Source organism: Macrotis lagotis, chromosome 2, assembly GCF_037893015.1.
Source record: "Macrotis lagotis isolate mMagLag1 chromosome 2, bilby.v1.9.chrom.fasta, whole genome shotgun sequence".
In the NCBI taxonomy this organism is placed as follows: domain Eukaryota; kingdom Metazoa; phylum Chordata; class Mammalia; order Peramelemorphia; family Peramelidae; genus Macrotis; species Macrotis lagotis.
This window is the reverse complement of record NC_133659.1, coordinates 239,322,250-239,466,428: the sequence shown is the minus strand read 5'-3', so window position 1 is coordinate 239,466,428 and position 144,179 is coordinate 239,322,250. Positions and strand designations below refer to the sequence as shown.

Below are 144,179 nucleotides of genomic sequence, written 5' to 3'. Positions count from 1 at the left end.
AGTGAAGAATAAAAATCATGTGCCACCCTATTCTGAAAATTTGATTTTGCTTATGACTTATTTCATTTGGAATCAGAAATATTTGTTGAAAAATTGTCTTAAAGTCACCTAAGATATTCTAATTCTTTACTAAGGAATGCTAAAAGCAACGGTTTGTGTTTATATATTTTAAATACTTTTTACTATAATGTTTTATAAAAAATCTTGTTCTAGTTGCAATTTGATATTGCATTTTTGCACCCCAAGCTTTTATTTCATAGCAGTCCTTATGTGCAACAATTAATAAAATGAATTACAATTTTTCTGCAATTTCTTGCTGATACTGATGAAAGATTATAATCACTATGTGGCACATTTTGATCCTTTAGAGTTGAAACTACCTGAAATAGATTACAGGAAATTACAATATATATTGCTACTTATTTGGTCTGTGTCTAAGATCAGTATGCTGATCAAAGGGATACCACTGTGCCAATGAAGCCAGTTAACCCTATGGGGTTTGATATATACAATTGCAGGTGGAGTTCTCAAAGGGAAGTTTTGTTGAGGTAATGACTATCAGTAGAGCTGAGGTGATGATGTTTTATCATTTAGCACAGTGGAGAGAGCACTGGCCTTGGAGTCAGGAGGATTGGAGTTTGAATCCAACTAGCTATGTGCCATTTGAGCACTTAAAGCACACCGATTGCATCATATTCAGGGCTGTCTCCAGTTGTCCCGATTCATATCTGGCCACTGGCTCTGGAGGAGAAAGTGAGGTTTGTGACATGAAGCACAGAAACACCTCACTCAAATATAATTCCCATCCTTGAGAAAGACAAGCATCATGCCTGTGAGAAACCCTGGACAGTTTAGCAGTGCCATGAAAAGAAACTGAACTGATAGGGCAGCTAGGTGGTGCAGTGGATAGAGCACCCCCTCTGGAGTCAGGAGTACCTGGGTTCAAATCCAGCCTCAGACACTTAATAATTACCTAGGTGTGTGGCCTTGGGCAAGCCACTTAACCTCATTTGCTTTGCAAAAACCTAAAAAACAATTGTCCTAGAAAGATTCTAAAGATAATCTGGCAGGAGACACTCAACAGACAATGAGATCCCTTTTTGCCTAAACTGCCAAGCATTCGAATAATACTACAGAGTGCTAGTCATATGATTAGAATGCCAAACATTTACTTACCAAAGACTATTTTATGGAGAAATCACAAAGAACAAGTGCTCACAAGGGGTAAGAAGCAATACCAGGACAACCTGAAGGTGTCTCTTAAGAATTGATTGTGCAGCTGGTGTTTTTCAGACATGGACTGTCATGCATGGGCAATGCTGTGCTCTATGAGCAAACTTCATTCTCATCCTTAACTTACGAAAGCATTTTACTAAATGAGCATGGAGTGGAAAAGCAAACTGTCCAAAGTGTTATCTACAGGCATTTATTACATTTGCTTGACCATAACCCAAGTAACATAAAAAGGAAAAAAAATACAATTCTCATAATCTCTATCCACAACCTTACCATATTTAATTTTTAATTAGACCCTTTCCTCCCCAACATAGATACAAATCACAATTTTATTACCATTTACTTCATAGAGAAGTACTAAAGTATTCGCACTTAATCATGCAGATTTAAAGAAATATCAGTGAACTAATTAAATATTTATTAAGTACATATTAAACATCTGTATTCCTTAGATACTACTCTTATGTAAAGTCTTTCTTACTTTGGATTAATTTAGTCTCAACTGCAAAACCGGGGATTTAAAAAGCAGGAAAAGTTTTATCTAACTGTACATATTAAGATAAAGCTTGAATTAACCACATAAATCAAAATATTAGTTTCCCATTGTTGACTAAACTGATAGTGTATTTGCCTAAAAATAAAAAAAACCCAAGTTTATTTTAAAATTATCAGCCTTAACTGTATATTCCCACCCCAACCCTCCTACAAATAATCTAAGAAAAGCATGAATTTTAATTCATTCATCCCCTATTCCTTCTCCCTCATTCTATTTTGTTTTGAAAGAGAAATAACACTAATTGCAGAAGATTGGCTTTTGCCAGGATAAAGGTCGACTTTTTAAAAACATTTGACCGCCTTTAATTAACTAGGGCGGAAGACAAGTTAAATGTCTGAAGTTTAAAATGCTTACATTCATTCTTCTACTTCTTCCCAACTGTCCTTGAGTTTCATCTCTACTTCCTCCCTAAGTTCAGGGTGCAGGTCTGTTGGCTCCCCATATCCATCTCCACCCTTATGAAAGATGTTACTAGTGAATCAGCTGCCTGGCTGCACTCTTCTGGATCCAAAGGCGATTGAGGCTCAAACTTGAAAAGTTCATACAAGGTTATAAAAATACCACCTTTTCAAATCATTCATGAAATTTTTTTCTCTGAATGTATCTTCAGCTTTATTTTCCTAAAGAAGTCTAAGAAGTGAAAAACTGTGTCCAGAGACCAATGAATGTTATCAGTGATTAGTTGGGACCATTACAGGAGCAAAAGTCTCAAAAAATCATCAACATTTTGTAGAGGGTTGCAACAGAGCTCAGGTGCTGGCACTCTTCAATTTCTCTCTCCTCACTTGAGAACTAATGGAGAAGCTTTAAGAACTTCATTTTATAGATGAAGAAACCCAAATGAAAGAATTTGCCCAAGGTCATACAATCAGTTGAAAAGTATATATGGATGCTTGTTGCTGAAGAAAAAAATAGATTCTTCAAATTATTTTAAAACCTTGAACCAATAAATTTGTAAATTTAATAGGACAAAAAATTAAAATATGTACTTTTAAACTTAAATGAAATAGATTTAATTTTCTGACATGAAAAACTTTGCTTAAATGTTTAGTGATGATGTTTTCTATTATTTATTGCTTGGGAAGAATTAAGATTATGTCAAACTAAAACAAATATAAAAATGACTAAATTGAGTGAGAAATCAAAAGCCACCCAAGAGAACTTGGATATAAACATCCCTTAAGGGTATCCAGTTTGAGTTTTGTTTTTTTTTTTCATTCTAGTTACTTTGCAAAGTTCACTAATTTTTCTGAAGTAGGAAATGCCTTTCCATCTTTATCAAAGCTATTCTGTTTAAGACAAAAATCAAGAAACATCAAAATAGAGTTCTTCCAGTAATGGCAGATACTAATGAAAATTAAAATTTTTGCTTTAGTTTATAAACCAAGTCTCTTTTAAGTCTGCCTATGAACAGTTTGTTCCTTATTGTCCGTAAGGAAACCTTACAAGGTAACTTTTGAAGCCTTTTCTGAAAGTCTGATAGACAGCCGTATGAGGCCCATTTCTTCACTTGTCCAAAATTCTCTAAGCAGAAATATGAAATTATTGGACTAACATATGGAATGAGGCAGAACAGCAGACCCAATGATTTTCTAAGAGCACTATTTTGTTTTGTAATAGTATCTGATCTTTAATTTTCTCACCTTTCCCCACCAAACCATTAAAAGACACATTTCCTTCTCTAGTAGTTAAAGATCCAGCCTCAACTGAGACACAGAGAAACCACTCTTAATTATCTACTAGTCAAACCTGGCTATTCTATAGAGCTCATGTTTCCCTAATTTGACTGACACTGAATACTATGAAGCTCTTATTTTAATTTGTCCATGAAGGGGCAGGTAGATAGCACAGAGGATAGAATGCTGGGCCCGGAGTCAGGAACATTCAACTTTTTGAGTTCAAATATGATCTCAGACACTAGCTGTATTTGATCCCAGGCAACTCACTTAACCCTGTTTGTCTCAGTTCCTCATCTGTGAAAAACTTGGAGAAGGAAATGAGCAAACCACCAAGATTCAGATTGAAAAATGATTCAACAACCACCTCCACTGAGTGTCATGTCTTATTGTCCACAACTACATTGATTTCTTCTTCACTGCTCCAAACCTGAGGGAACAAGGTAGGATGAAAAGGGAATGTAAGGATAATTAAGAAATTAAAAAACAAAACACGACACAAACCCTGACCTATAGGGCTTTCAGAATAAGGAATAGAAGAACAAACAATACTGACATTTTGATTACAATACAGACAACACAATATAATTTTTAAAAGTTCTACAATTTGTCATTTCCTTATGGTCTCATTCTCCTCTTATTGATCCTTTGGAGTTAAGTCTGAGTGCTCCCTATGTAGTTTCCAAATTCATTAAGCCATTTTTGGAAAGCAACTTGTGTTCCCTGTTGTCAAATCAAAATGCTTTATATCACTTTTTCAAATTTCAATTATGTATTTGTTTCATCTTTGTAGTATAATTTTGCTACTACCTAATTTTTTCTCCAAAGTCTTGTTTAATCGAGAGAGAGAGATTGTGTGTGTGTGTGTGTGTGTGATCTAAAAGCAGCTTTCTCTTAAGCATCTGCTTTGAGTTTTCTAAAGATGGCTTATTGCTATTTTTCTCTGGATGAAATCACTGTTTTCTAGTTTAAAAAAAAGGGGTGCAAACTTAAAAGAATAAAGACTGTATAGTTAGCAACAGTCCAAGGGCTCAGATGCTTGCCACATTTTTCACATTTAAAGGGTTTCTTTCTCCAGAAGAAGTTATCTTTTGTAAGATAAGGTAGCAAATTCAACACCCACCTCAAATTTCTCTATATATTCATCTAGCTTATTTATTTCCTGGATTCTAACTTTGTCAGGTAAAATACACTTCAAACTACTAGCAAATGGAAGATTTTCTTTTCCTTCTCCTTCTTGGCAGAACTGGAGCAAAACATAAAATAAAACCCTTCAAAGAATTTCATGGGGCCAAACACATATACAACCTTATTGAATATTTAACTATATATTGCTTTAAAGTGATAAATTGACTATTTAGATTGCTACTCCAGAATAACATTTTGGTGTGGAAAGCAGAGTTCTCCAGTCTTTTAACAATACCCCATTACATTATGTGATATTTGATGAACTAATGTTCTAAGACACATTGTTTTAGTCAATGGCTACAGCCAGCAATGTGGTTCTGATGTGGTTCTCTCTTTTGTTTTATCTTGGGCAACTGCTGAGCCAATTTAGTGAGAAGTATCTACAAGATGGGAATTAACTGGACTCAATTATAATAGTACTTAATTTTTGAAGAAGAGCCAATGGCTATGTAGCTGACAAGACCAAAGTGAGAATTATATTCTTTCTATATTGTCTATACTGGCAATATATTCTGATTAGTATCTAGTCGAAATTTCTAATTAAATTATATTCTTACTTGATCCAAAGTCTTTGCTCAAAAAAAAGCAACTCCAAACCTTTTAGATTATTAGTTTGATCTGTGAACTGTAGTTATCATCCATCTATCCACAGTTATGACCCAATTCAGGAGGTTCTGCTTTAGTGGATTCTTATAGTATCTCTTCTTTCCGCTTTTCCTGAATCGTTTATAAAAATGCCATCTAGGTATCTGTTCTTAGGTGTTCAAATCAGCTGTATTAAGCATTACTTTCTACTATTATAATGGAGAAATTCATTGACTTGGTTGATAATGATCTAGTCCTGATAAACTTAGGTTCAGGTCAAAATTGCTCACTCAGCTCAAGAAATTGGTTCAGGTCACAGAACCACAACAGATGTTAGGAAAAAGCAGCTATGTAGAAATTCAATTTATTTGGTGTGAAATTTGGCACTCTATTAGTGCCTGACTTTAGGCCTCTCATAAAACCCTGCTTTCTTTTCCAATTTAGTTTCCAGCTTCTTAGTTGTATTCAGTGACTTCTTGGACAATATGAAGTCTTATTGTTTCTCTTCATGCTGGGTAGGGCTTCCATACTGTAGATTTGCACATCTTGGCAAGCATGTGCTATGCAGATTGTGTGCAGTCCATTTATATGTCATTTCCATATCATTAAAGGGATTCTACATGCTCGATGACTTTTTCCATAACTTTTGAAATTCATCATTTATTGACTCGAAAGTGTTCATTTGCTAGTTTTTTGCTTCCTGTTTATATTCTGAAACAAGGCTAGCTCAAAAAGGCTTAGTAACTACAAACTTGATAATTTCATTCTTTCAAAAAGTGGAAGAATAGTTAAGGATAGATCTTAGGATAGATCTGATCCTGGGCAATAAAAGAAGCTGAAGGCTGCTGAAGTAAAAGTAGGAACCTTATGAAGAAATGACTATTTTAGAATTTATGCTAGGCATTAAAATCTCCAAAGAATAGAAAGGTTAGATAGGATCTCCTGGTCTAAAATTCTAGAGAGGAAGTATGCTCCCAAATATTAAATCCTAAATAATAACAATTCTAATGAAGAAAAAGGGGGACTAGTTTAAAGAGAATGATGTGGATCCATATCAACAAATTAATTTTTGGAAATGACATGCATAGGAGGTATAACCAAAAGCTACTAACATTCTTATTAGAATATGGTCAAGGTTAGATTAAGTTGAAATTGATAAATAGTAAAGACAAAAAAAGTTTTGGGCTTTTTTTTCTATGATGAGAGCTCATGAGGGGAAGGGTCAAAGGAATAGGAACACGATGTGGGACCATGACAAGGAAACTAAAGAGATGATAGACAGATTTAATTTTTATCCTACTTCTGTTTTATCAGCCAAGAATAATCCTTATATAGCAGAAAGGAAGTATCAAAAAATGACTAATAGAAAGTTAAATTTCAAAATAAGGAGAGAGTAAAAGCACCCAGCTACTCTTGTTGAGTTCAGGTAACCAGGTCTTAGATAAGTTAGCCCCAAGGTATGAAAGAGTTAGAGGATATGATTACTTGACCATTTTTTAGTTATTTTTAAAAAAATCACAAAGAGAAGATTTGTCCGTATTTTCCAGAAGGAAAGATAAGGAAGGAGGGAGAAGAAAATCTGCAAGATATAAGCTGGTAAACTGACCCAATTTCTGACAAAATTCTACCTAGAAAAAAGGAAATGATCACTAAATGATGCCAAATATGCTATTAAGCTGGTTTTTCTTACTTGTTTTAAAGAGTGAACTAAATTGTTGGATGAGTGAAATTCTAGATAGTTTATCTAGATTAGCAGAACCTACCAAGACTCCTCTGATGCTAATCTTGAGGTGAAGATGGAAAGATACAGTCTAGTTAATCTGCAGTTAGGTGAATTCAAAACTGATTAAATAGATCACTGTTCAGGAAAGGAAATCTCTTAGAAGTGCCCTAAAGATTCATTCTTAGCCTTGTGTTATTTTACTACAGCTAATTTGGTGGTAACAATCAAGCTGCCACAAAATATTTCTACAAAGTTATTATAACAAGCCAAATATATTAAAGACAGGGACTGGAGCTGCTGCTGATCAACTTCCTCTGGCAATACAGAATGGTACTGTCTTTGCACTAATAGAAATTAAGTGATTTGCCTATTAAAGCAGTATGTGTCAGAGGTAGGACTTGAACCTAAATATTCTGAGAACTGAGATATTTAGAGGGTAACTATCTGTTATGTCACACTGCCTCTCATTAATTTATTAAAAAATTTAGTAGAGATTGGGTTTGAAAAATATGACTTAGATGGCAGTTTGTCTGAAAAAGCTCTGGGGTTGAAGAGAACTAAAAGCTAAATACGATACTGTGTGACTCAGCAACAAGTTGATACAATCTCAGGCTTCATTGAGAGGCACAGTGTCCAGTACATAGGTGATGGTCCCACCTCTCTGACTAGAATGGGAGGGCACCCAATTGGCCATGCTGTTCAGGAGCTAATATGAAAAAATTTCATCTAGGATCTTACCAGTGATAGCAGCCATAGAGTCTCAAAATTATTGCTTCAATTAACTTCTTAAAGGTGATAATAATGATTTTTAAATCTTGTGGAACTTAGCCAACACTTTATATGTTTAAAAAAATTTTAAGTGTAGACATTTAAGCAATGTCTTCTTTATGCTTAAAGAGCTCAGGGAGAATAGCATTCTATAGTTTTGGAATTTTACATGGCAACAAATGGTGATTTCTGCAGAAGTTAGGCTAGGTTGTTCTACTTTTAGCAGAGCTCCTGTTTCAGTATGGGAATCCTGTTTAGAAGTCAGTGAGTACTTATTTAACAAGCAACAAAATTATGTCATCAAACAATAATCCCCCCCTTACTAAGGCTATTAGGTAGGAGATCAGGTCCTTAGAATCTTGTTGGGGAGAGAAGATTTACTACATTCAAGAGACAATTAAAAGACAAAAGCTAAATTGTATATGAGACTACAGGAACACTAACAACTATAGGAGTTCAGAAAAGGGAAAGAAGTAGTTATTTCTATAGCATTTCTCTATGATGAGGATGGTGTCAACTATAATCCTATGGGGAGTTATGAGTTGAATCATCCATAAATACTCTTCGGGAAGAGATAAGAAGTCTTTGGTTTGGTTTTGATCTGCATAGCCTTAAATCTCTTCAGCTTTGGCATCCCACCTTTTATTACATATGTTTTAGTTTTAGCAGCATGTCCCAGTCCAGGATTCTATAAGTATCCTTCTATGGGTCATGATGAACAAAAAGATGTTGAGCAAGCACTGCTTGCTTTGCAGAAAAACAACCCTCAATCTCAATTTAAGCCAATTAATCAACAAGTATCCATTAAGCACTTACTATGTGCTAGGCACTGGGAAAACAAACCTCAAGTTTGGTGGATTTCAATGATTAAATTGGTGGCTGCAGACAAGGATCTCATGAATCAACAAGTTTGACTAGTTTCTTGTGAGTGTCCTAATTCCCCAAAGCACTGATGAGCTCTGATGTTTGTTTTAATGTGTGCATATATTCCTTATTATGATCATCTATTAGACTAACTTTTCTTATAGAGGGTTATGTTGGAGAAATAAATGCACACAGATTATACTGACAAAGGCAAGATTGCTCTCTGATGTACTTTTAAGTATTATTGGATTACATATTAGAAGCCAAATATTTTTCCCATGGGCACACATCTTTGAAATTATGGAAGTTAATGGGAAATTTTGCTTTATACACAGCTTTTCAGGAATGCACCAAATGCATCTAGTGATGTAGAGTTGTAATCAGAAGCTCTCTCTCTGTTATGAATTCGGTGATGTAGAGTAAGAGTTGAGCTCCGGGTGAAGGCTTTCCCACACTTATTACACTTATATGGTTTTTCTCTGGTATGAATTCTCCGATGAAGAATAAGGTATGAATTCCGATTGAAAGCTTTGCCACATTCATTACATTCATAGGGCTTCTCTCCGGTGTGGATTCTCTGATGTTTGGTAAGATCTGAGCTCTGACTAAAAGCTTTGCCACATTCATTACATTCATAAGGTTTTTCTCCAGAGTGGATTCTCTGATGGAGTATAAGATTTGAGCTATGACTAAAAGCTTTTCCACACTCATTACATTCATGGGGTTTCTCTCCAGTGTGGATTCTCTGATGAAGAATGAGATTTGAGTTAAGACTGAAGGCTTTTCCACACTCATTACATTCATAGGGTTTCTCTCCAGTGTGAATTATCCGATGTCGAATCAGACTGGAACTCCTTGTAAAGCATTTGCCACATTCATCACATTTATGGGACTTTGTTCCTGTAGGAACTTCTTCCTGTGAAAGGTTTGAACTCAGACTGAAACTTCTCCCCAGTCCTTTGCCTTTCTGTGGATGGCCTCGCTCCCCTGTGGATGTTTTTTTGTCCTTGACTGTCATCTGTCTAAACTCTGTCTTTTCTAATCTCAGTTTCTCCTTTAAGTTTCTGTGTTGTCTTTGTAACCTACTTTCCTGTTCACATGTTTCTCCAAATTCCCTTTGGAATCTTCCAGATATTTCCCCATGAGATCCTGTTGCTTCTGAAATATCTTCCTTTGAAGTTGACTCCTCATTGGTTGTTCTGCTTCCACAACCTGACAAATAGAAAGTAAAAATATCCTTTTTTATTATTAAAAAAAAAAGAACTGCTCAATAATCAAGTGATGCTGCTGGCAAGGAGAACATGGTTATGTCTGCAAAGTGGCAAGGCAAAGCAAGGGACATTAGGAAGTAGTTTTCAGAGGTGCTAAAGGGAAAGTTAAATCAGCAGACATGAACTGCATGGATAATAAAACAAGACATGAACAAAGGTAAGAGGGAATGGACAGAAAGACAAAGATTGACTGATAAAAACAGGTAACTGAAGAGAGTGAACAAGAGAACAAGGCCCATTAGGTGAAGCTTATGTGTGGAGGGGACGGGAGGTAGCTAGGAGAAAATGATTTCAATATGGAAAAAGTGGGAATTAAGGAAATGAGGAGGAGAAAGGAAGTTAGGAGCTTGGATAAGGAAAAGGATAAGAGTAAACTGAAATGCCTATTTCCATTTCCTACAATACTAATTCCTATAATCAACCCATAGATATTATATGTGTGTGTGTGTGTGTTTGTGTGTATGAATAAACACATATAAATTTATATATATAACTATATAAATGATTTGCTTAATCAATATTCTATTTTGTTTAATCAAATAAAATAATGCATATACAGCACTTTGTAATTATTATTTGATAAGATTGAGAAGTTTCCAAAAAAAAAAAAAACACCTCTCCTTTTCTGTGAAGGCATTCTCTTGGTATGATGACAATTAAGAAGCAGGGCAAGAAGCTTTGAAGAGACCACTGAATCTTTGCCTGAAGAACCTCAAAGCATTTTTCTCCATACCCATGATCTCTAAAAGGCCTGTAAGTGCTAGAATAAAGGTACAAAAGAGAGCAAAGCAGAGCAGAGTATAATTAGTGCGCACAATTAACACCTTTCCTGATGCTCTACTAAGTTAGATCAGAGGCAGCTAGGTGGTGCAGTGGATTAAGCACTGGCCCTGGAGTCTGGAGGAACCTGAATTCAAATTTGACTGCAGACACTTAATAATGACCTAGTTGTATGACCTTGGGCAAGTCATTTAACCCCATTGCCTTAAATAAAAAAAAACTTTTAAGTGAATAAGTTAGATCAAAGGGCAAACAGGATATAAGCATTCAAGTCTTACCCTAATTGGTAAAATCACATTATGAAAACAGAGGTACTCATGACTGGTTTAACTACAGTTTAGTTTAGCAATAAATATATTTATTCCTAGGAATGTTTTTATTTATACTTTGCTCTAAAACTTCTATATTGCTTTATGCCAAAATCAGTTATTTGCTATCTAATAAAAATGTCTGTTTTTAAAGGAAAAGTGAAAATAGATAATTTCTTACATCACTGCTCTTCAGTTATACGGCAAGCAGATGGATGGCACAGTGGACCTTTGTCCACAGGAACTGGAATAAAGAAGAATGGAGCTCAAATCTAGCCTCAGATACTTGGTAGTTGTGTGATCCTGGGAAAGTTACTTAACCTAAGTTTTCACAATTATAAAATGGAGATAATCAGCACTTATCTTACAGGGTTGTTGTAGGGATCAAATGAGATATTAATAAAGTGCTTGGTATATGCTTTGTTACTATAGAAACTTTAAAAACTCCTTGTAAAGCATGTGCAACATTTATCACATCCTATATAAGATTTGAACTCAGACCAAAACTTCTCCCCAATCCTTTGCCTTTCTGTAGATAGTCTCATTCCCCTATGGTTCTTGTCCTTGACTGTCATCTGTTTAAACTCTGTCTTTTCTAGTTCAGTTTCTTCTCTGAGTTCCTGGTAAGCATTAAATAAATTCTTTTTTCTTTCTAGAAGCCTAAGGTCTGGAACTATATAATCCTAAATAGGTATGATTATCTAGTAGCAACTCTTCGTGGTTTAGGCATAGTGCTGAGAAGAAATTAATTATCTCAGAGACTTCATTCAATGACCATAATATCATATATGAAATCAAACTAAATGCACAGGAAATTAAGCCCATATTTACTTTCTCCCTTTCCCTGCTTCCTTGCCCCCCTTCTATGGGAGTGGAAATTTTAATGTTTGACTTCCATTGCATGACATTTCTTAGAGGTGTTACTTAGTGGAAACATAAAATATAGAAAATTAATTGTAAACACTTTAAATAAATTAACATTTTCTGTTGGTCTGGTAAAACATTTTAATTGTAAAGACTATAAAAAAAAGGCAGAATGGGACAAAAAAAACTGACCAAGTATTTCTAACGGGGTTTTTTCCTGGACCCAGAGCTCTTAAGAGCTCTTAAGACATAAGGTCTAGAAATCCTGATCACAGAGGAGGGAATGAGGAGAATTAACCAGAAAATACATGTTAAAGTGAAAGGATCCTCCATAGTTCAGTGATATACTCCCAGGGACTGATATATTTTGGTTCAAAAGGATATGGTAAAAACATTTGAAAGCTGTGGGAGGGTCATATCTAGGTTAACTGGAGAGAATGAAGGAAACAAAACACAAGGAAATTCTTTTTCCATCTTTACAGAGTGATTCTAAACAGAGTAAATAAATGTTTTTGTGATCTGGGAACAAGAAGTTGAAATATTCTGCTTCTGAACACGAATTCAAATGTATTGACAAGCCTTTTTGGTCATTTTTCTGCTGAATACATAAACTCCACAACTAACAGACTAAGAGGCAAAGAAATCTTATCAGATAATGATCTCCCTTACTGTTTCATTAGTTCTTACCCTGGGAAAACATGTTTCCATAATTCTCCTGTCTATTTTCTCTACAGAGGTTCTGTCGAGTCAGGTTCTGACATCCCCATTCCTCCAGGATGAGAGACACAGCCATGTCCTCAATTTTTACCAATGCCTGAAACAATACGAGATTCCCAATTCAGTTTTTAACACACCTAGTAAAAACCTATGGGGTGAAGTCAGGTGAATTATGATTAATAGAAAGCAATGAGTACCACAAAGGATCCTAAATAAGTACAGGGTTTTGGATGGGAAGAAAGGAGAGACAGTAGTTAAGCCCCTTAAGAAATAGGAAGTTAGCTTAATTTGAGAAGCTTAATTCCTACTCAAATGGAAATGAATATAGTAAGTAGGAACCTCAGAAGAAACTCCCAAAAGAATATGAAAACAAAGGTCTCAGTGAAGACAGAAGGACTGACAACTCACCTGGGAATCTGCTGAGAATAATGCAGAGGCCACTGCCTGGTCTCTAGGATTTCTCTCATGGGAAACAGGAAGATGGGAAGTAGGATAAGCTGAAGGAGAAAGGAACTATGAAATCAGTTCTTTCTTAAAATCCTTGGATACAGAGTATAAGACGATTCTGTCACCCATGGTTAAATACAGTAACTCAAAAGAATGTAAGAAAGATATGATTCCTGCTTTCTCTATCCTCCAGTTTCAGGCATTTAAGAGGATTAATGGCATTTTAGAGCTGGAACAGACTTGAAAGATAATCTTGTCCAACTACTTCATTTTAAAGATGGACTAAGGCTCAGATAAATTAAAAATGATTTTCCCAAGTCTCATGACTTCTTTTACTGCCTTATGTTACTCTTGAAAAGTCACAATATGCAGGAGTAGATATCTAAGAATTCATATACTGGATCCCATCCTTGGCTCATTGTCACTGAGGTAAAGAGGCAAAGACAAGAGGGCTTGGTTATAATTGGGAAAATAAATTAAAAATGTTTTAAGTAGTAATATTCTAAAAGGCTACAAAATAGTGATGGTACTGTGTGAGATCCTATGTATGTTTCTCCAATTTTATCTCTGTCTACCTGTTCTGACTCTCTTATGCTTCAATTTTCCCTTTTTTCTTCCCTCTGCTTCTCTTTACTAACTGATCATAATAAACTTGCATTTTGAGAAAACACCTGGATTAAATATTTAGACATTGTAATATTCAGACTGAATAATTTATCACAAAATTTGATAAGAGCACAGTGATTAGTGGGTCACAGCTACATTAATTACACTATGGGTAAAAAGGGAGAAATTTAAAACAATAAACAAAAGAGGAAAAAGAATAACTTCTAGTATTAGAGAAACAAGGAAATTTTTTCAATTACTGTAAAACTGAAAATTTTATAAGTACCAAGACACTGAAAATAAGAAAAGGAAAGGAACCATCAATAGAATTGTATCTCTGCAGATTGTACACTGTATACCTCTGTCTTGTGAATACAACAACACAAAGGGCAAAACTTTCCAATATAATTCCTTTCTTTCCACAGGAATGAAATCTTGTTCCTTACCACTCTGTTGTAAAAGACTTGGCTTTCGTGTTACATGCTTGATCTGGGGTGTCCGGTGCTGGAATTCAAAGCTTGAAGATCCATGTGCTGTTCCCAGAGGTTCCACCTCCCGAGATAACATTTCATGTCCATGTACATGGACTGGTACCTAAGGACAAGAAAGCTGGGCTTATTAAGGAGTCACTATAGTAATGAGATTTAAAACTTCAGAGAAAAGACAAGGATAATCCCTTCAAAACACAGAACCAGCACTAGATTTAGAAATCAAGAAAACAGGACAAAAGTAACTTTTCAATAAAGTAACTAGTTTCAATTTTAACTTGTAAAAGCTTTAACAAGGCAACTTCCCACTCCTATGCCATGCTGAAATCCCATAATCCAATCTCAAGACCCTGCTCACCCAATGTAAGTTTCATTTCTCCTTTCCTACCTGCTGTCCTGATAAATCAAGTTCAAGATCCTCCAACAGTGTCACTGCTTCCTCTCCACAATCAGGACGGTATTCCTGCAACCAGGTCTGGATCTCTCTGGGCAAAACAGCCAAGAATTGCTCCAGCACTAGTAGTTCCAGTATCTGCTCTTTTGTATTCATTTCTGGCCTTAGCCATTGATGGCAAAGTTCTCGAAGGCGACCAAGAGCTTCTCGAGGTCCAGAAGTATCCTGGTAGCAGAACTGCCTGAAGCGTTGTCGGAAAATCTCTGGATCAGAAGGGCTATTACTTCTTTGAAGGTTAGAATCTTGGCCCCAGAGGTGTTCTTCTTCATCTTCCTCTTCTACCTTAACAATAACAAGTCCCTCTTTATCCTGTATAGCCTGAGGGGTCATGACTGCAGCGTCCCTAGATTCTGCAGTCATCATTCAGATTCAGGGTTTGTCCTTACTCCGATGCAATGTGAGGTAGACTGACACTGGAGATATCTGAGGGTTTTCTTATTCCTGCACTGCTCCTGAATTACAAAAAATTCTTATTTAAAAAAAAGTAAAATGATTTATAAACAAAGGAATTCACTGAGGGCAACAACTGATTAAAAATAAAACTGACAAGTAACTGAAATTAACGTTTAATTATTTCTTTAGGTTTGTTACAATGACATTTACCAGTGACAGGCTAGAAGGCCTTTCTCAAAGTCAATACAAATTGAAATTCTGCCTTTTAAATTCAGGTGGTTAAGACTCAGCAAGTTACTAAACAACTTGAGTATCTCCAAGCAACTCACTAAACTCTAAATTTCAGAAGAGCTGCATTGGTAGAGAGGGAACTTCATGAAGAGTTCCCTATACCAATTAAATCAACAATCTAGTCCTCCTTCCCACCATCCATCCTCCCCTTACAAAGTTTGCCTGCAGGAGGAACAGTGCATTCTTTATGTGGACTCTGGTGTGAGAGACAAGGCACATGCTTTAACCTGAGGTCCACAGCAGAACCATAAATTTTCTACTTCTTAGCTTTTAAAAACTGAAAAATAGAAGCATTTATTAAACATAAACATTAATAGTATAATGGGGAAAATTAAACATACATGACTTTACATTTAAAGAAACATGAAAAAATGAGGTACTTTTCTCACCAAAATTAACTGTTCTGAATGTCAAACATGCAGAAAAGTTGATAAGAATGTTCTTTTGTAATTCATCTACTTTTAAATTAGATCTAGATCTCTTCCAGGATATAAATACACACACACACACACACACAGACATATTTAAATACAGTTTTGAGCTTCAGACTAGGCAATAAAAACCTTTACAGCAATCTGTAGCTATGGGGCCTCCTGTGACTACCCTAGGTTGCAATCTGCTACTACTGTAATTCTCTACAAGCTTTAGCTTCCTTTTTCTCCAAGTTTTTCTTTTCATTTCTTTTTCAAAGAGAAATAAGAAGAGATTGAAATGAGAAATATATAGACAACATGAATCCTTCTGTTCTTTTCCCAATCAGCAAAGATTAATTTGTACACTCTCTATTCCAAAAGAGATTCCCCCTTCCAAACTTCATGTATCACCTGAAATTTGTTAATTTCTCATCTTGATTTATGCCACCTTCTTTTATTTGTTAATGATAGTATTCTTTTAGTCATATAGAATCAAACCCTAGGAATTATGTTTGATTTACCCTTCTGTGCATCTTAATATTCTTTGTTTTTCTAGGGTCAGATTAGGTCCAAGGGGGCAAAATTGGGTTACTGCTATTATTGAAAAAAATTTTGGGGAGATGAGAGTAGTCTTCCAAGAAAAGACTTGACTCCATTTTGTGCTGTATTTGCCTTTTTTCTTTTACCATATGATAAACTATACAGCACTATACAGCAGACAAGCTGTCTCCTATAATATCTTCTCCCCACCCCCAACTGTTTTTAGGAGTACAAATGAAAACTAACAGAACTTTGAGAGTTTAAGAAAATTGTCCCCTTGGGTCTAGCGTAAATGACTATACTAACAAAGACACTGTTTTTTTCTATATAACAAGTGATAAGAATCCACTTTTATAGTAATAATACCTTTACCTAGTCTAAGTGATCTATCTGCTTAGACCACACTTCTCAGAAAGAATCACATCTCTTTTGTTAAATTCTCAGATTGAATAGCTCTGAAGTTAATATATAAATATCATTTATTAAATTATCAGACACACATTTCCATCAATTGAGAATGGGATGTGTCATACACCCTGAGTGAAAAATACACTGCAGTAAAATGTTTCTCTGATTCCTGCTAGTTTATTGGCATTAGCTAATTGAAAAGATAAGAAAATTCATCTTGCATGGCATCAATTCTTTCTCTAAAATCAATTTTTTCCCCATCCCTTTGGGCCTTAAGACAAATCTTCCTAAAATCAGATTTTCATCATGTTCCTCCCCTTCAAATAGTTCCCTTGCTCTAAAGCCCAAATTCCTTAGCTATGTATTCAGGGTCCCGAACAAATACAGCATTATCTCTTACAAACCTATACCCTCCCTCCTGTTAAAATAAATCTGCTCACTCTTTTCCTTATGTTTTCTTGCCTTTAGTAAACAAGGGCTCATCCTTCAAAACTGAGGTCATCACTCCTTTTAACCCACAATGATCTTTTTTCTTGGAATTGTAAAGCTATTTGTTTACTGCTGGGAGGCAAAGTTGTGTAGTTGGAGAGTTGCACTTGAAATCAGGAAAACTAGATTCTAATCCCATCTACTACGTGATTCTCTAGCAAGTCATTTAAGTTCTGGGAGTTGTACTTTCCTCACCTATAAAATGAGGCTATTTTTATCTTCACTACTTACTTCTTAGAACTTTTTAAATCTTACAGAAAATATTTGATTGTAAATCATATTAAATAATATTTGTGACTTCAATCATACATGCATAGAATTCTCAGTGAAGAAACTCCTACTACTAGTTCAGATGATCACTTGCCCCAAATCTCCCCTTAAACATACTTGCCTGGGGCTGCTGAGAGGAGAGCTTTGGACACTTGTCCAGAGTCCCATCACCATTATTTATATTAGATCAGGAGCAGACACCTCTCTCTTCATTATTCCTAGCACTGACTTTTAAATTAATCATATCCCACCTTATATGGTTATTTACTTATGTTGTCTGTTTTACTTACTATGTCTTGTCTCTCCAATTTCTATGCTGGGTGGGATAGAGGTTAGAAACATCTTAAAATTAAATTTAAAAACTACTATAATGGTGATGGGGATACAAAAACTAAATAGGTCAGATTTTGTTTTCAATAAGTTTATAATCTAAAAGAGAAAAAAAGACAAAAGAGGTAAAAGAGAGATACAAGGCAGTATAAGATATTTAAAGGAAATTGAGCTTGGGTCAGAGTAGTGAAGGATGGAAGGAAAGTAATAAGAACTGGGCCATGAAAAGAATGAATTTTAACAGGCAAGTAAATCATGGGTCATGGTGGTAGAAGCATCCATTCTAGGTATTGGGGGGGGGGGGGCCAGGAAAGGAAAGGAACATACTGAATATGAAAAGCAAAGAAATTGAAATGGGTCTAAACTTGAGAGGTTACAGTTAGCATAGGAAGAAGGGGACAGAAGAGAGGTAGTTCTACTAATTAGACTTCTGATTGAATTCAGTACTGGTGTCAAGAGTCAGGAAGATCTGGGAAAAAAAATTTCCCTCAGATACTACTTGTGTGAAACCTTAAATTAACCTCTTTATGCTTCAATTTTCTCATTAGTAAACAGGATAATTAATGTTTATACTCAAAGTAATGAGGCTTAAATTAGATGATATATATAAAATGTTTCAAAGTTCTATAAATGCCAGTTATTACAGGTCATCTCTCAATATATATTCCTCACTTTGGTGTTTAAAGTTTTTCTAACTCCAATCTACTTTTCCTGATTAATTTAATTAATGTTATTCTCTATCATACATGTTTATTTCTAATCAGAAGTCTTTTCTGATCTTCTTTAATTGTTATTGCTTCTCCCCCCCCTCAAATTATTTTGTGTTTATCAGGTTATGGATTATATGCTCTCTCCTTTCCCCAGGTCCTTCTTTGCCTTCTTTTCTTCCCAAGATCCTTGATGAATGATTGGGATTTTTTTTACCCCTCCCATTTTAATTTTTGCAAGCAAAACTACTCTACTTTTTGTAGAGTACTCCTTAAATTGACTTCAAATAAGTTAAGGGTAAGCAAAATTAAATGACAGAGGAATCAAACAGGATGAGGACTTTAAAAAGGTCACTTTATTTGCCCACATGGATCTCATTAATGTACTTGGAAACACAATTTGAGCAGAATACTAGGAACAGAAATGAGATTTTGAGGGATTGAGGATTGATTATGTGGACAGGAAGGACAGGTCATGAATCTAAGTTATTCTTTCTAGAAATTTGACAGTGAAGTTAAAGAGCAATTGAAAGTTTGAGTAAGCTAAAAAAGGAATATGTATTCCCTCTATAAGCAGGAACTTAATTTGCTGAATGCTTTATTATTATTTTTACAGGGAGACAACTTGTAAACACACAGACACACATACACTTTGTTAAATACAAGGTAAAGACTATGCCAGAAGAGCAAAGTGGGTGGGGAAAGGGAAGCTTTATTTTAAACCATAACTAAATTGATTCAAGTTTGACTTGGTTGATTTATAGAACAAAATACCTACTTTCTACTACTTTGGGGGAAAGTTTTAGGCAAATAAAAACATCTACATAGTAAACACATATACACATATGTATTTATGAAGAAAATGGCTATCTTTTTTCTATTCCAGAAAACTGTAAAGAAATTTCTGAGATATGATGATTTGGCATTTCACAGCTGGAAGAGTCATTGACAAAAGCAATTGGCCATGTTTGTAAATTTGAATTTTTCATTTTTCAGTTCATTTATAACATGTTCAAATAAATATTCAAGATAACATGGGTAGGAAAGACTATAGTCTTAAGTGTCAGAAAACCAAATAGATTTAGTGCTTCAAGTTGGTATGACCTTAGGCAGTTTAATAAATATTTACCGAGTGTCTACCAAGTTCCAGGTGCAGTCAGCTATTAGGAGGATAAAAAGAAGAGTAAGAATAAATCTTCTCTCATAGAATTTACTGCCTAGTGGGGAGCTAATTATAGTTTTCATCTGTAAAATGAAAGCCTTCAATTGAGCCTCTAAGATTCCCCCCCCACAAAACTCCTGAATTCTATGATCTGAGATCCTGTGAGACTAGAAGGCTCTCTTGCTCTTTAGTTTCTTTAAACTAGCTTTCCTATATTATATACAAATCACTTACAGACTTAAGAACTTGGCATTCAAAAAAAAAATCTCCTTTTGTTCCAGAAACTGTTTCTAAAAAGGTCAGTACAAAACTTTTACAAACAATAAACAGAAAATTCATGAGGTTTTAAAAGTCATAAAGTCATTTCACCATGTGAATACAATGCTAATTTAACAAGAGATTCTAATACCCAAAAGGTATAAGGAAAAAATTAAGATTTAATATGAAAGCTATTTATCATTTAGACCAAAATATTTAAATCAAGAATAAACTGAACTCTGTCATTAAATTTTGAAATCTACCTAATCTAATCCAGAAAGATATCTACCCACTAAACAATCAAGTATTAAAGTTTAAGTAGGAACCAGCAGTGAACTCTCCAGGAGAGTGAAATGATCTTAGGTATGACAAAGCTGTTTTTTTCACGAATATCTGGTAAAACAGCACCCTGCTCTGTTTTGGTTGCTCTAAAAAATTCTCCACAATTCAATTGGGCAAGTGTTCATAAACCACCTACTAGAACTCTGCCTAGAACTGTGCTTCACAATAGAAGTTTTCTTTGGTAACTGTCACTGTCTATAATGAAAGTATCTTATTGTGTATTTATGGAGGTGTAGGGAAGGAGGAGGAGGAAGAGGAGATCCAGCTTGGTTGAACTCTTCACAGCTCCATTCACAAAATAATGCTGCAACGATCTTTGGGAGACCATGCAATTCATTTTGCTAATTTCTTGATTTTACAGATGGGTAAAGTACAATCTAAAGAGTTCAAAGTTATTCGTCCAAGGTCACACGGCTGGCTAATTAGTGACAATATCAGAGCTACAATCCAGATCTTCACACTCTAAAGCTTTTCCCGCTAAAGTACGCAGCAGCGCCTTCAGAATACAAACAAAACACCCAACAAAGAGACAGACATCAATTCAACCAGCCCCAGGTCGCTCTGAACTAAAAAACAACACATCCGCACACACAACACCTAAACGCCAAATCATCCGTTCAAATACAGCACTGAGTTCCAAAAATTAGAACAAAAAAGATGGGTTTGTAGCCAACAACTCCTCATTTCCCCTAACAGGCCCAAATCACAACGTGAACTGACAGAAGGGGTTGGATGACCAGTTAGGTACAGCCTGGAAATCCAGGAGAGGGCCCCGGGTAAGAAAGCATCCCGCCGAGCTGCTCGGGGTGGCAGGTCACCCGTCCTTGACACCGCGGGCTCCCCCCGCCCCCGTCCTCGGGTCTCCCTGAACCCCACCGCGGTGCGGTCCCCGTGCGGGCATGACAGCGGGGCCCCGAGGCCCCACCAGCGGCCGGAGCCCCGACGCCTCTGCCCCACCCCCCAAGCTCGGGCTCCGGCCCCCAAGGGGCCAGGCTGCCCGCGGGCCTCGCCCCGCCTCTGCCCGCTGCGGCTGCCGCCGGGCCCAGGCCAGGACCGGCTCGGGTGGCCCCCGCGCCGCTGCAGACTCCCGGCCCTGCCCCTTGCCCCCGGGGGCAGCCTTACCCAGCGCGGGTCCGGGGGAAGCTCTGGGCGGGATGACAGGGGGGCGCGGCTGCCACCTTCAGCTCGGGGCGACCCGACGGAGAAGGACAAGGAGCGAGGCCCCGCGGACGCCCAGCCAGACCGGAGTCACAAAGGGCGGAAGTGGGGGAAGGCCCGAGCTTCCGGGGCGGAACCAGCGCTCGGGGCCTCTCTAGGAAGGCCGGAGGTGCCCGCGTTTCGGTGGCTCTTTGGTGGGCTTCTTTGTATCCATCCGAGGCCGGGCTGTCATCACGGCCGCCTTAGAAGAGAAAGCGTCGGCATCCACAGACGCGCTACAAAATAATTCCTCAGAAATCAACAAATCCGAGAGGCGACAACAGAAAGTGACATATGATCCCAGAGAACAACGGGCTTAACATATTTGGGGAGCGATCTACCGAAGCAAGACTTGAAGAGATATAACGTCCTTTTTAAAAAAAAAATGAACTTAAATAGCTTTAAGATTATCCTGTGCTCACGGCTGTGCTGTACCAAGGAAGGAAGCATTTCTTAAACATCTGCTATGTTCCAGGCGTTTTAGAAATAGCATCTCATTTGATCCTCACAACAACGCTGGGAATTAGGTGCTGTTGTTACCCCACTTTACAACGGAGGAAACTGAGGCAGACAGCGGTTAAGTGACTTGCTAAGGTTCACCCAGCTAGTAAAGTGTCATGAGGCCAGTTCTGAACTCGTCTCCCCGACTCCCTGCCTAACGCGCCCACTAGCAGCCAATAAAATAAGAAACAGCAATGCTACCAAAGAATGAACTATCATGAGATGCCGCCCTAATAAAATATGGGGTATGAATAAGAGGAAAAGAAGATGGGGAAACAGAGAAAAACCAGATTGATTCATTTGTAGACCACAGATTTAAGCAAACTTCCTCTTTTTTAATTAAAAAAGAGAGGAAAAACATAAAGGAAAAGGATGAAAGAAAATACATAAATAATCTGAATGGGATGAACTCATCAATTCAATGGAAGAGAAGAATGGAATATATCAGAAAGGAGATTTTAACAATTATGCTATTTAAGAAACAAACTTGAAACATAGTCACATAAGTTAAAAAGGAAGGGGTGACATAAAATTTTTTATGATTAAATGGAAATCAAAGGAGGGACAAATAACCATGATTTCAGTTAAGGTCACAATAAACATAGATATAAAAAAAGGGTTAATCAGGGGAAACTACATTAAATTTAAAGGTGTTATAGATAGTAAATCAATTCCAATAATCAATATTTAGACATTTAGTAGCATAAGATCTAAATACTTAAAGGAAAAGTTGATTCATTTGTAGGGTGAAATGGAAATCAAAATTATAATGCCCAGTTCTTTTAAGGATTCCCTTTCAGACCTAAGTAATCTAACAGAAAGATAGGCAAGGAAATAGTGAAGTTCGAAAAATAGAGCTTTAGGCAAATTAGAGGATTGATCACTAGAAATTGATGAACACGGAAAAGACTAGCCCATCTATTATTGTTTATCTTATGTCATTCATTCTGTTCTACCCCTAAATAAAAAGGGGAAGAGGCTGTTTTCTTATTCTCTCTCTCTCTAAATTCCCCAGCTCAAAGTCCACTTGTAAGGAATATAGTAGCTTCCCTGAACCATTATAAGAAGCCCCTAGAAAACTTAAAACCTCTGATTGCCCATTCAGAGCAATGCCAGCATTTCTAGTTCAATATTCCTTTTGCCGCTGGTAGGAGCATAAATGCCAACTCCCCAGGAGTCTTTTCTTACCCCTAACTCCACTAGCGTGAATCAGCATCAAACCCTAGGTCTTGACCTCTTCTCCCAAGTTTGGTTCTGCTAGTTTGCTTTACTGTCTCATTGTGAACTCCATGTTCCTGCTATTCATAATGGCACCTTACTAATTTTGTGTTGACACTGTCCTTCCTGAGGCATTTTCTTCAAGCATAATGGGGGGACTTTTTTCTTGAATAGAGGACAAAATTTTCTCAGTGGCATTTTCTGATTGCAGTTCTGGTATCAATTAAGTTATAAATGCCTTAAACCAACTCCTTGCTCATAAAGGGGAGACTATTGGGACCATGCACAACAGAAGAAGAGGATGGAATGAAGAAGTAATGGGATACAAGTTGTGGTTGTGTTGGAGCCAAGATTGCTGCCTGCTTTGACATAATTCTACCAAATTCCAGCAAAAACATCGAAATTCATAGCAGGCCAAAGAATGATCAAGAAATCTATGAGAGGGGCAGCTAGGTGGCATAGTGGATAACGCACCCGCCCTGGAGTCAGGAGTACCTGGGTTCAAATCCGGTCTCAGACACTTAATAATTACCTAGCTGTGTGGCCTTGGGCAAGTCGCTTAACCCCATTTGCCTTGCAAAAAAAAGCTAAAAAAAAAGAAATCTATGAGAAACTCTATTAAGTGACTTTTTTGATCCTATAAATGCACAAAAAGTCACCATAAAAATAGGAAACAGGGACACTGAAAAAACTAGCACAAGCTCAGGCAAATAAATCCATAGTCTCTTCCTCTCACCTCCAAATGCCAGACTACTTGTAAAATCGTGACGGAGGGTGACTTTGGGAAGCAGCAGAGACCAGTTTGGATGGAACAGACAGTAGTACTCATTGCAGAATAGCTTAGGCACTAGATGCTCCAAGGTCCCCACCTTTATATCCTATAATGCCATAAAAGGCATTAGAGATCCTACACTATGATGTTTAAAAAGTTTGAGAGATATAATTTCTGAGTAATATTTTTTTAATAAAAGGATGGTCACTTGATTGTCTCTTTTAGATTGTCTTTTTAGACCACTCATGGTGGTGGGTTTACAGTTTATCTGCCCTTAGAAGATTCTGATTGGTTAACAATGGAACATTATAATGAGAGGTTGGGTCATATTATAATGAGTGCTTTGTATTACCTGTCTTGGATCATCCAAATATTGGTCAGACTTTTCAATTTCCATCTTATCACTTGTCTGTCAAAGAAGAAAATTAACACTTTACCAGAAGTATCTGAATAAATGCAGTGAGCAAGTTTTCATTAACCTAAACCAGCATCTTTGGGAGAGACTTTCCCCACTGGTTGATTTCTGAATGAGGAAGTAGAAAAAGGGGAAAACTTTGGTTCTGATTGAATAATTAGTTATTGATACAAGAAATAAATAATAATTTCTTACAACTCTGAATCTCCCAAATCCAAAGGGGTCTAATCTTGGGAAGTAAGAGTACAGGGCAGGAATCTAGGAGATCCAGAGCAAGACCAAGAAGTAGTGGGATGGTACTTAGCATCTGATTTAATTCTAGAAGGATTAAAGTCCTTGATTTTGGGTTTTCTTTTCTTCCATTTATATCAGATAAAGATTTCTAGTTACTGGGATTTCTACAAAGGGAGGACACTAATGACTGCTTGATTATTGCAGATTTATGTCAGATAGGTGACTAGATCATGGAGATATGCCAGGCTGGGGCAGCCAAGTTGTTATGCCAATGAGTGAGTAGAAAGTTCAGGCCCTGGATTCTTTACAATGCACAGTTTCTCTTTTGGTTGGGTTGATCTAGTTGTTCGTTTTAGAATCTTCAATGAGCAGTGGAAGTCTTCACCTTCAATCCCTAGGTTGCCTAGGTATTACTGCTCTTCAGCAAGAGAATTAATATATTTCAACAACTGATAAATGGTCAAAGGTTATGAACAATCAGTTTTCCAATTAAAAAAAATCTAAATAAGGGGCGTTTAGGTGGCGTAATGGATAAAGCACCGGCCTTGCAGTCAGGAGTACCTGGGTTCAAATCCGGTCTCAGACACTTAATAATTACCTAGCTGTGTGGCCTTGGGCAAGCCACTTAATCCCATTTCCCTTGCAAAAACCTAAAAACAACAAAAAAATCTAAATAAATTAGTTATATAAAAATGATCTAAATCATTATCATTGATTAGAGAAATGCAGATTAAAACAATGTTGAGGGGTGGCTAGGTGGCACAGTGGATAGAGCACTGGCCCTGGAGTCAGGAGTACCTGAGTTCAAATTCGGCCTCAGACATATAATAATTACCTAGCTGTGTGGCCTTGGGCAAGCCACTTAAACCCCATTGCCTTGCCAAAAAAAAAAAAAAACCCTAAAAAAACCAAACAAACGATGTTGAGATCATTTTACATCTATCAAATTGGCTAAAATGATAGAAGGGGGAAAATGACAATTGTTGGAGAGGATATATAAAAATTGGGAAGCTAATTCATTGTTGGTGGAATCATAAAATGATTCAGTCAGTTTAGAGGGCAATCTGTCATTATGCCCAGAGTTATTCATCTAACTACATATACTCTTTGACCCAGCAATACCACTACTTGCTCTATTTCCAAAGAAGATCAGGGAAAGGGGGAAAGAATCTATGTTTATTGCAGCTCTCTTCGTGGTAACAAAGAGCTAGAAATTGTGGGGATGTCCATTAATTGGGGAATTTGATGAAGAAATGATGATGAGCTTAATGATTTTAGGAAAAAACATGGAAAGTTTGCACAAAATAATGAACAAAATATACAGAATTAAGAGAACACTGTGTACAGTATCAGCAATATTGTATTAAGGACTTTGAGTAAATAAGTTATTTTGTCTATTATAAATTCCCAAATTAACCATAAATATAAGGATGTTATCTGTATCCATAGAAAGAACTTATAAATAGAAATATGTATAACATAGAATAATTTTACACACACACACACATATATATGTACCAACCAACCGTGTGTATGTGTGTGTGTGTGTGTGTGTGTGTGTGTGTGTGTGTGTGTGTGTGTGTGTGTGTAGAAGACCAAAATGACTTCATTGTGCTAGAGATGTAACAGATTACAATGGGTCCAATGGTGGCTGATCAGACTAATATAAGCTTGGAATGCTCTACCACAAGTCTGTCACAAATAGTTCATATGAACACCTGGTCTAGTTTATTCTAAGCCTAGGTAACTCTGGTGCCAGTGTCTCCCATGCCGTTCAATCAATTCTTGATTTGAACTCAGGTACTCCCGACTCCAGGGCCGGTGCTCTATCCACTACGCCACCTAGCTGCCCCTGTACAATCAATTTTAAAGGTCTTAAGAGAGACCTTCAGGATGTCCCTGAATCACTTCTTCTGACCCCCTTGTGAGCACTTGTGATTTCTCCATAAAACAGTGTTTTTGGTAAGCAACTATTTGGTATTCTAACTACATAGCCACACCATCATAGTTGTGCTCTCTGAATGCTTGGCAGTTTATCTTGAGAAAGGATCTCAGTTTCTGATATCTTCTGCCAGGTGATCTACAGAATTTTCTTAAGACAATTCAAATTGAAGTGATTCAGTTTCCTGCCATGGTGCTATTAAATTTATCCAGGTTTCACAGGCATAGAGCAATGAGGTCAACACAATGGCTCTATAGATCAGTCTAATACCTCTTCTTTCCCATGCTTTCTTTTGTAGTCTCCCAAATATTGCGCTAGCTCAGGCAGTGTATGTGTCAACTTCATTATTAATACGTACCTCCCTGGAAAGTACACTGACAAGGTAAGTGAACTTATCCACAGTTCTTGAAACTTCTTCATTTGCTGTAATTGATAGCTCCACATAAGGGTGGTGTGGTGCTGGCTGTGCTTAGTGCTCATTGTCAGGCCAAAATTAGCACAAATAACAGAGAATCAATCTATACTTCGTTGCATCTCAGCTTCAGAGGCTGCATTGAATACACAGTCATCTGCAAACATAAGATCATACATTATAAAACTCCCTCCACTTCAGTCTTGTCTTGTAGTCTTTTCAAGTTGAAGAATTTACCATCAGTGCAATATAACTGACCTTGATGCTGTGTTCATCTTCAGTGAAGGCATCTGATAACATGACTGAAAACATCAGGCTAAAAAGCATGAGAAAGAACAAGGATACAGCCTAGTGTCACTCCACTGGTGACTGGGAAATCATGAAAGTATTGTAACTATCCAGAACGCAGGCAAGCATGCTGTCATGAAACATATGTCATGACATAATTTTCTTTTTTTATTGATATTTTGTTTTATTTTTCCAATTACATGTTATGAAAGTTTTTCAACATTCATCCACATGCATATGCATATTTTTAAGTTACATAATTTCCCTCCACCCTCCCTTCCTACCCCACCCCCACCCCCAACATCAAACAGTCAGGTGAATATTGTACATACACATCTGTGTTTAATATGTTTATAAATTAGTCATTTTTGGTATGAGGAATTATGATTAAGGAAAAAGAAAGAAAATCATGAGCTAGGAAAGAAATACATAAGAGAGATTTTTAAAAAAATGAATGTGGTGTTCATTCAGATTCTGAAAGTTTTTGTTTTGTTTTGTTTTTTCTTCTGGATGGGGATAGCATTGTCCATAGCTGGTTTCCTTTGACATAATTTTCCATAAACCCTCATGACTGACAGTATTAAAGGCCTTGGTCAGATCTACAAAAGTTATATACAGACCTCTGTTCTGCTCCTGGCATTTTTTCTGGAGTTGTCGGGCAGCAAATACCATATAGACTATTCTTCAACCCTTTCTGAAGTCACACTGGTTCTCAGGGAGGTGACCATCTTATCAGGATCAGCCTTGTGAGGACTCTGGCAAGAATGTTATCAGCAATGACTAAAAGAGAGACACCTCTGTTATTGTCACTGGAAAATTGATTCCCTTTACCCTTTATAGAGTTGGACAATAGATGCCTTGAATTTCTAGAGGATAACCTCCTCATGTCAAATAACCTGGAGAATTTCAGTCAACTTTTGGAAGAGCAATGGACTCCTTTTTTTGCACGTGTGTTTCTATTATATAAGTATTTTAATTTGTTTACAATTACATACAATGGTAGTTTCTCCCAATCATTTTTTGCAAAGGTTTTGAGTTTTATAATTTTTTTCTCCCTCCTGATCTGATAGTCTTTAAATTTTCATCTTTGATATACATAGATCAAAATTGAATGTGTTGTGAGAGAAGAAAAATCCAAAAGGAAGAAAGAAAACATTAGAGATAGCAAAATTACGTGATGCGATGCATAAAGCAACTTTAAAATTGAAATTAATAAACTTTAGTCTTCGTTTAAATTTCACAGTTCCTTTTCTGGATACAAATGTTATTCTCTATCACAGATTCCCTAAAATTATCCCTGATTATTGTATTGATGGGGTTAGAAGGTCAATCAAAGTTGATCATCCCCCCATATTGTTGTTATTATATACAATATTTTTTTGGTTCTGCTCATCTCACTCAGCATCAAATTCATACAAGTCTTTTTTTTTCATACAAGTCTTTCTAGGCACTTCTGAAATCCTGTCCCTCATGATTTCTTATAGAACAAAAGTGTTCCATCACATACATATAAAATTTGTTCAGTCATTCCCTGTTTGATGGACATTCCTTCAATTTCCATTTCTTTGCCACTATAAACAGAACTGCTATGAATATTTTTGTACATCCCCCACCTTGTAAATCTGAACCGGAATAGAATCAGTACCAAGTATTTTTCCACATGAAAGGAACCTAATGGCATTCAAAACCTCTTCTTCAATTGGAACTTCAGTTTAGGGATGGATTGACTTCAATTTGAGGTAAATGGTCAATAGCTTTTGCATTGATTGATGATGGTCTGTTAAGAACACTATGGAAGTGTTCAGTCCACCTTTCTAGGATCTTGTCTCTATCATTAATAGCACTGAATAGTTGAGATGCACTACATGTCTTTGATCCATAAATAGCCTACAAGGCATAATAAAACTGTTGCTATCTGCACATAAAACTGTATTTCATCTGCCTTCTTAGAGAGCCAAGAGTCCTACATCTCTCTAAGCTTCACCTGTAATTTATTAATGATGGAATTAAATGCTGCCTTCTTAGAAATGGAACTGTCCTGTTGGTAAACCCTTGTGGAGTTCTTGTTTTTCATTTAGCAGTTTCTGTATTTCCCCATCATTTTCATCATTCTAGTCTTGATGTTTGTAAATGACCTGACACAAAAGAGCAAATACATTGCTGTACACCAAATATCTGAAAACTGCCCACTCTTTTTTTGTTTCACTGTTGCCAACTGTATGTTGATGCAACTTTTTCTCCAAGTTAGCAATAAACTGTTACTGTTCAGAGAGGCACTCTAATTTCTTGACATTCATTCTTCTGGTCATTTTGCCTTGGGGCCTCTGCTAAGGTTGAATATGAAATACATATGTGTATATGTGTATATACCTATATATGTCTCTAGGGAGGAGTAGGGGAGGGAAGAAAAAAAAAGAAAAAATCTATATGGTAATTTTGTTGTATATTTGAAAGGAATAGCAAGTTGTATATAGCAGATTTGCAATTTCATGTAAAATCATCCTTTTTTTTTTTCCTTAGTTTTTTTTTGCAAGGCAAATGGGGTTATATGGCTTACCCAAGGCCACACAGCTAGGCAATTAGTGTCTGAGGTCGAATTAGAACTCAGGTACTCCTGAATCCAGATCCACTGAGCCACCTAACTGACCTCAAATCATCCTTTTTTAAAATGCTTATTTTATTCTATAAACTAAAAGTTAAATTTTTAAAAAGTGTTTCAGTGCTCTTTTCACTTGAAGTACTACAATGGGTTCCCCCCCCACACACACACAACAAAGGCAACAATCTATCATAAAACTGTCAGAAGTCAATTCTTTGACTCTGAGGTGTTTGTCATGTCCAGGTGATAGGTAGCATGGATCTATCTTCTCCTGTTTGACAATTCCCTCAATGAAAATCTCTACTTTTTCTTTTGATGACCAACTTAAGTTATATTTTCTAAATTCCTTTTAAGGCTTATTTAAGTAAAGTGGCTGGGAGCCAAATATTGAGATAATCACTCATCCTTGGAACAGATTCATTGATTCTGATCACCTTTTATTTTCAGTTGAGATATTCAAGCTTTAGACCCTTTTTAGTGTGTTTTCTTGACAGTTGAAAGGGCTTTCCCTTTAACTTTTTTCTTTTTTTTTCTTTTAGGCAGTGGGGTTAAGTGGTTTGCCTAAGGCCACACAGCTAGGTAATTATTAAGTGTCTGAGGCTGGATTTGAACTCAGGTACTCCTGACTCCAAGGCCGATACTCTATCCACTATGCCACCTAGCCATCCCTCCCTTTAACTTTTAATCTCTCCCCTTTTTCCTTTCTTTCTCTCTCCAGTTTTCCTGCCTAAAGTGGCATATGTGCACAAATGTGTAGAATATGTGCTCAACTATTAAGTCTCTATCCCAAAGAAATTAAAGAAAAAGGAAAATAATCTAGATGGACAAAAATATTTGTAGAACTCTTTGTGGTGGTAAAGAATTGGAAATTGAAGGAATGCTCATCAATTGCAGAATAAGTACTTAGTGGCACATGATTGTGATGGAGTTGTTTGTTTGTTTGTCCTTCAAGAGGACAAAATCAAACTACTATATTAGAGTCAAGTTACAGTGTGTTCATCTGTGACTGATCAAGCCAATACAGGTTCAGAATGTTCTCCACAGGTCAACATAAAAAGGTTATGTGAATCTTTGGGATGGATTCTCTAAATTTGCACATCCTATGCTTCTTTTGAGCTAGTATAATTCTGCTTTGCTCAAAGAGCACAGCACCTCCTCTGATGAGAGTATGCCATGCTAGTCAGTCCACTGCCAGTGTCTCCTGTGTCACATGACCAATTCCAAAGTTCTTGAGATTGTTCTTGCATGACTTTTTGTGATCCCCATGCGAATGCTTGCTCTGTGTGGGTTCTCCATAAAGTAATCTTGTTTTGTCAAGCATATGTTTGACATTTGAACAATGTGACTAAGCCATCAGAGTTGTGCTCTCTGTAGTACAGCTTGAATGCTTGACAATTTAATTCAAGAAAAAAAAACCTGTTATCTTATCCTGCTAGGTGATCTTCAGAATCTTTTCTTTTTTTTTTAAATTTTATTTAAGGCTATGGGGTTAAGTGACTTGCCCAAGGTCACACAGCTAGGCAGTTTTTATGTACCCGAGGCTAGATTTGAATTCAGGTCCTCCTGCCTCCAGGGCCAGTGTTCTAAGCACTGGGCCATCTAGCTGCCTCAGAATCTTCTTAAGTCAATTCAAATGGAAGTGATTCAGTTTCCTGACTTGGCTCTAGTATACTGCCTAAATTTCATAGACATACAATGAGATCAGCAGAATAGCTCTCTAGACCTTCAGTTTGGCAGTCATTCTAATCTCTTCTCTCCCACCGTTCCCTTCAGAGCCTCCCAAAAACTGAGCTAGTTTTGGCAATGAATACTGACAAAGTAAATAAACTTTTCCATTGTATTCAAAATTTCTCCATTTGCTGTTACCAATAGTTCCACAAATGGATGCTGACTGGTGAGACCCCTGTTTTCTTGGTATTAATCATTAAGACAAAATTAGTACAAGAAGCAGAGAATCAGTCCATACTTTGTTGTATCTCAACTTCAGAGGCTGCATTGAGTGCATAATCATCTGCAAACAAAAAAAATCATCCAGCTCTGGCTTCAGTAAGCTGGTCTTAATTTGCCAGCCTCGTTTCACTTTTTGGATATGATACCTGGCTGAGTTCTCTCACAAGAGTTGTTCATCTTTCAGATCTATTGGATTTTGTATTATTTATGAGTGTGCATACATTCCATGTACTAATGGTGAGCAGAATAAAATTTGCATAAATTTTTGTTTGTTTTAACCATAGAGTGGGATCCCCACCTGCTGCAGTAATCAGACCAGTATTGGGCAAGCAGACAATTTTTAGGGCACTTTTTCTAGCCCCTTCCTCAAACCAGGAGGTGAACAGTGTAATCCTTATAAAATTGCTCAGATACCCAGGGGGCTGCTGAATAACATTGCTACTTCCATTGAGAAGATGACTCTGATCTGGGCTGTCTGTGTTGTGACTGTAGCAGTCAATGCTTTATCACTTGCCTGTTGTCACAGTTCTTTGAGATAGTTTTGTAAAAATGGTAAAATTGTATAGATGAAGTCTTTTGACTTATAATTTGATGTGTAAATTGCATTTAAGTGAGTCAAGTCATTGATTTTACTCTCTTCTAGAGTCATCACAGTCCAGTCACAAGATAGAGTCGAGATACCTAGTGATGGCTAGAAATGAAGTGGATGTGACCTTGGCATGTTGCATGGTACCTGATTCATATCTGCCCATTACACTGGAGGGATATCTTCACATGTCCCCAACTCACTGACAAGTCTGAGACTCCTCAGTTACCTTCAATCTAGTTTAGCCTGTCTGTCAAAAGAATTTACAGGGGTGTGGTTGTTGTGTATGCTACAACTTCTTGGAGCCACAGGTGAAGAGTTAGATGGATCAAATTGACACCACAGCTGGAAAGTAGCCTGGAAAAGGGCTTGGTAAACCTCATACTAGAGGTACTAGTCTTCCCTGAATACACCCTGCATCTCAATCATGATGAAGTACTATTATGCTGTAAGAAATGACAAGGAAGCAGTTTCAGAAAAACATAGCAAGAACTACATGAACCAATGCAAAATGAAGTGAGAAGAATTAGCACGTAACAAAAATGTAATGATGATCAACTGTGAAAGACTTGACTGGCTACTCTGATCACTACAATGACTCCAAAGGTCTCATGATGAAAAATGTTAGCCACTGCTACAGAGAGAGAGAGAGAGAGAGAGAGAGAGAGAGAGAGAGAGAGAGAGAGAGAGAGAGAGAATGGATGAACTCTGAGTGCAAATTGAAATATAATTATGTTTATTTTTCTTGCTATTGGGGGGGATAAAATTAATATAGAAATATGTTTTACATATTTTCACAGGTATAATTGGTTTCATATTGTTTGCTTTCTCAGTGGAGGTTGGGATAGAGGGAGAGAATTTGGAACCCAAAATTTAAAAAGAAAAGAATGTAATAAATTATAAATTAAATATTAAAATGAATATGTGCTAAAATTTGTTAACTGATGGAATGTTGATCCAATTAATGGGCAGAACTCTCCCTAAACTATTACTGAATATTGAGTGCTTGCCTCAGACTTTCAAATCAATGAAGAAAATTCCTCAAGTACATCTATCTCATGGGGTTATTGTGAGGAAAGTTTTTTGTTAATTTTAAGGTGATGGGTAATTATTATTATTAGTATCCTTTTGGAAAAGCCTGATAAGTAGATATTTCTACTTAAGATAAGTGAAAAAACAACAAGGACTTGGTTCCTTCTACAGTACTTGAAAAGGTCAAGTCAAATAAGGATCTGAACATGCCCTTTACTAAGTTTGGGCTTCTCTACCCACTCCCAACAGGTTCCCATAACTTTTGCCACTATTTCAGTTACTGATGCCCCTGATTTGATTGACAATACATCAGTTAAAAAGTTATCATATAATCTCAATTTATTGCTAAGATTATTGCTTCTAACTAGTTTTTCCTCCTTCCATCTCATTCTGCATACTACCCAATTGTCTTTTAAAAAGCCCTTCTACTAATACTTTCATCATATCTCATTCTTGCTCAGATAACATATATGACTTCCTACTTTATACTCCTTTGAACAGTTAATAAATTTCTTCAGGCCATATTATAATTGCAAGATACTTTCGTATCATGGTTGGACTTATGACTACTCATTCCTCACTTTCTCTAAGCCTTCCAGTCTCCCTCCTTCATTCCTGAAGCAGGCAAAACTTATTGCTTTTGGGATTCTGGTGTACTTTGAGGAATTAAAGGATTCTTTGTATTGTACTTTCACTGGAAGGAATGAGAACACGAGACTTGGCTCTTTGGCAGCCTTGTGGACCTCCAAATCTGTTTATTCAAGAAAAGGCAGAACCCAAGAAGAAGGACACCACAATGTGTCCTACATAAAGCAGGGGTTTTGAGTTGTTCCAATACAGTAGCTATTCTGTATTAGGGAGTGATCTGGATGTTGAAAATTATTTGCACAGGAAGGGAGGAAGCCAGTGTACTGTTTACACAGACTGGGAATAAGTAGCCTTCTGTCTTCTTTCCAACTCTAGGCTATTTAAAGGATTAAAATATCTACAATCTGCTTGACTTGAAACTAACTCCAATGTTTTAGGAATGGCACTTGGATTTTTGACTCATTTTGTGTATCACCATAATCATTATGACTATTCATTTTTTCAAGAAGCTTATTATTTTATTGGGAGGAGGGGTGCAAAATGCACAGATCTAAGAAAGTAATTTTTCCCATTATCTAAATATTTTATTTGTTTTCCAATTACATACAATGGCAGTTTCTACCAATCATTTTTTTGCAAGGTTTTGAGTTTTACAATGTTTTTCTTCCTTTCCTTCCTTCCCTCCCCCCAACAGAAGGCAATCTGATATAGTCTTAACATTTGCATCCATTATATGTGTATATCAAAATTGAATGTTTTATGAGAGAAGAAACAACTCCAAAAGGAAGAAAACATTAGAGATAACAAAATTACATGATACATAAGGCAACTTTAAAAATTGAAGCTAATAAGCTTTGTTCTTCATTAAATTCCAGGATACAGATGGCATTCTTCATCACAGATTCCCTAAAATTGGCCCCGATTTTTACACTGATGGAGCAAGTCCATCAAGGTTGATCATCACCCTATGTTGTTAGTGTGTTCTGGTTAGTGTGTTGTTAGTGTGTTCTGGTTCTGTTCATCTCACTCAATGTCAATTCTTGCAATGACTATTTATTAGTAACATTAATCAACATTATTAGCAATATCATGTATTTATATAGTGTTTCACACCTTACATAGCTTTTTTTCCACAACAACATTGGGATTATAATATAGGTAGATCCAAATATTTCTTGGGATCAATATTTACACTAACTACTCCACTGGGTTACTGTGATGAAGGATCTTTAAAAAAGAAAACTAAGCTAAGTACCTTGAGAGGACCACGTCTTATTGGAACAGGAAAGTTTTAATTATTTTTAAAAATTTATTTGGTATTTTATTTCTCTCCAATTACCTGTAAAAAAGTTTTTTAAGCATTTGTTTTTAAAATTTTGAGTTCCAAATTTTCTCCTATTCTCTCTACTCATTCCCATCCCTTCCCCCCATTTAGAAGACAAACAATTTAATATAGGTTCTACATATATATTTATAATTAGTCAAATTATGAAAGAAAACACAGACCACAATTTAAAAACTTCAAGAAAAATAAAGGAAAAAAGTATGCTTCAATCTCTATTCAGACACCATCAACTCTCCCTGGGAATTGTTAGCATTTTTTTTTATCCTAAATCCTTCTGATTTGTCTTGAATCAGATTAGCAGAGAAGAGCTAACTTTTTATACAATACATTTTACTTTGCATCAGCTCAGGTTTTTCTGAGTGTATATTGCTCATCATTTCTTTTAGCACAATAGTATTCCATCACAATCACATAGCATGATTTGTTCAACTATTCCCCAAATCATTGAGGGTATCCTCAATTCCAATTCTTTGCCACCAGAAAAGAGTTGCTATAAATATTTATGTATATATATATATATATATACATATATATATATATATATACACATACATATATATGGATATTCTTTTCCTTCTTCTAAATCTCTTTTTTAGATTCAGACCCAGTAGGCATTGTCAAATCAAAGGATATGAATGGTTTTATAGCCCTTAGAATAGTGACAAATTGCTCTAAGGAATGATTGAATCAGTTCACAACTTCACCAACAGTACATTAATATCTCATTTTCCCCACACCTCCCTCCAACATTGGTCATTTTCCCTTTCTTGTCTTATTAGTCAATATAATATATGTGAGGTAAAACTGTAGAACTGTTTTAATATAATGATTCAGAGCATTTTTATATGGATATAGATAGCTTTGATTATTTTGTTTGAAAATTGTTCATATCTTTTGATCCTTTATCAATTGGAGGATAATTCTTATTTTTATAAATTTGACTCAGTTCTCATTTGAGAAATGAGGTCTTTATCAAAGAAACTTGCATCAAATTTTTTTTCCATGGTTGCAATTGCTAAATGTTTCCTATCCTCTATCCTATCCCCCCCCCCCATTTATTCTGTTCTCTCTCCTTTCACCCTGTCCCTCCTCAAACGTATTTTGATTCTGATTACCCCCTCTTCCAATCTTCCCTCCCTTCTATTGCTCCTCCCTTCTCTTCTCTTATCTCCTTCACCTTCTACTTTCCAGTAAGGTAAAATAGATTTCTATAACCAATTAAGTGTGTGTGTGTGTGTATATATATATATATATATATATATATATATATATATATATATGTTGTTCCATCCTCCCCCTTTCTTCCACTTCATTACAAAAACTTTTCCTTGCCTCTTTTATATGATCCCATTCTACCTCTCCCTTTTCCTTTCTTCCATTGCATTCCTTTTTCTCACCCCTTAATTTTATTTTTTAATATATCATCTCTTCATATTCAGCTCACACCTGTGTGCTCTGTGTCTTCTAACTGCCCTACAATTTTCCATGAAGGAATATAAATATTTTAGCCTTATTAAGTTCCTTATGATTTCCTTTTCCTATTTTGCTTTTGATGCTTTTGAGTCTTGTATATGAAAGTCAAATTTGATCTTCAGTTCTAGTTTTTTCATCAAGAAAGCTTGAAAGTCTTCTATTTCAAAGAATATCCATTTTCTCCCCTGATGGTTTGTACTCAGTTTTGTGGATAGATGATTCTTGATTTATAATCCTAGCTCCTTTGCCCTCAGGAATACCTACCATTTTCCAAACCCTCTAGACCTTTTAGGTAGAAGCAGCTAAATCTTGTGTTATACTGATGGTGTCCTCATGATACTTGAATTGTTACTTTCTGCTGCTTGCAATATGTTCTCTTTGATCTGGGAGCTATAGAATTTGGTTATAAAATTCCTTAAAATTTTCATTTTGGGATCTCTTTCAGGAGATGACCAATGGATTCTTTCATTCTTTCTTTTTTTTTTAAGGTTTTTGCAAGGCAATGGGGTTAAGTGGCTTGCCCAGGGCCACACAGCTAGGTAATTATTAAGTGTCTGAGGCCGGATTTGAACTCAGTTACTCCGGACTCCAGGGCCGGTGCTCTATCTACTGCGCCATCTAGCCACCCTCAATGGATTATTTCAATGACTATTTTACCTTCTGTTTTTATAATAACTAAACAGTTTTCCTTCATAATTTCTTGAAAGATGATTTCTAGGCTCTTTTTTTGGTCGTGACTTTCAGGCAGTTCACTAATTTTTAAATTATTTCTACTATATCTATTTTTAGGTCACTTGATTTCCCAATGAGATATTTTACATTGTCTTCTATTTTTTCATTCCTTTGGTTTTTTTTTTCTTTTTAAGAAATTATTTTCTTCAGTAAGCTTTTGTATCTTCTTTTCCATTTGACCAAATCTACTTTTAAGGAGTTTTTCCTTCAGTAAATTTTTGTACCTTTTTTACCATTTGGTCTATTTTGTTTTTTAAGGTGTTATTTAATTTGGTAATTTTTTGTGTCTTCTTTACCAAGCTGTTGACTTTTTCCATGTTTCTCTTGTATCACTCTCATTTTTCTTCCCAATTTTTTCTCTACCTCTCTTACTTAATTTTCAAAATTCTTTTAAAGCTATTCCATGACCTGAGACCAATTTCTATTTTTCTTGGAGGCTTTGGATGTAAGATTTTTGACTTTCTCATCATCTTATGAGTGTCTGTGTTTTGATCTTCCTTATCATCACAGTAACTTTCTATGATCAGAATATTTTTTTTTGTTTGCTCATTTTTCCATCTATTTCTTGACTTTTAACTCTTTGTTAAAGTGGTGCTCTGCTCCCAGGGAGGAGAGTGCACTGTCCCAAGCTTCAGAAACTTGAAGGAAGCCAGTGAAGCCAGGAGGTAGAGATGAAAAGGTTGAGCATTCTATTCCCAGAAGACAGTCAATCAAAATGCCCAGAACAAAGAGTTAGTGTTAATTGTGTGAAGAATAGCAAAAAGACTAGATGAAAGTAGTTTGGCAGTGGAAGGCTGGTATATAAGGTATAAAAAGATTGGAAAAGTGGGTGTTTATATGATGGGGGTGTTAAGTTGTAAAGGTCTATGAATGCCAAATAGAGGATTTTATACTTGATCCTAGAGGTGACAGTCAATTGAGTAGGTAGATGATATAGTTAGATTTGTGCTTTAAGAAAATCACTTTGATAGTTAAATGGACTGAAGTGGAAAGAGACTTGTAGCAGCTGGAGGCTATTACAATGATCCAGGCATGACAAGATGTTAGTATAAGAGGACATAAAGGTTTGTATAAGAAAGATATCATAAAGGTAAAATCTACAGAATTTGGCAACAAATTGGATATTGGGGTGAGGAAAAGTTAGAAGCTGAGGATTTTACACAATGCAAGAGTGTCAGGGCTGGGAATTAAACCTATGTTTTCTCATTCACAAGTCTGGTGCTCTCCACTATACCAAGATATCTCTTTTGTTAAATTATTAATATTTTTATGTGAATTATTTTGTCTCTAAATATCTTATTTCTTTTGAGAGCATTTTGAAGTATCTATGAAAAAATTATTGGACCAAATATTTCTGTGGGAATGCTTCCTTAGTTTTATAAAAATCCCAACTATACAAAAGAGGATTCAATCTGAAGAAAATTAATTTTTCAGAGAGTTTTTGATACATGTACTTCCCTTAGAAAGCAAGGTTATACAAAATTTTAATACATTCTGCTATTTAGAGAATTCAGTATTGGAAAATATGGATATAATTTACTGTGTCATCAATCCTTTGTATTTAAATTGTTTCCTTTTTTCTGTTTGCAGTATTTTCTCCTTTGTTTGAGAGCTCAGGAATTTTTATCCTGGGGTCACTTTCTGCAGGGGTTCTGTACATTCTTTCTTTTTTTTTTTAGGGTTTTTTTTTTGCAAGGCAAACGGGGTTAAGTGTCTTTCCCAAGGCCACACAGCTAGGTAATTATTAAATGTCTGAGACCGGATTTGAACCCAGGTACTCCTGACTCCAGGGCCGGTGCTTTATCCACTGTACCACCTAGCCACCCCTGCATATTCTTTCAATGGTTATATTGTCATCTTGTTCTAGCAGATTTGGCCAATTTTCTCTGATAGTTTCCTGCATGATGTTTTCTAGGTTCTTTTTTTGATCTAGAATTTCTGGTAGTCTGATGATTCATAGATTATCTCAACTGATCTATTTTCCAGGTCATTTGTTTTTCCTAAAAGGTACTTTACATTTTCTTCAAATTTTTTCAACCTTTTAATTTTATCTAATGGAATCTTGTAATCTTGTAGATTCATTGGTTTCTATTTATTCAATTCTAATTTTGAAGGTTTTATTTTATTCAATTACTTTTGTATTTCCTGATCAATTTTTTATAATTTTTCTGCATGACTCATTGACTTTTTTTCATTTTTCTTCTTCTCTTCTTGGGTTTTTAAATTCTTTTTTAAGCTTTTCTATGAACTTTTGTATTTGTGTCCAATTCATAGACTCCTTTGAAACTTTCCTGTGAGTGATTTTTCATTGATTTCTTCTTCTGACATAGCATTGTTATCATCTTTATCTGCAAAGTAGTTTTCTATAGTAAGCACTATTTTAGCTTTTTTGCTCATTTTTGTTGTTTTAGCTCTGCTCTTGGGGTATAGGGAGTAAAGATCCAAGTTTTTTATGATGGGGCTGCAGTCTGATTCCTGGCTTGCCTTTGGCCAAGATGTTGGATTTAGCAAGGGTAAACATATAAATATTCCTCCCTAACAGCTCAGATGGGGTGCATAATTCCCCCTTGCACCACCTCAGTCTCTAGGAGGAGGATTAAATTCATAGCTTAAGTCAGTTCCTATAGCATTAGACCCATTAAATTCCTTTTTTTTAGGTTGTTTTTTTTTGCATGGCAACAGGGTTAAGTGGCTTGCCCAAGTCCACACAGCTAGGTAATTATTAAGTGTCTGAGGTCAGATTTGAACTTAGGTACTCCTAACTCCAGGGCTAGTGCTCTATCCACTGTACCACCTAACTGCCCCTTTTGCCTGAGAGTTTTAAAGATATAGTCAATTCTGGTTATGTAGTCGATATAGCAAAATGGCTTCTGCCTTGTGATGGATGAATACAGAAAATCTTCTCCCAGAAGGTGTCTGACATCTCCCAAATGAGTATTTCTATCTTAGATGTCTGAGTGGTTGCCAAAGTTCATTTTTATTAGCAACTTGGTCTCTTATTCTTTTCTTAGTTTCTATTAATCATAAAGACTTCATTGTAAAATCTAATCTCTTCTAGTCTACTTTCAACTTTGGCCTTCCTTGAAGCATAATCTTTGTCTGTTTACATCATCAAATCTCAGTTTTCTTTTCTGATTTTTTTCTGACTCTTTTATTCTTGCTTATTTCAGACCATTTTTAATCAACTGACATTTATTAAATGCCTATTATAAGCATATTGCTGAGTTAACTCATACAAAGTTTAGATAAGAAAAGGCTCTTATCTTCATGGAATTTATATTCTAGTTCTGCTATTTTTTTCACAGTAAATCTGCTAGATTATTATAACTTCTTTACTTTATCTCATACCTACAATCACTTTTCCTTAAAAAAATTTATAAACTATTATTTCTGTCACCTTCGAGACCTACCACTTCAATCCCTCCATCCATCATTTAAATACCCATCATAACTTTTCTTAGCAAATTCAATTTACATGACACGTGATTCAGTGTTCTCTTGGTTCTTCTCCCTTTGTTCAATATTAGTTTATAGCATCTTCTATGCTTCTCTAAAATCTGATCTTTCATGGTTTCATATAGAACAATATTTACCTGACTGATTTTTTCCTCCTTTACTCAATCTCCAAAAATCTATTCCCTTTTTTCCTTCACTTAATCTATATTCAGAGGCATGTCTTCATGTTATAGATGACTTTCTGGTTCTGCTACAAGTAAAAGAGTCATTAAATGAATGGTGATCAGTCATTTCATTCTGTAAATGACTAATTGTCTATGTGTGTACATCAGTCCTGTATATATCCATAATGCTACCTTTTTATTGTAAGCTCCTTGAAGAGCCTAAAGTTGTTTTTGTTTTAAGCAAAGATGTGGGAGAGGGGTAGTTCCTAAACTCCCTTGAATTACCAAAAGGAGGATAAAGTCAGAGGTCTCTTTATTTGGGTTACCACAAAGACTAGACTTGGTCTTCTAATAGTGGATGAGGAAAATCTGTGGTGATGAGCAATCTTTTTTTCTTTTTTAAATTTTTTTCTTTTTCCAATTATATGTTATAATTTATTTTAACATTCATCCACTTGCATATTTATAAGTTACACATTTTTCAACCATACTCCCTTCCTACCCCCAGCCCCTCAATGGTGAATGGTCTGATAAAAATTGGGCATATACATTTGTGTTTACATGTTTACATATTAGCTATTTTATGTAGGAGGAATTAGGACTATGGGAAAAGAAAGAAAACCACAGGACGGAAAGGAAAAAAAACATAAGAGAAGTTTAAAAAAAGTGAACATGGTATCCATTCAGATTCTATGGTTTTTGTTTTTTGTTTTTTTCTTCTGGATGTGGATGACGTTGTCCATGACAGGTCTCCCAGGGTTGTCCTAGATCTCTGAACTGCTGAGAGGAACTGCATCCATCAAGGTTGACAATGTTGTTGATAATGTATCCAATCATCTCTTGGTTCTGCTCTCTTCACTCAGCATCAGTTCATGTAATTCTTTCTATGTTTCTCTAAAGTCCAAACATTCATGGGTTCTTACAGAACAATAGTACTCCATAACATTCATATACTATAACCTGATCAGCCATCACCAATTGATGGGCATCCCTTCAATTTCTAATTTTTTATTATCACAAAAAGAGCTGCTATAAATAGTTTTGAATGTGTGGAACTTTTCCCATTTTTTATGATTACTTTTGGATATAGGCCTAATGTTGGTATTTCTGTTGCTTTTTGGACATAGTTCAATATTGCTTTCCAGAATGGTTGGATTAGTTCACAACTATGCATTAATATCCCAATCTTCCCATAACCTTTCCAATATTGATAATTTTCCTTTTTAGTCATCTTAACCAATCTGATAGGTGTGAGGTAGTTTTAATTTGCATTTCTCTAATCAGTATATATATAACTTTAATTTCTTCATTTGAAATCTGCTTATTCATATCCTTTGACCTTTATCAATTGGAAAATGACTTCTAACCTTATAATTTGATTCAATTCTTTCTATATTTTAGAACTTGTTGAGGGCCAGCCCCTAGGAGTAATTATACAAGATGTCCCTGGAACCAAGGACAAGTATGTATTCTTGCTCATTAAATGGATTGGTTGACTCACCAGTGAACCCTGACCTAAACAAATGTGGAGCTAGAAGTATATGGGAAACTTTCTGATAAGGAAGTTCACAAACTTCAAAGGAAAACTATTATAAATTTAACCAGGAAAGCCATGCATCTGGGTTTTGTCTAACTTGTCATGTCTGAAATAAGTTTTATTATAAAAGTCTGGATATTCAACAATAAAGTTAAGAAATTGACAGCACAACATTTGTGTTTGTTATATCTCTTCAACTTGACTCTCATCAATGTTCAGATGCACACATGATTTGTCGCTGGTGATAACTGATGCCTGAAAAGGGGATGACCTAAAGGGGAATTAGTCTTTTCTTTTTTAGGTTTGTTTTTGCAAGGCAATGGGATTAAGTGGCTTGCCCAAAGCCACAGAGCTAGGTAATTATTAAATGTTTGAAGTCGGATTTGAACTCAGGTACTCCTGACTCCAGGGCTGGTGCTCTATCCACTGTGCCACCTAGCTGCCCTGAGAATTAGCCTTGAAAGGAAAGACATTGTCTGGACATCCTGTGGGTCACAACACATGCTGCCAGGCAGCAGGTAAAGGGGATATATATATATATATATATTTTTTTTTTTTTCACCAGGTTTAAAACAGAGAGCATTAATATGGGATAGGGACAATCTAAGGATACAAGAAATTATTTGAGAGTGGTAAAGCAGATAGTTAAAGAAAGAGGCTTGTTAATAACAGCAAAACAATTGGAAGAATTTATTGAATGTATACAAAAATGTTGTCCATGGCTTCCAGAATGAGTGCTAAATATTGAAAAATGGGAAACTGTGGGAAGACATATGATCAAATATTTTAGACAGGAAGAAAGGAGTAAATAAGAAAAGAAGGAAGAAGAATGGTGGCCTTTACCTCCAATGCCACCCCCTCCTAACCTTAACAACCCATCTTCTGCTCCTTTATGGTCTAAAGAAGAAAACACTAACAAAGATAAGGGGCATATGAATGTTGTTCAAAAGGCAGCTCAAAAAGCAGTGGAGAAAGGAGAGGAGATTCTATGGGACATGAAAGAGTTATTGTTTTCTTTCCTAGTATTTGAGAGACCTGATCCAACAAATCCAGGGAATGTTTTGAGAGAATATGATAATCTAGATTTTAAAACATTTAATGAATTAAAATCAACAATAAGCATGTATGACAACACTAGCCCATATGTTTTAACTATGATAGAAACATTAGCCAGACAAATATTAGCCCCAGAAAATTGGACTATGATAGCAAAAACTGCTCTTATAACAGGCGATCCCTTAATATGGAAAATTGAATTTTTTGCGAATTGTATTGGTCAAGCCAAAAGAAAATGCTCACTGGCACTGCTCCATGGGCAAGAGTAAATAAATAAACTGGGTATAGCTTACAAACTTATCAACAAATATCCATTGTGGCAAACCAGGCATGACTAAAATTGCCTGCAAAGGAAGGAGGCAATACTTCCTTTACAAAAATAAAACAAATTGCTAATGAAGATATTTTACAATTTCTTTCTAGGCTGCAATAGGAAGTTTGAAGGAGTGTGAGAGATCAGGCAACTTGCTTGCTCATGTCTCATTTATCTCAACCTTGAAGTCAGCAAAAAAGAATAATTAAGAAAATTGACTAATAATAATGTAGTGATAGAGAATGGTTTTATGGAGACTTGGAAAAACAAATATTAAAAAGGGAATTTAATTGAAGTTATTAAAACAGAGAGAGACAGTGAGTATTTGTAAATGAGAAAGGTATGTGTTAAATAAACAATCACAAAAGAGAGAGCTTCCAGCCAAGATGGTGGAGAGAAGACAGGCCCTGTGCTAAGGTCTCCTGATCTTTCCTCATATATAATATGAAACAAACCTCTTAATAGAAATCCAATCGACAAAACCCAGAAAGAGAAGCTAGGAGAACATCTACCTCAAGTCTGTCTTTGGGGATTGTGGGTGAGCCATGTGTAGAGAACAGAGAGCCAGTGGGGGTGGAGTGAGAGCCATACTAACCTGAGATCAGCCCTGGAGGCTTTTGCTATGGGAACCATTCTGAGAAACAACTGGAGAGTGGAAGATTGGTGGTGGGACTGATGGTCTGGGGCTTTTGGCTGAAGGGCAAGTTCCAACTTCTAGCACCCCCTACTGTTCAACCCACTTGGAGATACTAAACCCAGTGAGTAAAGCCTCTAGGGATCCCAACATCAAACCTCTGTGAACCAGACCCTCTCCCAACACAAGATCTTAGGAAAATGAAGAAAGGCCAGCAGAAAGGGGAGTCCATAGAAAAATTCCTAGAAGGAAAAGACCCTAACTCAGAGAGATGTAGAAACTCTGAGGAGAATATGATTTGGTCTCCAGCACAGAAAGACTTCCCTGAAGAAATCAGAAAGTAGTTTAAAAATCAATTGGAAAATTTGGGAAAAGAAACCCAAGAGAAAATTAACACCTTGCAACAAGAAAATAAATCATTGGAAAATACAATTAGACAAATGCAAAAAGAAAATAAATCTCTCCAAACCTCAACTGTGCAAATGGAAAACTCTTACAAAAATAGAATTGACCAATTGGAAAAGGAGTTGCAAAAGGTAAATGAAGAAAATTCTTCTTTAAAAAAAAAGAATGGAGTCTGTGGAAACCAATAACTTAATGAAACAACAAGAATCTGTTAAACAAAAACTAAAAAAATTGAAAAAAATAGAGGAAAATGTATAATACCTCATCAGCAAAAGCACTGACCTAGAGAATAGATTGAGAAGAGATAACCTAAGAATTATTGATCTTCCTGAAAACATTGAAGAGGAAAAAAGCCTGGATTCAATATTACAGGATTTAGTAATGGAAAACTGCCCTGATATCATGGAACCAGAGGACAAATAGTTATTGAAAGAATACAGTGATCCCCTCTGGAAAGGGAACCCAGAATGAAACTGCCAAGGAATATTGTGGCTGAATTCCAATACTATCAGATAAAAGAGAAAATTCTCCAAGCAGCCAGAAAGAAACAATTTAGATACCAACGAGCCACAGTAAGGATTACACAGGAGCTGACAGCATCAATATTAAGGGACTGAAGGGCCTGGAATTCAATATTCTGAAAAGTAAGATAGCTTGGAATGCAGCCAAGAATTCATTATCTGGCAAAACTGAGCCTTCTCTTCCAGGGCAAAAGATGGACATTTAATGAAATAGGAGAATTCCAACTTTTCCTGATGAAAAGACCAGAGTTTAATAGAAAATTTGGACTTCAAACAGGAGACTCAAGAGACACATGAAAAGATTAAAAAAAGGGTGGGTGGGTGGGGGGTAAAAATAAAGAAAAAAAGAACTGCTATCCAATAAGATGAAACTGGCTATAACCCTACCTGGGAGAAAGACTTTAATAACTCTTGAGAACTGTAACTCTATTTGAGAGAATTTAATTAGCTTGAAGAGATGGACACTCATGATTTATTCGAGAAAATTCTATCCAATAAAATGAAATTGGCTATATCCCTACCTGAGAGAAAGACTAATAACTCTCAATAATTGTAATTCTATTAGAGAGAATATACTTAGCCAGAAGTGATGGCCACTCATGACCTTTCTGTGACTCAGATAGAATGATTTAAAAACAATACCTCCTTAAAAAGGAGGACAGTAAAGAGATGGGAGGATGGAGGAGACTGAATATAGTAAATCTCATTACATTAAGAGGTACAAAGGACTTATTGCAATAGAGGGGAAGAAGGGAGGAGGTGATAACTGCCTGAATCTTACTCTCATCAGATTGGCTTAAAATTAACATACATACACTCAGTTAAGTTAAGAAACTTATTAGGTAGAGGAAAGGGGGAACCAACTGAAGGAAGGGAAGGAAGAGGGGGCAAAGGGAAAGGGGAAAAAATGGGGAGGGGGTTGGATATAGGAGGGCAAACACACTAGAGTGGTGGTAATCAGAAACAAAATACTGGGGAATATGGATAAAGGGGAAAGGGGGGGGGAATACAAAAAAAAAGGGAAGATAGAATGGAGGGCAATAAAGAGTTAGTAATTATAACTTTGAATGTGAATGGGATGAACTCTCCCTTAAAATGTAAGCGAATAGCAGACTGGATTAAAAACTAGAATCCTCCCATATGCTGCTCACAAGAAACTCATTTGAACCAGAGAGATATATTTAGAGTAAAGGTAAAAGGTTGGAGCAAAATATAATTTGCTTCAACCAAAGTGAAAAAAAGCAGGGGTAGCAATCCTTAACTCAGACAAAGCAGCTGCAAAAATAGATATCATTGAAAGAGATAAGGAAAGAAACTATATCCTCCTAAATGGTCCCATAGACAATAAAGTAATTTCAATACTAAATATGTATGCATCCCATGGTATAACATCCAGATTCTTAGAGGTGAAGTTGAAGGTGTTACAGGAAGATATAGACAGCAAAACTCTACTAGTGGGAGACCTCAACCTCCCACTCTCAGATTTAGATAAATCTAACCATAAACAAGAGGGAAGTTAAGGAGGTAAATGGATTTTTAGAAAACCTAGACATGATAGACTTATGGGGGAAGTTGAATGGGGATAGAAAGGAATATACTTTCTTTTCTGTAGTACATGGCACTTACACAAAAATTGACCATGGACTAGGGCAAAAAAACCTAATAATTGCTTAAAGGCAGAAATAGTGAATACATCTTTCTCAGATCATAATGCAATAAAAATCACATGCAATATTGGGACATGGAGAGATAGACCTAAAACTAATTGGAACTTAAATAACCTCATTTTAAGGAATGAGCTGGGGCGGCTAGGTGGCGCAGTGGATAAAGCACTGGCCCTAGAGTCAGGAGTACCTGGGTTCAAATCCAGACTCAGACACTTAATTAATTACCTAGCTGTGTGGCCTTGGGCAAGCCACTTAACCCCATTTGCCTTGTAAAAACCTAAAAAAAAATGAATGAGTGGATCAAACAACAAATTATAGAAAGAATTAATTATTTTATCCTAGATAATGACAATAATGAAACAATATACCAAAAACTATGGGATACACTCAAAGCAGCTGTCGGGGGAATACATTATATCTTTAAATAATTATATGAATAAATTAGATAAAGTGGAAATAAACAAACTAAATATGCAACTAAAAATTGGAGAAAGAACAAACTAAAAACCCCCAATTAAATACCAAATTAGAAATTCTAAAAATTAGAGGAGAAATTAATAAAATAGAAAGCAAGAAAACTATTGAACTAATAAACCTCTGTTTATTTGATTAAATTTGATTAAAAAAAAGAAAAAAGAAAACCAAATTGCTAGTATCATAAATGAAAAAGGTCCCCAACTAAAAGTAAAGATAGTTTTCAGCTTTCAGTTTTGTAAAATTATGAGTTCCAAATTTTTCTCCTTTCCTCCCCTCAAGATAGCAAGCAATCTTATATAGGTAATGTTAAACATATTTTCAAAATGTTGCAGTTTTTAGCAAAAACTTATCTTCCTGGGGCGGCTAGGTGGCACAGTGGATAAAGCACTGGCCCTGGAGTCAGGAGTACCTGGGTTCAAATCCGGTCTCAGACACTTAATAATTACCTAGCTGTGTGGCCTTGGGCAAGCCACTTAACCCCATTTGCCTTGCAAAAACCTAAAAAAACCCCAAAAAACTTATCTTCCTCTTCCCCCAGGGGGTCAATAATCATTCCAGAGCAAACTGTTTAAAAATAATGCTGAAAATGAAAATTTGACTGGATTTATAAATGAAGAGATTAAAAGTATTTTCACATAATTTTTAAAAGCTGTTATGTAATTTATATTAGGTTTAACATAATATTGTATAAAGTCTTCTTCCAGTGCCTCGTTTTGGTGGAGCTGATCCTGGGCTGTTGAGTGGTTCAGAAGTTACCACCTTCCAGCAAATGAGAAAAACTCTGTGGATTTCCCTAGTGATAGACTGCCTGCTATTCAAGGTCCAGGCTAGCCATAATAGAGGAGGGTCAATTAGCAAATGAACTCTTGGTAATGAAGGATTAAGTTAGAATCATTGGATAATTAGGATTAAGCTAACAAGAACTTAATCATTCTCCCTAAGTGTCTGTCTTATGATGAATTTTTGCTAGGAAAAACCCCAAAACTCAAATATTCATGAAATCCTGTCTGAAAGCATGTAAAGGGTGCCGTCTGCCCTGGAGGAGGCTTACACCCACATCACTGGAATCTTGACCCTTTTGAAAGGCTGAAATTATTATTCAGTAAGACAGTGACCAATTTTTAAAAGACCAGGTAACAGGTTTATATGCTTCATATTTCTGGTTCTATCTGGTGGTTCTTCTATTTTAGAGAACTTAAAACAAAAACAAATGACTGATGATGTCCTTGCAATAATTTATTGTAATCTCAAAATTCTAATGGGGTCAAAGAAGATCTCTCTAAGGTCTCTAAGTGCTTGCATTCGATGGCTGTAGAAATTATGGCTATTAATAGAAGTGTTTTTTTTATTGGTTTTAATTTGTTTTTAACCAAAAGAAACTTTTATCCAATTTTTAATAGAAAAAAATTGTAACTTTATTTTGAAATGAATTATCCAATTATGAGCATCTTTTAACTAAGATTCTGTGGTCCCATTGTGATGTTTTTTGGATTTTGAAATTATTTTGATTTTTATTACAATAATTCCCTACCTATAGCATGGTTTTTAGGCTGCAATCTGTACAAACAAAATGCAGCACTTTGTAACTTCTTTGTAACAAATTTCATTTGTTTCAAGTTATTAATAAAGGAGACAATATTAAAAATGTACAAACTATTGTTTATTGCATTCTACTCCCTGAATTTGTGATTCTTATGTACTTCATGTCCTTTAAGAACACTTCTGTATAATGGTTTTTCATATTGAAAAAGAATAAAATACAAAAAAAAAATCAATGAAAAAGGTGGACTCACCACCAATGAGGAGGAAATTAAAGTAATAATTCAGAATCATTTTGCCCAACTCTATGCCTATAAATTTGCAAAATCTAAGTGAAATGGACAAATATTTACAAAAATATAAACTGCCCAGATTAAATAGAGGAAATTAAATACCTAAATAACCCTATTTCAGAAAAAGAAATTCAACAAGCTATTATTGAACTCCCTAAGAAAAAATCTCCAAGACCAGTTGGAATTAGAATTCCAATTCAAAGTGAATTCTATCAAAGTGAATTCTATCAAACATTTAAGGAACAACTGGTTCCAATTCTTTATAAACTCTTTGGGGAAAATAGGTGAAGACAGGAACTCTACCTAATTTTTTTATGACACCAATCTGATGCTGATACCTAAACCAAGAAGAGTTAAAACAGGGAAAGAAAATTATAGACCTATCTCCCTGATGAATATAGATGCAAAAATCTTAAATAAAAGCTTAGCAAAATGACTACAACAAGTTATCATTAGGATAAAACATTATGACCAAGTAGGATTTATCCCAGGAATTCAGGGTTGGTTCAATATTAGGAAAACTGTTAGTATAATTAATTTTATCAACAACAAAACTATCAGAAATCATATGATCATATCAATAGATGCTGAAAAAGCTTTTGACAAAATACAGCACCCATTCCTATTAAAAACACCAGAGAGCATAGGAATAAGTGGAGTGCTCCTTAGAATAATAAGCAGTATCTATCTGAAACCATCAACAAGCATTATATGCATTGGGGATAGGCTAGAGGCATTCCCAATAAGATCAAGGGTAAAACAAGGATGCCCAGTATCACCACTACTATTCAATATCGTATTAGAAATATTAGCTTCAGCAATAAGAGAAGAAACAGAAAACGAAGGAATTATCATAGGGAAGAAAGAGACAAAACTCTCACTCTTTGCAGATGACATGATGGTATACCTAGAAAATCCAAAAAAAAAATCATCTAAAAAGGCTACTAGAAATAATTAGCAACTTTAGCAAGGTCCCAGGATATAAAATAAACCCTCATAAATCTTCAACTTTCCTATATATGACTAGCAAGGTACAGTAGAAAGAGCTAGAAAGAGAAACCTCATTCAAAGTAACCTCAGACAATATAAAATACCTGGGGGTCTACCTGCCAAGGCAGACTCAGAAACTTTTTGAAAAAATTACAAAACACAAATAAAAAACCAAAGAAAATCAGATTTAAATAACTGAGCAAATATCAACTGCTCATGGATAGGCCGAGCAAATATAATAAAAATGACAATTCTACCAAAATTAAACTACTTGTTTAGTGCCTTACCAATCAAAATTCCAATAACTTACTTTAATGAGTTAGAAAAAATTGTAGGTAGATTCATATGGAGAAATAAAAAGTCAAGAATCTCCAGGGATTTAATGAAAAAAGTTCAAAAGAAGGTGGCTTTGCCCTCCCAGATCTAAAATTATATTATAAAGCATCAGTCACCAAAACTGCCTGGTATTGACCAAGAAATAGAGTGGTGTATCAGTGGAATAGACTAGGTGCAATAGCAGAAATTGATTATAGTAATCTGTTGTTTGATAAACCCAAAGAGTCCAGCTATTGGGGTAAAAACCTCTCTCTTTGATAAAAATTGTTGGGAAAATTGGATGTTAGTATGGCAGAAACTTGGATTAGAGCAACACCTCACACCCTATATCAAAATAAGATCAAAATGGATACAGGATCTAGACATAAAAAACAATATGATAAGCTGCCCACTGTTGCCAATTGTGTGTTGGCTCAGTTTTCTCTCTAAGTTAGCAACAAACTGTTCCTGCTCATAGAGACACTCTAATCTCTTTGACATTATTCTTCTTTTATTCACTGGCACTGCTTTGGTTGAATATGAATTTTTAGCTTAGAGATGATGTGTCTGTGATCAGCCCAACATTACACCACACATTGCTTTTATCACTCTCACATATTTTCTGTCTCTTCTAATAAATCCTAATATTTGCTACAAGGGTGCATCCAGGAAGTTTTGTTGCATTTAGGTAAATGGAAGGCAGTGTTTGTTTAGGTTTTTTTAAGATTTTATTTTGAGTTTTACAATTTTTTCCCCCAATCTTACTTCCCTCCCCCCACCGCCCACAGAAAGCAATTTGCCAGTCTTTACATTGTTTCCATGATATACATTGATCCAAATTGAATGTGATGAGAGAGAAATCTTATCCTTAAGGAAGAAATATAAAGTATAAGAGACAGCAAGATCAGACAATAAGATATCAGGTTTTTTTCCTAAATTAAAGTTAGTAGTCCTTGGTCTTTGTTCAAACTGCACAGTTCTTTCTCTGGATACAGATGGTATTCTCCATTGTAGACAGCCCCAAATTGTCCCTGATTGTTGCACTGATGGAATGCGCAAGTTCATCAAGGTTGATCATCACCCCCATGTTGCTGTTAGGGTGTACAGTGCTTTTCTGGTTCTGCTCATCTCACTCAGCATCAGTTCATGCAGATTCCTCCAGGCTTCCCTGAATTCCCATCCCTCCTGGTTTCTAATAGAACAATAGTGTTCCATGACATACATATACCAGAGTTTGCTAAGTCATTCCCCAATTGAAGGACATTTACTTGATTTCCAATTCTTTGCCACCACAAATAGGGCTGCTATGAATATTTTTGTATGAGTGAGGTTTTTACCCTTTTTCATCATCTCTTCAGGGTATAGACCCAGTAATGGTGTTGCTGGATCAACATGGATGCACAATTTTGTTGTCCTTTGGGCATAATTCCAAATTTCTCTCCAGAAAGGTTGGATGAGTTCACAAATCCACCAACAATGTATTAGTGTTCCAGATTTCCCACATCCCTTCCAACATTGATTATTGTCCTTTCTGGTCATATTGGTCAGTCTGAGAGGTGTGAGGTGGTTATCTCAGAGATGCTTTAATTTACATTTCTCTAATAAGTAATTATTTGGAGCAATTTTTATATGACTATGGATTGCTTTGATTTCCTCAGCTGTAAATTGCCTTTGCATATCCTTTGATCATTTGTCAATTGGGAAATGGCTTGTTTTTTGAAAATTTGACTCAGTTCTCTGTATATTTTAGCAATGAGTCCTTTGTTAGAAATACTATTTGCAGGGGTGGCTAGGTGGCGCAGTGGGGCAGCTAGGTGGTGCAGTGGATAAAGCACTGGCCCTAGAGTCAGTACTACCTGGGTTCAAATCCAGTCTCAAACACTTAATAATTACCTAGCTGTGTGACCTTGAGCAAGCCACTTAACCCCATTTGCCTTGCAAAAATCTAAAAAAAAAAATACTACTTGCAAAAATTGTTTCCCAATTTACTACATTCCTTTTGATCTTGCTTACAGTGGTTTTTTCTGTGCAAAAGCTTTTTAATTTAATGTAATCAAAATCATCTAGTTTGTTTTTAGTGATGTTCTCTATCTCTCCTTAGTCACTAAACTGCTTCTCTTTCCATAGATCTGACAGGTAAACTACTCCTTGATCTTCTAGTTTGCTTATAATATTATTTTTTATGTCTAAATCCTGTATCCATTTGGATCTTATCTTGGTAAAGGGTGTGAGGTGTTGATCTAATCTAAGTTTCTTCCATACTAACTTCCAATTTTTCCAACAGTTTTTATCGAAGAGAGAGTTTTTATCCTAATAACTGGACTCTTTGGATTTATCAAACCACAGATTGTTATAATCAATTCCTGCTATTGCACCTAGTCTATTCCACTGATCCACCACTGTATTTCTTAGCCAATACCAGACAGTTTTGATGACTGATGCTTTATAATATAATTTTTAGATCTGGTAAGGTTAAGCCACCTTCTTTTGCACTTTTTTTCATTGAATCCCTGGAAATTCTTGACTTTTTATTTCTCCATATAAATTTACTTACAACTTTTTTTTTTAACTCATTAAAGTAAATTTTTGTAATTTTGATTGGTAGGCCACTAAACAAGTAGTTTAATTTTGGAAGAATTGTCATTTTTATTACATTAGCTCAACCTATCCATGAACAGTTGATGTTTGCCCAGTTATTTAAATCTGATTTTATTTGTGTGAGAAGTGTTTTGTAATTGTTTTCAAAAAGTTTTTTGAGTCTAACTTGGTAGATAGATGCCCAGGTATTTTGTATTGTCTGAGGTTACTTTGAATGGGATTTCTCTTTCTAACTCTTTCTGCTGTATCTTGCTAATCATATATAGGAATGCTGAGGATTTGTGAGGGTTTATTTTATATCCTGCTACTTTGCTAAAGTTGATCATTATCTCTAGTAGGGTTTTTTTTAGGTTTTTTGCAAGGCAAATGGGGTTAAGTGGCTTTCCCAAGGCCACACAGCTAGGTAATTATTAAGTATCTGAGACCGGATTTGAACCCAGGTACTCCTGACTCCAAGGCTGGTGCTTTATCAACTACACCACCTAGCCGCCCCTCTAGTAGTTTTTTAAGATGATTTTTTGAGATTCTCTAGGTATACCATCATGTCATCTGCAAAGAGTGAGAGTTTTGTCTCTTCCTTCCCAATTCTAATTCCTTCAATTTCAAGAAAAAGCCTTTTCAATGGAGTGGAATAGGGGAATGTGAGGGAGAATGAGGGAGCCTTCATTCTCTCTCTTTTTTTTAAGGTTTTTTAAGGCAAATGGGATTAAATGACTTACCCAAGGCCATGCAGCTAGGTAATTATTAAGTATCTGAGGCCAGATTTGAATTTAGGTACTCCTGACTCTAGGGCGCCACCTAGCCGCCCCACTTCATTCTCATCAGAAATGGTTCAGAGAGGAAATAGTATATATAATTAATAGGGTATAGAAATCTATCTTACCCTAGAGAAAAATGAGAAGAAAGGAATATAATAAGGAGGAATAAGGAGAGGGAAGCAGGGAATAGGTGATAGAAAAGAGGAATGAGCATGAGAGAAGGTGCTCAGATACAACACACTTTTAAACAGGAACTGGGTAAAAGGAGAGAGAGAGAGATTAGAATAAATGAGAGTAGGAAAGAACAGAGTAGAGGGAAATACAATTATAATAGAAATTGTGGGGAAAATATTGAAGCAACTTCTTTGATGGCCTTATGATAAAGAAGGAAACTCATCCCAGAGACAGACATTGGAATCTGAACATAGACTGAAGTACATTTTTTTCTCTCTCACTGTCTTGAGGTTTCTCATTTTTTGGGGGGGGGAGGGGGGTTTATGATTACTCACACAATAAGATTATTGTAATAATATAAAATAAATACACCAAAAAAAAGAAAAAAAGATTTTGATTTCCACATTTTTCTCCTCTCCCTTTCTTCCCTCTTCTCCAAAGCAAAAAGTGATCTGATATAGGTTAAATGTATATAATCATGTTAAACATATTTCTATGTTAGTCATGTTGTGAAAGAAGAATCAGAACAAAAGGAGATAAAACCATGAGAAAGAAAAAACTAATGAAAAAATATGCTTTGGTCTACATTCAGATTCCACAATGGATGGCATTTTCCATCACAAGTCTTTTGAAATTATCTTTGGTTACTGTAGTATTGAGAGCTGACCATCACACAAAGTTGCTTTTGCTGTGTACAATGTTCTCTTGGTTCTGCTCACACTTCAATCAGCATCAGTTCATGTAAGTCTTTTCATTTTTTTTTTTGAAATCTGCCTGTTCATGATTTCTTAAAGAATAGTAGGACTCTAAAACATTCATATACCATAGTTTGCTCAGTCATTCCCCCAGCTGATGGGCAAACCCTCAGTTTCCAGTTATTTGCCACCACAAAAAAGTCTTGTTAAAAATATTTTTGTATATGTGGATTCATTTCCCTTTTTTGTGATATCCTTGGGATATAGACTTAGTAATGATATTGCTGGATCAAAGTATATGAACAGTTTTATTGCTGAATGGCCATATTTCCAAATTGCTCACCAGAATGTCTAAATCAATTCACAATTCCACCAACAGTGTCCTAGTTTTCCTACACCCCTTTCAACATTAATCATTTTCTTTTTTGTGCTAATCTAAAAAGTTATGAGGTGATACCTCTAGGTTGTTTTAACTTGCATTTCTCTAATCAGTAATGATTTGAAGCATTTTTTCATATGACCAAAGCTAGCTGTAATTTCTTCCTTTGAAAATTACCTGTTTATATCCTATGAACATTTCTCAATTGGGGAATGATTTTTTTCCTTATAAATTTGACTCAATATATTTTGGAAATATAATAAATAATTTGGAAATCAGAAACACTTCCTATAACAACTGTTTCTTAGCTTTCTGTTTTCCATTCTTTTTTTAGTTTTTTTAGGTTTTTTTAGGTTTTTGCAAGGCAAATGGGGTTAAGTGGCTTGCCCAAGGCCACACAGCTAGGTAATTATTAAGTGTCTGAGGACAGATTTGAACTCAGGTCCTCCTGACTCCAGGGCCAGCCAGTGCTCTATCCATTGCACCACCTAGCCACCCTTTCTGTTTTCCTTCTAATTTTGGTTGCATTAGTTTGTTTGTGTAAATCCTTTCAAATTTATTGTAATCAAAATTGTAATCAAAATCATCCAAGCCCAAGGCTTCTCCCCCTATTGTCTCTCACTGAATGCTGTTAATGAAAAATGTCCAACCATAAGTAGAGCAATCAAAGAAACTAAACTAAGACTGACACAGGTATTTTTAAAGACTTCCTTATCTCTGGAGCCAATTGAAAAAGACATCTCCAAACCAATCTTCCAGTGAACATATTGGAACTAGAGGTAGAATTCCTAAGTCTATTTGACAGTCTAAAGCACTTCTATTCTGTGTCATCACAACCCTATATGAAGTATGCTCCCCAGAATCTCTATGTGGGGATTCTAAGTGTCATCTTTGACTTCATTCCCTCTTACTTTCTTGCTAATAATAATGATGATGATGATGATGATGACATTTATAAAGCACTTATTATGTGCTAGATACTATGCCAAGTATTTTTCAATTATAATCTCATTTGTTCCTCATAACAACCCTGGGAGTCAGGTGTTTTTATTATTTCTATTTTTACAGATGAAGAACTTGAGGCAAACAGAGCTTAGATGATTTTCCCAGTGTCACATAGATAGTGTTTGAGGTCAAATTTGAACCCAGATTTTCCTGAGTCCAGACTTGGGAGCTTTATCCAATGTGCCCACCTAACTGCTTCCATATACAATTATAGACAATTTGTTGTCAAGTTTGGATGATTCTGTTCTCACAGAATATCTTGTACTTATCTCCTTTTCTCATCTGCAGGCCCTCATCATTCACTCCTAGGTGACTGTAATTTTAGTAAGAGAGAACCCCACAAATAATGAGAGTGGCGATTTGTAGCAAGGGGTTTCCTCTGCCACATGTAGCATAAAAGAATGTCTTTGTGTGGGGCTTGAAGGGAAGAAGAATAAACATATGCAGCTTCTTCTTGCCTCTCTGTTCTCCTTAGAAAGAAGGAATTTGTTAGAATTATATTTATCTGCTCCTTTAAATATTATTAGTCTAAGGGATGTGATTAAATTCAATCTGACTTCTGATCACTGTCATTATTGGAAGGGAAGGAGGACACCAAGGTCTACCTCTGAGACTTGATACCTTTACTACCAAAAATCAGTTCTACCATGAACAAACAGAATAAATAGCAAAGAAATCTATTTGTCCAAATCAGAAGAAAAATAAAAACCAGAGAAGTGATACACATGAGACTATATACTAGACAAATACAAAGTGAAGGAATTCTCCTACTGGGAACAAGATAACTCAGCTCAACCAAGAAATATAGTCCTAAATATCATCCAAGGAGAAATTTCCATAAGAATCTAGTGTAATAAGTTAGAGAGAGGGACATAATGGAGACTGCCAGTTCTCAAGTCTTCCCAAAAATGTCTGAAGAAGATTAGAGCTTTCCCACTATCACCAACTCTATCCCACCTTTCATGAGGACAGGATATTTATTGTTATCAGTAAGGAGAGAGTTCTATCAATATCCTAAGGCCACAGTCCATTTGCTTGCAATCTGAGAAACAGTTTTTGCTCATACTCCATGTGTCCATTCTATACTTTTGCCCCACCCAGTCAGTATGAACTCTTCATGCTTTGCCAGTTTCTGCTTTGCTTCCCTAGAAATTGAGAAAAGAGAAGAGTTGGCCTTTCTTTTACTAAGCCCTTGGTACTTTTTTCTAATTCCTGAATCAGAGACACTGAAAATCACTCTTTGAGTATAAGCTGATGATAAACTTCTTGAGGAAAGGGATTATTTCATTTTTGTTTTTGTATTCCTAATTTTTAGCACAGTATTTGGCCCATGGGGACTCAATAAACATTTATTAAATTGTACTGAATTTAATGCTAGTCATGTCAGGAGGCAAGAATAGATGACATACAGTTGCCAAGGTGAATTTCCTCCCAATTTTGCTGAGAATCCAATCTCCTGCTCCCACTCACATAATAGCTGAAAATGTTCCAGCTCCGACAATTCTTCCAGAATTAGAATTGTGCCTGCACCCCCTTGTGGTCATACTTAAGAATGCAATTTTACAAGCATCTGCTGTAAGGGGAAGACTATAAACTATAAATAAGGAAGAGAGAACACAAAACAGTTTTGAATATATCATGTTAAAATATTTTTCATGAATAAAATAAGTGGAATAAATCAATAAGTATTTATTATGTATCTACTTTATTTCAGACACTGAACTAGAATGGGAGAAACTGTCTATTGGAAATAAATCTCTGTATCAAATAACTCACATAATTCAAATGTACAAGATTATGTAGGGAATTAGTCCCCAATAGATAATTGGGGATAAAAAATTTTCAAAAAATTACAAATCATAAATAGGAATATACTTTTAAATATTCCAAATCACAATAAGAAAAATACAAATGAAGGAAAGTAAAGTTGTCATCTCATGCTCATCAAATTGACAAAAAGATTTGGAAAAGTTTTGAGAGAACAGTCACATTATTACATTTAAAAAAATCATTATATGGCTTATTGTATATTAATTTTCTTCAACATAAGTCACATCATGATTAAATTTCAGATGTTTTATCCATGTGAAGGATAAAATGGTCTAAAGGCTTAAGTGGCATGGTATCTTTGACCAAAAATTAAACTATCTTTCAATGCAGGAATTTTGACAGTAAAAACATACCCCCCCCAAAAAAGCTCAGCTATGGAACATGAATATCAAATAAAACATTAAAAAGATAACAAATTTAGAACTTTGTTTGAAAATGTAGAACAAAACAAAATAAAACAAAAGACACAAATTCTAGAGGGCAGACTTTCCTGCTCAGAGGGTGAAAGCAAAGACTGTGACATTTCTTAGTTTCTCTAGAAAGTACAATATAGAATCATACTGAAGATCACACCAACAATTCTCAGCTCTAGTAATGTGAAACTTATTATTGAAGACTTTATCAGTAGCTTGTAGGCAAGATGCTGTAGTAACTGATGAGATATCCTTGCTGTGGAAGGTATCTTTGATTAATTGATCCAAAGATCCACAACTGTCTAATTAAATCTAATGTATAGTTTTGAGGGTGTTCTTGTACAGATTTCTTTAGTCCTGATCTTATACATTTCCTTCTAAATAATGGACCTCTCAACAACTAATCCATATAACAATAGCTATTTTGTAGGCAAAACATCCCCCAAAGGGAGGTATAGAACAAACCCAACATATACTGTAATTCTTGTATAACCCACAGTATCTCAAGGATCCTACCAGCATTATGGAGACACTAACTCCTGTTTAGATATAAACACCCACATAGAGATTGAAATGAATTTTTGTCTTCTCTCTTGAGGATATTCTTGGTCTGAATGTCAAATGTGAGCAAAAACTAAGGAACACAATTCATTCAAGTCAAAAAAGTTAAATCCAAATACATCTCTTTAATAGGTCTTTGATTGACATGGGGCAGTCTAGGCTGTGTTTGTGTACTCTGCAAGGGAAGCCAGGATGAGTACTGGATCATATCCTCATGAGTAACTAAAGTAAGGTAGAAGTAACTACTGGGCCCTTACTATTGGTGAAGCCTTAAATTGGACCAATGATTCCAGGAAACAATTTGGACATAGGCAAGAAAAGATGACTAGGTCAAGTCCGTTCAGTCATCAATCCACTACAGAGCATGTACCCCAAAGACAGAAATTACCATATTTCCCCATATATATGGCATACCTTAATTTTGAGGCCTGAAATTTGAATGTATTACATAAACTTATTGAACTCAAGTTTTATTCATAATGAAATTCAAAGACCTTCTACTCATAGATTTCAGGTATCTTTTGGGCAAGTCTGGTGCGTGGATGCATGCTAAATCCATTCCATTTCATGAACTTGAAGCACCAATTGTGTCCTCCTCTGAAATAATTAGTTTCTTTTTCATCAGCAATTCTTCTTTCTTCATGCTGAACTATCTTTGTGGACACAGGAATTCCTTTTAACTTGAATTTAGCATGGTATGAAAATCTTTTCTGAGCCACTTCTGGGCAGAACCTGGCAAAATGTAGTCTAATATACCAGTAACAAATGCAAAACAATAAATGTAAAGACAACAAGCATGAAAAAGTGAGAAATGCAAGTAAAAAAGCTACAACAATGAGCATAAAAACAAGGGCAAAAAAGCAGGAAATGCCAGTAAAAAAATCTACAACCATTATATAAGATGCTCCTAGTTTTTAGACCCTAATTTTTTGAAAAAGGGTGCATATTATACATGCAGAAATATGGTAAAGTCACACATATCCTAAAGCAGGGCTGTCCAACCTTACTTTTAAAAGTTTTTGTTGAAAAAAGTTTTATTGAAAAGTTTTTATTGAAAGTTTTATTGAATAGGCAATATATTTTGATTTGCCATTTTGGTGAGAGCTCTTCCATAGCTTGGCTTTGTTTACTAAAGCATTTAGTAAACCAACAGAGGGCTACCTAAAATCCCACTGAGGCTACATGGCCCAGAGGATCATATTTTGGATAATCCTATCCTAAACTATTTATAGTGAGAATTTTTATGATGACCAAAAACTGGAAAGAAAAATAGATGTTCATGGATTGGAGAATGGTTCAATAAATTGTGGCATAAGATATAAAAGATTCTATTGTACTATGAAGTATTAAGAATAATTGGAATTCATAGAAGCATTGGAAGACTGGTATGAGCTAATAAAAAGCCCAGAAAACAGAAACAGGAAAAGAATTATATACAATTACCACAGTAAAACAGTTGAAAACAACACTAAAAAACTACTGAAATCAGAATAAACACAATGATTTGGGTCAAGGCAGTTAGGTGGCTCAGTATATAGAGAGCTGGGCTTGGAGTCAGGAAGACCCTGGTTGAAATCCAGCTATGTGGCCCTGGACAAGTCACTTAAACTCTATTTGCCTTAATTCACTGGAGAAGGAAATGGCAAACCATTCCAGTATTTTTGCCAAGAAAATTCCCTGAACAGTATGATCTGTGAGACAACCAAACCAAAAAGAAAAAAAGGGTCGACCACTATATAGATATTACTTTTTTGGGCAGCTAAGGTAATGCAGTAGTTAGTTAGAGTGCTTGTTCTAGAGTCAAGAAGACTACATGTTGGAGGGGAACATGGGAAAACTGGGATATTAAAGCATTGCTGATGGAGTTGTCAACTGATCTAGTCATTCTCTTTTTAAAAATTTTTTTTTTTTTAGGTTTTTGCTAGGCAATGGGGTTAAGTGGCTTGCCCAAGGCCACACAGCTAGGTAATTATTAAGTGTCTGAGGCCAAATTTGAACCCAGGTACCCCTGATTCCAGGGCCAGTGCTCTATCCACTGTGCCACCTAGCTGCCCCATGATCTAGCCATTCTTGAGAGCAATTTGGAACTAGGTCCAAAGGACTATGAAACTGTGATCTAGCAATCCCACTACTATAACATAGAGCAAAAAATAGACTGACATGTACAATAGTATTTATAGTGGGTTTTTTATCTGTGGTGGCAAGGAGTTGAAAAAATGAGGGGATCCATATCAATTAGGGAATGCCTGAATAAATTATAATATGAATATAATGGAACACTATTGTTCTCTAAGAATTGATGAACAGGTAGATTTCAGAAAACCTGGACTTACATGATCTGATGCTGAATGAATTGAGCAGAACTAGGAGAAATTGTACATAGTAACATTGTATGATTATCAATTTTGGTACTTAGCTAACTCTTCTCAACAATACAGTGATCAAAGACAGTTCCAAAAGTCTTGTGCCTTCCACATCCAGAAAAAAAGGAGTGAGTAGTCTGAATGCAAATCAAAGCATACTGTTTTCATTTTTTTAAATTTGTTTTTTTTTTCTTTCTCGGGGTTTTCCCCTTTTGTTCTAACTCTTCTTTCACAGCATGACTAATATGGAAATATTTAATGTGATTGTGCATATATAATATAACAGATTACTGTCTTGGGAAGGAGGGAGGGAAGGGATGGAGGGAGAAAATTTTACGAAAATGAATGTTGAAAATTGTCTTAGGAAAAAAAATCCTAAAAATTGGGGGCAACTAGGTGGTGCAGTAGATTTGAAATCCAGTCTCAGACACTTAATAATTACCTAGCTATATGACCTGCTCAAGTCATTGCCTTGAAAAAAAACAAAAAACCCTAAGAAATAAAAATAAATAAATAAAATTTTAAAAAAGACTCATCTTCTTGAGTTCATTTCTAGCCTCAGACACTTCCTAGGGGTGTGATCCTGGGCAAGTCGCTTAAACCTGTTTGCTGTAAGTTTCATATGTAAAATATTTGGAGAAGGAAATGGCAAACCATTCCATATCTTTGCCAAGAAAATCCCAAATAGAATCATAAAGAGTCAAACATGACTGAAATGCCTGAACAAGCAGAGTATAGGTGCTAAAATACATTTAACTGTTGTTTGAAAAGTAGGGGAGTATGAATACCTAATGTTATACACATTGTAAAATGCTGATGATGTCACTGCTTTTATTTGTGACAGGGGAGGTTTAGTCTTAGATTGGGTATCACATATTGGAAAATGTCTTATATAAAAAATGAAAGACAACAATAATTTTTAAAATAGATATTTATATAGATATTATATAAAGGAAGCACTTTTTACAGGGTTCCAAAAAAAAGCCTGACTCTGCCTCCACACAGTAATATATATAATATATAATATATAATATAATATAATATAATGTAACATAATATATAATATAATATATATAATATAATTCACATTTATATAAAATCTTAAGAATTATAAGGGCACCTAGGAGGTGCAGTGGATACAGCACTGACCCTGGAGCCAAGAGTAACTGCGTTCAAATCTGGCCTCAGATGCTTAATACTTGCTTAGCTGCGTGAACTCGGGCAAGTCACTTAACCCCATTTGCCTTAAATAAAAAAAAATCATAAAAGACTTTAAAAAAAGACTTATAAAACATTCTCTTCACAAAAAACCTTTGTGACAAAGGTGACACAACTATTATTTTCACATTTATTCATATTATTTTTCACATTTACAGATGAAGAAACTGAGGTTCAGAGGTCATCTGAGCCAGAATTGATTAAATTGATTAAAGTTAGGTTTTCTGACTTCAAATACAATACTCTTTATACTAAAGAAGATCTTTTAATTAAAGAAGTTGTTGAATTATGAAGTTAAGATATTAGAAGATTTATCAGCATAGCACATATAGACTCCCACAATTAGTCTCTCCATTCTTGAGGGTAGGCTAAGTCTTAGGGGAATCTACCAACTGCATTTCCCCTCAAGATTCTAGAATAGATGTTTCATTTTCTAAAGCTCATGAGCCTCATTCTCAACATGCTCAATAGTTGATATCAATTAGATTTAATTTGCTTTTAGAAATAATTATTTACACTGAGATTAGAACTGATACAAAACAACCTTCCCCAAAATCAGTAACACAATTCCATTAGTATAGCCCAGAGGAGAGAGGACTCAATCTCAAATCCTTTTTTCTGGAGCTGTCAAAGGTCTTTTTATGGTATAGGTTTTCTACTTTGGGTTCTTATAGAACTAGGAATCTATTTGTACCTCATTGCAGTTTGTTCTCATATTCTAATGCAGAAACTACTGTCATTATGTCCTGGTGACATTTCTAATATAGCAATGAAAAGGTCCTTTTGGTCCTCCAACATCCAAGACACCCTCTGGCTGAAGGAAGGGAAGAAATTGAGACTGAATCTGAAGAAGCTCCTTCCCCCAATTAATTATTAGGGGCTTATTTGGAACTGCTCTCTACTAGGTAACACTCATTCAAATCTCCTGGGTTCTGAAATAGTTTGATATTTTATTAACTCAGAGAGATAATGTTTCCTTAACCAATCTGAACATACTTCTTTTACAATCCCCATTCATCTATGAGATGATATTTATAAATATATGGCACATAATTGGTATTTAATAAATTATTATTTCATTCTTTACTTCCCTCTAAATTGATCAGTTTTTTTCTTTTGCATTTAGTTTATAGCCTAGGCTTAATTGATTTCATGAAGAAATGTACCCTTTCAGTTAAGACATATTGGCAGTTCAAATAGGGGTAATGTGATGTGATTGATTAACTTAAAGAGATGTTCAGACTTTGTTCTCCACTAGTTCACACCTCTGCTTGTCTGATTCAATGTAGAAGTTCAGTTTCTTTGTAATTCTTGAGCTAGAATATGGGAAGCCCTCTTATGTCAGCATGAATTAGTATTCACATACCAAACAGAATGGTGACACAGTAGGCATTTTTCCTTTAGTTCTTCAAAGGCAGTATGTGATAGAGGAAAATACTTTAAACTTAACATCAGAAAGTCTGGTTTCTAATTTCAGTTCTTATATTGGTATCTGAACAAGTTCTTCACCTGCTTCTTTTTGACTTCAACTATAAAATGAAGGTGAAAATAAATGGGCATACCCCAGTACTCTGAAGAATGTGTATATATATATATATATATATATATATATATATATATATATACACCTCTACTGAGATCTTTTCAGGGCTGCTTTTCACCTTTGGTGATTCACCAAAGGTGACCTGATTCACCAGTTGTAGCATTTTGGAAGATGGCTACAACAGATTGAGGACAACCAAGGGGTCTCAAACCTTTTGGTGAGTTAGGGGAGGTGTCTACCCCAAGCATGTGAAGACTTCCCCAGCAAAATGGGTAGATAAGAACAATCTGTTCCAATGGTCATGAAGGAGGCTGAAGCAAACATTTGTTTAGACAATGAAGACATCTGGGTCAGTTACTGCATCCTCAACCATCACCAGCAATTTTGATTTTTCTTGTCACTGAACTTTGGTGACTTTGGAAAAGAGAGGAAGGTTGAATACTTCCTATAGCTCTACCTCACTTACATCCAATTTATGTATGAAGCAAAAGACATCACCCTTGACACTTTACCATTTTTACCTATCTCAAAGACTTTGAGGAAGTGACAAAGCATTAGGTGCTCCCTACCCAAGGAGTTGTAACTAAAGCCCTGCTTATAGGTATTCCAGGACACAGAGTTGTCTTCTCAGTGGAAGCAGTGGGATTTGGTGACTCCTTGGGAGTCTGAGCAGTCTTTTAAAAAGACTGTACTAGTCTACTGGTGTTAGAAAGGGGCTAGAAAAGGTGCCCTTAAAAATTGTTTGCTTCACCCAACTCTGGCCTGCTTACAACACAGCAGGCAGATATTCCACCCTGTGGTTGAAACACAAAAAAATACAAAGCTTCTGCAAAGATGATTCCATTGATCATTACTACATGGAATTTTCCAGTGAAATCCAGTAGACTTGAAAGACAAATATTCTTGTTCCAATCATATTCAAATAGCAGCATTGAATGAAACAAGGATGGCAAATGAAGGCCAGTTCACTGAATTTTGGGGCTGGATACTCTTTTTCTGGAGTAGCCAGTGAGGGAGAGTGCCATGACTCTAGTATAGATTTAGCAATCAAAACTCATTTAGTCAATAAGCTTGTATGTCTCCCAAAAGGAGCAAAAGATAGGCTTGTGACAATGTGATTGTCACTTGCAGGAACAGATTCTACCACCATCATCAGTGTGATCATATACTACCATCATGATGAACACTGATGAAGTCAAAGAAAAATTTTATGAAGACCTGGAGACTCTCATCATCAATGTGTCAAAAGAGAACAAATTAATAATTCTTAGGTGACTAAAAACTGGACTACCAGAAATAGCAGGGAGTCCTTAGGAGGAATGAAGTCTGAAACAGCAATAGCATTTATTGCTGAAGATTTGTACATGTTATAACCTTTTCATCACCAACACTGTCTTCCATTTACCTAAATACAATAAAACTTCATAGATGCACCCTCACAGCAAACACTGGCTTTTAATAGACAATATGATTGTAAGGAGAAGAGACAGACAGGATGTGAATATGTCAAAGGCTGGATTGACAAAGACTTAGCTTATCCAAATTAAATATTCACATTCAACAAAAGCAATGTCCCCAAGGCAAGATGACTACTAAAAACTTTAATGTCAACAGTGCTTCTCAGGGGGTGATTACTAATGCAAACTTGGAGGGAAAGTTGAGCCAACACATGGTTGGCAACAGTGGAGAAGAAAAGGTGTGAGCAGCTTTGAAAGATTTGAAATACAGCATTGCATTGACTCATTTGAGTCAGAATACTCCAAAACTTCAGGTTTGGTTTGATAAAAATGATGGGGAAAATTAGAAGTTGCTAAATTAAAAATGAGTACTCCAAAGAGTTTACCAGTAGGATAGTTCATTGGTCTCAAAGAAGGTAGCATTTAACTCCATCAAAAAGAAAAGTGGAAGTAAAGCTTAGAGAGGTGCAGGCTCTGTAAGAAGGCAGATGAAATTCAATTTAACAGTGATAGTAACAATTCGAAGGGTTTTTATAATACTTTTAAGACTATTTAGAGTCAAAGACCTATGGTGTATTTCAACTACTTAGTGCTAATGGAGTCATATTGATTAGTGATAAGGACACTGATCTTGGAGAGATGAGCTGAACACTACTATAATGTGCTCAACAGACCATCATCAATCATTGACGAAGCCAATAATCTCAAATTGAAGTCAATTTATACCTCAGATTGAAGTTGTGAATTTGGATTTACTAACCTGTTAGATATACTGGAACTTCCCTTCCTTTTAGGGGAATAGGGCATTGGGGATATATAGCAACCAGCTAATCAGGATGCTTAGAATACCTGCAAATGAACTCTAGCCAAATTTGGAGATGCTTATAACTTCCAGAAACCACATAACCAGTCTTTAACAGTTCAAGGGCAATCTTGAGCAGCAGGTGCAGACTTGAGACTTTGCTTGGGATTTACTAAACAGTCTATTCCCTGGATTACAGTATCTACAGATGTCTTCTTGCCTCAAAATCTCTAGAGACTATCTCACGCTTTTCCACATACCCTTTGAACAGCTGAGAACTCTCTCTTTCTGATCCCTTGCAAGTTTTCTTTTATAAACTCTTTTCAGACAATAAATGCTTTGTAATTTCTAGCAGAATTCCAATTGAAGAAGAGGTCTTTGAATGCCATTAGGCTTTTGTCATGTGGGAAAGCACTTGGTTCAAGAAGAAATTTACAAGATGGGAAAGTTGACTGAAATTTTCTGGGTTATATGACAAAAAGAGATTATTCCCCAGGAGTTCAAAGATGCCAGAGCACCCAGTGGCAATCACAGGGGGGAATCATTTTCTTAGCCACTTCTGCTAAGAGTCTTTCTCAATAGACTGATCCTTCATCTGAAAGATGGTTATCTACCTGAGAGCCAGTGTGGCTTCAGAAAGTACCAAAGAATGGTCAATATGGTTCCTGACAACTTCAGGAGAAATTCCAGGAGCAGAATAGAGGTGGGTATGCAAAGGTATTGTATAATTTTGATACTGTCAGTCATGCGGGCTTATGGAAAATTATATCAAAAGTTGGTTGCCTGGAGAAGGCCATCAGTATTGTATATCAGTTTTATGATGGAATGCTTGCCTGGGATCTAGATAATGGATGACACTATTTCACTTTCCCAGTCAACAATGGAGTGAAGCAAGACTGTGCGCTTGTTCCATGCTTTTTAGCAAATTTTCAGCAATGTTGTCAGATGCCTTTCAATGAGGGTGAACACTACATCTAAGTCTTCTCCTGCATTATTTTTTTGATGGAAGATGATTGGGCACTCAGTGCAGTCTCAGTGACTGCAAAAAAATGTATAGATCAACTCTCTGATGTTTGTGCTAATTTTGTACTAACACCAAGAAAACACAGGTCCTCCGCCAGCCAGTACCAAATCATCCATATATGGAACCACTGGTTACAACAAATAGAGAAATTTTGAATACTATGGATAAATTCACTTACTTTAGCATTTTACTTTCTGGGGATGTACACATATATGATGAGGTTAAGACATGCATTGCCAGAATTAGCTCAGTGTTGGGAGCTCTCTGGGAGAGAATAGGTATTATTAGATTGCCTACCAAATTGAAGGTCTACAGAAATACTATAATGACCTCATTGTTGTATGCCAGGAAATTGAAACTGAATAGTTTCCATTTAAATTGTCTTAGAAAAATTCCGAAGATCACCTAGCAAGAAAAGGTACTAGAGAATGAGGTCCTTTCTCAAGGTAAACTGCCAAAGCATTCAAACTCTACTACAGAGAGTACAACTCTGATGAGCTGGGTCATGTTTAAATGCCAAACATATATTCATCTAAAAGACAATAGTCTTTATACAGAACTCATGTAAAAAAGGTACTCATGGGGTGGTCAAAAAAAGCAAAACAAGGACAAGAACTCTGGAAATGATTGCATGACATGAGAGACACTGGCAAAGGACTATCCTATCTGGCATGCCTACATCAATTATGTAGAGTATACTATACTCTATGAGTGAAGCAGAATTGCAGTAGCTCAAAAGAAACATGAGATGCACAAATTTAGAGACATCTCTACTCCACATGTTCATATGTGCCTGACCTTAGGTAGTGTTCTGAATTCATATTGGTCTAATCACTGTAGACCTTCACATACAGTACTTTAATTCCAACATAGCTGTGTTATTTTTATCCTCTTCAAGAAAAAAATGACAACTAATTAACTATATGTCCTACCATAGTGATTTTTATGGAGAGCACCTTCTGTTCAAACAACAATTTTTAAAATATCTGTTTTGGGTCTCTAGGGACTAGAGATATAAATGCAAAAAGGGAAAAAAACCTCTGCTCTGTTCATTGATAAGTAAATGTAACAGGATACTAAAAGATAATGTGTTCACTGGAAAACAGAAACTTTGAGCATCCTCCTGGAACTCAAATACTTAAAGAACAGATGTGACCATGTGATGATGGACTGTGACTTCAGTATTTAACTTCAACTCTTTTTCAGAGGGGCAGAGGTTGGGAATAATGTGAGATCACTGCCCTGGGAACAATCACATCATACAAGAAGTATAGGCCAATAGAGCTACTGTTGCCATCACCAATAATGCTGATTGAAACTAACTGAGGATTTGTCTTGACAGGCACTGGAGATGAGTAGCATCACCAGTTAAGAAAACAAGGGACTGTGTGATCAGTTCCTGCACCAGAGATATACAGAACAGGGAATCAAGTTGATTGAAACTTTTTCAACTGTTGATTCTTCCTCTTGCTATCCCTTTCTTTTCCAATGCCTCTCATTTCTCAGGAGAGGTGTGTTTGCTCCCTGAATCTCTGTTTATCTTAAGAGTTTGCTTGCTTTCCATTTCTTTTCAGTTTTTAAAACATACCTTTTCCAAGATAACTGCATTACTTATCTATATGGTGCATCACATAGCCTTCATTCAGGGAAACAAGGGCCTGTGGAGAAGGGCCCTCTCCACCAATCAACTGTCACATAAAATGCAAGCAAGTCAAAGTAGCCAAAGTAGCATGATATCCTGAGAGCAAGGAGGTATCATATGCCAGCTAAGTCAAAACACAACCACTACCTTGACCATCTCCCTTACATCCTGACAGAAGCAGCTGAAATCCAAGTTTGAGAATAGCTTCCAGTCCAGATCCTTAGCCATTATCCTGGGAAACAACCCCTTGGCCTTTGCTCCTGCAGATGCTTCAAGCATAACTAATGAAGACACCCCCCCCCCCAAAAGTCCTTGTTCCTGATCATTTTATCAGGAGAAATAACATTTTGAAAAAAGGCATTAACGTCTGCTTTGTCTAAAAGGCTTCTCTCATAACTGTTATGTACCCCATTAAACTTGAAAGTAAACTATCCTTTTCTATTTATAGACCCAGTTTAGCAGAGTGCTATGCATGTAAGCACTTGATAAATACTTCATTCACTTATTACTAAAAATCAGCAAAGAAAAGTAATTAGAGTGGTAACAATATATGGGAAGGGAGAGGAAGCATGTTGAACTATTTCAGGAATGTCAGTTTTGTAGTTGTGGGGAGAAAAGATTAGAAATAGAAGAGAGATGCAGGGAGTTTGAATTCTTTTGGGAGCTATTAAAGAGAAATGAAAAAGAGATCTTGATCAGATTTTCCTGACCACTCTTCAAATACTTAATACTTAGTAACAATTGCCCTCAAATCAATAAGCATTTTAAAATATCTCATCAAAAAGTGGGTATAATATTCCACATTGAGAATTGGTGCAGCATAGGGATGGAGAATAGATAAACCTAAGTAAAAGTCTTCCTGATAATCAAGAGAGAAATTATAGGGGGGGGGAGAAAATTTGTAAACCAAGAGTGTCTCATTAAATGGGGAAAGGTGAATAAAATGTAGAATATGAATGCAACGGAGTATCATTGTGCCATCAAAAATGATTAAAAAATGAGTTCAGAGAAATTTGGAAAATATGAACGGATGCATATTCTAACTGAGAACATTGCACAAAATGACAAACATCATTACAAGTTGCTACTCTTCTATTTTTTATTGCGCTAGGAGAGCAAAGCAAGGGCTGCGGATGTTGGTGAAAGAACCATAAAAACAGGTAGAGAAAAGGAGATTGAGAGGCACTGAGCCGGAGGAGTGGCTAGCGCTGGGAGCAAATCCCCGATCCTGAAACCGACCTTCAATGACAACGCGTGGGCCTTGTTTTATCTATCGAAACGGAACAAAGACAGGTCACGCATGCTCACTTAACGTACAATTTTCGATTCTCTCATTACCAAGGTCCTTCTCTCCCAACTCACTACCTTACGTGTTTTCTTTCATGGATCTCTCTGTAAATTTCTAATCTAGTTTTGCAGACAAAAGACCTAGTAAAAATAGCAAAGATCGCACAGGGTCGAAATGCCTCAGACACGAAGTACAAAATGCGACCATAATGCTCTGCGGCGCTCAGGAAGAGGACGTCACGACGCACCTTCGTTTTGACACTGCCGCCCCGCCCCCAGATGTCAATCCTCTTTCGCCTATTGGCTATGGGCAACACGACGCCAATCCGTACGGAAACGTGTTACGTGAGGTCACCATTTTGAGCGCGATCCGGGAACTTAGGGTATATCCGTTCCGACCGGAAGCTGCTCTTTCTTTTCTTGCTGGACTGCTGGCGTGAAGGATTCGGCTGATCTCTCTCCGTGCAATCTGGATCCATCCTCTCATCTGGAGCGATCCCCTCAGTTCCCGTCATCATGACTGAACAGATGACCCTTCGGGGTACCCTTAAAGGCCACAATGGCTGGGTGACCCAGATCGCCACGACTCCCCAGTTCCCAGATATGATCCTGTCAGCCTCCCGAGGTACTGCGTCCTGGATCACGCCTGCCAGTGGCGGGGGGGAAAGTTAGGAGAGACCATCTCAATGACCAGCAAAGGGAGGGCGAGATTGATGAGAAGATAGTGGTGCTAGGGCCTTGTCTGCTTCTGCTAAAGGAATGGAAGAGTAATGCTGAAGGAGGGTGGGCCTAAGGATTCCGGGAGCTGGAAGAGCTTTTGTACTGGACGATTGCTCAGTTCTGACTGAGGCAGTTCTGTTATGGGGGAGTGAGGAAGGAAGTTAGAACGAGCTCATTTTGTCTGGAGGGAGACTTGGACTTTTTAGAACTATCCTCCAAGCGAGGTGGGGGACCCAGACTGCCCTTTGTGACATCTGGACTGGGGGACGTGTATTATTAATAACTGCCCCGGGGATCTGTGGGTTAAGTTTTGTTAAGTCCTCTTAGGGTTCTAGGATGGGAGGGAAAGGAGATTTCTTTAGGGGCCCCTCCTTACTAGTTGGTTGCAGGGTCGGCTAGGTGGCGCAGTGGATGAAATCTGGAGGAATTGACTTCAAATGTGAATTTAACTGGGTGATCTGGCCAAATCACTTCACCCTTAACTCCCGATTACCTCCAAAAACAAGTTGGTGACATTTCCTTAGTCCACCTTGGAAAGGTGGCACATTTTCATTGACCCAAGGGAAGCACGAGTGAGCAATCATTTAGGAATGTCCTAGCTCAGTGTCTTACTCTGAGGACATTTTTTTCCCCACATCCTACAAGGACATCTAATAGAAAATTATTGCCTTTTGAGTATAAGGACCTGGTTTCAAATTCTGGCCCTGCCTCTTTCTGTGTGATGTTGGCTCAAGGATGTTTCACCTCTGTAGGTCTGTTTATTTTGTAACTGCCCTAGATGATCTCTAAGGTTCTTTCCAGACATTTGAGTCAAACTTTTATGAATGGATGAAAAACTTAGGTAAAGCTAGAGGAAGACATGTGGCCTTAGAAATTGAGAAAGTTCAAGGAATGTTTGGGATATAATATAATCTAGGCTTCTGGAACATAGAATATAAAACAAAAATGGTGGGTAGAAGAAATGGTAGATTTTGAATCCTAAGCAAAGAAGTTTTATCCATAGGGATACAAATACTCTGATGTGATAATGAGGGCCTGTGAGAAGAAGGGATGCAAAAGATTGGAGGGAGAGGTGAGCTAAACTTAAAAATCTGAGCATTAATACCTTTTCATCCCAAAGCATTTAAAAGGATGTTGTATTTAATGTTACCATTGAATACAAAGTACTGTATTGAAGTCTGTTGACTCTTTTATTTGAGGTTTTTTTTTTTCAGAAATCAACATTTATTTTTATGAGATTTTGAGTTGCGAGTTTTTCTTTCTCCCTTCTTCCAAGATGGCAAGAAATCTGATATAGGTTATACATGTACAATCATCTTAAACAACTTAACATTTTCTGGGGCTTTGAATTTAGATGACTAGGAAGATGCTTGAGCAGTAAGGGGTGGTGATTAAAACATTTTAGAGTCAAAGCTTCTTCCCAATTGGTAAATGTTTCCCTTCTCTGAACTTTGTGGCATTTCATGGTTGTTTATGCAACTCTTTTTAGTTTTAACTCTTTTCTGTTTGGCTGTTTTGTCATCTCATTGGTAACTCCTATCACAACTGAAATTGGTCAACTTTCAGCTCATCCTTAACTGAATTTACTCTGAAACAGGTGACAGTTTTTGGCAATGTAAAGAAATTTTCCTATAGATCTAATTTAAATTCCTTGTAAAAGTTATCTTGGATTTTTTTGTGTAACTTGGCTTTGAGGGCCTTGGCACTGTGTAGATATTCTTACCCTTTTTGGTCCCTATCAGCATAAGAACTAATATTTAATAGGACTGTGCAAAGAGATGAATTTAGTTTTATTCATCTTCTTTTCTTATTTATTCCTTTCTATTCAGATAAGACCATTATCATGTGGAAGCTTACCAGAGATGAAACAAACTATGGGATCCCCCAGCGAGCCCTCAGGGGTCATTCACATTTTGTTAGTGATGTGGTCATTTCCTCTGATGGCCAGTTTGCACTCTCAGGTTCCTGGGATGGTACATTAAGACTGTGGGATCTCACAACGTAAGTTTCTACTTGAATGACTGACTACTTCTTGGTGTAGGTAATAATCCAGGTCCTTAAAAGGTAGGTAGGATAGAAGAGAGGGGGAAGTAGTCTTAGTAGCTTTAACCCTGGACAAGTCACTTTAACCCTGTTTGCCTTAGTTCCTCATCTGTAAAATGAGCTGAAGAAAGAAATAGCAAACAATTCCAGAATATTTTCCTAGAAAACCCCAGATGAGGTCATAAAAGAATTGAATATTAGTGAAAAAGTTTTGTGGCCTTGATCAAGCCGGTGAACAAATGGCAGCCAGGAGACCTGTCTAGAAAAAAAATTCATGTTGTCCCAGTGATGAGAGTATGATGTTGTCAGCTGACCCCCTTGGGGACTGAAGACAAGTCCTGCAATTCTGATGGGATCTTCAAAATTCTAGGCATTGATATTCTATAATTAGATGTTATCAGATACTACTTACTAGCCTTTCTCTTCCTCCTATTTCCTTCATCCCCCAAATCCAGGGGAGAAAGATTGTCTTGTCTATTCAGACCAGTATTAGTCACTGGCCCTGGATTTTCAGCAAGGAGTTCTAGCTAACATAAAAGGCGGGGCCATTTTTCCTGGTGGGTTATAAAACTAGAGGGAGTCATGAAAAATCCAATATGAAAGAGGGATGTGGAAGACTATCTTGGGAGAAAGGGAATTAATATAATTTAGAGGAATATTGTCTTCCCATCTAGTGGCACTACTACCAGGCGTTTTGTTGGTCACACCAAGGATGTGCTGAGTGTAGCCTTCTCTTCAGACAACCGCCAGATTGTCTCTGGTTCCAGAGATAAGACTATCAAGCTGTGGAACACGTTGGGTGTCTGTAAATACACTGTGCAGGTAAAAAGTTAGTATAGGATTCATACCTGTATAATTTACGTAATGTGAAGGGACATGGGTTTTATTGTACTGAGCTCAATATTGAGTTCTTTGTCCCTGTCCTCTCTCCCACCCTAACAAAGTATGATACCTGGATCAGTGATCAGTCTAATGTTTATTGAGATTTTTGTTAATGCAGAATATTGACCCCTCTGAAAACCTTTCATTTAATAGGAGTGATGGTACACAAGTAAGTGGATATATAAGCCCTTTTATACTTATGAATGTATTCATCTTTTGAGCAAGGAATAGTATAAATGGACTTCTATCTATTCTATAAGGTATAGTGGCTGAGGGACAGGTAGGGCTGTTTTGAGAATTCATTCAAATGAGGTGGAGTTACCATAACTGATAATTAGTGCAGGAATTACAGTAGCTTTAAGGTTAATTCCCCACACTGTAACTGTTTATCCTTTCCCTTTTTAATGTCCCACAGGATGAGAGCCATTCAGAGTGGGTGTCCTGTGTTCGTTTTTCACCCAATAGCAGCAACCCCATTATTGTTTCCTGTGGTTGGGATAAGCTGGTCAAGGTGAGAGTGATCAAAGTGGATCTAGATGGTGGCCTATCCAGTATGTTCTTATCCTCCTGAATTTAGGTTTCTGATCAGTTAAACTTGTAACACTTTCATTGATTCAGTCTCTTCACCTGAAGACAATCAGTTTTGTTTTGTCTTTCAACTAGCAGAGAAAGTATTGCTGTGAATATTGTGATTTGATAATTTAATAATAATAATTATTAATTTAATCTCTTGGATATATGTCCCTAGTTGTATCACTGAGTTCAAAGATTACAAATAATTTGGATATTTTGTAATTGCAGAAATTTTAGTCCAAAATAATAGTCAGTTCTACAGTGGATTAGTTGGCTGTTTTCCTAATACTTTCTGTGCTTCTCATTTTGTCAGATTGATAGATGTTAGATAAAACTTGTATTTTGTTTTAACTTGTGGTTGGGCTAATAATGGGTTTTAAATAATGGGTGAAATTTTTCAATATTTTAAGCTTCATATCCTTTGACTATTTTTGAGAAATACCTTTCTCCAGGTCTTTATATCTTTCCTTTATATGCACACACATGCCTACATATCTGTCTGGAATATCAGATTTAATGGAAAGATACCAATATAGAATTCAAAACTAGGAAATTCTCCCTAGTTTGAGTGGTTCTTTGTTATTTATTATATATTAAACATCTGGCTAAGCTATGGAATCCATAACATTTTCAATTCTTGCTTTGTGGCCTAAGTCAGCAAGTAATTTAGTTCATCTGGGTTTTTCTTTTTGATATCTAAAAAAAGTTAGAATCAAATTGAAGGCATGTTGTGTTTACCTATAGGAAGTTATGTTCATTCTAAAATAGTCTTGTTGCATTTTCATTATTGGCCTCTGATCATCAGCTTCAGGAAAACTGAAATTGAGTTAATTATATGGATTCTAAATGCACAGCAGATCCCTCCCTCTGAAACTTCTTCTTCTCTCTAGGTTTGGAACTTGGCCAACTGCAAACTGAAGACAAACCACATTGGCCATACAGGCTACCTTAACACAGTTACAGTTTCTCCTGATGGCTCTCTTTGTGCATCTGGAGGCAAGGTATGAGAAGTGGGAGTACTTTTGTCCAAAAAAAATATCCAAGACTTAAATATAAGAAAACTGTAGTATGTGGTAATTGAATTTCCTAAGTTCCAGGCTAATGGGGATTGATTCAATTACTATTGATCATGGAAACCAGTGCACTTAAGTGAGGAACTGCTGGATTTGTAGTTAGAATCAGAATTTCAATTATCACTATATGATTTTTTGATATATCACTTAACCTCTTGGGACTGCTAGAAGAATAAAGTGAATTGCATCTGGGCTCCTTCAGCCTCTGTAGGAACAGATAGGGATTAAAGATTAACATCCAGTTCCAGAGCAGGAGGCTGAAATGAATTAATGAATTAATTCTCTTTGTAGGATGGTCAAGCCATGCTTTGGGACCTCAATGAGGGTAAGCATCTCTATACTCTGGATGGTGGTGACATAATCAATGCCCTCTGCTTCAGCCCCAATCGCTACTGGCTTTGTGCTGCCACTGGGCCCAGCATCAAGATTTGGGTGAGTGAGTGGTGGGTTTCAAATTTCCTGGATTTTATAGAAACATTAATGGAAGGAGCCTTGGGGCCATGGTAGAGCTGTGATGAAACTCCAACATGCCATCTGACTGACCCTGTTGAAATCCAGAGGCTGTTTCTGAGCAATCTCCTGGCACCCCAAGGTCTGAAGTTAAGCGAAGGGGAAGGTCTGGGATGTTCCTGAACTGATGAGCTATTATAATATGTCCCATATCCTTTAAGAAAAAAAAGTTGAAGTCTCTTATGGAATAGTTTAGTAGATTCCAGAATCTGATATACTCACATTTTTCTTGGTACAGTCCTTGGTATTTGGGAATAGTTAATATATCCTGTGTGTGAAGGAAGAAAATTTTCTATTCCTGCCACCAAAGTTAAAGTCATAGCTTCTTTAATTATGGGGATAGTATCTACTTGAAAAGATTGTGAATCAATTGAAATAAAAATAAATTCACACATGTGCATATACTTTACAAAACCCTGTTCTGGTTATTGTTATTCTCAGGATCTAGAGGGCAAAATCATTGTGGATGAGCTTAAGCAAGAAGTGATCAGCACCAGCAGCAAGGCTGAGCCTCCACAATGTACTTCCTTAGCCTGGTCTGCTGATGGCCAGGTAAGTCTTCATCCTGCCCTCTCTGACAAGAGTTGTCTTAAGAAACCCTTAGATAAACTGGGAATGGTTGAAAGTATCCTGCCTCTGTTACTGGGCTTAGGTGAATTGCCTAGAACTGCAATTTTTTGGTAATGCAATGTGATACAATTGAAAGATAGGATCTCAATCCTTGCTTAAGCCTGCCTGTTGGCTCATTCATCAACCATTTATTGCTTCTAAAAAGGGAGTTTACATTCCGGTTCGAGATAATATCCATGTAGAAAATTATATATACAAATTTCCAAGGGATGGCATGAGTAACTGGGGTTACAGATAGTAAGATGCATCAAGAATGCATCTTGGGGGGTGCTATTTTCATGGTACCGTTAATAGTGAGAGGGAAAGAGCATTTTATCTTGGGATTTATGGGGGTATGACTTTGTCTTTTTGCAGACTCTCTTTGCTGGATACACAGACAACTTGGTACGGGTGTGGCAGGTGACCATTGGCACTCGGTAAAAGGTCATCCATAACTCAGATTTTGAAATAAAGATCTTAATTTTTGCCTTTTGAAAAAATGTATTTTTTTGAATTGATCTGGTTTCTCACCCAAATCCCTACTCTAAAGACATTTCTTATCAGTCTAAAAGCTGGCAAGTGGCTTTTGAGGACAGGTTATTAAAATTAAAAAAAGTTGGATTTACTGAGGAACAGACTTCTGACAGAATCATTGGTGAGCTTGATGAGGGGGACCTATTTTCTAATAAAGGAGCATGGTATCCTTTTAGCTGACATCCAGTGGCCCTCGTTTATGAATGTGACCAAAAAAGCCATTTTTACAGGCACTGCAGAACAAGAGATTGTAAACAAAACAGTGGGTCTTTTAATTTCTAACTTGTCATAGTATCCTTTGTTTTTTGTGTATTTATTTTATGTTCTTAGTTAATTTATCTACTCTTGTATACCAAGCCACAAAATCCAAAGATCTACCTAATTTGTCTGGGTGTCATGTAGAGGGACTAGCTTTGGAAGAAGGATGTTGCTACTTGTGGTTTTGAAATAAAATTGAAGTTTTATTGGACTGTTACTTCCGAATAATCAGGTTCATGAAGTAATCACAGGGATCTGGAGTTATTAGGAACTTCTATACTAGTCCTATGTCTGGAACGCAGCTCTAAGCTTGACAACCCAAAAATAGGTTGACATTTTACTGTTCATTTTAAGGCAATGGGATCAAGTGATTGGCCCAAGGTCACACAGCTAGGCAGGATTTGAATTCCAGGGCTGGTGGGTCAACTAGCTGCCCTGTCCCTAGATCTTAATAACCCTTCTGGTTGCTTTTGGGGTATGGTTGTGGACTATCTGACAAGGGGGCTTTTTATTTTTTTGCAGGGTAATTAATAGAACCTCCCTAGGATCTGTTGACTAGGTGAATGATAATTCTTGGGCTCTTTATGTCACCCAGCTCCCTTTGTAAAATTAGAGGAATGACTTGCAAAATTAAGGTGGGTCCCTGACTTGGAGCTTGGAATTTAGACAGATGTAATGGAAGTTCAATACTGCTGATAAACATTAAAGATTGTCTTGTTATCAGTCTGTTTCATCAGAGCTTCCTAGGAAAGGCAGCTCAAAGGGGCAAAAAGAATTGCCATGTAATGTGGATTTTGAAATAAACATGTTGGGGTATATTACAAAGAAGCAAAGGGTGTTATTAGCAAAGAACTGTTTTTAAGTGAAAAAAAACTTGGTGTCCTGAATTCCAAGAGGAAATAAAAAGAACCATGGCTGAAGTAGAGTGAATACCCACATTGATGAGATTCAGATTCACTTGAATATTAAACATTCAGAGTCAAAATCAAGATGCTATTATAGAAACTTAATGCTAAGTTGTGAGCAGAGTGAAAAGTGATTTTTTTCTAAACTTAGCAAGGTGGGTAGCCTGTAATATGTAAGGCACAGAAAAGATGTCAGCATCAATACCTTATTGCTTTCCATTGGGAAGAAATACAGCTTCCACATAACCTTAAGAAATCATTTCTACACACCATTCCATTCCCATGTCAAATTTTGCCCAAAACTTCAGCCAAAGAGCAGTACAGAGAAAGGCAGGAGGCTAAGAATATGTGGGTGGGGGAGGGGTCATTGCCAACTTGGAATAAGGCCCCCAAATTGGAAGTGAAGGTTCTAGGAATTGCAAAGGGCATCAGCCATAAAGTCCTGGAGCCAGAAAGTGCCATGGTCTGTTCCCAGCACAATCAGTCATCTGAAGCTCCAAAATTTGTTTCCTGAGGCAGCAAGAGCCAAAAGCTCAACAGCTTATTGGATGGGTCCTTGTCAACATTTTGCCAGTCAGCAGTTCAGAACCCAAAATGAAACAAAGCAGAGCTTTGGAGAGATGAGCACCTACCAGGATGGAAAACTGCAAATTTAAATTCATAAAAGGAGGAATTGGATTTTCTACAAGGATAGCCTAAAAAAACCTACTTTTTTAAGTAAAACGCTGGTATCAAACACATTAATGGATGGATCCCTGTAGACCCCAATGGCTTGGAAAACCACATATGAACATTTTTTGTAGATTCCCCAGCTACCAAAATATAATTATTTACTATTTATGTTGTAATTTGTTTGCATGTTGATACTGACTGGGAAAGGGATTAATAAATTTTAGCTTAAGTTTCTGAGCTTTCGAGGTGTTCTATGTGCTAAAAGTTCCATTTTGTGCAGAGTGAGAAGGGAGGGAATAGGAATTAGGCAGCATCTTCATTCAGAACCTACCAAGACAAAACTATGCTGAAAATGATACAGTAAACTTTTATTTTCCATTTCTACACACCATTCCATTCCCACCCTTTAAATTTTCCCCAAAACTAACCTCAGCCAAAGAACAGTACAGAGAAAGGCAGGAGGCTAAGAATATGTGGGTGTGGATGGGGTGGGGGGAGGGTTACCGCCAACTTGGAATAAAGCCCCCAAATTGGAAGTGGAGGTTCTAGAAAAAATATATTCTATGCCCAAGACTTCTCAAAAGATCAAAGCAATCCCTACCTCCCCAAACTGAGGGAAATCTGGGCCCGAGAATATTAGTCACATTTTTGGTGACAAACTCCCAATGGAGGTGGGGGAGCAGCATAACAGGGTAAAGATGGTGAAAAAAGAACAGGGTGACAACCATAATGGTTCAGATCTGAGACAAAGGACCTTAGAGGAACTCAACATACCCATACAGCTACAGATAGCTGAAAGAAAAAGGACAACGTATGTGTGAGGGGAAGGGTTTCACCCTATTAGAACAAAAACCAACTCAAATCCTCCCCCTCAAAATTAATTTGGGTAAACAGATGGAATTGGAGAGGGGTAGGGTAGAAAACGGGGGAAACTATTTCAGTTTTTCCCATATCCAACTATAGACAAGGATGAGAAGATAGAATGAAAATCAGAGGTGGGAATACAGGAGGAAAAGAGAACCAACCTCCCCAGCTACCTCCCCCTACCAAGATATGGTATGTTTGGGGAAGAGGGAGCAAGCACTGAGATGCTTCAAGGGCAGAGTTTGATTCGGGTGCCCTTGGAAATCACCCGGAAAAAGGGGAAGACCCGCTCACCCAGAAAGGCAGCTGAGAATGTATGTACATGTCCCAGAGTCTCAGCATTATAGAAACCCAATCGTCCTGCCTCATAGTCCAGGTATACTCCTAATCGATGTGGCTTGTCACCAGGACTCAAAGGTGTCTGCTCAGTTGAGCTCTGTGCCTGGTAGCGCTTCCCATTGGTGCCCACACACCACACTTCCCTTTGAAACATTGGCTGCTGGGGCAAATGGAGCCGTCTGCGGCGATGATGGTGGCGTGATGGTGTGACATCCCCACTACCCCCAGAACCTGTTGCTGGTCCCCCCTTCTCCTTGTGACGAGTTGACTCACGAGCAGCCCCTACAGCCCAGCCCCGCCGACCCCCAACTTCTACCTCCCAATAGTGGCGACCAGAGCGGAAACCCTGGGCACCCAGCACACAGCATTCAGCTGAAAATCTTTTGGGGTGTTCAGGGAGTTCTTGGCGCCTCTCTGCCAAACGGACCCCGCGACGGTCAGGTGACAGGGCTAAGGCTGGATGAGCAGTGTCAGGATCCAGAGTCAGGTCCACTGAAATGAGAAGGAAAAGTTTTGAAGTTCACTTGGTTTAGTTCCCTTCCCCCCTGCCCCTTGTTTCCCTCCAAAAAAGTCAGTAAGCAGTCTATTTCCCAACTTCTATCCATTTTTCCAGGACCTAGTAGCCTATGTTTCAAGTCCAAAGATCACCCTTGTATTTTCCCTTCTTCCCATCTATATACTCACACTTTTCCCAAACTCAGATTCTAGATGATAGAGGGAAGGTGATTTGTAAATTATCTACCTCGGGCAGCCTGACAGAACATCCGGCTCATCTTCCTCACGATGGCATCTGTCAAGAAGTCATGACTGTGGGGATGGCTGGGATCTGGGGACCAGATCTCTGGAGGTTGAAGCTGTACCTCCTCACACCTGAGAGAGGATTAGAGGATGGTATACATGGTACACTAAAGTCCCAGAAGGGAGAGGGAAAGATAGGGGAGAACTGGGGTTTGGAGATAAATATTTGGGTCCTGAGAAAGGAAGGCAAGGATTCAGGGACTAGGGACAAGATGTGTGGGTCAGGGAGGGGAATAAGGGAAGATCCAGACATCTAGTCAAGGTTAACAGGGTATGTAGGAAACCAGATGCCTTGGTCCTAGTTAAAAATTTGTATTCTATGGAATTCAGGGTTTTGAGGGATACAAACTCACCTGTTAAAAGTCTCCTTGATGTCCTGAGAATAATAGAGACAAAAAGTGGGGGTAAGGAAGGGGAAAGAAAGATATAGTCAGCCCTTCACAGTTGGTTTCCTTATCCCCTAGATGGCTAGCCCAGATTAAAAGGGCCAGGTTTCAGGACTTTTTTAATTCATCTCCAACCATCTCCACTTTTTCAACCCATATATTCATGGAGGGTCTTTCCATCTTTAAAAAAAGCAATGTCAAATTCTCTCTCTTGAACATTTGGTCCAGGTTCTTATTATCTGTAAGTTCTTTCCCAAGTCTAACTTAATATTCCACCTGCTGAAATTTACTTCTATTCCTGTTCATTCTGTAAAATAAGCCTTCATTTTCTTCAGTTTGAATCATCCCAGTTTTTTCCTATTTAATAACAATTTAATAAAACCAGTCCTATAAGATCCACAATAATATAGGGGAGTGATAAGTATAAATCCAAAAGATCCAACTCATTTCTACTTGTTTTAGAATGTGTTTTATTTCCCTCAACAACAGTGGGATTATCTTCCTGATTATATTATGGAATACAAATTTATTTTTATAGTTTAAGAATAAATATTTACTATACTGAGGGGGAAATAGCCCAGAAATATGCTGGGAGACTAGAAAAAATTGTCTTAGCTCACAAAATTTGTCAAAATTTGAACTGACTGTTCACTGTCTCTCACCAATAACTTTCCTTGTTAAGTTCCAATGACATTCTTGCTTGACTTTTAATACTTTTTGAAAATCTTTATTTCTTTGATTTTTGTGATATTTCTGTTTTTTAATAACTCTTAAATCTCTTTCAATCAATTTTCTCCCAACCAGTATCGTCATTCCATTTCTCTGCTCAGGTCAAGAAGAGTTGCTAAAAGCACCAACTTTTAAGATTTGGATCCAGTTCAGCTTTATGCTGTCCAATCTTGCTTTGGCCTTCTTTGGGAATTCTTTTATTCAACTTTGACTCTCTAATATACTTCCCAAAGTATAGTTAACTTCAGGTATTTTCCTTTAAACTTGCAATTTTCCAGCCTCAGTGGATGACCTTGTCCCTTGAAAGACAGTTCATTTGAATAGAATTTCCCTCTGTACTACATCAATATCAGGGATGAATGAAACTTTAGAAATTATCTAGTCCAATGCTAAAATGAGATGAAGGGATACTTATCAAGTCATACTTTCTTCCCTTCTCAAAGGAATCTCCCTTTTTCTATAATCTCTTCATCTAAATGCTAAATTCCATTTCCCCTCAATGCCTCCTAATCCTTTCTAGCCCCTTTACTCTCTCCTTTTCCATATTCTCCTTTCCTTTTTACTTTTTAACAGTGTCTTTTAGTTGACCCAACTATTCTTCCTACCATTCAATTTTTCCTTTCTTTACCCAACTCCTCAAAGATGGGATTGGTATCTATTGGTACCATTCTTATTTGTTTCTTAATTTGGCATTGGTTTCTGTCTCCATGACATTTTTTCTTGACTTTTAACACATTTTGAAAATCTTTATTTCCTTGACCTTTGTGATATTTCCTTTTTTAATAACTCTTAAATCTCTTTCAATCAATTTTCTTCCTTCTACCTCCCAAACATGTGAACTGTCACAATCTTCTACTATTCTTTCAGTATATTAATTTCTGTCAAAACTACTAACAGTCTTCTGGGATCCTAAATTCAACTCAATCTAATCATTATTAAACAGCTACTATGCACATAGACACAAAGAGAATAAAGGGCACCATCCCTTCCCTCAAATAATTTACTATTTGGGAGGGGAGAGATCCAGATAAAATATATAAGAAAATGTGAGAGCTTAATTTTAGTTGAAGAGGAAAAGTGGAGGTAGGAGGGAAGAGAGGTGAAGGTGAGAGAAGACTTTATGGTGAAGATGGCAACCGAACTGGACCTTGAGGGAAAAGAATGCTTTCAATAGGCAGATAGAGTGAATTCTAGGCTTGGGGGATGGCCTATGCAAATACACAGGGGGGTGGGAAAGGGCATGATGAGACTGTAGGACAGCTACTAGTCTAGTTTCTCTGGTAGATCTGTGAAGGGGAGTAAATATGAAAAAAAGTTGGGAAAAAAGATTGTAATCAGATTGTGGAATGTACACACACACTAAAGGGTCTGCAATTTATCCTACAAGCAACAAAAAGCTTTCAAATGTTCTTGAGGGGGGGAGTGATATGGTCAGACTTGAATATCAGAAAGCTGTGCAAAGAGTTTATTGGAGAACAGAGGGAACGCAAGGCAACTAGACAGAGGGGCTGAAATGTGAGTGGTGATAGAGAGGAAAGGATAAAGGAGAAATACTTTGGAAGTAGAACTGACAGTGAATACTTATTAAAAGAGTCAAAGGCAATTCCAAGGATTTTAGCCTGGCTGATTAGAAGAATAGTGAGGCCAACAAAAGGAAATGTGGAAAGAGATCAGAAAATTGGGAAGAGAATGGAAAGAAATGATTACAAATCAAGTTTAAACTCAATGTTTAAGATATCAATAGCTAGGATTGCCTAGGAAGATGATGGCAATAACGTCCTAGTGAACAGAGGAAAAAAAAATCAGAAAAAAAAATTTTAAATCTCAATATGTATATGTTACAGACAAGAGTAAAGCTGACAAAAAGAGAAGAACTCAGTCGATAGGATGGAGAGGGGGGTAGAAGAAGATGGAGAGATCAAAAAAGAATAGTAAGACAGGAGGAAAATATTCTTATTTTGAAAGATGAAAGATTTGAAAGATGAGGAACAAAAAATGGAGATAAGGGGCACACAGGATTTCACTAAAGGGTATAAATGCTAAAGACATCAGAAACAGAAGGAAAGGTCCTCTATAAATTCAGAACAACACTTTTTGTAGTACCAGAAAACTAGGAAATCAAGTTGATGTATATGAATATAATAGAATTTTATTGGCATTTTAAGGAGCAACAAATTAAAGAAATTCCATGAAAGACTTGTATGAACCAGATGCGTAACAAAGCAAGCAAATATATTTAATGATACCAATAATGTAAACAGAGAAAACTAAAAGGAAGCCATTCTCTGTGAAAGCTATCTTAGTTCTGGAAAATAAATTATTTAAGTAGGCATAATGTTGCTGTAGAAAGAGCACTAAATTTGGAGTCGAGACCTGGGTTGAAATCCCAGATCTACTACTAGCTCTGCAATTATGTCATGTAGCCTCTCTCATTTCCCTCATCTGTGAGAATCAGGGTTGGATTAGATGACCTCTAGGTTCTTGGCCTTTGAATCTATGATCTTTCCTATAGTGTCATCTTTTTCAGAAGAGAATGTGTGTGGAATGCTACATTTTGTCTCTATGTAGCTGTTTTAGCTTAACTGCTTTTGTTTGTTACAGGATCAATCAATAAGGTGGAGGTGTATTATTGGGAAATGACTGGTGTAAAAACAAAGATATCTATCAAAACTTTTTTTAAGAAGGAGGGAAGGGGCGGCTAGGTGGCGCAGTGGATAAAGCACCAGCCCTGGAGTCAGGAGTACCTGGGTTCAAATTCAGTGTCAGACACTAAAATAATTACCTAGCTGTGTGGCCTTGGGCAAGCCACTTAACCCCGTTTGCCTTGCAACCCCCCCCCCCCCCAAAAGAGGGAGGAGCAGGGCAGTATCAAAACAGTAAACTCCTTTTGGATCTTTCTCTCTCTTACCATCTCTGAAGTCAGTATGTGAGAAATCTTCCATTCCTTTTTTAAAAATGCTCAGATTTCTGATATATAGCACTCCATTTTCACTGTTTCTGCCCTAATCTAGGCCCTGAGGTCTCAAATTACCATAAAAGCCCTGCAGCTGGTCTCTACAGGCTTTGCCTGATTTAGTGCTTTCTATATAACAAAACGCTAATCTTCGTAAATTACCATTTTTATCATTTATTCACTATCCTATTCAAGATCCTTGGGTAATCTAGCATGATATGAGTTTTGAGGAATGAGAAGGAGTAAGAAATAAAATGGAAGGTTCTGGGTTCTAGTTCAACTCTGCCACTAACTATGGGCAAATTGTTTAATTCCCTAGAGTATACAATAATTCATCTGTTTAAAAAAAAGGGGATGGGGGGTTTGAACTAGATGATCTTCAAATCCATTCTAGCTTCAAAATTTTGATTAAATACAGCTTTCAAAGTCCATCATAATCAGGTTCAACTATCCAACCATATTTAAAAACTAATTTGCCAAGTCACTTTTTTCATCAATCAGGTTGGTTTATTTACTGTTACCTCCAATAACTGCATCCAGTCTATTGCTCTTATTGTTATCCATGGCTGAAATGCCCTTTTCTTCATCTCTATTTATTTAAATCCTAGCTCCAGTTCCATCTTATCCATGAAGCCTTTAAAAAAAAGGATCTACAGCTGCAGATAAACCATATCCTACATTTATATAGTACTTTCTAGCTAAGAGGAATTCTGTAAAATGACAAGTTTGCAATTATATGCCCATTTTACAGTATTAGGAAACTGAAACTCAGCTAACCCATGTCTAGGTGACCGGTAAGTCCCAGACCAGGACTCACACTTAGGATCTTATGACTCAAATCCAGTGTTCCTATCTTTAATTAATACTCTACTGCCTTTTTTTTTTGTGAACTAGTCCTGTGATTTCAATGTAGATCAGTGGTGTGAAATTCATATAGAAACAGATCCCTGTGGACCACATATTGTCTTAGAAAAATTTCAAGTAAACATTATCTATCTTGTATGGCATTTTTATTTTGTTAAATATTTCCCAATTATATTTTAATCTGATTTAGGCCATAGCCTGAGTTGCAAGTTTGATATCTTAGGTGTTGACAACTACTGTTGAGGAAACTCCTTGTACTAATGCAACTCAGCAAGAATTCTATAACCTGCACTGAGAGAGCATCCTACAGAACTGAAAAGTATGGCATAGTTTGGCAGAGGATAGCCCTGAACAAAGGTCAGTGTGGGAAAACCAGAGGTTGATGAAGATCAGACAGAAGGGAATCTTTTTCATTCAGGGGTCAAAGGTGGAGATTTAATGAGTCCATGACTGGCAAGTGAAGTGTAAGTGATATGGAAAACACCTTGAAAAACCGAATAGTCAAGAAATAGATAATGAACTAATGTTTAACTAAGATCCAGAAGGAAATGGCAGCAAAAACTTTTTAATGAAGGAATCATTAAGCTTAGGTGCTTCTTAGAAGAATGAAAGGCATTATGATTTCAATTATCACCTCCATCTAATGACTGCTCAGGTCTAGGCCCCAAGCTGCCTTCAGGGCTTGCTTAATAATCTTCTGCCACTTCAAACAACCTGTCTTAAATAGAGTTTAATTTTTCTCCAGACCTGCTGTTCAGCTGACCTATGCCTATCAGGTGTGCCACAATGGAGAGATCAGAGGGGGCCTCCTGGAATCTTTCAGTTATTTCTGACTCCTCACTCTTCCTCTTCATCCTGGCACCCCACCTAGTCTGTTTTTGCTTCTGTAATTACTCTCCTATACATAGCTTCCTCTTAACTCCATTATCTCTTTCCCAGACTTTCATCATTTCTCATTTATGCTATTAAAACAGCTTCTAAATTAGTCTCTCCCTTCTCCAATATGCTTCATGCAATGAAGCCAGATCAATCCTCTTTATTTCAGGCCCTGTGTGACCCTCTACCCATAAATGTTCTCCAGCTTCCTGATAATATGGATTCAATTCAGCTTCCTTTACTATCTGGTTCTAATTTACCAATTTTATCATATACACTTGCTTCACCCAAAATGAACTACAGCTATTACTCAAACATGCTCTATAGTTTTTCATTTCCATACTTGTGGAATATCTTCTACATGCCAACCATTCCGAATTTTACCTGTCCTTTCAAGGTCAGCCTTACAAGTCATTTCTTTCCTAAAACCTTTCTTAATTTTGCCTTATCAGTACCACCTGGCTTACTATCCTGTCTTCCTCTGAACTCTAATACAAGTGTTTTTCTTTAAACACCTTTCAAGAATTTCTGCATTCTATTTTGTTATTTTTTTATTTACTTGGGAATGTGTCTTATTCCCTCTACTAGTAGTCTACCAGACTACTAATTAGTGGTATTTCCATATTTAAGGATATTTATTCATCTTTTTTTTTTATCCCCAATAGAACCTAGAGCATAAGGGCCTTGAAGACAATAAGGATTCAGAATATACAGGAGGAGAAAAGTTAAAGTTTTCTTTGCACTGAGTAGTTCCCAAGTGCCAAACTTTAATGACATAGATCATAGATATACTGGGGAAACAGGCCTTACATATAGCTACTAAAGTGAAAAAGTTTGATTCCTATAAATTCCAGTATGATAGAAAAGAAACTCTTAAAAACAACTCCTTTGGCTCTTTTCTATTATACAGCATTTTTAAAAACTTTTATTTATTTAAGGCAATGTGCCCAAGGTCACACAGCTAAGCAATTATTAAGTGTCTGAGGCCAAATTTGAACTCAGATCCTCCTGATTTCAGGTCTGGCGTTCTATCCACTGCACCACCTAGCTGCCCCCTACTGTATAGCTTTTTAACAATTTTTCTGAATAGGCATATCCATCTGGAAGGTAGTACTATATAAATTACCAGTTCCAGTTGTTGTGCCAGGTATAGTTCACAATTTTTAATCTGTAAATTCTAATGTACAAATGTGTCTTTTTAAAATGCTAAAAAGTTTAGCACAAACCTGTCTTTTCTAGGGGATCTAATTAAATGGGATAGGACCCTGAGTTTATGCTTCATGAGGTTCAGTTACAATGAGTATAATGTTTATGTCAATGAGGATGTTTAGCATCGAAAATAGGATACTCAGAGTGAGTTGTACAGAAAGACTGTTGTACAGAAATTTTGTTCTTTTGGTCCCTAGCGTGTGTAAGAGGAAGTTGCAAAGAGGGATATTTGAGTTTGATGTGAGGAAAAACTTCCTAGCAATTTGAGCTGTGCAAGAATGGAATGGATTACCACAGTGAGTAGTGGGTCACCTCTCACTGGAGGCCTTCAGGCAAAACTGAATGTCAGGCATAATATAGAGGGGACTTTTGGCCAAGTACACTGAAGATGGACATTGAAGTCTCAACCATGAAATTCTGTAATGCTATAGATTCTCACAAAGATTAGGCCTAGTATATAGCAACCTTCAAAGTCTTTTTATTTTTTTTTTTAGGTTTTTTTTTCTCAAGGCAATGGGGTTAAGTGGCTTGCCCAAGGCCACACAGCTAGGTAATTATTAAGTGTCTGAGGCTGAATTTGAACTCGGGTATTCCTGACTCCAGGGCCGGTACTCTATCCACTGTGCCACCTAGCCGTCCCTCAAAGTCTTTTTAATAACCAAAGACAAAGTATGAAGAAACCAGGGCCAAACTTCTTGCTCTGAATTTGTATAGTGTTCACATAAACACATTTATAAATATGTTCCAACTTAGACTGAAAGTTTCCTGATGGCAAGGACTATGACTCTGTTATTCTCCATACTTTGCTCACAGTGAATGACAAATAAATACATGATAAGGATTATATTAAATAGGTTTTTGGTAAATGTTGTTTGATTCAAGAAAGAAGAGCAGGGATAGGAAGAGTTGGGATTGAAGAGAACAAGAGAAAGAGGGCACAGGTAACTAGACATGGAGTAGAATTTGAATTTGCTCTCACCTTGAGCAGCCTAAGTCCCCCCTGTTGGCTTCTCTCTTGTGCCTCAGCCAGTAGTCGACTTAACTGTGTAGCTTGTTCCCCTAGGCGCTCCGCTGCTGCCCCTGCACGACCTAACTGGGCTTCATGCTGTTCTCGTAAGCGCCGTTCAAGCCCAGCTTGTTCATCAGCTAGAAACCGTGCCAATCTTCCAAATTCTGATGCTACTGCTGCCAGTTCTGTCTTCATCTGACTCTAGGAGGGATTAAAAAAAAAGAGAGAGATGGAGGATTTGAGGGTGGAAGTCACCTCATAAATCATGAGTTTACTTTTACTACTCTCCCCTATCATGCACTGTGGCCTTTTCCATGGGACATCAAATCCAAGATTTCTTGTTTTAAGTAACATGTGAAAAGAGTGCCTAGTAAGAGTCCAGAGGCCCTGGTTCTCATCCCAGTTCAATTACTGCCATATTTGTGACCACAGACTAGTCACTTAATTTCTTTGAACCTCAATTTCCTCATTAGTAAAACAGGGGAACTGGACCAGATGATCCCCAAGGCCCCTTCCATCTCTTAGATTTTTTTTTTTTTACTGCTCCTTTTCTAATCATTCTTCCTCAGCTTCCTCATAAATTTCCCAGACCGAACTACTATTCTCTTCCAAAGATCTGAGCATCTGGTCTTTGGTTCCCGCTTTTCCCCCCTCCTTTCCATTCTCCCCATCACACTGGGAATCTAGTTTCTATCTACCCTCTCCAGATATAGGACTCTTGCTTTGGTCTGTACCCACCCTCCCAATCACATACACCTGCCTTGAGCTCTGTGACCCTCCTTTCTTCCTTGGCCTTCAGTTTCTGTACAGCTTCCAGGTGCTTCTTCAATGGTTCCACATGACCCTGCAGCTTTGCCTGTTGCATGTGAATGACAGAAATGGGACAAGCATATTTGTTCTTTGACAGATAACTGGTTGAAATGAGTATATCATTGATAGAAAATTCAGCCTTCTTTTATGGACTAATATGGCCATTTTATATTTATCTTATTTCTTTCCTTCATCAACCCGCTAGAAATTAAAAGTTATATAGGGTTGGAAACCATTGGCGTCATATGGCTTCTCTGCTCTTCCAAGAAAATCAGCAGTCTTTACAAAAATATTACATTCCCCTCACATGTCAGAAAGGGAGAAGATCCTTGAAGCATCTCTTTAAAAGTCTGTCAGGCCCTAGGTTTGTAGTTTTATTTTTAATGGGGACTTGTTTTATAAAGTTAAGAGTAAAAGGAATAGAAGGGTAATTCTTTTTTTTTCTTTTTTAGGGTTTTGCAATGCAAATGGAGTTAAGTGGCTTACCCAAGGCCACATAGCTAGGTAATTATTAAGTACCTGAGACTGGATTTGAACCCAGGTCCTCCTAACTCCAAGGCCGGTGCTTTATCCACTATGCCACCTAGCCACCCCTGAAGGGTAATTCTTAACAAGAATTAGGAAGTCATATCCAATTTAACTCTCCGATTTTCACTTTTACAATGATTAAGTGAGAAATGCTTTGTGAACAATTGACAGAAGGCATTTTTTTTTCTTTAAAAAGAGCTACTGGGGCAGTTCAGTGGATAGAGCACTGCCCTGGAGTCAGGAGGACCTGAATTCAAATCCAATCTCAGAAAGGTCATACTTAGCTATGTGACCTTGGGCAAGTCATTTAACCCCATTGACTTGCAAAAACAAACAAAAAAGAGCTGTTACATGGCCAAGATGAGAGCATATAGATAGTGCCAATGAAAACCTCTTCCACATTATATCCATTTATTCCTTATCAATCTTCTACTCATATTTTTTCCTCCCCTCTTCTCTCTCCTCTGCTTTAGTATTTATTATTTGGTGGTTAATAGAACTGGTAAACTCTGCTAGTGGTCCTCAAAGTCAAAGAGAATGAAGATTCTATGAAGGTAAGCATTTTTCTCAGTAGTGGAATTTCATTTATAGCTTTTGAATAAATAATTTATAATAATTACATTAAATTAGCAATTTACAATATCAGTGTTATAATTTGAATCCCCATTTGTCAATATGGTATTCCAATCAATGAAATAAAGCATATGAAGGGCAAGGATCATTTGTTGTCTTTTTCATCCTTCTCCTTGCTCCCCGATTAAACTCTGAATCAGTATCTTGCACAAGAGTTTACAGATAAATGAAACAAAAAATATTGTCAATTGAACTCAAATTCAGGTCTATGATTCTGCTGGGACATAGGCCTTGAGAGAACAGGGAAGAACTGATTTTGTTCTCAGAACCAATATCAATAGCAATGACATTAATTTTACATACTGTTGTGGAGAGCCCAGTTCAAAGTTTGGGAAAAACAAAGGAAAAAGAAAGACTTAATCCTCCTCAGGCAGTTTATAGTTCTAGGTTGGTATAGGAATCATGATGCTGTGAATTGATCTTATTTTACAATTCATTCTACTATACAATTAATTTTTCATAACCAACTTCAACTGCAGAACCAGGCCCAGAAACAAATGTGGTCCCAACCAATGTATAATCAGAATCCAAAGGTGCATCTCATTCAGAAGGCACCCAGAAAAAAAAAACAAAAACCGTTAGTAGGTTAATGTTGAAGCAAGAAGGGTGATAGGTCAGCAAGGCCAGAGAAAGAAGCAGGTGTGGTCTGTAGAGTACCCTTCCTTCCTTCATTATCCTGGATTTTATACCTGACAGATGAATAGTCAGCTAACTTTCAGATTAAAGTGTTTTTCCAATTTATTTTTCTCCTAAATTCCTCTAATTCTTCATACCTGTCTCTAGGAGGTCTCTGAATCTATCAGAGACAGGGTTTTCTTTGGCTATCAAAATAAATTAACAACACCTGTGGAGTAACCTCCAGAAAGCAGCAGTCTGCTCCCTGGTAATATGAAATTGTGTCAAAAACATTCTGAAAAAGTCAACCGTCTCAATTTCTGTGTAACATCTGCCTCATAAGATTCTTGGGAGGATAAAAGAAGATGTTTGTAAAGCACGGTGCCTGACAAATATAGATGCTCGTTTTCTATATTTAGTATCCCTTTATTTCTCTAGGTAAGCCTTTCCTTGTTCTTCTCTAGTATAAAGTTGAAGCGATAAGACTGAATCTGAGGTGAGATCTGGAAGGAAAAGGATAGTGTTGGCCTGCTTCCCGCCCGACCAGGCCTGCCCCTCTCTTTCTCACCTTGTACTCCTGCACCACCTCCTCCAGTGGCACCACACTGTGCTGCTTGTGGCTTCTTGATTCTCGGCACACCACACAGATAGCCTCCTCATCTACCTCACAGAACAACTTGAGGGCCTCCTGGTGCTTGGGGCACACACCTTGTTCATTGCCCCGGCTTCCCCTCCGAGGGGCTGGGTGCATTTGCCGGATCACCTGCACCATGTTGGCCAACTGTAGGTTGGGTCTAAAGCTCCTACGGGGGAAAGTCTTCCTACACTGGGGGCAGGTGAACCTCCGCCTCGGGGCAGGTGCTGGTGGTGGTGGGGTGGCCGGCTCGAGCTCTTCCTCCTCGTCTTCCTCCAGCACCACCTCATCTTCGTCTTCCTCCTCCTCCTCGCCCCTCAGCTCCTCTTCCACGTCCCCCAGGTAGTATTCCAGCTCTTCCTCTTCATCCTCATCCCACACGTAATCCATGTTGTCCCAAGAAGGGCCATTGATGCTATTGGTCCAGAACTCCTCGTCCTCTTCCTCTTCCACTTCCTCTTCCTCCATGTCCCCCTCGTACTCATCCTCGCGCATCGGGGTGTCCCATCCGCCGCTGGCGCCCGCCGCCTCCGCCTCTTCTTCCTCCCCTTCCTCCTCCTCCTCCTCCTCCCTCTCCTCATCCTCTCCGCCCCACAGCTGAGTCACGCACACCCTGCAGAAGTTGTGCCCGCAGCCGATGGACACGGGGTCTGTGAAGTAATCCAGGCAGATGGCACATACTGCCTCCTCTTGGAGGGTCTGGACTGGGTTGGGTGCCATGGCAACGGCAGCCATCTTAGTCTCCAGTCAACCAGGAAGTTGGGCGCCGCGGGCTGGGGAAGGGGAGGTGGGCGGGGGGGGCCGGGGGGGAGGGGGCACTGTTGCTCGGACTGTCCGAGCGGCCTCCCCCGCTGCCCTTTTCTACTCCCGGCTCGGCGAGGGGTCCCCGGGCCTAACAGGCGCTCCGGCGCGCGCGCACACGCGCCGACACTCAGTGACGGAGCCCCGATTCCCAAGCCTAGCGGATGCACAGCCCTGCGCGCCCCCCGCCTCCGCGCTGCCGAAAAGCGAGGGGCCGCTCCTCAGGGGCCCGCCAACTGTTTCCCCGTCGGGGTTCTGAATGCAAATCCTCCCTCACTGGCCCTTCCCCCTACTCCTCCGGCCCCCTCCCCTTCCCCTGGCTCCTCCCCTCCACTTCCTCCGCGCTTCCCTTTACTTCCGGCCTCTCCGCACGCCCATTTCCTTCCACTCGGGATGCTGGGCTCCCGGCGCCCGGGGCCGCCCCGCCCCTCCCTCTCCTCGCGTCTCCTCCGGCGCTCAGCCAACAGGAAGTGCGCCGCCACGCCGCCCTTCCGCCGACGCCGGCCGGAAGGGGAGGCGGGCGTCCCCGGGCCGCGTCTCTATGGTCCCGTCTCGCTGGTGGGGGCTCCCCTCCCCCCGAGATGGCCCACCCGGGCGGGGGGAGGGGCGCAGCAGCGCGGCCCTGGGCTAGAGCATCGGCGGCGGCGCCTCAGAGCCTCCCTCCTGCCGTTGCCATGCTGACCTCCCGCGGAGGGCCGGGGCAGCGACTCCCAACGGGCGGCCGCCGGAAGAGGAGGGAAGTTGCGGGGACAGGAAGGGGGAAAGTTTGGCGCCTGCACTCGCCGGGCTTCCGGTCGCTCTGGCCCGAGGACTCGGTGGTCAGGAGGACTCCGGACCAGCCCACCCGGGGGGCGTCTGGGGAATGAATCTCACCGGGGGAGACGGTCTGACAGAAGAAAGGCCGCGGGAGCGAGGCGCACGTCCGCCGCGACGCCGGACACCAGGCTGGGAGGGGGTGGAAAGAGCAGGCGGGAAGGCCCGCAGCCCCGGAGGTCTCGGGCTCCGGCCAGCGGAGCGGCGAGCCGGGGTGCATTCACATGCCAGCCCGAGAGCGGGGGCAGCGTGCGGCCGGGCACCCCGCTGGTGGCATCTGAGGGGACCAAAGCCAAACCAAGCCCGGGAGACCTCCGGAGCGCTTTGCCGTGGCGGGGTGCAAACTCCCAGCGCTTTCTTAGGGCTTCGGGGAAGCTGCCCTCGCCGGGCGGTTTCCGTAGTGTAGTGGTTATCACGTTCGCCTCACACGCGAAAGGTCCCCGGTTCGAAACCGGGCGGAAACAGACTTTTGAAATTTCAATGAATTTTTTCCCTCTTCTTTTTAAGTTATTTTTTTCCCCTCTGGATTTGTTACCGCCCCCTTCATCCTCGCTCACCTCACTATGGATGATGAGGCGACTCCGCGACGCAGAGAAGGGGTGAACAGAAGCCCGGTGTCTCCGAGCCGGTCAATAGTCCTAGCCTCCTGGGATACGTGGGTCAAGGGCCGTCCGCAGGAGCCCGGCTAGCTCAGTCGGTAGAGCATGAGACTCTTAATCTCAGGGTCGTGGGTTCGAGCCCCACGTTGGGCGCGCTGCTTTTTCTTTCTGTTACTGTTCTCTTGTAACGAAACTTTCTTACTCTGTTCTCTCTTTCATTCTAGTTTGTGTTTTTCTTCTCGTCTCTTCGCTTAATTCTCGTTATGTCTGCCCCACTCTTCAGTCGATCGGTTTCTTTTCTTTTTTGTTCGCATCTCTTTCCGCAGATCTCAAGACTGAGAAAATTTAAATCCAAGGATGTCTCTGGAACCAAAGGAAGAATCTGGGAATTCGGAGCAGACCGCGGGGCTACGGGGTGGGAAGGCATTAGGGGATGGAGACCTACCTGGAAGAAATGGATTCAGGAAAAGCAAAGAAAACGAATCCTCCTTTCCTTCCCTGGCAGGTGACTTCCTCTTCTGCTAATTGGTTCTGAGCAAAGGCACAGAAAAGGGCAAGGGGGAGGGAGGACACCCTGGGATCCGGGCGGCTTGGCCCCCCGCAGCCCCGGTCACTGCTGGCCTTAGGGAGCCCCGGAGGCCAGGCTTCCTATGGAAGGGCTCATCCTCAATTTCGCTAACTTAAGAGATTCAGAACGTACAGTTCTCAAACCTTGATCAGTCCAGAAAACTAGCGTCTGGCTTTTGCTAAAGCAGGTGTTCATTGAGAAAGAAATTCGGTGGGAAGTGTGGAAAATCAAACTACTACTGGTTTGTACACCATCATCAGTGGGGCATAATCAGGGATTCGAGACTGAGACTTGAAAGAAAACCTGTGAGTGGAGAGGTGGGAAAAATCATTCCATCCCTGGGTCTTCTCATCAGAAAAATGAGGGGGTTGGGCTAGATGTGTCTCTCTTCCCTCTGAAAATCCTATGTACTTCAGTCAGCTATCAAGCAGCAGTTCAAAACGGAAACATGCCCAGACCTCGTTCTAGATGGCAGTAGTGTTCCTTTGAAATTTCTCTAATCTTGTCTCCCCCAAAGTGGAGTGCTTAGGTTTGGGTGCCTATAATACTGTGGCATAAATTCAAACCTTGCTTGTGAGAAAAATGATTATTTCTCTTATTTTAATAGGCAACTATTAATTGAGAGTAAGGTTTCCTTCTTCTATTTCCTCATTCAGAAATTAACTAGATTATATAGCCAATATTTGAAGGACTCAATTTAGATAAAATTACCCAATTCTTAGAGATAATTGCTTGGTTGGAACCCCACCCACCAAGGAAAGCCTTAAAAAGAATCTAATCTAGATGAATTTAGGCCCATTGTTCTGTTTTGTTGTGCAGTAGACTTTAGTCTAGATTCCCCTGGCTGGTCTGGAGTAAGAGTGACATAATCAAAATCCTTTCCTAGTCTAGAAAGGCTCCTATTATAATAACATTTATTCTTTTATTAATCTATCAGAGTCAATTTTGACCTATGAGAAACACCCACTCTTTCCAAGGTATACAAGCAATTGAGAAACCTCCATGTTGGTCTTTGTTTTACTAGAGAAAGCCAAATTACCATCCTTTTATTGATTTTTCATTAGCCTAAACTAATAAAATGGTTAATTATCCAGAAATTATGTCTCTCATTCTTTTCATACATCATATTTGTAAATAAATAAATGAATGAATAAGTAGATAAATTCTGGTTCCATTTTCTGTTTTACAGTTTCAATAAAACAAAAATCTAAGAATGATATAATCTTGATTATGAAAAAAATAGAGTGGAATTCCTTGGTTCCAAGAAAGAAAAATATTTGAAGATACTTTTTATCTATGGAACCTTAGGACATTTTCATATCTTCTTCAATGAGATCTGTGCCTGACTTACAGTCTTCCCATCTCAACTCCCACCCTCATATTACCATATATATTAACATGCATGCTCTGTCAAATACCCTTACTTCTTCTGGTTCTCAGCCTACTCATTTCTATGACATAGAGATGTTCATTTCCTTAATTACTTACAAGTGTTGTGAGGAAATGAGTTTTCAATCTTTTTTGGGTGTCATTTATTGAAGGTGAAATACAATATCAATATTTATGTGATCCTTATATAGAAGGGGTCCTTTACACCTTTCTGGGCCCTGAGAAACTCCTCAGAAATATAAACTTGGCTAGGCACCTTTGGGTCTGAGAATAATCTGACAGGATCCAAATGCTTGACTCTGGGGGTCATGAGATATACTATAAATTTGTTTGAGATTCACAAAACGCCCCTGTTAACTTGATCATCTTGCTGTATCTGTAAAATTCCTGCTTCCTCCCAAGACTGCCTCCCCTTCCCCAGATGCAGCTGGAACCATAAGATAGTAAATTCAACTCCCTTAAACCTGTGGGAAGCCCGTGAATACATGACTCCCTCTGTCTCAGGAAACATGTTAAGACATAACAAAAAGACCCTGACCTCTTCTGTCCTTGTCCAGTCCCCTATCTGTACTAAACCATATGTGTTTGCATATGTTTGTAGTAGCCACAAGAAAAAATATATATATATCTAACCACTGTCTCTGCTTTTGTATCTTGCTTGCTCTGAATACCCCGCCCACCCAATACTATTAAAACTTTGTTTTCTGGACATGCAATGCTATGCAATTTGAGGGAAAATGTAATTCCGCATAGTCCGGTAATAAATCTCCAAAATTTATCAAATTTTGGTCTTCGTCTTGCTCTTTGGATTCCACAAAGGTAGGTTACACTATTTGTTCTCCCCCACCCCAGGGCTGTTCCCATTCTATCCACAACATAAGCTACAAAGCTGCCCAGTCTCTGAAAAGAAGGAGCCAGGAACTCAGAACTCAAGTCATCGGAGAGCATATTCTATCAGTGCTGAATGCAATCTCTCAGGCTGAGTTCCTTCCTGAGCATTTTAAAGGGGTTAAGAATGAGTTGGGATACTTCCAGATGGATCCCCATCTTATTCCAGTACCCTTCTCCAAAACCCATTCCATCCTTAGAACCCTTTGGGGTATGCCCCAGGACTGCTAGCTCTCTGTCAGTTCCAATCATATACACAACTGCTTCCCCCTGGCCTATAATTAATGATTGGCCTCAAAGTAAAGGAAGGACTATTTCTTTCCTGTGCCTCCATGGAACTTCCTCTAAACCTCATCTATAAACAAAATGCTGGAACGATTGGAGGGCTACCTTCTAATTATAGGCAATAGCTTACTGAGGCTCTGGGTGCATTCCTTATCTTCTATGGTCAAATGATGAAAAGCTCTTGTCTACATCAGTTCATTAAAGTTGTCCACTTGCATATCTCTCTGTTCCCTGTTTCTAGCAGCATCGTATGGAGGTTGTACTTCTCCAGAGGGTTGAGAACAGGGTTCCCCCAGCCACCTCTTTAGAACAGGTATCAGTTCTTTCTTAAAGTTGTGGTGGACAGAGAGATGTAAAGAATTAAAGAGCTTAATCTCATGGAGAAATTCAAGATCCCCAAAATGATTTTAATTTTTATTTCCTTTGCTTAAGCCAAATCATCAGATCTCACAGTAATTTTGGGTGGGTGGGTGGGGGCAGGGAAAGAGCTGTGGATTAGATCAAAACTGAGTGGGGTAGGGTTGGTGAGGCCAGCCTTACTGGGGAAGCTGGAGGAGCACCGACTGTCCATCAGGCAGGTAGGCGATATTCCAAGAGTGGGAAAGCTGGTATGTGACATCCTCTGCAGCTTCTAGCTTGCGAAGCTCTATTAGGCCATCTCCTGCAGTGGCCAAGTGAATTGGCAATCAGTTCAGCTGCTTTGGAGTCATCCTCTGCTGAGAAGATAGCTGCTTTCTTCTGTTGCTCAGCCTTTTCCACTACAAATTTGGCCCTCTCTGCTTCCTGCTGAGCCACCTGTTTGGCTTCTACTACCTCTGTGAACTCATTCCCAAAGGTCAGATGTGTCAAAGAAACATCATCTAGGATGAGCCCAAAGGTCGCTGCTCACTCTGTGAGGTCATCACTTACTTGTTTAGAGACTAATTCTCTCTGGGTGATCAATTCTCCAGCATCAAATCTACTTGCCGATCTCAGTAATTATGGATGGCAACACCCACTCTGTTGAGTCCTCTAAGAGAGGGAACACAGACGAACACCAATGTGGTGAATAAGCTGGTTCCTTTATTGTGCAGCACAGTACAGTTTTTATATCTTTTTTTGACATCGATATCTTTCACAAGTACTTATTATGTGCAAGCCATACATTCTTCAAATGTCCTAAATAAATATTTAAGAACATTGAGATATAAAACAGCACTTCCTTCTCTATACTCTGGGGCACATGTTGTTTGTCAAGAATGTGGCTATGTTATCCTTATCTATCTTAAACAACTCTTGTTCCTCTCTTAACCTTTAACATTCTTCTTGTTATAAACAATCTCAGCATTCTTCTGGCTTAACAGATCTCGTGATATTGCCTCAAGAGACTTACTTACAGACATATTTCTCATAGTCCTTGTTAATTGCCATATATGACACCACATCTCCCCCTTTTCTTTTAAACATACCATTAATAGTATTTTCCAAATACCTCTGGCAGCACATAAGAATACATGGACCAAATAACAAGCACATTAATATTATGAAACATACAGCAATAATAGGCTGGATTACATCTACAAACCAAGCAGGGAAGCCCAATGACCCAAACCAATCCTTTAAAATATCCTTGTAAATTTTAATTTTATCAATTTGCTCTTGTAATTGTTTAATCTTATTATAGACATTAGAGCTATGATCTGATATATTAAAACACATCCCTTCAAAATCTTCACACCCATGATTATGTAATAGTAGAAGAAAATCAATAGCAGGCCTGTTTTGTAAGGTGGCTTTCCTGATACTCTGAACATCTGTGATTATGTCCATCAGGGCCATGGAGGTTATATTTGCCTGGACTTTAGCCCAACAAGCAAGTTTCTTCATTCTATTATAGTTTATGGCTGCCATTACTCCAGGTGTAAAAAAGGAGGCAGCCACGGCTTCTGATATGGATAAGAAATCTACATTATCGTCACAGTCAAAGGCTAAAGGAATACTCCTAGTTTGCTTATAATGTCTAGAAAAATTAAGCTGCGGGGTAGATACTAATGCTAGCTGACCTAGATAGCAGGGTCCTCCTATTGGTCGCCAGGGAATGGAGCTGTAGGCTTTGTCTTCACAGATTAAAAAGACACCAGGGGGTAACTGTTTGGCTCCCATTATTTGTTTCCAGCCCTGACTCCATTTTGGACATATTCCAACATGGAAAGTTCCCTGATATGTTTGTATATTGTTCCCACTTCAGCCGGGGTGGGGAATGGCACATCCTTATAAAAATACTCAGTGCCTCCAAATGTTCACAGTTCCGGTGGTGTTATAGAATTGTGGGGTACTAAATGAACTACAATTTTTAATGTGAGTAATATCCTCTTTAACACCAGGAGGCACACTCCATAACAAGTTAATTTCTTGAGGTTCGTGTGCACTTGGCTTGTTTAGAGCTTCAATTACAGCTCGCAACCTACACTCATTTTGCAAGGAGGGCCATATGTATTGCTGATGCTCATTGCACATGCAAACACAATCTTCTTGAGAGCTTTGACATGTCTCATTTAATTGTCCATAATATCCTTCTAACTTTATCTTAATGGCCTCTGGGTCTAGAGGGATTCCTATAAGACAGGTCTTAAAGGGATCCCCAGCTGATTTTGAAGAGATACACATATGTTGTTGTCCTGTAGCATTAGCCAGTGTGAGCCACATGTTCTCCTGATGTAGTAGAGGCCTTGGGATCAGGTGAGTCATGGGTGCTGTCACAGGGTGGAGTATCCATATCATCAGCAGAAGTTTCATTTTTGCGGTTAAGGCTTCACCCTCTTTGCAGGAACCCACACAGGCTTAGAGGAACCTGAAAGAAGACAATCATATCCTCATCCCCAGGTTAATAAACGATAAGAATTATCCCACAGAGTAGTCCTAGGGTCAAAAACCGAGACAGAGATATTAACATCAGCAAAATGTGTTTTGTTAATGGAAAAATGATAAGTTATAGGTTTGTTATATCCAATAGAGTGTCTAGGATTAAGCCAATTTAATACATATAGAGTTTTGGCTAGTATATTATGTGGTGATCCCCCCAGCTCCCCCTTTTTTTTTAAAAAATAGAGATACTTCTTAACATCCTGATGAGCCCATTCAATCAAAGCTTGTCCTGTAGAATTATATGGAGTGCCCAATTTATGCTCAACACCCCATATTTGAAAAAAGTGAGACACCCTTTGGGAAGTGTAACCAGGGGCATTGTCAGTTTTTACAGTTCAGGGGATACCCAAGGCCGCAAAGGCTTGTAACCAATGTTGGATGGCATGCTTAGAATTAGTAGAAGGGGCAGCTGTAGCCCAAATTGCCTTTGAACAAGTGTCAATTGTCACATTAATGTGCTTTAACCTTCCAAAGGGTGGAAAATCAGTGACATCAGTCTGCCATATTTGGTGAGGTTCCAAGCCACACGGATTGGTGCCTTCTTTTTGTAGAGGAATGGTCTTTGTACAATCAGGACAGGCAGCAACAATCATCCTGGCCTGGGCCAGTGATAAGTGGAAGTGTTGTGCAAGGGCTCGTGCAGACTGATGAAAAAAGGAGTGGGAGGCAAGAGCTTGATGGTAGGGAGTGGACATTGTGGCCACAATTACAGAAGCCTGTGGGTGACTCACAGCCTGGTCTATAATGTTATTCCCTTCAGTAAATGGGCCAGGGAGAGAAGTATGGCTGCGGATGTGAGTGCACCAATAAGGATGCTCCCTGAGATGTAAGAGTCCTTGAAGTTTAAAAAGAGGTGGAGAGATGGTAGATCGCACTTGTTCCCTGAGAAGAGCATAGGGTAGGCGGTTCAGGATGCCCACAACATAGGATAAGTCACTAACCACATTTAGGGGCTGTTCAGGAAAATCTTCAAACACCTTGACTGCTGCTTAGTAGTTCTAAAAGCTGGGCAGAGCCATGCTCTGTATAAGTTCTAATTATCCAGTCATCTGTTTCTTTATAGTCATAACCATAAGTCTGAGTCTTGTGACTTGCATCAGTGAATACAGTTAAAGCATCATTAATGGGGTCTCACTGAACTAAATCTTTGTAATGAAATGGAAGAGTAGTAGAAAAGATAGGGTTTGAGGGAAAATGTGGAGAGATGGCTAAATCATGAACAGCTGTACCAAAATGGGGGAAAGTTTGTAACACTTCCTGCAGTAGCATGTTGTCCATATTATCAAAGTGGAGATGTAGACAGGTAGGTTCCACTGCTGTCAAAGCACGAACATGCTGCCGGGTTTTCAGGATTAAGAGTCCCAAGAAATCAAACAGGGACGTTGCCACCTGATGAGTGGGCCAATGAGGTGGCCACATGTGTTCAGGAATGATAGTGGCATTGGATCCCGTGTCCAGCAATGCAGTAGATGACAAGAGAGTGCCATCCTTACCTAAAAAGTCCACCTGTCGAGTAGGTTGCATTGAGGACATTTTTTCTGCAAAAGCCGCAGTGAGTGGAGTAGTAGAACCGAAACCACCTTTTCTTTTATCTACCCCGGGGGATGGTACACAGGGGATGAAGGGAATTAATTGTGCAATCTTGGTTCCTGCTTTGATGGATATAGGAGGTACAAAGACGTGCACCATTATCAAAATTTCTCCAGCATAGTCAGCATCTATACAGCCAGGAAGTACAAAGATGCCCATCTTAGAAGCAGAGGACCATCCTATCAATAGGGCAATAAGGCCATCACCCACGGGGCCTTCGACCCCTTGCGGGTACCAATTGAACCTCAGTAGAGTTTATGATGATGTCCCGGCCACTGGTAAGTCGATCCCAGCTGATCTGCTTGTGGCCGAGCAGAGGTTTCTGAGACAGCCATGGCCCGTGGATATTTGTTGCCCACGGCCACAGGTCCACAGGACCGCTCGCTTCCCTCCTGATTAGGGAGAGGGTTGCCGTTTTTATGGAATTTTGAGTGGCACATGGATAACTTATGCCCATATTTCCCACACCTATTGCAGGTACCATTAAAGGATTCAGAACCTCTAACAGCCGAATTTTTCTTTGGGCAATTTTTTCGTATGTGGCCAGGCTGTTTACAGTTAAAGTAATTGTTAGAATTATTGCCAATCCCCCCTTTCTGAAGGGCGGCTGCAAGAGCAGCTCCGTGCACGCGAACCTTTTCCTCTTCCCATAAAAGCCTTTCTTGAGAACAAGCTTCAATCATTTGAACAATAGTAGCAGAAGACCCTAGGAGGGCAATGAGCTTTTTACAATTAGAATTAGCATTTTGCTCGGAAAGTTCCTTAATTATCACAGTCCTCATTTCCGGAGGGATATTAGGAGCGAGATCCACAGCCTCTTTTAGACGATCAACAAATTGCATAAAGGGCTCATCCTGTTTCTGCTGAATCTTTGTGTATGGTAGGGAAGGAGACCCTAACTGAGGAAGCGTATGAAAAACACTCATCGCACATTTTTGTGACTGCTGTAAAATTCTGTCATGCAAGCGAGCCTGAGCCTGGGGATCAGCAAAGGGCTCCTTTCCCATGAGCGTATCGTAGCCATTTGCAGAGGATCTCTGTTAGGCAATTGCATATTTTCAACTTTTTTTATCTCTAAACGTTCCTGCCACTTTGCCAGAAATAGCATATATTCTGTAGGTGTCAATATTAGTTCCATAAGAGCTTTTGTATCAGCTGGAGCAAAGTTAGAATGCATTAATAGGGCTGAAACTTGATTCTGAACAAGTTTGTTCTTAGATCCATATTGTAGTACAGATTTTTGGATGTTAGTTACTAACTTCCAGTCTAGTGGGTCCCATTGTCTTTGATTTCCCTGTTTAGTGATAACAGGAAATGGCATGGATGCTAGGGAGAGGTCTCCCGTTACCGTTGCATTCTCTAATACTGCATGCCACCGTTGTGAGAAATCATAAGAACAGTCTTTCGGAGGATCAATTCTTTTTTCCATCTCGTTCCCACTTACTATTACTTTCACTATCCCTTCCACATTCCCCATCCTTTCTTCTACTTTCAATTCCCATCATTTCCCTTTCTCTAGTAGACCATCTACCATAAACACCATACTTTGTTTCTAACCATGCCTGTGCTTTTTCTATCAATAAAGATCCTTGCTTAATACCTTCCCATGCAATATTTTTATCATGATCAAGTTGATCCCTTAAATTATTGTCCCATGCCTTCTCTCTATCTTTTTCTTCTCTTTCTTTTTCCCTTTCTCCTACAGCAGCAAGTCCTTGCTTTATAGCTTCAATGGCTTTATCATATGCTTTGCGCCAAATTTTTGTGGAGGAGGCTTTGTCTATTCTCCTCAATTCATTCAATATCTCTACATATGGGGAAGCAGAAACTGTGCATGATTCGCTTTCCTCATCTGGAGGCAGGGGAACAGATGCTGGGTCTATCTCCATAGGGCTTTCTGCCGGAGGAACGGAGGGTATATCCTTCTGGTCCCCGTATGGAGGTGGAGGCTGGAGTAATTCGGCGTCAGTCATGGGGGGCATATCGTCTGACACCCCGCCTAAGGCTATGCCCTCTGCATCTGTAATGGCAGGATATGCTTGGGCCTCTCCTGAAATGGGAGGAAAGGGCTCCGGATCCTTTAAGGGTCTTTCTGGTTTCTTATGATATCCTTTGAAAACAGAAGCTACAGCTGCAGTGACCTGTGCCTGTCCATGAATTCTTTGTATAATCTTATGCAGAGTATGAAACGGCCCTGCCAATTTCTGAGCTTCTTTACTTTGTACTTGTATGGATTCCTATAAGTCATTCCCTATCTCCTGCCACCTCTGCGTAGAGAATAGCTCCTCTGTGTTAGAAATAATGCCCTTACGTTGAGCCCATTGTAACACCCCGCAATGTCTGATCTCTTCATGGGCATCTCATACTTATGTGAAAGATTTTCAAAAGTGTCAAGCGCCTTGTGCTCCGAGGCTGATGCAGCCATTGCCATCCCGCTCCTGACTCACCGGTCAGCCGTGGCCACGCAATTCCGCTTTTCTTCTAGCGCCGAGCGGGCGCTTTCATTGTGCTCCACACCTTCTCACCTGGGACGGACTCTCCTAGATTTGGCAATCACGTCGGGGTCACCAGATGTTGAGTCTGCTAAGAGAGGGAACACCGACGAACACCAATGTGGTGACTAAGCTGGTTCCTTTATTGTGCAGCACAGTACAGTTTTTATATCTTTCTTTGACATCGATATCTTTCACAAGTACTTATGTGCAAGCCATACATTCTTCAAATGTCCTGAGTAAATATTTAAGAAAATTGAGATATAAAACAGCACTTCCTTATCTATACTCTGGGGCACATGTTGTTTGTCAAGAATGTGGCTATGTTATCCTTATCTATCTTAAACAACTCTTGTTCCTCTCTTAACCTTTAACATTCTTCTTGTTATAAACAATCTCAGCATTCTTCTGGCTTAACAGATCTTGTGATATTGCCTCAAGAGATTTACTTACAGACCTATTTCTCATAGTCCTTGTTAATTGCTATATAAGATATCACACCACTCATTCACCAATGCTGCTGAAGATTCCCGGCAGCTGATTGGCAACAGGTTGGAAAAGAATATGAAGAGTGATACTGACATTCTCTAAATCCTTGCTACCAGTGATTACTGGGACATTCCATGGCCTGGAACAGCAATCAAAAATAATTGGTTTCCGAACCCATGGGATGAGAAAATGAGTTCCTTTCCCTACAACACTGTCTTGGACTCCACAGAATCTATCAAAGATAACAGCTCTGTGGCCAGCATCCGCATTATGTAAGGCAGAGTTAACAACTCCTTCTATAACAGCTAAGTCCGGACCAAACTTGCCAACAGCTTCCAATAGTTTCTCAGCCATGTCTCCTTCAGATAGTCTTGGTCTTCCGCCCTCTCAGACCAGACACAACTCTGACCTCCACATGAATTCCCCAACCCTACTTACCCTTGATCTTCCATCTTAAAGTGACTGCCACCTAGCAGAACAGAACAATATCATTCCTGAGTAGTGCTTCTTTTCCTATCCAGACTCCTTGGCAAATCAGTTCAACTTTATTCTTCAATCTCTTGCCTCTTGTCAACTTTGTGATCCTCCTTTGACAGATTCTAACCTTAGAATTACTCTCATAATCTGCCCTATTTGCTTTTATTCACATGCTCTGGAATTAGAGCTAGAGGAAATCATTTGGTTATGGAATTTCTATTAACTGGCTCCTTGTCTGCTGCCTATAAACACACATTTCTCCCATCTTAAAAAATAAAAGCAACAAAACTATCACCTAATCTACCATCTAGAGGCTAACTGACCTCCTATATGTCTATTCCCCTTTTTCTGCTAAATTCCTTAAGAAACCATCTACAATCCCAGTTAAATAGTCAAATAATATGAACAGGCAATTTTCAAGAGAAGAAACCTTAGTTATTAATAACCATATTAAAAAAAATTAAAGCAACTCTGAAGTTCCATCTCACATTCATTACGCAGGCAAAGTTGACAAAAAAGGGTAATAACAAATGTTGGAAAGTCCATGGGAATACAGGTATATTTAATGTATTGTTGATAGAGCTGTGAATTTCTCTAACCATTCATGAATGTAATTTGAAACTATGCTTCCAAAATTTAATAACTATGCTTACATTCTCTTTGACTCAACTATACCACTACTAGGGCTACATTCCAAATTAGTCAAATGTTAGGTGCCTGCTGGCTAAATTATACTTTATTCCTTACCTATTATTTTATTCAGGCGAACACTGAAGAGGGGAGAGACAAAGATGCTGAGTTCTCTCTTTATTTCACAGAAAACAAGTGCTTAAATCCTCCTCCTTGTCCCTGGTTTTCCCCCAACTCTTTAAGTAACCAGTCAAGCAGGTGTTTACTCCCTCAGGCTAGTATTGCCACACAATGCTGCAACAGTCTTTTATAGTCAAAGAAAGAAAATGACCCATAATTGCACAAGTTATTAACTTTATTTATTACTTAATTACTTATTACTTAACTTTCCTTAACATGGACCAGCCCTGGTCTTACAACCCATATTTATTTCCCATATTTTAAGGGGGTCACAGTGTGGTAGGGCAGAAGAGGAAACATGTTTTGATAAGAGCAATATCTTAACCCTTCTCTCTATTCAGGTTAGGCTAGTTCTTCTTTATTAAGTATAGCTCAAGGAGTTAAGTGTTCAGATTGTGTGTGAATACAAAAACAGCTACAAGGACCCTGGTAGGCATGGAGAAATCTTTTAAAGGGATGAATAAAATGGACAAGGGAGCTTTACTTTATTAGTCATTTGATAAACATTAAGCACCTAGGTTCCAAGTACCATGTTAATTAACTAGCTCAGTTTCCAAAGAAAGGCAGAAGAGCATTAACTCAAGGAACTCAAGGTTGAATGTAAACAATTGTATACAAGTATATAGACAAATTGGAAATAACAGAGGGAAGGCACTAGAATTAAGGGTAATACACATTTAATAGTGCCTGCTATGTGCTAAGCACCATGCCAAGTGCTTTTACAAATATCTCATTTGAGGCTCATAATTGCCTTGGATTGTTAAGTTATTATTATTACCCATTTTGCAGTTGAAAACTGAAGGCACATTATTAGATCTTAAAAAAAAAGAATGTTTATCTGAAAATACTGTTTGTCATATAGAATAACTCTGAGGAGGGGGTTAGCTACTGGGGAAAACTATGGTGATTGTTTAAAAAAAAACTTTAAAAATGTTTTTAAAAAGTAGATTATCTGTTGAATGGGACCAGTTTACGTTTTCCTTAAAGCTCGTACCATTCTGGAGAGAGACATAGTTGAGTTAAAATAAAGAAAATCATCTCTCTCTCCTCTAAAGCTGCCGATTTGAGTTTTTTAAAATTTATTTAGTTTCTTACAAACGTCATTTGAATGAAAAAAAATTAAAAATGTGTCGTGTCAGAAGTGGGATTTGAACCCACGCCTCCATACGGAGACCAGAACACCCTAACACGGGAAGATTACTCTTGAGTCTGGCGCCTTAGACCACTCGGCCATCCTGACACTGCAAAAGTTGAGGCCCCCTGAAACCTATTCAAATGACGAACAGTTAGACTCATTTTTTTTTTGATTGGTCACAGGGTTTTACAGGGACGTTAAGAAAATAAAAGTTGCCCCAAATCCCAGTGAGTCAGAAACTGAATCAAAGCGACCTTTACAGAGACGGAAGTCTTCAGTACCACAAGAGAGTCTATGAGTAGAAGCAGAGATCAGAGAGACCAGGATAGATTCAGCAATCCTGGCGTGGGGATCCAAAATGATTAAAAACTAAATCAAAGTAAAAGATGATAAAATGAAGAACAAAACTGAGAGCTGCGGAGTTGACCAAGTGAGACAGTCCTGGGAAGGAAAATCAGTTTTGGACTGAAACCCTCAAAATGTCGATATCTTATTTGAAATTAGCTGTTTGAATGTCAGTACTCTTAGAATGGGTGACTCCCTGAGAGCAGTGACAATCCATTCGGCATTTTTTGTGTGTTCTGGTCTTAGTATTAGGCACACATTAGGAATTCAATAAATGCTTGTTGGTTGACTATATAAAATTTAGAGGATGAAAGGCAGAAGGACGAACGAGGGCCTTTCAAGAGAAACAGACCCCAGTCATTATAGGTCCATGTAGGTAGATATTGTACAATATAGATATCGAGCCATAATAGTAAATTAGAGTAAGCATAATTCGAGGCAGTGGCTTTAGGCAGTTTTCTTCTTTTGTTCCTTAAGTTGAGTTTAAATAATCCATTCTTTCCTATGTTAAGTTTAAAAGATTCGAGGGAAATAACATGAATAATTTGTCATTTTATTAATAATGCTAGTATTTAAATAAAAGAGGTCAGTGACACTTGTAAGCCAAATATCCTTCATATCGGTGAACTCACAGTTTTATAGGCCCCTGGAAGAGCAGGCTCCCAAACTATTCAAAGAAAGAGGAGAACCACTGGAAAGAAAACGAACTATTAATGAAATGCTAATAAAATCCATTGTCTGATGTTTAATCAGTTACTTTGATATGAATCCTGACCTGATCAAGACCTGCATCCAAGGGGTTAACCCCTACTTGGCTTAAGCACAAAGGACAGTGACTGGCAGGAGAGATACCCTATCCTGAAGGTGCCAGGAGGGCAGAAGTCACCACTCCGGAGTTCATGCCTGGGCGGCTTCAGCTTGCAAGCAGCTTGGCGGGCGACTGTCTTGTAACCCTTCGAGCTTCAGCTTCTGTCCCCAAATTGGCTAAGATAGAGACACCTCAAAGGTGGCTGTACACACATATGTACATGCATGATAGACACACAGTTTTTAGGTAGTTGTTAGCATGTTTCCCACTGTAAGAGCTGGGTCTGGCTTGTCTTTATTTGTACCTGGCAATTAGTAACTTAAATGTTGATTACCCGTTTCCATGTTACGTGGCCATTAGGATCATAGAGTTAGAATTAAAAGACTTTAGAGGTTATACGGTTATCCCCCATTTTTTTAAGATGGGAAACTGAGATCCTGAGAAATGAGGTGACTCGATAAAAGTCACACAACAACCATCTGATCGTAGCTAGGAATGTAATCCCGCACCTTTTTTCTTTCCACTGCAGTGTGCTGCAAATGCCGTAGATAGGACTTGGGGAGTGGGAAGGAGATAGATGTTGCTTCAGGGTAGTGAAACTTAGAGAACACTCAGCAGCTCTGTCCGGGTTTGTTCTCCCTACCCTCGGTGTGTTCCCTAGGTTAATTCCGAAGAACTTCTCTTAGCAATGCTGCCAGTTTAGACGTCAGCTTCCTTCCCTTCTGGTACCTGCATTCTTCATCCTCATTTCGTCAACAAGGATATACCACCTAAGTTGCACCCTAAAATGACCTGGCATCGTGAATATCTTCCTTTACACCGTTTGCCCCGGACAAAAGTTCTTAATAAATAACTGTTGCTTGTTTTTTTTTTTTTTTTAAGGGATCGTGGATAAATTAAAACAAACTCAACAATCCCTGCAGGACTGAGGGTGGAGGAGAGGGGAAGAGAGGCTGAAATCTTAATCTTTTAAGCAGCTGCTTTGAAAGGATGTAGAGAATAGTGCATTATCATTACTTAAATAGTGATATAATTCAATTCTAAATGATAAATCCGGAAGTTTACTGATTTTACAGAAATGCTGGAGAAAAGAGCTGACTTTTCCAATCTCAATAAATTGAAAATAAGATATTAAAGAGAAAAAAAGCCCGAAGAGATTGTTTCCGCCCGGTTTCGAACCGGGGACCTTTCGCGTGTGAGGCGAACGTGATAACCACTACACTACGGAAACAAACTACACCTCAAGTTCTCCCAACCTCTGCTAACAAGAATATGGCATTGGCCCAAATCTATGGAATATTAATTATTTTATCAACGACAAAATCTTCAGGATTTATTCCTTTATATAAAGAAAACAATGTGTGTAACTACGTAAATCACTTAATATTTGTCGAGTTTCCGTTATTTAAAATGTAGCCATATCCAAAAAAAGGTGTAGAATTTTCAAACTGTACACTTACTATGAAGCCGAGTGGGGGGTTTAGTACCATTTCGCAGACACCAACAAAGGTAGAAGAGACACGAGAAGACGTATTTTTCATTTTTGCCAGGAGTGAAGTTCAAAGCGCTCTTTTTCTGATAAACTAAAGGTGAAGGGGGAAAAAAGAAACTTAGCGCGCCCAACGTGGGGCTCGAACCCACGACCCTGAGATTAAGAGTCTCATGCTCTACCGACTGAGCTAGCCGGGCAACCGAGAGAAACGTTTGCCAATTCCTTCTTTCAAAAAGTATGTAATAGTTCCAAAAAAAAGTTCGACGACGGTTTTCCTTCTTCTCAAGCGCACAAAAGCATCAACGGATGAACTTCCTGCCGACTACGAAACAGCCTCAGTTGGTATTCTCAAAGTCAAGTGATTCCAGCCCTGCCCCCTATTTTTTTCCTCCCTCTCAGGCGGTTTCCTCTAGTCCTTTTGTTTCAAAGGGGGGCGCCCCCAAATCAAACATCCGGTCAGGGCACAAAGTCTCCAGGAGGCCAAAGCGGCCAGGACGAGAAACCAGCTACGGAGCCGGCCTGACTAGGCCAGGTATCTCCAACAAAGTTCTCGTTCAGCAAAACGCGCAGATGTAGCAGAAGTGGCAGAGGGAAGGAACGCCCCGAGGGCGGGGCTCCGTGCAGATCTTCTCTGCGCACGCGCTAGGTCCTGAGCGGGCCCTCTGCTCCTGGAGGCTGTGGCACTGAGGATGCAACAAGGCAGAGAGAGGTAAGGAAATCTAGAAAGAAAGCAGAAGTACTGTTAGGATTTTCACCAATTCTTGAAGAACAGTATGCGTTTCTTTCTTCCGTGTTGCTTTGCAATTGGAAAAACGTGAGCCGGAAGGAAAAACTTTGGAGATGCCGGGGATCGAACCCGGGGCCTCATACATGCAAAGCATGCGCTCTACCACTGAGCTACATCCCCAGCCTGGGTCTCCAACTCTTTTACTCACCTACTTGATAGTATAAAATTGAATTGTACACTAGTCAAAATTGATTGTGATTTTTAGAATAAAGGAAAGGAAAGCAAATAAGGAGGGGAGAAAAGATCATCTCATGCTTTAAGAATGGCAATTTAACTGCCTGTTTATTACCAAACTTTTTCTTCTTTTTTTCATATGGCAATTTTCCCCAATAACAATGGAGTTCTTTCTATGCAACAAATTCCCTTGAGAATGACCGTTTACATCTGTAATTACTCCCTTGTTAATTCTTGCAAGAACTGTTGCAGTAACTTCCTTTATTAGTATCCCTGACTCCGTACTCTCCCACCTCTCATTGATGTTTTACAATGTTGTTGTTCATTCTTTAAGCATAAATAACTGTTCTCAGAAACTTTCAAAGGTCTCTTAAAAAGCCCATAAAATAATATCCAAACTCCTTAGTTTAATTTAAGATTTCTCCCATGCCTTCCTCTTCCAAATTAAACTAGTCCCCATAATCTAAAGTTACTACAAAACTCATTGTTTCCTGTTTGTCTGTTTCATGGTGGTCTTTTCCAACATCCTAAGGCCTGGAAGGAGCTTTTCCTATTATCACCTGTTGAATACTACCTGCCCTTCAAGATCTACTAATGCTACAAATGCTTTCATAACCAGCAATGAAGTTAACGTTGATTTCCCTGATAGGCTTAGAAACAGCTTTTTTGAACCCAGGCACCCAGGTTCAGTCTTGTAATATCAGGTCTCTAATGAAAAGGAGAGTAGATTGTCTAAACTCTCTTTTCTCAGTCTATTTAATGCTTTAAACCCTCAATTTGTTGCTTCAAATGCTCCAAATAATATTTAAACATATCATTCCGCACTTCCAATTACTTAAAGATTAGGTTGTGATTAATATCTAGCTCACCACAGAAGAAGATAGAAAGTTACTCAGTAAACAATATAAATAAGGTATTATTTTATTGCACATAAAAAGAAAAACTAAATATAAATGCCTATAGAGAACAGTGACATGGGACTCAGTAAGGACTAAAAAGAAGCTGCAGTAAATTAATTTATAAATAACCACTGCTAACCATGGTGGGGAGGTGGGACTGGTACTTAAATCTCCTCAAAACTTTTGTCAATTTGCTGCTTACTGAGGAAGCATTTTACATTTTTACTTTATCCCTTTAAACCTCAATAGCCCATGTCTTTGGCTAGCTAGACCAGGAGCTTTGTTTCTTTATTGTCACCAATGAGGTAATTCCTCTTGTCTCCAGTCAAATGTGCAAGATATCATTTAACCCTGGACCCGTCCACTTTGTCCACTTTGAGCCTGAAATATTGTCTGAAAAGGAAATCTAAAAAAAAAGAAAAAAGAAAAGGCAACCAGGTATTCAAGCAAAAGCCGCTAATATTATATCCCTATTCAACTTCTACATTAGAGTAGAAGTCAACATCAGAGTGAAGAAGGGCCCAGTCAATCCTGCTCCCATCCTTGGAAGCCTTGGGGTTACCTGACCGCCAAGTAGAGGGTCAAAGGAAGAGAGCCCTCTGGAAGGTGCCCCCTTCTCAACGCTGATGCATCATCCTGCTCTCTTCCTCTCTCACTGTGACAGGTAGGGGAGGGACTAAGGGACAAGTTTTCTGTACCCTACCAGAGAAACCAGTCTGTCCCTAATCATGGTCTAAATCAGTCAGGAAGTATATTGTGTCTGGATGGTGAAGAACACCGAAGCTTCTTGGGGTGGCCTCAATAGGCTAAATCAACTTCAGCTACATTTATAAAATCACTTCTGGTGATTATGTCCCTTTCTTTCTTTGACTTATTTTCCTCTACATTTTAGTATTTCCTATCCATTTTCTTCTCCAATTTAGTAAATTCTTTGAAAGCAAGGATCATTTTAGTAATCTTTGTGTAGAAAGTATGTTCTGAAAAAAAAAAACCAGAAAGTATATTCTGATTCACTCTGCCAGAGTTGGACTGATATACTATCCCTCAGGGTTCCAGGAATACCCCCTGAGGAATTTAGAATTTCCCTTGAGCAATTATGCTCATCCTCCAAATTGTTGGATGCCAGTGACTAGTACCCCATGTTCATTTGACCACTTAACCCCACTTAACTTTTACAAAGGGATATTTACCTCAGAGATAGAACAAAAATTAAATTATACACATTTTCTAAATCTGGGGGCAAAATCCCCTATCTACTCTGGGGAGGGTAAGTCTCACACTTAACACATTTCTAAATATTATTGGTTCTACCAAGTTTCATGTCCAGATACTTTGTGAGTTGTCCCAGCTGCCTTTGGGCTGGGTCCCAAAGCTCACACACCCTGCTACTTATGGCATCAATGCTTACTTCAAGATCTAGAATGTCTTGATCCTGGATCCAGATCCTGGAATCTGGGGCTTCCAGTGACTCATAGAAACTTGCTCTTCTGAAATTTCTAAAGTCAAAAGGAGGAGGTATCCAAATTAATCTCACTTAAAAGAACAAATGGGGAGACAAAGGTCCAAGACCACAAGTTAGACCCCAGAAGGGAAAACTGTCAAAGCTTCTTCTCTTAGAACAATGTAGACACCAACACCCATGAAAAACAAAGAAATGGCTCTAGTCAAACTCCTGTGAGAAATAATTCATTTGAACCCTGTTCTTTGGGCTGTGTAGGTAACATCTTGGCCAGTGATAAGCCAGGAATCAGAGAGCCCTCAGAGAACCAGCTACTGGCCAAAAAAGTTCAGGACCATATTCCCAATACTCCAGGAGCAGAACTAAACAATAAAAATGAGCAAAAAACTAAGAGTGCTAACCATACTATGCAGATAGAGGAGCCATCTCAGAAGAAGAAAGCAGTGACAAACTACCTACCTGGGAAGTCTCAAAGGAGTTTATAAATTGGACTCAATTCCAAAACCTCATAAATGAACTTAAAAAAAGAATTTAAAAACTAAAGAAGAGAGAAAGAAAAAAAATGGAAAAAAGAAATGAGAGCCATGCAGGAAAATTAAGAAAAATTGACTAAGGAAATCAGCTCCTTTAAAAGTAAAAATAACCAATTGGAAAAGGGATGTAACTCTTCAAAAAATAAAATCAATCAACTGGAAAAGGAATGCAATTCATTTAAAACAAATCAATCCAGTGGAAAGGGAATATAACTCAACAGAAAGTAAAATTAACCAATTGAAAAATGATATCAGGTCAGATAAAAAGAGTTTATTTTGACAAAGAGGGATGTAAGTACAAGACAAATTAAAAAAATAAACACTTTAAAAGAAGAACTATTCTAGGAGAAAGCTAGGCATTAGTGGATTAAATAATACCAGTTAAAGAGGTACAAAGACCTATTATAGTAGAGGGAAAGAAGACACTGAGTAAATTCCACTCAATAGATTTAGCCCAGAGAGGGAATAACAAATATTATCCTACTCTACAGGGAAGTGGAGGGTGGGGAGAGAAAGAGAGAGAAAAGGGAAGAAGGGACTGATAAAAGGGAAGGCAAAGGTGTATGGTTAATAAATAGGATATAAGATTTTCCATGGTAAGGTCTTATAGTTTACCTATGGAGAATTACTGACCCTTAATTTACCTCCAGTATACAGAGAATCTGACCCCCAGTTCACCCCGATGTCCTGGGAGGGGAGATGAGCAGGATTGATCTCATGTACATATTTAAAACAGAGTATTTAAAAGAACTGCTGAACATCCTGGACTAGTCCTGGCCAGACTCTCAAGGCTGTACTTGAGTAACATTGCTTATCTCTTCAAGAACTAGCCATTCTTGAATGGAAACATCATAATTCTTGGGGTTCAGGGAGGGGTAGTTCCCTCCTTGGACAACCTAGAAATTTTGGTTTTATTCCACAAAACAATTGGCAAGAAGCCTTCTTTGTTCTAATTAGACCCTTACCTAATCGGAGTTTCACCCATGGAGACGATGCTCAGCCTGGGGCTTTCCTGACTGGGACTCTGAAGGCTGTACCCTGGGACACCCCAGCCACTGTTGATTCAAATGTTGAAGCTCCCTCGATTGGTGATGTTTTCTCTTAATATCTGTATTTATGTAGGCTTTGTTCTTCTTTTTATTATATTGGGATTTATTGGTTACTTTTGCTGTAAAACTGACTTATTTCTACCTGTTTTATAATCACTTCATTAAATAAACTTTTTAGTTTTGTTGGTGTGAACATGTCATTTTTGTAGGAGCAAATCAAAACCAAAACTCCTTAATTAAACAAAAGGCATAAGTGAAAGTAAGCTTGGTTAAAATTTAATAGAAAAATTAAAGGTGAAAGGGAGCAAAATATTAGTTAGGAGGAAAGGAAAGAGAAAAGTATGAACAGGGAAAGATAACATGAAGGGAAATTCAGAATTAGTAATCTTAACTGTAAATGTGAATGGGATGAACTCTCCCATAAAACAGAAGTGGGTAGCAAAATGGATAAAAACCAGAATCCTACAATATAGTGTTTACAAAAAATACATTTGAAGTGAGAGATGTACACAGGGTAGAAGTAAAAGGCTGGAGCAAAATATACTGTGCTTCAGCAGAAGTAAAATAAAATTAGGAATAGCAATTCTGATCTCAGACAAAGCAAGAGAAAAAATAGATCTCATTAAAAAGCATAAGGAAGGGAGGCAGCTATATGGTGCAGTGGATAGAGCAGCAGCCCTGGAGTCAGGAGGATCTGAGTTCAAATTTGGCCTCAGATACTTAATAATTGCCTAGCTGTGTGATCTTGGGCAAGTCATTTAATCCCATTGCCTTAAATAAATAAAATTTTAAATAAAAAGGATAAGGAAGGAAACTACTTCTTTTTTTTAGGTTTTTGCAAGGCAAATGGGGTTAAGTGGCTTGCCCAAGGCCACACAGCTAGGTAATTATTAAGTGTCTGACACCGGATTTGAACCCAGGTACTCCTGACTCCAAGGCTGGTGCTTTATCCACTACCCCACCTAAACACCCTAAAACTACATCTTTTTAAAAGTCACTATAGACAATGAAGTAATATCAATAATAATTTGATATAAGCATCCAAATTCTTAGAGGAGAAGCTGAATGAATTACAAGGGGGACCTCAACCTCCCTCTCTCAGAACTGGATACATTTACCACAAAATAAACAAGAAGGAAGTTAAGAAAATGAATAAAATCTTAGAAACTTGGATATGATAGACCTATGGAGAAAACTGAATGGGGATAGAAAAGAATGTACCTTTTTCTCAGCAGCGCATGGTACCTATACCAAAATTAACCATGTACTAGGGCATAAAAACCTTACAAACAAATACAGAATGGCAGATCATGATGCAATAAAAATTATATGTAATAAAGGGTCATGGAAAGATGTTGGGGGCCCTGCCTACCTGCAGCAGGGCAAGGAAAGAGTTAAAGGGTTACGTGGCTGAAGGCTGAATAATAAACTAAGAGACAGGAATCTGACAAGATGGAAAAGAGAGTCTGATTTATTGAGCCATGCACAATCATGTATATTGCAAAAATCAAGGTCCCTTCTTTATCAAATCCCCTGAGAACATTGAGTGCTTCCCTTGTTCCCAGGCTGGGCTGTATGTACTGGCATATCAAGTGCATCATAACTGCTTATCTTCCAAGAACATTGCATGCTAGAAAGTAACTACTTAAGCTTCCTGGGATGGAGAACCTAACCAGGCAAAGAGCAGGCTCCTTCCACTAAGAGGGTTTATTCAACCACTCACCTGTGATCCTCAACAGAAAGATAAAGCAAAAATTAATTGGAAGCTAAATAACAATTTTAAAGAACAAGTAGATCAAACAACAAATCATGGAAATGATCAATCATTTCATTTAAGAAAATCATAACAATGAGACATCATACCAAAATTTATGGGATGCAGTCAAAGGAGGTTTTAGGGGAAATTTTATATCTCTAAATGCTTATATAAAACATTATCACCTTTACTATTCAATATAGTATTAGAAATGCTAGCTTCAGCAATAAGAGAAAAAAAAGAAATTGAAGGAATCAGAAATGGCAATGAGAAAGCAAAACTTTCACTCTTTGCAGATGATATGATACTTAAAGAACCTGAGAAAATCATCTAAAAACTCCTTGAAACAATTAACAAATTGGGCAAAGTAGCAGGATTATAAAATACACCCACATAAATCATCAGCATTTCTATATATGAACAATAAAGCGCCAAAGCAGGAGATAGAAAGAGAAATTCCATTTAAATTAATTGTAGACAACATTAAATACTTGGGAATCTACCTTCCAAAATAAATCCAGAAACTATATGAACACAATTATAAAGCATTTCTTATCCACATAAAGTCAGATCTAAACATTTAGAAAAATATCAATTGCTCATGGCTAGGTCAAACTAATATAACAAAAATGACAATCATACTCAATTTAAATTACTTGTTCAGTGCCATATCAAACTACCAAATAATTATTTTATTGAGCTATACAAAATATAACAAAAATTCCTCTAGAGGGGTGGCTAGGTGGTTCAGTGAATAGAGCACTGAACCTGGAGTCAGGAGTACCTGAGTTCAAATCCAGCCTCAGACACTTAATAATTACCTAGCAGTGTGGCCTTAAGCAAGCCACTTAACCCCATTTGCCTTGCAAAATTCTAAAAAAAAAAAAAAAAAAGAAAAAGAAAAGAAAATTCATCTAGAGAACAAAAGGACAAGAATATTAGAAAAAAAACAAAGGAAAAATATAAAGGAAGATGATCTCAAATTATATTATAAAGTGGCAGTCATCAAAACTGCCTGGTAGAATAGAAATAGAATAATGGACCAACGGATTAGGATAGGAACAAAAAAACCCAGTAGTAAATGACTATAGTAATATATTTCTGAAAATCTAAAGACATTAGCTTCTGCAGTTAGAACACCGATTAGAACACAATATTCAATAAAAACTGTTGGGGAAACTGGAAGATAGTGTGGTATAAATTAGGCATAGACCTACATCTCAAATCCTAGACCAAAAAAAAAGATCAAAATGGGTACAGAATTTAGACATAAAAGGATATGAACAGGCAGTTTTCAAAAGAAGAAATTAAAGTTACATATAATCATGAAAAATGCTCCATATCATTGCTAATTAGAGAAATGCAAATTAAAACAACTATGAGGTACAACTTCACACCTATCATATTGGGTAAGATGATAAAAAGGAAGAACAGTCAATGTTGGAAAGGTTATGAAAGTATTGGGACATTAATGCATTGTTGGTGGAGTTGTGAACTGATCCAACTGTTCTGGAGTGCAATATGGAACCATGCCCAAAGAGCAATAAAACTGATCATACCCATTGACCTAGCAATACCAATTCTAGACCTATATCCAGAAGAAATCATAAAAAGTAGGAAAAGTCCCACATGTTCCAAAATATTCATAGCAGCTCTTTTTTGTATTGGCAAAGAACTGGAAATTGAAAGGATGCCCATCAATTGAGGAATGGCTGAATAAGTTATGGTATATGAATGTTATGGAGTACTATAGTATTATAAGAAACCATGATTGATCAGACTCTAGAAAAGCAGGGAAAAAATTACATGAACTGATACTGAGTGAAGGAAGTGAAACCAAGAGAACACTGTACACATTAACAATAGCATTGTGAGAAGGAACAATTTTCATGGATGCAGCTTCTCTCAGCAGTTCAGAAAGCTGGGAAATCCTGGGAGACTGTCATGAACAAAGCCATCCATCTGGACAAAGATAAAACAAAACAAAACAACAAATTACAGAATCTGAATGAACACTATGTTCACTTTTCAAAAGATTTTCATGTTTTTCCTTCCTATTTCTTGATTTTCTTTCTTTTCCTTTTGTCCTAATTCCTCATACTGTAAATGACAAATATGTAAATTTGTTAAACACTAATGTTTAACATTTAACTTGTTAAACACAATGCTCACTAGATTGTTTTCTGTTGAGGGGAAGAGGTAGGAAGGGTGGGTGGAAGACAATTGTGTAGCTTATAAATATGCATGTGGATGAATGTTGAAAAACTTTCATAACCTGTAATTGGAAAAATAGAATAAAATACCAATTAAAAAAAACAAAAAAGCAAACAACTTTGAAAGATTAAGAACCCTGACTAAACCAATAATTATCTATTATTCCAGGGATCAATGTTGAGCACTATTTACTTCCTGACACAAACGTGATGGACTGACTAGATATGGAGAAGAAGATACACATTTTTGGACATTCTCAATGGGGGAATTTGTTTCAAATAACTATGCATATATGTTACAAGGATTTTCTTTTCAATAAAAAGGGAGTGGTGAGAACAAAAATACTTTTAATAAGGAAAAGAAATCCCAACATAGATTTATTCCAAATTTGATCATATCCAACTGATCTTCCCAATTTAATCTTAAATCCTTTCTTCACTTTGGCTAATGAAGTGGTAGACACTAAATATTCCACTATTTTTATTTATTATACAAGATCACTAAAGATAATAACAATTTGATTTGTTTATTTAGTGCCTTAGACTGACTTTATCACAGTATCACAGTACTGCAGTATCTCAGCATCAGAGATTAAAAAGGAGCCTTAGAGATCATGTCCTACAGATGAGAAAACCCAAGTCTCAGAGTCTTGACTTGCCTGAAGTCACAGAATAGATGAGTCTGAATTTGAGTTCAATTCCTGTTTCCATTTGAGCCCTCTTTTAAAATATCCTGACAAAGCACCTCATCTATTGTATTGAAATTTTTGTTTTTGTTTTTTGCAAAGCTTAAGTGACTTGCCCAAGGTCACACAGCTGGGTAATTGTCAAGTGTATGAGGCCAAATCTGAACTCGGGTCCTCCTGACTCCAGGGTCAGTACTCTATCCACTAAACCACCTAACTACCCGCTATTTTATTGAATTTGATTGAAAAATGTATGAGTTATATTAGACTCTTCAGGGCCCTTTATTTCACTAAGCCTATGATCTTTCTCTCTCTCTTTTTAGTTTAATGTATTTTAATAGCAAACTTACAGGAACAGCAACAGAAGACAGACAACATTAAAAACATGTACTTGCATGTAGGACAACTCAGAAAAGTATAGTGAATGGATGAAATCTACCGTATGATAAAAATGCTACAAACACCATTTAGTTGCTGTCAATAAGAAATTTACTTTTTAAAAAAATCCAAATGCTGGCATTGTCCAGAAAAATTTAACAGGTTTATTTATAATTGTGATAAAGTTGAATCGTTGAAACTTGTTCACTGAAACATATTTGACCGCATTAAATGCTTTATGTCCCCACATTTATATTCAAAATTCACACACAAATGAAAATGGAAAAAACTTGCCAATACCTGATTCTGTTCCCTATTTTTCCATTCGCAATCCTTTTGACCCCATGGGAAAAAAAAAATATGTAACGTTCACAACTACCAATAACAGGAAGAAGAGAAGGAAGACTGTTTCCCATCATAGTGGAATTTAAGCACCTTCTCCACGGATGCGGCGTGCTAGCTGGATATCTTTTGGCGTGATGTTGTTGTCCTCAAACAGGCCGAGCAGATCAGCTTCACTTGCCTCCTGCAAGGCACCAATTGCTGCGCTCTGGGAGCGCACATCTGCTTGGAAGTCCCGAGCAATTTCCCGCGCCAGGGGCCGGAAGGGGAGTTCACCAATCAGAGGCTCGGCGGACCTCTGACAACGCCCGAGTACCCGGCCTGAGGCGGTGAGGCTTCTGGCCCCCTCCGGTAGAGGGCGCACGCTCGCGAGCGGCTTTTGTGGCGCGCTGCTTCCGGACGGGCGGTACGAGCCAAGTTCCTGAAACCTCCTCCTACCCCGCGCTTCTCTTTGGGCTCGGGCTGGGAGAGCCAGAGGCGGCCCTAGCGCCGCAGAGCTGCGGCGGCCGCGGGCACAAGGGAAAGATCTAAGCCTATGATCTCTTGAGGACGATTTTGAATTTGTATTTCTAGATATTATAGCTGTAGTCAGTGACATCGATTAGATCCTATATTTCTTGATTTCAAGTCTAAATGATCATTCTTTTACGCCAGTGATTCTCAAAGGGTGGTCCATGACGCAAGGGGGTCCCTGAGACTTCATCAGGGAATCTGAGAGAAGAAAACTACAATAATGCTAATTATTATTTGCCTATTAAATTATATCTTTCTTTTCTATCTACATATTTGTATGAGATTGGATTTTCTTCATAAACTACAACTAAAACAATATGTTACAAACAGATTGAATGCAGAAGCAGACGTGGGAATCCAGCCAGATAATAAAGAGAATTGCAAAAATAAGTAAAACAATGCCATTTTCATTAGATTTAAAAAAAAATTCTTTAAAATGTTATATTAACAAAATAATATTATTTTTCATGAATTAATAACTGCTTTAAAATTTTATCCATTTTAATTCTGCATATAGCAAATATTGATAGCCATAACCAATATAAACAAATACTCTTTGGGGTCCTTACTAATTTTTAAGAGTTTAAACAGGCGGATCCAGAAGGCCAAAAAATTTGAGAACTGCTGTGCTATACAACATTGCCTTTTAACGCCTAATGATCCATTCTATTTGGCATATATTTTGAGGTTGAACTTAAATGTGTTCCTGATAATCTGGTTTAGCTGGTTCTCATACCAGCTTCCAAATTGTTTAGTTAGCCAGTAAACTGCTTTTAGATGTTTTTTTGAGGAAACAGGCTTATAGTTTTTCTTAATTCTTCATAATGTTTGCTATAAGGTTGACAGATGAACTTGTATTCTAAACCAGTGGCAGTCACTTGTCCATTAAATGACTATGGTTGTTTCTAACCTTTTAAAAATTTAGATATTGTGGTGATCATTTTAAAAAATTATTTGTTATTCTGAATTTAAACTCAAATAAAAAGTATACAATATAGAAACATATTAGAAACCTATGTTTTAGTTCAACTAAAAATATTAAGAAATATTATTTTCTTTAATCTAAAAACCCTTTCCAGATTTTTCCTGATTTGAAAGAAAAGATCTTTCTTAAGGAAATAGATTAAGGGTGATAATCAAGCTCAGCTTCCAACTAGAGGATAATGTCATTGCTTTCCCTACCTGAAGTAATTGGAGAATGTCTTTTTTTTTTTAATTCAAGCTTATCGATATGTAGAAGACAAAATCCTTCAACCCTTGAGGTGTAGGGTAAAGAAAATCCTTCTGGGTGGATGCCTTCTGGAACTTCTTTGATTCATCCTTGATAATTATTTCTTGTTTTGAACACAAAGTCTCATTTAACACAAAGTCTTTTCCTTGTGTAGGATTCCTACAAATGCTATCTTAAACAGCCTTAGAGTAGTGTCATGTTGGAGATCATAGGGGAAATTCTGCAGATTCGACATTTACTCTCCTAAGCCAGATATAGTTTGGGTATTAGATTAATGTTAAAATACATAAAATAGTTTCTGACAAATATATATCTAAAATGCAGGTCATAGAATTATGGTGGTTGGGTTTTTTTGACAATAGCTTAACAGAAGAGGATAGTATATGAAACTGGATAACTATGATTTTCAGCATAATTTTATAAATACATTATAAACACTATTATGTAACTTTCAAAATTGCCCTACATGTTTGTGATTCTTTCTGGTCTTTCTCTCTTTTGTGCATTATGGCAATCAGGTTTAAGACACTATCTCAAGGTCACAGGGCTTGTAAGTGACAAAGGTCTAAGGTCAGATTTGCACTCCCATCCTCCTGAATCCAAGGCCTGTGCTCTATCCACCATGCCTTCTAGCTTCCCTGCTCTTGTGATTGTATGTGAGTACCTTTTAGTGACTTTTTTGGGTAAAGTTTCATAATGTTTTCCAACCTGGGCTGGACAAATTCCACCAATGATTCATCAATATGCCTAAAACCTTTTTACTGAGGCCCTTTCAACAATTATTTTCATTTTTTTATTTTTACTAATTTGATGGGTGTGAGGTAGAACCTCAAACATGTTTTTATTTGTATATATCTTATTAGTGATTTGGAACCTTTGAAAATTATCTGATCAAGGCAATTTTCAGATGAAGAAATTAAATCTATATATAATCATATGAAAAAATGTCCAAATCATTATTTATTAGAGAAATGCAAATTAAAGCAACTATGAGGTACCACCTCACATATATCAGGAAAATGATTAATGTTGGAGAGAATGTGGGAAAAATTGGAATATTAATGCACTGCTGGTAGAGTTGTGAACTGATCCAGCCATTCTGGAAAGCAATCTGGAACTATGCCCAAAGAGCAATAAAACTGATCATATCCTTTGATCCAGCAATATCAATATTAGTCCTTGTTCAAAAGAAATCATGAAAAATGAGAAAATTCTCATATGTTCAAAAATATTTGTAGCATCTCTTTTTTGTAGTGGCAAAGAACTGGAAATTAAGGGAATGCCCATCATTTGGGGAATGGCTGAACAAATTATATTATATGAATGTTGTGGAGTACTACTGTTCTATAAGAAGCCATGAATGGTTGAACTTTAGAGAAACATGGAAAGAATAACATGAACTGATGCTGAGTGAAAGGAGCAGAACCAAGAGAACATTATACCCTTAACAACATTATGAGATGATCAACTTATGAAGGATGCAACTTCTCTTAACATTCAGAGATTAAGGACAGCCCTGGACCTGCTATACACATATCCAGAGAAAAGACACGGAATCTGAATGTATGCTATGTTTATTTTTTAAAAGCATCTCTTACGTTTTTCTTTCCTATCTCATGGTAGACATAGATATAGATATATAAAATAAATACCTAAATATAATACTCCTGAATTTACTCTTCCTATTCCTACTTTACTGGGCAGCCAGGCCTCCAGAGGATAATTGCTTTCTTAAATCCTCAGGATTCTAAAATCCTAAGGTGTGATTTTTTTTTTTAGCACAATTGCTCACAAAGCCCTAATAACTATCTTTTCCCCAATACCATTTAAGTAGTTGCTATAAATTAGCTTTTACAAAAGAGAAGTGTAGCAAGAACTGAAGTTAGAAAAGCATTCCTCAAAATTGGAGCTGCCTTCTACTACACATTTAGTCCTTGGGAAGAGAAGGCTTCAAACTAAAACAAAAAAGTAATGAGGTAGCTATGCAGGTTAACATGTGTGTCTGAGAGATATCTTCTGAATGGGGGAATCCTTTTCTCTTTTTGCAGAGTCTCTACCAAGTTCAACTCTGGGTAAGAGTGTGCTAGAAATAGTTTGGCATATTGTTCAAGATGGCATATCGTTAAATTTTCAGTATGAGCATTTATGTTTGAAAATCAGCAAATGCTACAAATCAGGGCTTGATTTGCTTTGAACTAAATCTTCTGGCTAGTAAAAGTGAACATATTATAGGGTTCTTGAACTATGCCTTGTTTGTTTTTTAAATTGACCAGTGAACTTTGATGGCTGAAAGCAGCACCTACTTCACTCACAAAATAAATTAGTGGAACCAAAGCCAATGAGGACTTTCCAGAAGACCTTAAGAATGAGACTTTTGTTTCATAATACTGTAGAGATTTGGAAAAGGATATAAGAAATTTTCTTTTATGGAACAATATCAGACATAAGGATCTTTAATCATAAAGCATTTACTTACTAGGCTACATGTAGGAAGATACATATATAGGAGAAAACACAGACCCTGCTCTTAAGGAACTCACATTCCAATAGAGATAATACACAAAAAAATTGTTATATATGTATATATTTTCCATGTCTATATGTAGCGTATATGTATATCCTTGTATATACAAATATATATATATATAGATGTACATATCCAAATATATATTTATACACATACATGATAGAAATGAAGCATCATCTCAGAGAGAAGGCAACTAACAGTAGGCTAGTGGATGAAGTCTAGGAGATGCTTCCTATAGAAGTTGAGATTTGAGCTGAGTTTTTAAGGAAGTCAGAGAAGTCAAGAGGCAAAAGTGAGGAGAGAGAATATTTTGACCATGGGGGCATAAAAAGTATAAAAAGAGACAGAATAGTAAGATAAAATATACTTTTACAGTAATAGCAAGAAGGCCGATGTATCAGAAATACAGAGAGAAAAAAAAAAGATTGAGATTGAGGTGAGGGTAGGAGTCGGGGAGGAAGGAACAGATACATAAGAGGCAGTGACAACCATAAAGTGTTCTCAGAATTAAGCCAAGCAAAGACAGGAAGAGAAACATCTAAACATGAGGGGGAGGAGGGAAGAAAGAAATACTAATAACTAAAAACTTGAAAGAGATACATAGTGAATGAACTGAGAATTGGCTTCCTGGACCATATGCAGAAAATAAAATGAAAATGAAAATGAAAGAGAATATAGAATAGGAAATCTGTTTAAACCAAATTCTCTACTTTTTGTATTTTAAAAGTATTTTTCTTATCCATATTTTATTTTTTACATTACCAATATTTCTGAATATATACTGCCTTTTTCCATTGAACTTTGCGTAGTAAGAAAATTTAAAAATAATTAAAATGTAATTCTGCAAAGCCAACCAACCAACATACATGGCTGATCTGATTGGTTTATTTCACAACCTCTATAAAGAGGTTGCCTATGTTTCCTCAACTCTTCTCCAGGACTGAGCTTGGTTTATACAAATTATCTATTTAAAGCAAGACATTTAGGAGGTTGCTAGGGATTTGAGTCAGGGGTCCTATATTTAGTCTGTAGAGGAGTCTGGGCCAGTTGGGAAACTCAACACTTCAGATTGCCAGGCTCAAATCCAGTCCTGTTAAATCTGGTTGTGGGTGGAGTCAAGGGTGACACTGAGGTTGGCTACATGGGGAAGAACGATGTGGATCAGATCTGATCCACTATCAGAAGTCTCCTTTTCCCCTCAGAGAGGGAATGATAGATATCAGGCCCTGAACTTTGCTTTTCTGCTTGCTCAGGTCTGTTTCTTCTAGCTGATCTGGTCAAATAGGGATAGCCATAAAAATGGAGAGGGGGAAGGAGGAAGGGAGTTGAAAGAAGAAGAGGAAGGAAGGAAGAAGGAATGGATGGGAAAGGGGAAAGTAGAGAAATGGAGACCTGACGACTTATTTTAAGTCCCAACTAAAATCTCATCTCTTATTAGAAACTTTCCCTAATTCCTTTTAATTATAGTGTCTTCTGATGCAGTTTAGGGCTCATGTGGATAGCTAGGGTTCAAACAATGAAAGAATTTCACTAATTTCAGGAAGACACAACTGAGTGATAAAAAGATAAGTTTGATTACATAGGTGCAAGAAAACGCAGTCTCTATCTCTAGTGGACAGGCAATTAGCAGGGGGAATAGCTAGGAAAAAGATACAGGGAATGGCCTAAGTGTTTGGGAAAGGGGTAGGGGTGGGTGCAGGCATAGTATAAAGGATTACATCATGATGCTCAGGTATTGCAAAGTTTGTTATCATATTGGATTTCTACCTCTGTTTTCCTGTCCTTGTAGGATCTTCCCAGGGATAGACTGGATGTTGGCAGGACACAGCATACACAGATGGCTGTTTTCAATTCAAGGTCTCCTACAAAAAGGACCGTTCTCAGGAATGGTAGCAAGGGAGTGTTACGAGCACATAATTTCTCAGGATACCAAAAGTCAGCATAAAAAGACGCAAGATTTAACTATTTGGTGTCTGCCTAGTATTTCCGTGCTATCACCTTCCTTCTATTAATTATTTGCGACTCATCCAGTATATAGCTGGTTTTGTATATATTGATTTGCGTGTTGTTTCCTACATTGGATTGTAAGCTCCTCGAGAACAGGTACTGTCTTTTGTCTCTTTTTGTTTTTGTAACATAGTGGAAGCCTAATAAGCATTTTTTGAGTGCTTTAGAGATACAGAGAAAGAATCGGAAGTTAACTCAGATACGGGGTAGTGCCAGATAAGAGGCTCGTACTCCGTCCCCTAATTTGAAGGAAAACCCCGCATCTAGGCAGGACCGGCAAATGCCGGAGAGGGGAAGGGGGCTATTTCAGATCTGTCAGTGTTTTTCTGAGGGGGCAGACCTGCCTTGAGCCTTTGCACGCTGCACAACGAGGGCACCCTGGCTCTGTGGCCCAAGCCGAGCCACCGTCTCAGCAGCGGGTCTGGGGAGGGCACGAGTGCCAACCTGGCTGCGGCCTTCCGGGCCCCTCCATCTTGGCCCGCCCCCGGAGTCTCGGGCCCCGCCTCGCCCCGAGCCCCGCCTCCTCAGTCCGTCCCGGGGCCCCAGCGGAAAGGCTGAAGGCGCCCGGCCCGAGCTGGGTGCTGGGGTGGCGGCAGCGGAGGTGGCCATGGCCGCGGTGGGGTCGAGGGCCGGCCCCAGTGCCGGCGCGGAGGCTCTGGCCCTAGCCGCCGAGCTGCACGGGGAGGCGACGTGCTCCATCTGCCTGGAGCTGTTCCAGGACCCCGTGTCCATCGAGTGCGGCCACAGCTTCTGTCGCTCCTGCATCGGCCGCTGCTGGGAGCGCCCGGGCATTCCGGTGTCGCCCGCGCCCCGCTCCCTGCCCTGTCCCCAGTGCAGGGAGCCGGCTCGGCCCAGCCAGCTCCGCCCCAACCGCCAGCTGGCCGGGGTGGCCAGTCTGCTGCGCCGCTACAGTTTCTCCCCCTCCGGGCACGGAGACGCGGAGGGCGGCGGGACCCCGGTGTCGGGCTGCGTGCAGCACGGGGAGCCTCTGAAGCTGTACTGCCAGGATGACGGGCGGGCCATCTGCGTGGTGTGCGACCGCGCCCGGGAGCACCGCGCCCACGCCGTGCTGCCGCTGGACGAGGCGGTGCAGGAGGCCAAGGTGAGGGCCGCCCCGCGGGGCCAGCTGCCTGCCGCTCGGGTCCGCGGGCTCCGCAGCCGCCGCCTTTGTCCTGGTCCTTCCCCGGCATCAAATCCCCACCTATGTCCCCCCTCCTCGCTTTCCTCCCCCTCCCCATCTCTGCCGGCGCCGGGGAGCCCTGCTTCCACCCTCCGCCGCTGCATTTTGCTGAGTGTTTAATGCACTCTGCCCTTTTATATTGGCATTTCCTTGAGACCAAGACCTGTCTTCTGCTCCTCTTTACATTCCTAGGAGTACTAAAGCGTACGGGAGGTGCTGACTGATTATGCTTCGAATGCCTCTTGGTGGGTTCTCCTGCTATGGCAGTCGGACCTACCGAAAGAGATCCCGTAGTTCTTTCACTTCTTCCTCTTTCCCCAGTCATCCTCCTGCTTTAGAGATGGACTTTGCCAAAGTTCCCCAGCCCTGGGTGGTGCAGAGTTGGGTAGTGATGTGGGACATTCTCCTCTAAACTGGAAGAGCTCATAAGAGGTATAGATAGACCTTGGGACCCTGTTGGGAGAAATGAGGATCACAGAAATGAAGACCTCCTGGTAAATACACCCCCTGGAACCATTCGTGCTGTTCTTTGTCACCCTTTCCCTTTTATAGATTTGTAACCTCAATTAAGTACATTTCTTCCATATTCTTCTTTCCTTGGCTATGAAGGGGTCCTTGGAATATGCAAGCATTGGGAGGAATTTGGATATTTCTCTTCTAAACCATTAGGTTCCATAAGACAGCTTTCCTTCTCCAAGAGTGGGTGACAGCTTCCTAGCTAAGTCGTAGAAATCACCTGTTGGGGGAATAATTACCTTCCACTCATACTGAGGGGTAGTTAGTACTCACCTAAATCCCCCTCACTGGTGTGGAGGGCCTGTCTTTCCATGAATAGAGACCTGAGTGGATTTTGACCACTATCTCTCTCAGCTTCATCATAAGTAAAAATTGATCTAACTAATCTCATAGAATTAAAGTGCCTTGTACATCTTTAATAGCAACTGTTATTATTTTAGATGCACTGTGGTGTGGTGGCTGGTAAGCAGGGAAGAAGTTGAGTTCAGAAACCTACCTCTGGTTCTAGCCAAGTACCAGATGTAGTAACAAGTAGCGAATATAGGTTTCTTCCTCAGTAGGAGGAGATTATTACCAATGGGTGCTCAGAGAATTGTTGGGAGATTCTGAGGAGTTTGCGAGCCTATTTAATTTTTTTGGTAACTATTTCAATAAAATTGATTTTCTTTAATTTAACAATATTATGAGAAGGGCTCTCATTTACCAGACTGCCAGAAGGTTCCATGACAACAAAAGGAAAAGGTTGAGAAACCCATTTCTAATGAAATATGTCAACTCCATTACTTACTTTAAATACACACACACACACACACACACACACACACACACACGTACTACACTTTGCTCCCCTCCTCCAAATTCTAATTGACTCTCTCTGACTCAACCTTTAGCTTAGAAGAAAATATTTCCCCATTCCCCCACAATTTCATTTTCATCAGTTGTCTCAGGCTTCCTAATCTATGCTCATGTTTGAAAGGTTAGCTTTCTCTCACTCCTTCAGAACTTCCCATTTTATCCCTCACAGGTAGCTTCTGTATTTTAGCTGTGATCTTTTGTATACAATACCCTAGAGGACAGAAACAAGAACACTAAGTAAAAGTTAGAAAGATGCCTATATTAGGCCTGAAATCAGAAAAAGTTTCTTAATTAAACCACCATCAAATAGAATGCATAAACTTGAGGGCAGGGTGAATCCCACCTAATTGAAATTCTTCAACAGGGAATTCTTCATCAGGGAATTTTCCAGATGCTTTACAAATATTGTTTTTGTCTGATCCTCAAAACAATCTTATGAAGTAGTTGTTGCTATTACCATTTTACAGATGATCAAACCGAGGCAAACAGATTAAAGTACTTGCCTATAATCATTCAGCTAGTAAGTGCCAAAGGTCAAATTTTGAACTCAGATTTTGGCACTTGGCTGCCCAGTCACCTAGTTGAGCCAATGGTCAGGTATGCTGGAGTGGTTATTCCTTTTTAGTTGTATTAGGTAGCTGCTGAAGTCTCCCCCAACTCCGAGTTCTGTGATTCTGAATATTTGCTCAGGTAGAATAGGGGAAGGCTGGTAAGGGTTAATTTGTTGCAGGCCTACTGGGAAGATATTTTTGGTAGAGATATCTTGTACTTTTGTTAAAATCTTAGCATAGTTATTGGCCAATGTTCTCACATAACTCTCTAGGCACTGAAGGTTATTTTTGCTTTTTCTTCAATGAACAGAATCATTCCTGTATCTAGAGAGCATAGCATAGTGGAAGGGGTGGGATGTTCTAAATTTCCTTCTCCCATATCCAAAGTCAGTGAATTATTTGTCATTTCTCCCATCTAGGAGATGTTGGAATCCCGACTAGGTGCCTTGAAGAAGGAATTGGAGGAGTTTGAAGATTTTAAGGCCATGGAGGAGAAGGAGAGCCGGGAGCTCCTGGTGAGGAGGTGAAGGTTAGGGAGGTACTTTATAGTGAGCCCCATAATCTGGATACTTAATTTGATTCTGTCACCTCCAAATGGATGTATGTGGAGTAAAAATAGGTGCAATTATGGGTGAAAGAGGCAGAACTGTATATGCAGGATCTTGTAAAGTCTTGTAAAGATGTGGGGAAAGGGATATATATATATATATATATATATATATGTATATATGTATATATACATATATATATATATATATATATATATCCATACAGAAGAATTCATATTAAAGAGTTAGAGTTTGTGTAGGATGAGGTCTGTGTGTGTGTGTGTGTGTGTGTGTGTGTGTGTGTGTCTGAGTCTGAGAGAAGTCCCAGATGGATATGAATTTATTCACCTCTCTCTCTCTCTCTCTCTACTATCTGAGGCAGATACATAAACCAATAATGAGAAGATTGAATAGAATAGAAGGTCAAAGAATTTTGAGAACCCAGTACTTTTTTGTTTATGGACTTCTAGAATTTTATAAAAAAGGATATGGAAGTACTTCTGCTCATAATCCTTCTATGATCTGTGATAATTGGGCAGTGAGGTGGCATGAATAGAGCATTGCTCTTGGAGTTGTCTTGAATCATATCTGGTCACTGGACCCAGATGATTCCAGAGAATGTGAGACTGGTGACATAACACAACAACTCCTCACTCAAATCTAATTCATGTCATGGACATGAATGGACATCATCTCCCCTTATGTTATGGTCTTCTTGGAGAATGAAGACCAAACATCATCACTATCTTGTAATTCTACCCTTAATAACTTTCAACCTTTTGCTGCTGGAGAACTGTTTATTTTTGTCAGGTCAAAGTACCCCCTCGATCTGTGATTGTTATGATTTTAGTGGGGAAAACTCCTGGTGTGGAATATCTATTTAATTCAGTGTAACTTAAGGTCATAAAGTTGCCTTAAGACACTTGGAGTATTTTATTAATGATCACTCACCTTATAAAATGTTGAAAGAATTCCTTGTGAAATTCTCATAGTTTTGAAATTTCTCATTAGTCTAGAAATAATCTAAGCTTACTTCAACCTCTAAAATTCTATGCTTCCTGTATCTGTCTTTGTAGAATCTCATTCTGAAGGATTCTACCTGGTGCTTGGTTTATCTTGGATCAAATGTTATATACAGCTTATTTTTAAACATTCTCTCCTCTACCTCCTCTATTTGTAATGTGACTAGTTAACTCTCTGACTTTTTGTTTAGTCATTTTTCACTCATGTCCAGGAATTCTTCATGAGCCCATTTAGGATTTTCTTGGAAAAGATACTATAGAATGGTTATTCTTTCCTTCTCCAAGTCATTTACTGATTAGGTACTGAGGCGAACAGAGTTAAGTGACTTACCCAGGGTCACATAGCTAGTAGTGTCTGAGGTTAGATTTGAATTTGGATCTTCCTGATTCCAGGATCTCTATCTGTTCTCAGCCTCCTAGCTGCCTCTTTTGCCGCTTTGATTAAGTCAGTTCTTCCACTAATGTGGTTAATACTCAATAGACTTGAAAAAGTTTTAGTGAGGAATTAAAGAGAAAAGCAAAATAAGATAAAATCTCAAGCTAGGAAGTTGACATAAGCAGACAATGTCAATAGGACCCCTGCCTGTCTGACCCTTGCTCCATATTCCTCTTTATCACTTCCTGGTATTTGACATTTTAAAAATAAACTCCATTGATGCCTTAGGTCCAAAGTAGTCTCAGTCAGTCAGTTATTCATTCAGTCATCAAACTACATATGCCTGTTTTTTTCATTTGAAACTGTGAACCTTAAAATTATAAGAACCTTAAAAACATAGGGTCAGAAAAATATAGATTAGACATGTAATTTTATTCTCTGGGATTTACCAACAAAAACCTATGGAGACCATCCAAGATGATCACAAAGAACTGACATAGACAAAGGCATCTTTATCCAAAAACAAAGAATAGGAAAAAAATCATTAACCCTTCTTAGTGACCTTAACATAGAAGTTGCATGATATTGCTACTCAAGATTCCACAAAGATTGTTATCTTTATATCTCTTCCTGAATTCTTCTCTTGTTTCTTCCTGGGAGAATGGTTTCCTTGTATCCTGACCATTGCTCCCCTGGGCTTGTAATTAACACAGAGACTTTTGGAGTCTTAATTTCTAACTAGGGAGGCAAGATCATTTTTTTTTTTGTTGTTGTTGTTCTGCATGTAGTCTTTATTTTGTTCAGGCACAAACTGAATGAGGCAAAGAGGTTAAAATCTCTTCTTGTTCTGCCTAAGCATGAAAAACTACAATCCTGAATCTTTTTTTTTTTTTGCTTAAAGATTTTATTTATTTTTGAGTTTTACAATTTTCCCCCCAATCTTACCTCCCTCCCTCCACCCCCCACAGAAGGCAATCTGCCAGTATTTACATTGTTTACATGGCATACTTTGATCCAAATTGAATGTGATGAGAGAGAAATCATATCCTTAAGGAAGAAACAAACATAAAGTGTAAGAGATAGCAAGATCAAACTATAAGATAACAGGTTTTTTTTTTCCTTCTAAATTAAAGGTAATAGTCCTTGGTCTTTGTTCAAACTCCACTGTTGTTTCTCTGGATACAGATGGTATTCTTCATTGTAGACAGCCCCCAAATTGTCCCTGATTGTTGCACTGATGGAATGAGTGAGTCAGTCAAGGTTGATCATCACCCCCATGTTGCTGTAAGGGTGTACAGTGTTTTTCTGGTTCTGCTCATCTCACTCAGCATCAGTTCATACAAATGCCTCCAGGCTTCCCTGAATTCCCATCCTTCCTGGTTTCTAATAGAACAGTAGTGTTCCATGACATACATATACCACAGTTTGCTAAGCCATTCCCCAATTGAAGGACATTTATTTGATTTCTACTTCTTTGCCACCACAAACAGGGCTGCTATGAATATTTTTCTACAAGTGATGTTCTTATCCTTTTCCATCATCTCTTCAGGGTATAGACCCAGTAGTGGTATTGCTGGATCAAAGGGTGTGCACATTTTTGTTGCCTTTGAGTGTAGTTACAAATTGCTCTCCAGAAACGTTGGTTGTGTTCACAGCTCTAGTCTCCCAGATTTCCCACAACCCTTCCAACAATGATCATCATCCTTTCTGGTCATATTGGCCAGTCTGAGAGGTGTGAGGTGGTACCTCAGAGAAGCTTTAATTTGCATTTCTCTAATAAGTATTGATTTAGAGCAATTTTTCATATGACTATGGATTGCTTTGATGTCCTCATCTGTAAATTGAGGCAAGATGATTTGATACAAGCCTAATATTCTCTAAAGGGAATTAATCTATCACACTATAACTATGAGAAATTATTATTGCTTTCACAGTACTAAGGATAGCAGAGTGTTATTGAATGATTCTCTCATATACTTTGGGCATGGGCATCTCTGCTTCCTATAGATTAATCAATCTGGTAAACATCCAAGAGTACTTCTTTCTTCCCTTCTTTGAGAAAGGGACAAATATGAGTAAGAAAATTGGTACAGCCTGGTGGACCCATTCCAAAAAATGAGGGTGGAAGATTAAGAGCTTCTTTCCATCTGGGGCCTTTTCTAATCTTTTCCCAGATATTAGTGCCTCTTCCTCTGCCCCACTCTTCTCACCCAGTCCTATATTTACTTTATATGGCTGTTTCCCCTGAGAGAATGTAAGTTCTTTGAGGGAAGGAATGTCTTTGCTTTTCTGTTTATATACTCCATGGTAGGCTTGTTGACTTGGTGAATAGATGAATGAATAAGAACCTATGGGTTTTTAGGAGACTAAATAGAAAAACAATAGAAAGGGCATGCAAGATTGTTTGTTTACAAAAAATAGTAAATGTATCAACATATGGAGATGATGACTTATTTTTAAAAAAAAAATTACCTTAGGCTATGCTCTCTTCTTCAAAGTAGTCACTTTGGGAGATCACAGAGTTTATTCTAATGATAATTCCATTGTTTCAAAACATTTTTGAACTTTTGGGAATTGTTCTAGAATATTTTCATTAAATGCAAATCTTTCTAATTTTAATTTTAATTTGATTTTTGGAAACAGTTAAAGTTCATCATGGCCAATCCCGGTCAGGAAGGTAAGTGACCAAGTTGGTTGACATTTTTTTTGGTCATACTGGTCTAGATTTGAATCCTAGCTGTATGACTTTGGGTAAGATGATTAGTGGATCTCTTTCCTCATTTATTAAATGGGGAAAATACCTGCACTCCATAGAGGAGTAAAAAAAGATTTTGTGTGAAGGCACTGTAGAATTATAATTATAAAACAATATGTAAATGTAGGTTGGTATTTACACAAATGAGAATAATTTATGTAGCATTTTAAGGTTTATGAAGTCTTTTTCATTCATCACAGCTCTATGCATTAGATTAAATGCTTTTCTCACAAAAATCTTGGTAGGTAGGGATAGTGCAGGTATTGTCATGACCATTTTATAGATGAGGAAATTGGAACTCTGAGGAATTAAGTCACTTGTATGTGATTAAATTAGAAATGGTATTCAACCTCGTCTTCTGACTCTAGAGATTAGACCACACTGCTTTTCTAGATTTCTTGTATCTCAGTGGTTTTTTTGTTCATGTATAACTCTTTGTAACCCCATTTGGCATTTTCATGGCAAAGATGCTGTAGTGATTCATCATTTCCTTTCCCAGTTTATTTTATAGATGAAGAAACTGAGGCAAATAGGGTCACATTTGAACTCATAATAAGAAATCTTCCTGACTTCAAGCCTGGAACTCTGTCCATTGCACCACCTAACTTCCCATAAATCAGCGAGTGTTTTTCAGTTGTATTTCAGTTATTTAATGATTTTCTTGGCAAAGATACTGGAGTGGTTTACATACAAATAAAGATGCAAATTCAAGTAGAATCAGTTCCTCAAAGACCTCAGATTGACATAGAAAACCACAAATTGACATTAAGTGTGTTGTCTGTATTTTTATTTAATTTCCCAATTACATTTAAATCTCATTCTTTGGGTGAATTTTGCAGTATACCAGAATGAGAGTATAATACCACTGTTCTAGATATATCTAACTATATATTTGTTCTAGATATATCTAACTATAAAATAGACTGGATTTTTTTTTTTTTGGTGTCTTTTCTGAACTTACTTGAAAGATAAGCAGTGGATAAAGCACTGGCCCTGGAGTCAGGAGTACCTGGGTTCAAATCTGGTCTCAGACACTTAAAAATTACCTAGCTGTGTAGCCTTGGGTAAGCCACTTAACCCCATTGGCCTTACAAAAACCTAACAAAAAAAAAGTAGTTCTAGAAGAGTAGTCTCAAAAAAAATTTTGAATAATAGTTACATAGTTGGAATAAGTGTATAATCCCAAAGAGCAAAATGATCACTAAAGGACATACTCATTTAGATATGGAGTGAGGAGTTAGAAATAGCAGGTTTGTGTACATTTCCTAGTAAATTTGTATAATAAACAAAAGGCTATCTAAAGCAGACTTTATTTTCATGAGGACAGAGGATCATTTTGTCAGGGGGGGGAAGAAATAGGAGGAAGAAGCTTGGGAAAACCAAAGAATTTTATTCTTTTTCCTGAAGTATTAAGTCAAAGACCCTTGGGATGTATGTCCTGGGCAGAGAGCTTTCTATTTGCTGCTTTAATACAACACATTGTGAGTTATCAGTTTGCTGAAGTCCAGGTTTTCTGATCCTATTATAGATGTATAAGTTCTATTATCATTTTGGGTGTGTATGTCCTTTTTTTTAAAGACAGTAAGCAGAATAAGAGAGACTATTAGAATGATAGAGAAAAAGATAATTAGAGGGGCTGCTGAGTTGCACAGTAGATAGAGCATTGTTCCTGGATTCAAGAGGACCTGAGTTCAAATGCAGCCATACGCACTTGATGTTTACAAGCTGTGTGATCCTGATCAGGTCACTTAACTTTGATTGCTTCATGTAAAAGAAAAAACTCATTAGAATATTATTCTATGTTTTGTTTCATTTCATATAAAATGAATGGTATGTGTATAGGTTAAAATTGGTAATCATGAGGAAAGAATGTGTTTGTATGAGAATGTTTATCTGAGAGTATTTAGAAGAGCAAGTTCAATAATATGTATATATATATATAGACTGACATGTGTGTATGCCTATTCTGATATGTGGTTGTGAGTTGTGTTATTCCTTTTATGGGCTGTTCAGTGTTTAGAGATCTTTTCTCTTAACTTATTCCCACTCCCTTTCTCCTTGGGCAGAAACAAGTGACTGTGGAACAGGAGAAGGTTGGGGCTGAGTTTCAAGCACTGAGGGCCTTCCTGATGGAACAAGAAAGCAGACTGGTTGGACATCTGGAAGAACTGGCCAGGGAAGTGACCCAAAGGCAAACTGAGAACCTGAATCAGCTTGGCAATGAGATTTCCCTGCTGTCCAAACTCACCATGGAGATGGAAGAGACATCTCACAAACCTGACCTAGACTTCCTTCAGGTGAGCTGGGCCTGGCTTGCTCAGAATTACAACCATTGTAATGTTTTAAGACTAAAGACAGAGGAGGCTAGGTGGTGCAGTGGATAGAGCACCGGCCCTGGGGTCAGGAGTACCTGAGTTCAAGTTTGGCCTCGGACACTTAATAATTACTTAGCTGTGTGGCCTTGGGCAAGCCACTTAACCCCATTGCCTTGCAAAAAAAAAAAACACCTAAAAAAACCCAACAAAAAGAAACAACTAAAGATAGATAGCAGGAAAATACAAATAGTATATTCTAAGTTTATCTTTTTATCAGGGCTTCTTTGGGTGGGATAGAGTAATAAGCAAGGTGATATTGGAGTGATAGGACACTAGAATTTGATTCTGTGACTTTTATGAAGATCATAGAATTCTGGAGTTTGGAAGGGACCAGGAGAAATCAACTCCTGCCTTTTTTTTGCAAGGCAGTGGGGTTAAGTGACTTGCCCACGGTCACACAGCTAGGTAATTATTAAGTGTCCGAAGCCACATTTGAACTCAGATCCTTATGACTCCAAGGCTGATATTCTATCAACTTGGCCCTCTACCTACCTATTTTTAAGGAAAGTGAGACTTGGAGACCTCTAGGAGTGAGAGTTATCTCTCCAATCTGATTGGAAGCTCTTTAAGGGCAGAAGCTATTGTGCTTTTTAACTTCATTTTATATTAACACCTAGCACAGTACTAACAATGATCTGTTACTATATGTGGTTGATGAAACTATTCATCATGAATGGTTGATTGTTCTTTTCTACAAAATGATCAGTGACAGAGACTTGGTTTTATTCCCTGGCTAAGAAAGACATTTCATAGATGGAGTAGAACTCAGGTGTCCCTAATTTTAGAGATGAGGAAATTGAAACCCTAAGAAGAGAAATGATTTGCCCAAAGTCAAACAGGTAGCAAAGAGCAGGACCAAGATTAAAACTCTAGTCTTCTGAGTCGAAATCCTGAACTTTTATCATGGTGTCCTTTTTTCTCTTTGGTCTTGGTTTAATCAAGATCATAGCTTTCCTGTAATTCATACTCCCTCCCCCTGGGTCAAAAAAAAAATTCTCTAACCCTGTATGTAAGTAACAAATAGCATTAAAAGGTAAGGAATTTATGGCTAGAGTTGTTGGAAAGTTGAAGGCTTCATGTTCTTCCTCTAGTCCCTATTCAATTAACTGAGATTTTATTATAAACAGAGGTCTGTGCTAGCTAGCCATTTATTAAGCTTTTACTGCCTAAATGCTATGCATGGCCTGAATGCTATGGATACAAAGTCAGGCAAAAGAGACATCCTTGCTCTCAAGGAGCTTATGGTCTAAAGGAGAAGATAGTATATAAATATCTTACTTTCAAACAAGACATATAAAGAGGATTAATTGGAGCAAAGCAACTAGCATGAATGGGACTCAGTAAAGATTTCTTGTGATACAGAAATATAGAGAAGTTTAAGGCACAGTACAGGACTGAGGTTGTTTATATAGTCCAATTAGGAATAGAAAGCATAACTATTAAACTAAAAAAAATAGTAATACGAGGCCAAATGTGTGATTAAAAGCTTCCATAGGAATTCAGAGAAGGAAGGGTATTCATGGAAAATATGGTAGAGGAGGTAGGACTTGAATTGAGTTTTAAAGAGTAGATAGGATTAAGATAGGAAATGGGGGAGGGGATGAAGGGGGGAAGGCTAAGAAAATGTTACCTAGTAAGGAAGGGGAGACCCCAGGGCAACAAATGTGGTCTGTATTAATGTCCAGAAACTGGGAGAGAAAACTTTTCTCTACAAAGTAGGGAAAAATGAAATCTCCTAAGGGCATGGTTTTTGGGTCCCAGAAAATCAGAGAGAAAGAGGAAATGACCATGGTTTCTTTGAAGCCTAATCTGATTTTTCTTTTTCCATCTGGAGAATAAGGCATGTTCAATGTTAATTATTTTCTTCATTATTTCGGTTTAGGAATTCAAGAACACATTAGGCAGGTAAGTAAACTATAACTGTGTTTTTTTAAAACCCCTTTGTGATCATCCTTTCTCATCATATCTACCATTGTGGGGAGTAAAAATCAGATGACCTATCCCAAAGAAAATTGCTGTGAATCCTTGGTGCAAAGCTTCTGGAGCAATATTCTCTGCTTTTCCAGCAAGCGCTAAACATTATAGGTTCTGTCCCCTCCAAGGACTCCAGGCTTTTGCTCTGTAGTTCCCCAGGGAGTCCTCCCTCAATTGCCTGTATAAGTGAAAGGAATGGAGCTGAGAAGGGCTACTTAGTCAAGGTTTCCTGGCTATAGGGGCCCACATTAAACCCTGTTTGCAAGAAATGGGCAACATGTCAGGAGAGGGATAGAGAGAGTCTATCTTAGGGGTACTTGCAGACTAAAAGGCAAGAACCATGATGGGAACTTCTGTGGTATCCCCTTTCTCATTACCAGATAGTCTCATTGTTCCATGTCCCAAAGACCAAAAGGGAAAGAAAGAACAAGGGATAGGAAAGTAGCTGGTATAAATGTCATTCTCTTTGTTCTTTCCTCCAAGGTGTGACAATGTTCCTGGCCCGAAACCAGCTTCAGTCTCTTCTGAGATGAAGAGTAAAGTTTGGAATATTTCACTCAAGACCTTTGTTTTGAAGGGACTGCTAAAGAAGTTCAAAGGTGATGGGTTTTGTTAGGGATAGGTACCTGGGAGGGTTTGAATAGAGATACTATATGTAGGAGAGCAAGAACTAAAATGTATCTAAAGAGGCTCAGACAGGAGAGGCAAGAGACCCTATAGGTAAGGTTTTATCAACTGATTAATCCAAAATCATTAATCATTAAATACCTGCTGTGTGACAGGCACTATGCTTAGATTCTGAATACATTATCCTGGCAAAGCTGTGGTGAAAAGGTGAGAAGATGGTACAAAAAAGGGAAGGCAGAAGTAGTCATAGGGCCATCCTATGAGGATGTCTCATCTGTCTTGCCAGGAGCTGTTTCATTATTTATCCTGGAGAAAAAATACATGTGCAGGGAAAGGTTTATAAGTGGGTAGCAGGTACTGGATTAAGTCAGGGTGGGGGCAGAGTGGCATTTTAAGCTCCTTGAGGGACCTGCGATTAGATTACAAAGTGGATAGAGCACTGGACTTGGAAACAAGAAGACCTGAGTTAGAATATGGATTCAGATTTTTTTTATTAGGTCTGTGGTCATGAAGAAGTCACTTAATCCCTGTTTGTAAAATGGTGATAATAATATACCCCAGCTCCCAGGTAAAATGTTTAGCACAGTACCCAGTACTTAGCTTGATTCCTTCCTTGCTTCCCAGCCCTGCCTAGCCAAGTGCCTGGGCCTATAGAAGATTTAATTAAATATTATTTGAATGAATGTTGGCTTGTTAACTCAGCTCCTCCTCCTTTCAGAGGATCTTCGGGGAGAACTGGAAAAAGAGGAAAAAGGTAAATGTTGTTATCAGTAAAGATGTAAAACAAAGCAATTCTCCCCATCTCTTCATCTCCTAGTCTCTGTCTCTGTCTCGGTCTCTGTCTCTCTCTCTCTTTGGCATTGCCACCTATCTCAGAGGGAGGCAGTGTATTTATATAGGACAGAGAGCCCCCAGATCAGGAGTTAGGAGATCTGATATATCTGGTTCTGTCTCTAACTAGCTGAATGGCCATGGGCAAGTCACTTCCCTTTCCTTGGACCTCCATCTTCTCTGTAAAATGAGATTGGATCTAAGATTCTTTCCACTTCTATCTTTTTTTTTGTGTGTGGCTTGTGTGGGTCTTTTTCTATACTTGTGTCTCCTTTTTCTTTGCTTTTTCCATTATGCGTATGGGACGACCCCAGAAGGCAATGGGGCTTGTGCTCAGTAGCCTGTGGGGTAACCTGTACCCTTGGCACTTTTCCCAGGGGGAGGGAGAAACACTATGGCCTGGGTCTCTGGATACTTTACTTTGGGGAGGTCTGTCAGTCTACAATATGCACTGACTCTGCTGTGCCTCTTTCCCCCCCATTCCCGCCCGCCCTGTACAGATAGATCCCTGTACCAGGCACATTGGGGGGGAGATACAGAAGAAAGGAAGAAACATGGTCCCTGCCCTTGGAGAGCTCCTGGTATGATGGGGGATACAGGACATACACTTAACACTGACTTTTTTTTTTTACATAGAACACAGTGCAAATGATCAGAGTGAGATCTGAATGTACACAGAATAAAAAGAATGATCAGGGTCTGGTTGGGATGTAGGGATCCTGGAAGGCTTCCAATGGAAAAGGGATTTTTTTTTTTGAGTCAGGTTTAGCAAGAGAAGAGAGAGAGAGAGCTTGTCTAAGAGGAGGGGGGATATCCAACCTAGATTCAGGGAGCTATACACAATGATGCTTTTCTCTGCCTTTGTCTTTTCCCCTTTCCCTTCTCCCCCAAAGTGGAATTGACATTGGATCCTGACACAGCCAATCCTCGCCTCATCCTCTCCCTGGATCTCAAGAGTGTCCGACTGGGCCCACGACCCCAAGATCTGCCTCCTAATTCCCGGCGCTTTGACACAAATACTCGAGTGTTGGCCTCTCGTGGATTTTCTTCTGGCCGTCATCACTGGGAGGTGGAGGTGGGCTCAGCTGATGGCTGGGCATTCGGGGTGGCCAGGGAGAGTGTCCGGCGTAAGGGTCTCACCCCCTTCACTCCTGAAGAGGGTGTCTGGGCCCTTCAGCTCAATGGTGGTCAGTACTGGGCTGTAACATCTCCTGAGCGCACCTCATTGAGCCCTGGGGGCCGTCTGGCCCGGGTTAGGGTCGCCTTGGATTTAGAGGCTGGTGCAGTGTCTTTCTATGCTGCTGAGGACATGCGTCACATCTACACTTTCCGAGTGGCCTTCCGAGAGCGAGTCTTTCCCCTCTTCTCTGTCTGTTCTACAGGAACATACTTGCGGATTTGGCCATGAGATGGGACTAGAGACAATGGGCCACTTAAGAGGATGAGGCTGATTCAGGCCTCATGTCTTCTCCAGACTTTAGCTGGCACTTATTACAAGGACACAGTCAGATTATCTCATACAGGTCTTCACCCTTGTCCTCCTTGTGCTGGGTTTCCTTTTCACAGAAATTTCTCTGTGGATTTAACTTTGAGGCCTATGAATTCTAGGGGCTTTGGCCAACCCTCCCCTCAGCCTCTTTTGGCAGGTGGTAACAACTTAGCCAGTTAACAAGTTTAGGCTGCACATACCTGTCTGGATCCCTCTTTCTGGTCTCAATCTCTAGATTTTAAAGCTGCTCTGTCTCCTTTCACTTGTTATTGATACTGGCTTTTGACTCAGCTTTCTTTGCTTTTCATTTTTCCCAGAACTTAGAAGTGTTGGGGAGAAGTGGTAGGAAATGGAAGAGGGACTAGCAAAATTCCCCTTTGTTACTGGTCAGTGTCCCCAGATCTCTGGAGGTTCTACTTGCTTGAATCTCAGCCTTGAGCTATCTCAGCTGAGAAGGGAGGTGGCTCTGGACCTGCCTCAGGCAGGACATTTTATTTTCTCTGCTTTACACTTTTGTCAGGTTATTGCCAATAGGATCAAAAGTAGACTCAAAACTGAGGGGACTTGACTGCTTGTTTTTGAACTCAGGGGACATAAATTGTCCTTCCTGTAGCTGACATCTGGAATCAGGAAAGAGCTTTGTTTCCAAGATGTCAGTTTCTGGGTAGAATTAGATCCTTGCCCATGTGTGTGACCGTGCAGCCACTCAAAAGGAATAAATGCCAACACACTTTTGAGAATCCACACTCAATACTGTCCCATAACATTTTTTTCTTCCCCACTTCAGCCATTTAGCAGATTACCAATACAAAGATACTCACCACTGACGGTAGGGATTGATCTCTGCCCCCCAATACATCCAAATCCGCTCTCATAATTTCACAGACATAATTACATTAGTTTGTAAACTCATAACAATCAATATTCAGGTACTTCCTGCCACAGAAATATACCCACTCTTTTTCCAAATGATATGATTAAATTTCAACATCTTTCCAAGAAGCACACCTAGAGAATGTCATACACACATATATGTACTGTCTAGACCGTGAATCACTGGGTTCTCGGTTCTTCCTCATGATCTCCATGCCTCTTTACCGGGATGGTGCTTCAATTTCCCCAACCAGTGATACTTCCCACTCTTGGTGACTGTGATACAGAGGGAGGGGAATAGATCAAAAGGGGATGAAGAGTGATTTTCCCTGATCAGTTGTCCTTTGGATAGTCAGAAATACAGAATGTATTCGTCTTGAGTTACTTGGTTTCTTGGTAGATGGGGGTGGGATGGGTGGGAAGGAGAGTATGTCATTCAGGGGTTTCTGTGTGTCCTTATATAATTATATTTATGGATCAATTCTCTATACTGAGTGGTGATGTGATATTTTTGTGTGAAAGTGTATGTTATTTAATGAATTGGTACTAGTGTATGAGAGTGTTTGAAGGGAGTATACATTTATTCTAGTCTCCCATTATGAGAATGTAGGTATACTTGTGTGTACTTGTACTGTAAATACTAATTTGAACTTGTCCCCTTGGGAGTTATATGTTAATGGATGATGGTTTTTGAGTGTTCTGTCAGTGTATCTGAGTCCTTGTTTGTGCATATTGATATGTTTGCATGTTAGTATGATATAATTAAGTGAATGTATGTCTCTGTAGCAGGAGTGAATACTTATTTGACTAGTAGCTGCTCTGGAAGAAAGGGGAAAAAAGTTTGATAGAATCTAGTTTCTAGAACAGGAGTTTATCACTTAGGATATATAAATTTGTATTTAAAAAATTTTTTGATAACTATATTTCAATATAATTGGTTTCTTTTGTCACCCTATGTATTTTATCTTATTAATTTCACAGCATTATTCTGAGAAGGAATCTTTTCATAGGTGTCATCAGACTGCCAGGAGGAACCCATGACACAAAAAAAGTTAAGAATCCTTGCCCCAGAGGAAGGGTATATGCAAAGTAGTTACTTGTGATGTCACCATGCTTCTGTCTGATTCTGTGAGTGGCTCTTTCTGCTCTCCCATTCTCAGAAGGACTTGAGATTCTTTCTTTCATTCTCCATGCTCAAATGATGGTCC

The 144,179-nt window shown here is 38.2% G+C and overlaps 5 protein-coding genes, 7 non-coding genes and 1 pseudogene across 13 annotated transcripts in view; 5 read left to right on the top strand and 8 right to left on the bottom strand.

The window, feature by feature from the left end:
- The window catches only part of ZKSCAN1 (zinc finger with KRAB and SCAN domains 1), a 25,212-nt gene extending 3,839 nt beyond the window's left edge, over nucleotides 1-21,373 (bottom strand). The window contains exons 1-6 of the mRNA XM_074225275.1: nucleotides 21,257-21,373; nucleotides 14,466-14,983; nucleotides 14,036-14,183; nucleotides 12,945-13,033; nucleotides 12,507-12,633; nucleotides 1-9,808 (exon numbers count right to left, since the gene is read on the bottom strand). The exon at nucleotides 1-9,808 is cut by the window's left edge and continues 3,839 nt beyond it. Of these exons, the coding sequence (XP_074081376.1) occupies nucleotides 8,922-9,808; nucleotides 12,507-12,633; nucleotides 12,945-13,033; nucleotides 14,036-14,183; nucleotides 14,466-14,894 (1,680 nt within the window). The 5' untranslated portion in view covers nucleotides 14,895-14,983; nucleotides 21,257-21,373 and the 3' untranslated portion in view covers nucleotides 1-8,921. The remainder of the gene's footprint in view (nucleotides 9,809-12,506; nucleotides 12,634-12,944; nucleotides 13,034-14,035; nucleotides 14,184-14,465; nucleotides 14,984-21,256) is intronic.
- Nucleotides 21,374-70,942: 49,569 nt separating this feature from the next.
- RACK1 (receptor for activated C kinase 1) lies at nucleotides 70,943-77,444 on the top strand. The gene is made up of 8 exons (XM_074225273.1): nucleotides 70,943-71,159; nucleotides 73,084-73,255; nucleotides 73,972-74,119; nucleotides 74,595-74,690; nucleotides 75,643-75,753; nucleotides 76,117-76,257; nucleotides 76,777-76,887; nucleotides 77,320-77,444. The coding sequence occupies exons 1-8, from the start codon at nucleotides 71,051-71,053 to the stop codon at nucleotides 77,383-77,385; spliced, it is 954 nt and encodes a 317-aa protein (XP_074081374.1). The 5' UTR covers nucleotides 70,943-71,050; the 3' UTR covers nucleotides 77,386-77,444.
- LOC141515739 (small nucleolar RNA SNORD95) lies at nucleotides 76,331-76,400 on the top strand. The gene has a single exon (XR_012476486.1). It is a non-coding gene; the product is annotated as a small nucleolar RNA SNORD95 (small nucleolar RNA).
- A 107-nt stretch (nucleotides 77,445-77,551) lies between the features above and the next one.
- On the bottom strand, nucleotides 77,552-93,691 carry TRIM41 (tripartite motif containing 41). Its single transcript, XM_074225272.1, has 6 exons — nucleotides 92,495-93,691; nucleotides 90,101-90,196; nucleotides 89,311-89,541; nucleotides 81,668-81,690; nucleotides 81,259-81,386; nucleotides 77,552-81,008 (listed from the first exon to the last, which is right to left on the bottom strand). Exons 1-6 carry the CDS (start codon nucleotides 93,293-93,295, stop codon nucleotides 80,407-80,409), a joined length of 1,881 nt encoding a protein of 626 aa, XP_074081373.1. The 5' UTR covers nucleotides 93,296-93,691; the 3' UTR covers nucleotides 77,552-80,406.
- Nucleotides 93,692-94,565: 874 nt separating this feature from the next.
- TRNAV-CAC (transfer RNA valine (anticodon CAC)) lies at nucleotides 94,566-94,638 on the top strand. Its single transcript has one exon. It is a non-coding gene; the product is annotated as a tRNA-Val (tRNA).
- A 215-nt stretch (nucleotides 94,639-94,853) lies between these two features.
- TRNAK-CUU (transfer RNA lysine (anticodon CUU)) lies at nucleotides 94,854-94,926 on the top strand. Its single transcript has one exon. It is a non-coding gene; the product is annotated as a tRNA-Lys (tRNA).
- A 2,413-nt stretch (nucleotides 94,927-97,339) lies between these two features.
- LOC141514444 (prohibitin 1-like) lies at nucleotides 97,340-110,417 on the bottom strand (annotated as a pseudogene).
- On the bottom strand, nucleotides 98,944-110,501 carry LOC141514443 (endogenous retrovirus group K member 21 Gag polyprotein-like). The gene is made up of 2 exons (XM_074225274.1): nucleotides 110,414-110,501; nucleotides 98,944-104,980 (listed from the first exon to the last, which is right to left on the bottom strand). The coding sequence occupies exon 2, from the start codon at nucleotides 103,402-103,404 to the stop codon at nucleotides 102,643-102,645; it is 762 nt and encodes a 253-aa protein (XP_074081375.1). The 5' UTR covers nucleotides 103,405-104,980; nucleotides 110,414-110,501; the 3' UTR covers nucleotides 98,944-102,642.
- TRNAL-CAA (transfer RNA leucine (anticodon CAA)) lies at nucleotides 107,799-107,905 on the bottom strand. Its single transcript has 2 exons — nucleotides 107,868-107,905; nucleotides 107,799-107,844 (listed from the first exon to the last, which is right to left on the bottom strand). It is a non-coding gene; the product is annotated as a tRNA-Leu (tRNA).
- Nucleotides 110,112-110,184, bottom strand: TRNAV-CAC (transfer RNA valine (anticodon CAC)). Its single transcript has one exon. It is a non-coding gene; the product is annotated as a tRNA-Val (tRNA).
- A 68-nt stretch (nucleotides 110,502-110,569) lies between the features above and the next one.
- On the bottom strand, nucleotides 110,570-110,642 carry TRNAK-CUU (transfer RNA lysine (anticodon CUU)). The gene has a single exon. It is a non-coding gene; the product is annotated as a tRNA-Lys (tRNA).
- A 638-nt stretch (nucleotides 110,643-111,280) lies between these two features.
- TRNAA-UGC (transfer RNA alanine (anticodon UGC)) lies at nucleotides 111,281-111,352 on the bottom strand. The gene has a single exon. It is a non-coding gene; the product is annotated as a tRNA-Ala (tRNA).
- Nucleotides 111,353-127,567: 16,215 nt separating this feature from the next.
- On the top strand, nucleotides 127,568-142,842 carry TRIM7 (tripartite motif containing 7). 2 transcript variants are annotated; one of them, XM_074225258.1, is made up of 8 exons: nucleotides 127,568-128,101; nucleotides 130,521-130,616; nucleotides 136,869-137,099; nucleotides 139,060-139,082; nucleotides 139,635-139,750; nucleotides 140,497-140,532; nucleotides 141,110-141,190; nucleotides 141,503-142,842. In XM_074225258.1, the coding sequence occupies exons 1-8, from the start codon at nucleotides 127,607-127,609 to the stop codon at nucleotides 142,015-142,017; spliced, it is 1,593 nt and encodes a 530-aa protein (XP_074081359.1). In that variant the 5' UTR covers nucleotides 127,568-127,606; the 3' UTR covers nucleotides 142,018-142,842. The 2 variants fall into 2 exon arrangements, with proteins under 2 accessions (XP_074081359.1, XP_074081360.1); XM_074225259.1 differs by lacking the exon at nucleotides 141,110-141,190 and having other exon boundaries at nucleotides 127,569-128,101.
- The last annotated feature ends 1,337 nt before the right edge of the window (nucleotides 142,843-144,179 follow it).

Coding starts and splice junctions, on each gene's coding strand:
- RACK1 (XM_074225273.1), top strand. CDS start 71,051: ATGACTGAACAGATGACCCTTCGGGGTACCCTTAAAGGCCACAATGGC. Junction 74,691..75,642: donor GTTGGGATAAGCTGGTCAAG/GTGAGAGTGATC, acceptor TCTTCTCTCTAG/GTTTGGAACTTGGCCAACTG. Junction 76,888..77,319: donor CCTGGTCTGCTGATGGCCAG/GTAAGTCTTCAT, acceptor GTCTTTTTGCAG/ACTCTCTTTGCTGGATACAC.
- TRIM7 (XM_074225258.1), top strand. CDS start 127,607: ATGGCCGCGGTGGGGTCGAGGGCCGGCCCCAGTGCCGGCGCGGAGGCT. Junction 130,617..136,868: donor AGGAGAGCCGGGAGCTCCTG/GTGAGGAGGTGA, acceptor CTCCTTGGGCAG/AAACAAGTGACTGTGGAACA. Junction 141,191..141,502: donor CTGCCCTTGGAGAGCTCCTG/GTATGATGGGGG, acceptor TCTCCCCCAAAG/TGGAATTGACATTGGATCCT.
- LOC141514443 (XM_074225274.1), bottom strand. CDS start 103,404: ATGGGAAAGGAGCCCTTTGCTGATCCCCAGGCTCAGGCTCGCTTGCAT.
- TRIM41 (XM_074225272.1), bottom strand. CDS start 93,295: ATGGCTGCCGTTGCCATGGCACCCAACCCAGTCCAGACCCTCCAAGAG. Junction 90,197..92,494: donor AGGTGGTGCAGGAGTACAAG/GTGAGAAAGAGA, acceptor CACATGCAACAG/GCAAAGCTGCAGGGTCATGT. Junction 81,387..81,667: donor ATCAAGGAGACTTTTAACAG/GTGAGTTTGTAT, acceptor ATCCTCTCTCAG/GTGTGAGGAGGTACAGCTTC.